This window comes from Aquarana catesbeiana, linkage group LG01, assembly GCF_042186555.1.
Source record: "Aquarana catesbeiana isolate 2022-GZ linkage group LG01, ASM4218655v1, whole genome shotgun sequence".
In the NCBI taxonomy this organism is placed as follows: domain Eukaryota; kingdom Metazoa; phylum Chordata; class Amphibia; order Anura; family Ranidae; genus Aquarana; species Aquarana catesbeiana.
In genome coordinates this window covers 540,563,364-540,700,517 of record NC_133324.1, presented here as the reverse complement: position 1 = coordinate 540,700,517, position 137,154 = coordinate 540,563,364, and the positions used below count along the sequence as shown (strand labels likewise).

The window sequence follows — 137,154 nt, the reverse complement described above, 5'->3', positions numbered from 1 at the left end:
GATCAGCCGCTGATCACAGCGCAGGGGGCACTCAGGCAGCTCATGTTCGGGAGGACGTACATGGGTGCCCTCCTGGCAATTAGGGCCCGCACTGTAGCCGTCTTTCGGTTAATTTCCCCCTGTTTGCACTTTAATGTGTATGTATGCTCTATTAATGAACATCTCTTAGTTGTTCCATTTAAAGTGATATTAAACCCAGAGTACCAACTTCCTATAGATTATACTCCTTTACCACCTTACAATGAGATATAGAGATAGATATCCATCTCTATGATTCATCACACACAGAGTGATATATTTAAAGCATTTTTTTCTTTTATATTTGATGATAATGGCTTACAGCTAGTGAAAACCCCAAATTTCTGTATATCTGAAAATCTTAATATTACATAAGACCAATAAAATAAAAAAGGATTTTTAATACAGAAATGTTGACCTACTGAAAAGCATGTCCATATACAGTATAGCATGCACTCAATACTTGGTCAGGGCTCCTTTTGCATGAATTACTGAATGCGGCGTGGCATGGAGACGATCAGCCTGTGGCACTGCTGAGGTGTTATAGAAGCCCAGGTTGCTTTGAGAGTGGCCTTCAGCTCGTCTGCATTGAGTCTGGTGTCTCTTATCTTCCTCTTGACAATACCCCACATATTCCTTATGGGGTTTAGGTCAGGCGAGTTTGCTTGCCAGTCGAGCACAGTGATACCATGATCATTAAATCAGGTATTGCTACTTTTGGCAGTGTGGGCAGGTGCCAAGTCCTGCTGGAAAATGAAATCAGCATCTCCATAAAACTGGTCAGCAGAGGGAAGCATGAAGTGATCTAGAATTTCCTGGTAGAGGGCTGCGCTGACTTTGGACTTGATAAAACACAGTGGACCAACACCAGCAATGGCTCCCTAAATCATCACTGACTATGGAAACCTCACGCTGGATCTCATGCAACTTGAATTCTGTGCCTCTCCACTCTTCCATCAGACTCTGGGACCTTGATTTCCAAATGAAATGCAAAATTTAATTCAATCTGAAAAGAGGACTTTGGGCTACTGAGCAACAGTCCAGTCCTTTTTCTACTTAGCCCAGGCAAGACCCTTCTAATGCTGTCTCTGGTTCAGAAGTGGCTTGACCCAAGGAATGCAACAGTTGTAGCCCATGTCCTGGATACATCTGTTTGTGGTGGCTCTTGAAGCACTGACACCAGCCGTAGTCGACTCCTTGTCTCCCTCAAATTCTTGACTGGCTTTTGCTTCACAATCATCTCAGGGCTGCGGTTATTCCTGTTGCCTGTGCACCTTTTTCTACCACACTTTTCCTTCCACTCAACTTTCATTTAATATTTATGTATACAGCACTCTGTGAACAGCCAGCTTCTTCAGCAGTGGCCTTTTGTGACTTACCCTCCTTGTGGAGGGTGTCAATGGTTGTCTTCTGGACAACTGTTAAATCAGCAGTCTTCCCCATGATTGTGTAATCAGACTGAGAGACCATTTAAAGGTTCAGGAAACATTTTACAGGTGTTTGAGTTAATTACAGTAGGTGACCGCGATATTGTGTCAATTTTGCCGCATTTCTCGGCGAGATTTAAAACCTGCGAGCCCCGTCGCGCCGAGATGGCTCATCGCAAAAGGAAAACTTTTTTTTCTTTTCGCGATGAGTGACGGGCAATGCTGACAGCTGTCTGGTATGAATCCTGAGGAGGGAACACTGCGCCAAATTTTAAATAAAAAAAACGGTGTGGGTTCCCCCCCAGGGGTATTCCAGGCCCTTAGGTCTGGTATGGATTGTAAGGGGAACCCCCTACGCCGAAAAATCCACACCAGACGCCGAAATATCCAAAATCCATACTAGACCCTTATCCGAGCACGCAACCCGGCCGGCCAGGAAAGGGGGTGGGGACGAGCGAGCGCCCCCCCCCCCTCCTGAGCTGTACCAGGCCGCATGCCCTCAACATGGGGGGTGAGTGCTTTGGGGGAGGAGGGCGCCCTGCGGCCCCCCCACCCCAAAGCACCTTGTCCCCATGTTGATGAGGACAAGGGCCTCTTCCCGACAACCCTGGCCGTTGGTTGTCGGGGTCTGCGGGCGGGGGGCTTATCGGAATCCGGGAGCCCCCCTTTATTAACGGGGCCCCCAGATCCTGGCCCCCCCACCCTATTTGAATGAGTATGGGGTACATGGTACCCCTACCCATTCACCTAGGGAAAAAAAGTATCAATAAAAAAAAAAAAAACACGGTACACAGTTTTTAAGAATAATTTATTAGGCAGCTCTAGGGTCTTCTTCCGACTCCGGGGGGTCTCCTTCCGACTTCTTCTCCCGGTGTTCGGCCTCTTCTCCCAGGCCCCTCCGCTATCTTCTTCCAGCTCTTTTGCCAGTGAGGGGCCCGGTCTGCTCCCCCCCTCCTGAGCCGTACCAGGCCGCATGCCCTCAACATGGGGGGTGAGTGCCTTGGGGGAGGGGGGCGCCCTGCGGCCCCCCCACCCCAAAGCACCTTGTCCCCATGTTGATAAGGACAAGGGCCTCTTCCCGACAACCCTGGCCGTTGGTTGTCGGGGTCTGCGGGCGGGGGGCTTATCGGAATCCGGGAGCCCCCCTTTATTAAGGGGGCCCCCAGATCCTGGCCCCCCCCCCACCCTATGTGAATGAGTATGGGGTACATGGTACCCTACCCATTCACCTAGGGAAAAAAGTTTCAATAAAAAAAAAAAAAAAACACGGTACACAGATTTTAAGAATAATTTATTAGGCAGCTCCAGGGTCTTCTTCCAAATTCGGGGGGTCTCCTTCCGACTTCTCCCGGTGTTCGGCCTCTTCTCCCGGGCCCCTCCGCTATCTTCTTCCAACTCTTTTACCAGCGAGGGGCCCGGTCTGCTGCCGCTGTCTTGTCGCTTCTTCTCCCGGGCTCCTCCGCTATCTTCTTCCACCTCTTTTGCCAGCGAGGGGTCCGGTCTGCTGCCGCTGTATTGTCGCCGCTTCTTCTCTTCTTCCCATGTTGACACGACGCTCTCTCCGGCTGGAATGCTGTGTGGGAGCTGCGGAGCCATTTATATAGGCGGTGACCCCGCCCCCTTGTGACGTCACGGTCCCAGCATGCGCAGGGACTCTGGCGTCATAAGGGGGCGTGACCCCAGAGTCCCTGCGCATGCTGGGACCGTGACGTCACAAGGGGGCATGGTCACCGCCTATATAAATGGCTCCGCAGCTCGCACACAGCATTTCAGCCGGAGAGAGCGTCGTGTCAATATCAGAAGAAGAGAAGAAGCGGCAAGACAGCGGCGACAAGACAGCGGCAGCAGACCGGGCCCCTCGCTGGCAAAAGAGCTGGAAGAAGATAGCGGAGGGGCCCGGGAGATGAGGCCGAACACCGGGAGAAGTTGGAAGGAGACCCCCCGAAGTCGGAAGAAGACCCCGGAGCTGCCTAATAAATTATTCTTAAAATCTGTGTACTGTTTTTTTTTTTTTAATTGACACTTTTTTTCCCGAGGTGAATGGGTAGGGGTACCATGTACCCCATACTCATTCACATAGGGTGGGGGGCCGGGATCTGGGGGCCCCCTTATTAAAGGGGGGCTCCCGGATTCCGATAACCCCCCCGCCCGCAGACCCCGACAATCAACGGCCAGGGTTGTCGGGAAGAGGCCCTTGTCCTCATCAACATGGGGACAAGGTGCAGACGAGAAGGCCTGGCTTGCAGTCTCAGCTCTTATTCATCCCGAAGGTGTTCTATCGGGTTGAGGTCAGGACTCTGTGCAGGCCAGTCAAGTTCCTTCACCCCAAACTCGATCATCTGTCTTTATGGACCTTGCTTTGTGCACTGGTGCGCAGTCATGTTGGAACAGGAAAGGGCCATCGCCAAACCGTTCCCACAAAGTTGGGAGCATGAAATGGTCCAAAATGTCTTGGTATGCTGACGCCTTAAGAGTTCCCTTCACTGGAACTAAGGTGCCAAGCCCAACCCCTGAAAAGCAACCCCACACCATAGTCCCCCCTTCACCAAACGATTTGGACAAGTGCACAAATCAAGGTCCATAAAGACACAGATGAGCGAGTTTGGGGCGGAGGAACTCGACTGGCCTGCACAGAGTCCTGACCTCAACACGATAGAACACCTTTGGAATGAATAAGAGCAGAGACTCTAATAAGTAGGTGGGTACTCCTAATCCATAGTTCTGGTAAATCTAAACTAAATTCTACATAGATTGCATAGTGTATGGCCAGTGGACAGAAACGCTTAACTGTTAAGCCCACATCTCTGCATAGCGGGAACTCACATTCCCACATGCATTTTGTTTGTTTTTTTGCGGTGGGGGTGTTTTAGAGCATGTTCACTAATCACACATAGGGCAGCCCATCCACCTGAATGGCCCTCCCTACACAAAACAATCGCCGCAAAGAAGCATCAGAACTTTTTTTTTTTTTTTTTTTTTTTTAGAGCGGAGCTTGGTGCATTTTTACTGTGATTTATTGGTGCAGCGCATTTCTGAAATGCAGAGAAATGCACAGATGTGAATGGAGCCTCACTGTTCTTGTGATAACGCACCAATTTCACTTTCAGACCCATTCACACCTAGCATAGTGGCAGCACATGTTTTGTGGCTCTTTTTCTCCTGTGACAAGCCTGTTAAATTTCAATGGGCTGCACTACATGTTGCTCATGGAACATTTTGGCATATTGTGGGTTGCGTGTTTTTTGGAGCATTTGCCACTCGTATTTTCACATGGCAAAATGTGTGTTTTGCTTTCTGTGTTTGGTGTGCCGTTGACAATTAATGGCACTGAAAGTGCAACTAGGTAATTTTTCGTGTATAAAAGGTGGCCATATACTATACAATCTGATAGTACAATCTTCTTTAGATTTACCAAATTTATAGAATGGGAGGAAACTCAAATCTAGCCAATCACTCTGTGTCCAATCAGGCGGGCCCTTGCACTACATAGTTGAAGGTAGATTGTACAATCAGATTGTATGGTGAACGATACAGAACCCAGGACACACGTCTCCTGTTTTCAATACTACAGCTCTATCCACATAGGCTGCTCATCTCTCATTCCTGCACACTTCAAAATGCCAAGTGTACGATCTATGCAGGTAAGAAGGAAAAAAATGTATTTAGTGATAAGGGTGATTGATTTTCATTTAAAAAACATACACCTGGGAATGGGTGGGTAGGTAGGAGGGTGAATGATGCAGGGTGTTTGCTAATGAGGTCAACTCCTTCCTGTGTCATGACCTATAGTCTGCCCAGGAAGTAAGGCAGAAGTAATGGATAAGTTTGGGAAACATCCGTGAAGTGTGTGTAGAATTGATGGAAAGCTTTTATGTTTTTGCAAAAGAAGTACCGTATAAGTCGAGATTTTCAGCCTTTTTTTCTAGGCTGAAAGTGCCCCCCTCGACTTATACTCAAGTCACCGCCGTCTGCCTACATGATCAGCGTGTCATGCAGGCAGACGGCGACCAGTGTTTGATAAAGTTCGGAGGCTATTCCAGCTTTCAAAAGCCGCGCCTCCTCCTCGTCTGTGATAGGCTGAACACTCCATTTCCCAGCAGTCAGTGTACAGCCTATCACAGACATTCTCCCATCCTTGTCCGTGGTATGAGAATGTCCGTGATAGGCTGACCGCTGACTGCTGAGTGTTCTGCCTATCACAGACGAGGAGGAGGCGCGGCTTTTGAACATTGGAATGGCCGCCGAACTTTATTATCACACGCTGATCGGAGGATGGAGATCGCCACAGGGAGGATGGAGATCGCCACACGGAGGTTGCACAGGACACAGGTAGGCTGCACAGGGACACAGGACACATACACATGTACATACACAGGGACACATGACACATACACATGTACATACACAGGGACACAAGACACATGCACATACACAGGGACACAGGACACATGCACATGTACAGGACACATGCACATGTCACAGGGACACAGTGCACATGTACAGGACACATGCACATGACACAGGGGCACAGGGCCACATGCACAGGACACAGGGACACATGTAAAGGACACAGGACACATGCACAGGATACAGATAGGCTGCACAGGACTCAGGGAGGCATGCAGCTGCAGATGGGCATTGTTGACCCTCTTTTTCCACTTACAGTAGCTTCTGCATTTCACACCCTCGTCTTATACTCGGGTCAGTAAGTTTTTCCCAGTTTTTTGTGGTAAATTAGGGGCCTCGACTTATACTCGAGTATGTACGGTACACTGTATGCTATATTGGTACATAGCTGAGCTGGAATTTAGAAGAAGAAAAAAAAAAAAAGTGAACAAAAAGGAAAACTTTGCCTTTAAGGCGTTGGCATACCAAGACATTTTGGACAATTTCATGCTCCCAACTTTGTGGGACCAGTTTGGGGGTGGCTCCTTCCTGTTCCAACATAACTGCGCACCAGTGCACAAATCAATTGGAGTCACCACTAAGTCTGACACAAAGGGGTAGATTTACTAAAACTGGAGAGTGCAAAATCTGGTGCTACTGTGCATGTGCTTCTATGAGCTTTTAACTTCAGCTTGTTAAATTAAGTTTTGGCAAAAAAAAAGCACCTTGAAGCTGATTGCTTTCTGTGCAGAGCTGCACCTGTTTTTGCACACTCCGGTTTTAGTAAATCAACCCCAAAGAGTCACATGAGGCAGCTTTCAGAGGAAAAGGGGAAACAACTTCTTCTGAGTCCACTGGCGGAGCAGTGCAACGGAGGGGGAAATGGTACAGCTGGCTAATTGGCTGCTATTTCATGAGAAAGTGAGGAGAAATGGCAGGATCAAGAAGGTATTTTATATTTTAGAGGACATGCAAGATTCAAAGCTTGTCATAAAAGGTACAGTACCTATTTTTACATTTACACTTAATAAATGTTTGACTTTAATGACACTTTAACCGCTTGTGGACCAGCCGCCGCAGTTATACTGCGGCAGGTTGGCTCCGCTGTGCAAAATCACGTAGCTGTACGTGATCTTGCGCGGTCCGGATAGCAGGCGCGCGCCCGCCGCGAGCTCCGTGAGTCCGACCGCGGGTCCCGCGGATTTGATGTCCGTGGGGCTACCTGCGATCATCTCACGGAGAGGAAGAACGGGGAAATGCTGATGTAAACAAACACGTTCTGCCTAGTGACAGGACACTGATCACAGCTTCCTGTAATCAGGAACGGTGATCAGTATTGTGTCACACATAGCCCATCCCCCCCACAGTTAGAATCAATCCCTAGGACACACTTAACCCCTGCAGCGCCCCCTCCTGGTTAACACCTTCACTGCCAGTCACATTTACACAGTAATCGGTGCATTTTTAATCGCACTGATCGCTGTATAAATGTGAATGGTCCCAAAATAGCGCCAAAAGTGTCCAATCTGTCCGCCACAATGACGCAGTCATGATAAAAATCGGTGATCGCCACCATTACTAGTAAAAAAAAAATTAATAAAAATGCCATAAAGCTATCCCCTATTTGGTTTGCGCAAAACTTATAGCGTCTACAAATCAATACACGTTTATTGCGATTTTTCTTTTTTTTAAAAATAAGTAGAATACATATCGGCCTAAACTGAGGGGAAAAAAAAATTTATATATTTTTTGGGGATATTTATTATAGCAAAAAGTAAAAAATATTGCTTTTTTTTTTCAACATTGTCGCTCTTTTTTCGTTTATAGCGCAAAAAATAAAAACCGCAGAGGTGATCAAATACCACCAAACGAAAACTCTATTTGTGGGAAACAAAGGACGTCAATTTTGTTTGGGAGCCACGTCGCACGACCGCGCAATTTTCAGTTAAAGCGACGCAGTGCCGAATCGTAAAAAACGTTCTGGTCAGGAAGGGGGCAAATCCTTCTGGGGCTGAAGTGGTTAAATCTGTTGAATACTATTGAAAGCATTTTGTTTTATTGGTTTGATAAGTGCAAAATTGTATCTGTGAATCTTGCCAGAAATCCAGTGAAAATTTAACTAAAGCTGGCCATAGAAGGATCAAATCTTGGCCAGCTCAGCAGGGATCAGGTGAGATTCGATCTATCGGCAGGCTGGTTGTACTGAAATTGATCCATCCATCGACGTCAGTACAACCAGCCTGTATGATTTATTTTCATACAAGCGCTGCCAGGGGCTACGGCCGCCCAGCAGTGATCTGTGTTTTGCTGAAACAGAAGGCTGTCCGCTGGAAAAAAAACAATAGCGCTTCGGGAGGGATTCCACATCCACACTGACTGTGCTGATGAGGGAATTGAGCAATTTTCTTTATTTATACCTGTGTGGATATTAGTTACATTCATTCAGCAAATCTTTTATACATGGACTCCTTTAGTGCTTTGGAGGGGTCAGTGAGTTTCAAACTCAAAGCCTGTCTCTCTATCAATAGATTTCATGATGATAAAGTGATAGTATATTGTGATATGAATAGTGGTATGCATAGAAAACATTCAGCATTTTAAAAGGTGATCTTTAATATACCAGTAAATGAATATTGTAGCCTACCTTACTGCATCACCAATACTTTATGCTAAACATAAAAAATGTGAGTTGAGGGGTATACTGTACTTCTATTTTGTGCAGTGATTCAGCTCTATTGCCTCTACTACAAATAACGAAAATAAGAGGCTTTTTGTTTTGTTGCATCCTGTTTGTGTCTCCTTGGGAAACTGTGATGGATAAGGGCAACGTCAAACTAAATGTCATCCAGTTATGGTTTAGATCTACTTTAACCTCCCTGATGGTATTCCCGAGTGTGGCTCGGAGGTGGATTTTCAGTACCGAAACCAGTATACCCGAGTCACACTCAGGATCGCATCGCAGGATCCGGGTACTTGCCTTGTCCCCAGGATCCTGCAATGTCTCCCCGCAGTGTGCGGCGGCTGTGTCTCTGCTCGATATATCACAGAGCCGAGCTCCGTTCCCTGCGTTGCGTCGCACGGGAACAGAGCGCAGCGCCAAATTCAAAAAGTGATACACAATACATACAGTACACTGTAATCTTACAGATTACATTACTGTATCAAATAATTTCACATCCCTTTTGTCCCTAATGCTTTGCTCAGTGCCCTGCATGCAGTTTTATATTATAAAATCTGTTCTTTCTGCCTGGAAACTGAAGATTGTCCATAGCAACCAAAACCGTCCCTTTACATCGAAAATGGTTTTAGACCAGCTAGAAAACAGCGATAATAAATTAGAATCTCTAACAAAAATGAGACAAAAATAGTGGCGCTAGAATCCAATATTAAGTGAAACATACATATATATTGACAAATATGCATCAATGAATATTCATCACCCTGTGACAAGTGTGAAATGAAAAGAACAAATTATCTATAATAAAGAGTCCATAAACAAATTCTTCCAGTATTAAAACTTGTATAGCATCTTCTCATTTCTTCCACCACAACAGTATGTGAAAGTGATTCCGCTCCACTCAGAAAACGCACTCACCAACTTCAATGCCTTACACTCTCGTGCTTGGCTTAAACGCTTTCAACCACACACAAAGGGGTTAAGTGGGCAGCACAGTGGTGTAGTGGATAGCACTCTCGCCTAGCAGTAAGAAGGGTCACTGGTTCGAATCCCAACCACGACACTACCTGCCTGGAGTTTGCATGTTCTCCCTGTGCCTGTGTGGGTTTCCTCCGGGTACTCCGGTTTCCTCCCACACTCCAAAGACATGCTGATAGGTTAATTGGATCCTGTCTAAATTGTCCCTAGTATGTATGAATGTGAGTTAGGGACCTTAGATTCTAAGCTCCTTGAGGGTAGGGATTGATGTGAATGTACAATGTATATGTAAAGCGCTGCGTAAATTGACGGCGCTATATAAGTACCTGAAATAAATAAAATAAATAACTCCAGTATCCAACCATGAACATCAATCAGGATCTCTCCATCTCTAAATAACAAAGTGCTCCAAATAGTGTGATAACGTAAAACCAGTTTAATTAAAACACTCAAAAATCTTTAATCATTGCACTCACATCAAATAAATTCATTATAAGCAAAAGTAAAATCACAGCAGCTCTTCAAACAGGTAATAGCAGCTGTGTATAGTGGTCACGGCGGACCAGAGGTATGCAGACAAAAGATACTCTCACCCGCCCCTCAGGCTCGGAACAGATCTCCACTTCCTAGTTCAGTGTGCAGCGTCAAAAGTTACATGTGATTGCCGTACAGCCACGCCCTGACTATTTTTATCTCATTTTTGTTAGAGGTTTAAATATTTTTCACATTATCACATTATTTAAAGTGGCAGCTACATTGTACAGGTATACTTCTAGTCTATAGGCACAGTGGTGGGACTTCAAGTGTGGGCATAGGGTACTTGTTGATCATTAGTTTGAATAAATTAGAATCACTTGCAGAATTGAGCGATAGTGATTTGTGGGGAAATTCGTCATCAAACACTGAAAGTAATGACAGCGACAATTCTGCAACTGAGCAAATTTCAGTGTTTTTGATTTGATTACACTATTGAATAATGTTTATTATTATTATATTATTATTTATTATAATTATTTATAGTTATTTATTATATTATATTTTATGATTTCGTGTTTCAAACTTTATCGTACCCGGGATGTCTACTAGACTGTTGTTTGGACTGATTTAAGTGTGTTATTCCTAAGAATTACAGGCCTGCAATATAAAACGCCAAATTTCCATGCAAAAGAATTGTACCGCTTTGAGCATCAAAAATCTAAAATAATCATACGGTTAAGGATCTTGTTGGTGAACATGTAAGCAGAAGCCATTATTTAGGTGCTACAATGTTTAATGTACTGTATATTGAGGGGGGAGGGTCAGAATATACAATACTTTTGAAAGGTGATGTTATTACAGCTAAACCCTTAGTAGCGGCCTCTTTAAGGTGTCCACTGGAATACATTGATAACATAACTATGAAATTTAACCAGCTGCATGTACAGTGCTCAGCATAAATAAGTACACTCCTACAAATTTGTCAGAAAACCTTTACTTTCCTTTCAGAATCAACATTTTCCATGGAACACTATACTACAAAATACACCACAAATGTGGGCCATTGATTGCAACCAAGATTTGTTAATTTGCACACACAGAAAAGACCATGTTGCAAAAATGAATACACTCCAATGAAATTCAAAGCTAAATTTTAGACCACAACATTCTAATTAACAAGAAATCAACTACAGGTGAGTCTAATTATTCATAAAACAGGTGTCCAGCAGACTGTTGATTATAAAAGAACGTTGCTTAACAAAGAAAACCCCTTTCCATTTGATGTGGTCAGTCATGGCACCACATGGAAGAGAAATGTCACAAGGCCTAAGAAAGAAAATAATTTCTTTACACAAGAAAGGTGAAGGCTACAAGAGGATCAGCAAAGCTTTACTTATCAGAATACTGTAGCAAAAGTGATACAAAATTTAACAAAGATGTAACTGCAACCATCTCACAGATGTCCAGGCCGTCCACGGAAGTTAACACCTCGACAGGAGCGTCTTCTGGTGACAAGGGTTGAAAAAATCTCCATGCAAGTTCACTGCAGTTAGCTAAAGAAGTAGAATTCCAAACTGGGCTGATTGTTTTTTTTCTTGACACAAAATGGCGTACACTGCAGAGGAATTGCATGCATGGGTGTCATTCATGAAGAAAGCCTCTCCTAAAGCCCATGCACAAAGAAGCCTGCCTAGAATTTGCCAGGGCCCATCCTGAAAAAGAAGACTACTGGGACTCTGTACTCTGGAGTGATGAGACCAAGATAAATGTTTTTGGAACTGATGGCTTCAAAACGGTATGGTGTCGCAAAGGTGAGAGGTACAAAGAAAAATGCATGATGCCTACAGTAAAATGTAGTGGCAGTGTCCTTCTGTGGGGCTGTATGAGTGCTGCTGGTGTCGGGGGCTGCATTTCATTGATGGTATCATGAATTCACAGATGTACTGCTCTATATTGTAAGAGAAGATGCTACCATCACTCCGTGCACTTTTCCAACATGACAATGATCCAAAACACACATCTAAGACCCCTTTCACACTTTCAGGCGTTTTAGCGCTAGCCTCTAAATAGCTCCTCCTATTCATTTCAATGTGTCTTTTTACACTGGAGCGGTGCACTTGAGGGACATTAGGAAAAGTCCTCCAAGCAGCATCTTTGGGGCAGTTTGGGAGTGCTCCCAAAACACCCTGACGATTAAAATGAATGGGCAGCGCCTGAAAAATGCTTCGGAAGCGCAGCAACACTGGCATTTTTTAACCCCTACTTTGGGGTTAAAAGTGCCCCGGTGGCCACCGAAAAGCACCGCTTAAACGGAGCTAAAGCACGCTTAAACAAGTCGCGCTTTAGCCATGCAGCTGCCCCATTGTAAAAGGGGTCTAAGGCTACTGTTGCATTTCTGAAGAACAGGGTGAAAGTGATTCAGTGGCCAAGTATGTCTCCTGAACTGAACCCAATTGAACACCTATGGGGAATTCTGAAGAGACAAGTTGAGCATCCATCAAGCATCCAGGCTCTAAAACAGTGGTTCTCAACCTGGGGGTCGAATGACGATTTGCCAGGGGTCACCAAATCCTGGGCTGTTCCTGAAGCCCGCATCACTCTACCAACCTTTTTGTGGCCGCCCAGCAGGGCTATCCCTGGAGCCTATGGAAGACCAGCTGGGCTGTGCCTGGAGACTGTGGAAGCCCAGCTGGGCTGTTCCAGGAGCCTGCGGCCACCCACTCAGCCTCTTCCCAGCCGCTCATTCAGTTCACGGCATGGGTAGGGGGCAGAGACTAAAGGTCAGCTGACTGGTGAGGAATGTGAAGTGGGAGGGGCTGGAGGAGACCCTATCTCCTGATTTTGGCATAGATGTCACTGCTGCGAGACACAGTGAAGCCAGAGACACAGTAACACTACCTGTGCTTAGAGTTGCCATTAAAAATTCCCACTACAGTTCTCAGATCAGCAAATGACCTTGATCAAGAGCACCTAAGTTGGCTGATCAGAACTCCCCCAGCACTGCTACTCATCCCATTTCCCCCACCCCCCCAAGGCGTAAGAGAAGCAATGAAAATAGAGAATACATGGAAGGGAGAGGAAAAGGGGGGGAGGAACAAAGAAAAAGGGAGAGAGAGAATAAGAAAAAGACGGCTAGAGAGAGGGATGGGGGAAAAAAACAATTAGGATAGAGAGAGATAAAAGGGAAAGAAAGGAGAACAAAGAGAGAGTGGTACATCCTAAAATGTACCATAAGGGGTTTTAATACTGTATAAGTGGAAGGGACTAAGGGAGCGCTAAATGTCCGTAGGTTAGAGGCACAAATTACTTGACTTGCCTTGAGTGCTGACAACCCACGCTACGAAAATAATTTTACTGTTAGGGTCCCCACAACTTGGGAAATTTTATCAAGGGGTCACGGCACTAGAAGGTTGAGAACCACTGCTCTAAAAGGTAGTGCTTGAAGAATGGAAAACGATAGATGTTGCAATATGTCACCAACTTGTAGTATAAAACTCAGTTTTGTCAAAATTTTGGAAATTGTTCTTGTGTTCATTGAGATAGTGATTAAAATCTTACTTTTCAAAAGGGGTGTACTCATTTATGCTGAGCACTGTAACTACTAGTACCACAGACAAGTTGACATCAGTGGCGAACCTGTGATATTTTTGCTTGGCTGACAAATATTGCTTATCTTGTTTATATACAGTAAGTAGTGTTTTGGATCCACTCATTAAAAAAAAGAATGTTTTAACAATAAATATTACTATAAAATAATACTAGGATCCAAAATAAGAGAGATGCACTTAATCTGCTTTGACCCAAGTTATATAGATTTATGTATATCTTACATAACTAGATGAATAATTAGAAAAGTTGAACCACAGTTCATGGACTTTATAGGCATGACCAAGCAAGATAAAGTAAAAAATACAAATCTTTAGTAATGCACATTAAAGAGTTAAACATTTGGTTAATAAAGTAGCATTGTGCACCATAAATCATTAGATGTGGTGGACCAGACTGTAGAATAAGTATAAGCACATCACGTTGGGTTACAAAGTAAACATCAAAGATGGTATAAGGCTCCACCACCATTTCATATTAAATAGTGCATTAGACGTGGTGGAGCCTTCTTATACCATCTTTGATGTGTACTTTGTAACCCAACGTGATGTGTTTATACTTATTCTACAGTCTGATCCACCACGTCTAATGATTTACGGTGCACAATGCTACTTTGTTTTCACTAATAATATAAATGGTGCGCTATTCCCTGTGTTAAAATACCGTATGTAACGCAATGTATTAAAATGCACAAAAAGTGACTAATGTGTACACAATAATTTGTGAGGTAATTGCCTTAATAGATTGAGACTAGTACTAAATAGATTAGTGCATAAGTGACACTCTGAGGTACTCAAAACAGTACATATAAATAAACAATCTATGTATGAAAAAATTGTGTCTTATGTGCTAAACAATTATATCGCACAAAGTTCATATTCATGAGCAAAGATGCAGCATGTGGAATCTTTTCAGACAGATTTCTGCATTAATCTCCTATGCTGAAAAGCGCTGAAATTTTGAAAGATGTCCACTGGATTCCACTTGTAAGTAAGCTCCAATGACTTGAAATAGGATGTTTCATAAAACGGAAGATTGTTATCACTTAGGCTAGGTTTCATATATTGCGAACCCAAGGTCGCGTGAGTTACAGTGCGACTTTGCAATGCAATTTTTGATGCAATGACATGCGACTGGTGAAAACCATGGGAGAACAAGTTGCACCGAAGTCAGAACAAAGTAGTACGAAAACCTTTTTTGGAGTCGCTGTGACTTAAATCGCACCAATTAGCATGGGGACCATTGAAATACATGGATTTTGACTTGTAATGCGACTTCACATGTGTCAAGTTGCACAACAATTTGCAGTAGTGGAAACAGAGCCTTGCTGTAATTTTTTTTCCTGGCCCATCCTCACGTCAGCGCATAACGGGTTAACACCTCCACATGACCACACGTTCCAAGCTGAATAAAAGACAGCCCCTCCCCCAACTAAGATGTTCGATAACCTAGCCTGCCACAGGCCACTAGGGAGGGAGTCGACTCATGTGGAGGTGTTAACCCGTTATGCGCTGACGTGAGGATGGGCCAGGAAAGGAAAATTACGGTAAGTGATAACTATTTTCCGTTTTCCTGGCCCATCCCCCCCGTCAGCACATAACGGGATATACCAAAGCTAATATAGGGTGGGAGAGAACAAATGAAAAGAGACACTGACAATTAAAGAAAAGCTGCTAAAGCCAAAAAGAATTGATCTCTCTTGTCCCAAGCTTGCTGACCGCATATTTAGTTTGTAAGGTTGAATGAAGGCCGCACCAGACCTTCAAGCAAGCCCTTACCTATCTCTTCCAAGCAATCCTGGCTTAACTGCCCCAAAGGCTGCCACCCCTCTAGTCAAGTAGGCTTGCAATCGTTTCAGAGCAGAAAGGCCTATTTTCTGCATCTAATCACCCTGGTAACCCAAGAGTGGATGGCTCTTGAGGGCCTGATGGCTAAATGAAAAGGTTGTACACTTTCCTCTTTTGACCAAGTACACTGTTAGTGACTTGACCATGTATAAGAAAACTCAAGTCTTCCTGCTGTGCACTCAGTGCCTCTCATGTGAAAACTCCAGAAAAACTGGGAAGTAGTCCCTGCACAATTGGATACCACTTTAAAATTGAACTTTGGAGATAGACGTGGTACCCCTATCTCTGGTAAAAAGGAAAATAAAAAAAGACACCTAAGGGCCCTTGCAGGAAAGTGTTGCAATCTTCAACATCCTTCTGTCTGAAGTAGTTGCTGTCAGGAGAACTAGTTTTACCGTGAGGTACTTGGAAATGAAACCTATTGGAGCAAAGGGTGCTCTCAGATCCAAGCCTAATGCCGTGTACACACGGGCGGGCTTTTCGACTGGACTGGTCCGACGGGATGAATCCATCGGGCAATCCGACCGTGTGTGGGCTTCATTGGACCTGCAGCAGACTTTTTCGGTCAAAAATCAGACGGACTTTAGATTTGGAACATGTTTCAAATCTTTCCAACGGACTCGAGTGCGGTCGAAAAATCCGCTCATCTGTATGCTAGTCCAATAGACGAAAACCGACGCTAGGGCTGCTACTGGCTACCAACTTTCTTATTTTAGTCCGGTCGTACGTCATCGCGTACAAATCCGTCGAACTTTGGTGTGATCGTGTGTAGGCAAGTCCGTTTGTTCGAGAGTCCGTCAAAAGTCCGTCGGAAAGACCGTCAGACCTTTGATGCCGAAAAGTCCTCCCATGTGTACACGGCATTAGTCCCACAGAGGGAACCAGGATTTCCCTTAGCCCGGGTTCACACTATACCGGGCTGCGGATTGCACAGGAGCACTGTGCGTCCCTGTTCCCCGTTTCAGGGATGAATCGGGGCCGATTCTATGCCTGCAATCGGCCCTGAAACGGAGCCAAAGACGCACAGCGTTTTTGTGCAATGCGCTCCGCAGCCGCCCCGGAGATATGTGAACCGGCTCCATAGGGAGCCAGTCACATTCTCCTACTATGCAAATTAGATGCGGGGAAACGCACATCTAATTCGCATAGGTGTGAACCCGGGCTCAAGGTCATATGGATTGTCATCTGGAAGAAGCATCTGGTCACTGGCTTTTGCACCATCTGCAGCCTGTCAAAAGTAGCGATCTGTACCTTAAATGGAGTTGTATGCCAGACCAACCTCTAGCGCTGACTGTAAAATGTCAAGGATTTTGGCTAGAGCAGGGAACACAGGAGAGAAAGCTTTTGCTGAGAAGACAAAACAGACTTCTTTCATATCCTCCCCTATGTAGCGTTCATGGATGATCTTCTGGTCACCAAGGTCTGAACAACCTCAGATGAGAATCCTCGCACCTCTTAGTGTAGCCTATTCCATAGACAGGCTATTAGTCTCATTGGATTGGGGTGCTGTTACTGACCTTGCCATAAAAGATTTAATTTGACCAGAGACAAAGATCAGACAGAAATTTCCATGGCACTGTGAACCTCTGGTATGACAGAGTCTTTGCATTGGTAACCTGTTGCAAAATATCAGAAGCTGCATGTTCAGTGAAGTCTCCCTGAGAACTACTGCTGGAACGCCCCATAAGGCCAATATTGGTATGAGGCACTTGTTGAAAAAAATATTCTGCCTAACCGAATCAATAACTGGATTTGCTTCCCTGGCAAGAATACCAACCTTAACTGACTGTAAGTGATTCTCTGCCCCACGAAAAGTTTCTTTGCAAGATGCAACAAGAAAAAGACGTTTTGTGTCCCCTTTTCAGGCAATGTGGGCTACTACTGTCTCGTTGTCAACCTTACTCAGGTCCCCTTGAAGATCCTGAAAGGCTTGCAATGCTAGAAAAAGGCTTTCTTCCATTCAAGATACTTGGGGAGTCTGTGCTTCACAGCGCTCCAATGGCCTTGCACTGATGCTCGGCATTTATCGGTACATGGAAGTATGAGTTGGCCGGTTGATTGATACCAACTGGTCCTCCTGCTGAACTGTACCTGTGATTGTCTGCACGGACTCCAACTTGAACCTCTTGATGTATATGAAAATAGTCATTTCCTTCAAACAGAAACAGGCCAGAAGGCTCCTGCCGGGGGTACTAGTAAAACTGGGGAGAAAGGCCCCCAGATGATTCTGTTTTCGGCATCACTGGCTTGATGGCCTTGTAGCAGTATAAAAATTTTACAAACATTTTCTCTTCTGAGATCTGTTGGACATAAATTAAATGGATTCAGTGGTTAGCTTTGGAATTCTCCATTGCACTCCCACCTGTCTTCTGGACCCACTGGTCTTTGGTGATTGTTGTCCAAACCTTCCAGAAGGAGGATACAATCATAAACTTCACTCAGGCCCTCTGGCCCCAACTGGAAGAGACTGGTTGGACGCACCTTTTAAAAGAGACTTTCCAGCCATCTTAGCAGCTTGCTCTGGACTTGATTTCATGTCAAAAGTAACTTTGAGACACCTCCATTGTGATCTATGAAATCTGCAGCCTGTCCTATAAGATTTGGCCTCCTGCACCCCGTGAAGTTCAGTGGGCTTGAGTGAAGGATGGTGGCTTCCTCTTACTAGTCTGTGGCCACAGTCCAGACTTTTCCTCATGTCATTCGCTTAACCACTTGCTTACAGGGCACTTAAACCCCCCTCCTATCCAGACCAATTTTCAGCTTTCAGCGATGACGCACTTTGAATGACAATTGCGCGATCATACAACACTGTAATCAAATGAAATTTTTATCATTTTTTTCCCACAAATAGAGCTTTCTTTTGGTGGTATTTGATCACCTCTGCGGTTTTTATTTTTTGTTAAAAAAATGTAAAAAGACCGAATTTAAAAAAAAAAAAAAAAAAAAAATTTTTATATTTTGTTATAAAATTTTAAAAAGGGTAATTTATCTCCTTCATTGATGTACGCTGATGAGCCGGCACTGGTGGGCACTGATGGGTGGCATTGATGGGCACTGATCTGGTACATTGATAGGCAACACTGCTAGGTGGCACTGATTGGCACCACTGGTGGGCATTGATAGGTGACACTTGTGGGCATTGACAGGTGGCACTTGTAGGCATTGATAGTTGGCACTCATGGGCATTGATACGTGGCACTGGTGGGCACTGTGAGGTGGCAATGTCAGGTGGCACGGGGTACTGGTGGCACAATTGAGGCATTATTGCCTCCTCCTCTTCGGGGCCGATGTCCCTTGCTAACGAGCCGGTGATCAGCTTTTTTTCTCCTCGCACTGTCAGCGCGAGGAGAAAAAAAAAACGATCACAGAGCTTTTGTTTTGATCATGTGATCAGCTGTCATTGGCTGACAGCTGATCACATGGTAAGGGGCCGGGACCGGCCCCTTACTTGGATCGGTGATCAGCCGAGTCTCAGTGACTCGGTGATCACATCGCGCTCGGTTCGCGCCCTGCAGGGCGCGTGCACAGGGGAGGCCGTCATATGACGGCCTCCCGGGAATTAAGGTCCGCGCTGTAGCCGTCATTCGGCTATAGTGCGGATATCAAGCGGTTAATTATGTTGTTCAGCGTTTGGCCGAACAATAACCTCCCATTATAGGAAATGTCGAAGGCTTGTGTAGAAGTTCCGCCTGCCCTCCAGTGGGGTAACCACAATGCTCTCATAGCAGTGACTGAGTGCGCCAGCGCTTGTACTAGGTCTATCAAAAGCATCAACCAAAAGTCAGTTGCCAGGTTCCACTCTTTCCAGAAACTATGCCAAATCTTGTAGTTTCCAATGTTGAATGTAATGCCATTTCTAAAGTTTACAGTCAGGTCCATAAATATTGGGACACCAACAATTCTAATCTTTTTGGCTCTATACACCACCACAATGGATTTGAAATGAACAAGATGTGCTTTAACTCCAGACTTTCAGCTTTAATTTGAGGGTATTTACATCCAAATCAGGTGAACGGTGTAGGAATTACAACAGTTTGTATAAGTGCCTCCCACTTTTTAAGGGACCAAAAGTAATGGGACAGATTAACAATCATCCATCAAACTTTCACTTTTTAATACTTGGTTGCAAATCCTTTGCAGTCAATTACAGCCTGAAGTCTGGAACGCATAGACATCACCAGATGCTGGGTTTCATCCCTGGTGATGCTCTGCCAGGCCTCTACTGCAACTGTCTTCAGTGCCTGTTTGTTCTTGGGGCATTTTCCCTTCAGTTTTGTCTTCAACAAGTGAAATGTAAGCTCAATCGGATTCAGGTCAGGTGCTTGACTTGGCCATTGCATAACATTCCACTTCTTTCCCTTAAAAAACTCTTTGGTTTCTTTCGCAGTATCCTTCGGGTCATTGTCCATCTGCACTTTGAAGCACCGTCCAATGAGTTCTGAAGCATTTTGCTGAATATGAGCAGATAATATTGCCCAAAACACTTCAGAATTCATCCTGCTGCTTTTGTCAGCTGTCACGTCATCAATAAATACAAGAGAACCAGTTCCATTGGAAGCCATACATGCCCACGCCATGACACTACCACCACCATGCTTCACTGATGAGGTGGTATGCTTTGGATCATGAGCAGTTCCTTTCCTTCTCCATACTCTTCTCTTCCCATCACTCTGGTTGATCTTGGTCTCATCTGTCTATAGGATGTTGTTTCAGATCTGTGAAGGCTTTTTTAGATGTTGTTTGGCAAACTCTAATCTGGCCTTCCTGTTTTTGAGGCTCACCAATGGTTTACATCTGGTGGTGAACCCTCTGTATTCACTCTGGTGAAGTCTTCTCTTGATTGTTGACTTTGACACACATACACCTACCTCCTGGAGAGTGTTCTTGATCTGACCAACTGTTGTGAAGGGTCTATTCTTCACCATGGAAAGAATTCTTCGGTCATCCACCACAGTTGTTTTCCGTGGTCTTCCGGGTCTTTTGGTGTTGCTGAGCTCACTGGTGCGTTCTTTCTTTTTAAGGATGTTCTAAACAGTTGATTTGGCCACACCTAATGTTTTTGCTATCTCTGTGATGAGTTTGTTTTGTTTTTTCAGCCTAATGATGGCTTGCTTCACTGATAGTGACAGCTCTTTGTATCTCATTATGAGAGTTGACAGCAACTGATTCCAAATGCAAATGGCACACTTGAAATGAACTCTGGACCTTTTATCTGCTCCTTGTAAATGGGATAATGAGGGAATAACACACACCTGGCCATGGAACAGCTGAGCAGCCAATTGTCCCATTACTTTTGGTCCCTTAAAAAGTGGGAGGCACATATACAAACTGTTGTAATTCCTACACCGTTCACCTGATTTAGATGTAAATACCCTCAAATTAAAGCTGAAAGTCTGCAGTTAGAGCACATCTTGTTTGTTTCATTTCAAATCCATTGTGGTGTATATAGCCAAAAAGATTAGAATTGTATCGATGTCCCACTATTTATGGACCTGACTGTATATATTGAAGTTCACTCTATTGCTGGTTGGCAGGCAAAAGCTGTCGCTGTATAGATTCTGTGCAAGCCCGATGGCCAGATCACCACAATTTCTGCATTCCAGATGTGTTTCTGCATGAGTGTTTTTGATGCATTCTTAATGCGCTTTGCCACTTTCCAGATGTGTTTCATAAAGGAACAATGCAATATTCTACTTTTGTTGACCGCACTAGAATGCGCTGTACTGATGTGAAATAAGTAATTGTAATCAACCAAAGTTAAACACTGTCCATGCGTTCTTGATGTAGTATAAAAATGCACTGGACTGCATCTGGTGTGAATAAGTCCACTTTATCCTTTCTCATCCATAGGATCTCTGAAGGCAACTGAGTTATAAAAAGGCAAAGACACTTGCTGCACCGGACATTAGAGGGCAGCATCCACCCCTGGAATTACATTGCATAAACATACAGCAGCCATCTATTATGGATAAAGCTTAGGGAACCTGTTACTGTAAATTGGTCTTCTGACAAGGTCTCTGTCATCCTTCATCAACGAGCGCTTTACATTCCTATACTTATGGGAAAAGACCATCCTCCATCAATGAGCGATTTATGCTCTATCAATATGGGTGTTGCTTGTGGCGTGGGTATTTGCAGCATACTTTCTGTTATAGCCGCCTTAATAGGGCTTAGAATTTTGCACAAACCACATCTTTGTGAGGCAAACTGTGCAATTTAATTTCTCTGCCACTGCAGACTGCATGCAGACCCAAAATGCACCTTGAGCTAGGTGAGGCATTTTCTAGCATGTTGGCATAAAACGCATGTACCTATTTCCTGGATCCTGTCCCTTCACAGTGTCAGTGGAAACAACTCCTTTAGAGTGTATTGACCACATGTCTAATGAATGTGACAACCTGTTAGGAGTCATCACCCTGGTCATGATAAAATGATCGTTGACGGGACTTATGTTTTTTGAAGCGTTTACGTTCAGGGTTTCTGGTCCTAAAAAAATGCAAAACACCTTAATTTGCATAATTTCCTTGAGCACTCTTTTAAGAACCATGTCCCACGTTGCCCCCTCCTACCTTTGCTAATCTTCTGTGCCACTAACAGGTGTGGCAAGCTTATATTTGCACAAAATATATGGAAAAAAGCGTATTACCTCTCACCAAAACACATGTACACTGTCTCCTTAAGACCCATCTGCCTTCATCCACTCACTTCAGAAGCATCAGCAGGTGAGCTCAGACAGTGTTTCCAAAGGCAGACACAGTCAGAGTCTGAGACAAAAAACAATCAGACTGTCAAACCCACAGAAGTACACAGCATAGCAGGGGAGCCAGGACAGCCCATTCAGAGGCAGACAGGAGACTTAGTCAGAATCTGAGATAAGTCCTTTACCTGGCAGGACTGCAGAGAGAGAGGGAGAGAAGCCCTCCCAACTGCAGACCTCCAAGATCATTTACATTATTGCATGGTGTCTGGCGGTTCCCATCCTGTGCTGCCCATCTCCCTGCACCCTGTGACACCATTCACAGTCGCTCTGACAATAAAGCCAGGAGAGCAGTGCGGTACACTGCATATAAAAAGACAGGAAAAACAGAGCAGAGCTCTTATAATACCACACCTGTACAATAACAAAGAATATAGATCGACAGCCGACTGTGGGGTTGTGCCACATCCAAATTTTTAAATGTATACAGAAAAAGAGGGTTCCCTTAGTGGTGGACTTTATAGGCACATATAAACAGGCGTAAAAGAGTATATAAAGTATAAACTATGGTTTATTGAATAGAAAAACAGTAAAACATATGACAGTAATGTAACCGTAATTGTTGGGAATGCGAATCAAGCAATTTTACATTGGTACAGTGTTTGAAACGATACTTTTGCACCCAACGCATTTCGTAGTTACTTTGCCTCCTTCCTCAAGGGTGGGTATGAGATACAGATAATTCTACATTAAAAGAAATATGTTGAAAAAATAATGATAAGCATATAGGTATACATAGACATAGAAACATTACATGGTATGCTTTTCATTTCATTTTCACCTACGTTGACACTGTATAAGCTGACTTGGCATTCCATGACACTTTAAATTAAAAACAAAGGCACTGACATGGTCTGTCTACCCAGCATATTTTTGATTCTGATAAAAAGGTGTTTGTTTGCGTATCGCAGATAGCATTACTACATAGGAGGCAATGGGGTTTCTATCTAAATACAAAATGTATGTATATAGTATTCTCTTCAAAAAAAAGAAGAGAAGGCCCAAGGAGGGCGTATAAGAAGCTCTCCTTGGGCCTTCTCTTCTTTTTTTTTTAAGAGAATACTATATACATACATTTTGTATTTAGATAGAAACCTCATTGCTACCTATGTAGTAATGCTATCTAAATACAAAATGTATGTATATAGTATTCTCTTCAAAAAAAGAAGAGAAGGCGAAGCCCTCCTTGGGCCTTCTCTTCTTTTTTTTTTGAAGAGAATACTATATACATACATTTTGTATTTAGATAGAAATCCCATTGCTACCTATGTAGTAATGCTATCTGCGATACGCAAACAAACACCTTTTTATCGTAATCAAGAATATGCTGAGTAGACAGACCATGTCAGTGCCTTTGTTTTTAATTTAAAGTGTCATGGAATGCCAAGTCAGCTTATACAGTGCCAGCGTAACTGAAAATGAAATGAAAAGCATACCATGTAATGTTTCTATGTCTGTGTATACCTATATGCTTATCATTATTTTTTCAACATATTTCTTTTAATGTAGAATTATCTGTAACTCATACCCACCCTTGAGGAAGGAGGCTAAGTAACTCCAAAACGCGTCGGGTGCTAGAGTATTGTTTCAAACATTGTACCAATGTAAAATTGCTTGATTCGCATTCCCAACAATTACTGTTACATTACTGTCATATGTTTTACTGTTTTTATATTCAATAAACCATAGTTTATACTTTATATACTCTTTTACGCCTGTTTATATGTGCCTATAAAGTCCACCACTAGGGGAACCCTCTTTTTCTGTATACACCTGTACAATATATCAATGCTGTTTAAGCATCATTTTGCCCGCGGCCTTGGCACAAAAAAAGGCACCCAGTTCTTAGAAGGATTTACCTTCAGCATTTAGGGTCTTCAAACTCCATGTGGCTGAACATGGAGGGGTAGGTTCGGCAGGGGGGATGCAGCAAACAAATTACTTACTAGTAAGGATGAGCGCTGGTGTGTTCGCAAGCTGCACGTGCCGAGCCTGCCAGGAAGTCGGCACTGCGCTGCGCTAATCACAGGCAGTGAGACATTTCCCGATCTCTGCAGCCGCACATCGGGAAATGTCTCACTGCTTGTGATTAGCGATGTGCAGTGCCGACTTCCTGGCGGGCTCGGCACGTGCAGCTTGCGAACACGCCAGAGCTCATCCTTACTTGCCAACTGCAATCAACATGTGGCCTGGAGCTGACCAAAAAAAGAACATCTTAGTTGGGGGAGGGAGTGTCTTTTATTCAGCTTGGAACATGTGGGGCTTCAAAGGAGGTATTAACCCGTTATGTGCTGACGGGAGGATGGACCAGGAAAATAAAGTTGGCCTCTTACCAGATATGGTGGATCCCTTATACAGGGATCAAACTCGCTGTGGAATATGACCGCCTGTGTGGATATCACTCTCCTAGGTTTTTTCACAACCAAACACCTCCAAAGATTGAACTCGGGTGATTTAAAGAACAAGGAACTGACTCACTTCTATAGACGTTCAGCTTATCCACATCACAGCAATTAGCCAGTTTAAACTTCTCAGGTGCAATGGTATGTAAACTTTTGCATCCGTGTAAAAATAGATGGAACTCCAAGATTCAGGAAATCATATATAAGGAAAGAAAAAGCCTCATAGTGTAAAACCGCATTAAATTTATTAAAATGCTTGTAAAGGTTACAGTTACAGCAAGGCAGAAAATTCAGGCATGAAAAAAATTGTCATTCATCCAACCAGTTGAGTGGTGCTACAAGGGCTCTCCTACTGACGCGTTTCCACAAAACTGTTGTCTACTGGAAATGGAGGATCCTCCATATATATATATATATATCTTATTGTGTACACATCAGTCACTTTTTGTTCATTTTAATACATTGTGTTACATACTTTAACACAGGGAATAGCGCACCATTTATATTATTAGTATTTATTTGATTCCTTCCTGGTCTTGAGTAGGGATGAGCCGAACACCCCCCGGTTCAGTTTGCACCAGTACCTGCGAACGGACCGAAAATTTGCACGAACGTTAGAACCCCATTGAAGTCTATGGTACTTGAACGTTCAAAATCAAAAGTGCTAATTTTAAAGGCTAATTTGCATGGTATTGTCCTAAAAAGGGTTTGGAGACCTGGCTCCTGTCCCAGGGGACATGTATCAATGCAAAAAAAAGTTTTAAAAAGGGCCTTTTTTTCGGGAGCAGTGATTTTAATGATGCTTAAAGTGAAATATTCCTTTAAATATCATACCTGGGGGGTGTCTATAGTGTGCCTGTAAAGTGGCGCGTGTTACCCGTGCGTAGAACAGTCCCTGCACAAAATGACATTTTTGAAGTAATAAAAGTCATTTAAAACTGCTTACGGCTTTAATGTAATATCCGCTCCCCATAATATGGATTAAAATAAGTGAGACAAATGGCATGGGTACACCCCCCTAGTCCATTACCAGGCCCTTTGGGTCTTGTATGGATATTAAGGGGAACCCCGCACCCAAATTAAAAAAAGGAAAGGCATGGGGCCCCAGGCCCTCTGAACAGCAGTATACAGGTGGTGCAAACAAGACAGGGACTGTAGGTTTGTTGTTAAGTAGAATCTGTTTGTAATTTTGAACTGGTACATTTTTAAAGTGTAGCTCCAGACAAAAAAATCTATTTTTAAGCTTTTTGGAAAACATAGGGAAGGGTTATCACCCCTGTGACATTTGTTTTGCTGTCTGTGCACCTCTTCAGAAGATTTTACTTCACTTTCTGTGCCAATGACAAATGTTTTTTGACAATTTGGGGTTTTTAGTGAAACAAGGATTGGTGATAAAGCATCAGTGGAGAGGAGACACGTTTTTCCCATAATAACTCTTACAGGAGAGAATTTCCCTTCCTAGGGGTAGATTTCATCTCACTTCCTGTTGTCTCCTTCTGTTTGCAAGTAGGAGTCGTTTGTAAGTTGGATGTTTGAAAGTAGGGACCTGCCCTATATACTCTGCAGAAATTGGGGCCTTAGGTGTTGGTGTTGGCACAACACTGTAAGTCCTCACAGTTACTCTTGGTGGGCACAGGAGCGGGCTCTGCTGTGAAATATTAGATCAAGAATTGTAATTACATGCACTTGTTGAACAGGGGCAGAAACATTGGGCCTTTGGTGGTGGTGCCACAACACTGTAAGTCCTCACAGTTACTCTTGGTGGGTGCAGAAACGGGCCCTGCTGTGAAATATTAGATCAAGAATTGTAATTACATGTCCCTATTGAACAGGGGCAGAAAAATTGGTGCCACAATTTTTAGGCACTGGTGCCACAACACTGCAACCCCTCACAGATACTCTAGTTGGAGCGCAGGAACAAGCCCTGCTGCAAAGTATTGCTTTACAAATTGTAATTACACGCCCCTGTTAAACAGGGGCTGAAAAATTGGGCCTTAGGCACTGGTGCTGGTGCCACAACACTGCAACCCCTTCACAAATACTCTAGTTGAGTGCAGCAATGAACCCTCCTTGCAAAATATTGCAACAAAAATTTTAATTACACGCCCCTGTTAAACGGGCTGAAAAATTGGGCCTTAGCCACTGGTGGCGGCGCCCAGAACCAAAAATATTCTTACGAGCTATCAGCATGATCATTGAGGAGGAAGAGGATAGTCACTCGGCATAACAGGATAGTCACTCAGCATCAGCATAGGCAGTCTTGAAGGGATCTGACATTTAAATAAAAATTATTCGGTTACATCAGCATCAGGTGCTTGGTAGCTGGTGGTGATCATTTTTATGAAGGTCAGTCGATCGACCGAGTCAGTGGACAGGCGCACCCTGTGATCGGTTACAAAACCTCCAGCAGCACTGAATGTGCGTTCCAAAAGAACGCTGGATGCAGGGCAGGCCAGTAGCTCAATTGCATACTGTGCAAGCTCTGGCCAGTGATCCATCCTCAAGACCCAGTAACCCAGAGGATTTTCGGTGGGAAAGGTGTCCAAGTCAGATCTTGCCCCTAGGTATTCCTGCACCATGTAAAACAGACGCTGGCGATGGTTGCTGGAACCGATCATACCTTAGGGCTGCGGACTAAAAAACTGTCTGAACGCTTCGGTCAGACGGCCACCTTCTCCACCGCTCCTTCTTTGACTGACCGAAGCCTCAGCAACACGTTGTCCAGGAACAGGAGTTTGTAACCTCCCAGTCTCTGGGAACGCATTGCACAGACCTTTCTGCAAGGCCTCCCGAAGATGTTTTATCCTCTGCTCCCTCTGCAACGGCAATATAAGGTCCGCAACCTTACCGTTGTAACGTGGATCAAGGAGGGTTGCCAGCCAGTATTGAGCCCTCTCCTTGATACCACGAATACGAGGATTCTTCCACAGGCTTTGCAGGATCAGGGAGGCCATGCAGCATAGGTTTGCTGAGGCATTCGGTCCGGAGTCCTCTGGGTCACTAAGGAACGACATGATCCGCAGCCACCTCCTCCCAGCCACGTACAAGTCCATGGGTTTCTTGGGACTGTAAATGATCCCTTAAAGACTGCTGCTGATGCTGAGTGCCAGGCTCCACCTCCATGCTGACAAAATCCTCCTCTTCCTCCTCCTCCTAATCCTCTTCCTGTGTGATCGGCGGGCACGCAGGAACACTGTCTGGATAAAGGGGGCCTTGAGAGCTAAGGAAGTCCTCCTCTTCCTGCCTCTGTTCTGCCTCAAGTGCCCTGTCCATTATTCCATGCAGCGTGTGCTCCAACAGGTGGACAAGGGGGACAGTGCCACTGATGCATGCACTGTTACTGCTCACCATCTTCGTGGCCTCCTCAAATGGTGACAGGGCAGTGCATGCATCCCTGATCATGGCCCACTGGCGTGGGGAAAAAAAACAAGCTCCCCTGACCCTGTCCTGGTGCCATAGTCGCACAGGTACTCATTGATGGCCCTCTGCTGCATGTGCAGCCGCTGCAGCATGGCCAACGTTGAGTTCCACCTGGTGGGCATGTCACAGATTAGGTGGTTCTTGGGCAGGTTAAATTCCTTTTGGAGGTCAGCCAGCCGAGCACTGGCATTATATGACCTGCGGAAATGCACACAGACTTTCCTGGCCTGCCTGAGGACATCCTGTAAGCCTGGGTACCTGGCCAAGAACCGCTGCACCACCAAGTTAAGGACGTGAGCCAAACAGGGCACATGGGTCAGTTGTCCCGGTCGGAGGACAGAGAGGAGGTTGGTGCCATTGTCGCAAACCACCATACCTGCCTTAAGCTGGCGTGGCGTCAACCACTTCTGAACCTGCCCCTGCAGAGCTGACAGAATATCTGCCCCAGTGTGGCTCCTGTCCCCCAAGCACACCAGCTCAAGCACCGCATGGCATCTTTTGCCCTGCGTGCTTGCCTAGCCCCTTGAACGCTTATGGAGCACCGCTGGTTCCGAAGACAAATGAGCACAGGAAGAGGCTATGGAGGAAGAAGGAGGGGGTGGAGGAGAGAGGTGTGGCAGAATCACCACTAGTAGTATTTTGGAGGCGTGGTGGCGGAACAACCTCCAACACTACTGCACCCTGTCCTGTATCCTTCCCAGCTGCCAGAAGAGTCACCCAGTGCGCGGTGAAAGATGGGTAACATCCCTGTCCATGCCTGCTGGACCATGAGTCAGCGGTAATATGCACCTTACCGCTGACCGCCCTGTCCAGCGAGGTCAAGACATTGCCTTCCACATGCCGGTAGAGAGCTGGAATCTCCTTCCGTGAGAAAAAGTGGCGTTTGGGATCCTGCCACTGAGGAACCGCACATACCACAAACTCACGGAAGGGGGCAGATTCTACCAACTGAAAAGGCAGCAGTTGAAGTGCTAGCAATTTAGCCAAGCTAGCATTCAACCGCTGGGCATGTGGATGGCTGGGAGCAAACTTCTTTCGGCGGTGCAGCAGCTGGGGCAGGGAAATTTGCCTGGTACAATCTGACGTCGGTGTACTGGTAGCAGATTGCCCCCAAGTACTTGGCTGTGACACACCTAATTCTACACCTTCATTCCTCTCAGTGCAGGTCTCAGAGAGGACCGAAGGTATAGTGGGGTTGGAGATCCCAGCTGATGAGGAGCAAGGAGAGGTCCTCTTTGTTCTTAGGTGTGGGTCTTTTAGGTACGCTTGCCAACGAACTGCATGGCAGGTCAACATATATCTGGTCAAGCATGTGGTGGCCACGCGAGATACGTTTGAGACATATGTTGCAAATAGCAGCGGTGGGATCTGATGCACTCGTCTCAAAAAAGGCCCACACCAAAATACTTTTGGAATAACGCACAGAGACAGCAGCGCCCTGCACATGCAGAGCTCTGCGGTGTGATCCAGTCGGTGTGCTGCCCTTAAGCTGGCCCCTGGACTGCATCCTGCCTCGTTGGTGATGTGCCTTCTCCTCCTCTCTCCTATCAGGCACCCACGTGGAGTCAGTGACCTCATCATTCCCTCCCTCCTCATCATTGGAGCAAAGCTGGCAGTATGCTGCAGCTGGGGGAACATGACTGCCAGATTGCTGTCCTTCTTGGGCACCCCCTCTCTCTGGGCTCACGTTACTGCCTTCCTCTAGCTGGGTACCATCATCGGAGCCTTCAAAACTGGGCATCCTCCTGGAGCGTGTACCCAACACTGCGGAGGACTCCTCAGGAGGACATGGTGGGGCTAGGGAAGGAGTGACTGATGCCATTGAGCCGAGGGAAGAGGCCGCATTGGCAGCTGCTTTGCCAGACAAAGTACCCTAAGCCTGGGTGAGAGAGGATGAGGACGGCTTGGTCATCCACTCTACCAAGTCTGAAAAAAAGGACAAGCGTGTCCCACGGCCACGTGCTGATGAGGATGCACCGTCTCCACGACCAGCACTGTTGCCTCTAGACACAGAGCCTGCTTGCCCTCTTTTATTGGCTTGTGACAGTCTGCCTTTCCTTGTTGGCCTTCCAGACATACTAATGGCCTGCAGTGAGATGTAGCTGCACAAAGCTGGGATGTATATATATATACTGATACTGCAGCTAGCAGAATCAACTGCCTGCCTGTAGTATTATTAGTATGAGAACATGAGAACTGTAAATACTGTAACTGCCTGCCTGTGGTATTAATAGGAGCAGAACAACAGCAATTGTCTTCAGGTAGCTTTAGGTGCACACTGTGCAGAGGACACAGTACACTAACTGTAAATACTGTAGCTGCCTGCCTGTGGTATTAATAGGAGCAGAACAGCAATTTTCTTCAGGTAGCTTTAGGTGCACACTGTGCAGAGGACGCAGTACACTAACTGTAAATACTGTAGCTGCCTGCCTGTGGTATTAATATAGGATCAGAAGAACACCACCAATTTTATTCAGGTAGCTTTAGGTGCTCACTGTGCAGAGGACGCAGTACACTAACTGTAAATACTGTAGCTGCCTACCTGTGGTATTAATATAGGATCAGAAGAACACCACCAATTTTCTTTAGGTAGCTTTAGGTGCACACTGTGCAGAGGACACAGTACACTAACTGTAAATACTGTAGCTGCCTGCCTGTGGTGTTAATATAGGATCAAAAGAACACTGCCAATTTTATTCAGGTAGCTTTAGGTGCACACTGTGCAGAGGACACAGTACACTTATGCCCCGTACACATGGTCGGATTTTCCGATGGAAAATGTCCGATCGGAGCGTGTTGTCGGACATTCTGACCATGTGTGGGCTCCATCGGACATTTTCCATCGGATTTTCCGACACACAAAGTTTGAGAGCAGGCTATAAAATTTTCCGACAACAAAATCCGATCGCGTCAATTCCGACCGTGTGTGGCCTGTTCCGACGCACAAAGTGCCACGCATGCTCAGAAGAAATTCCGACACGGAACAGCTCAGTCTGGTAAAATTAGCGTTCGCAATGGATACAGCACTTTCGTCACGCTGCAATGTTAAAAATGGTTTAATACAGCGCACTCTCTTCTTTATAATGTGAGAAGAATGAAGTAGTTTTGCTGCTCATATTCACACACACTTCTCACAAACTTCTTTCTTTATTTTTTATTGGGATTCCCTGAATATATTGTTATTTGTCACATCTGACATAAATATATATTTTTTTTTTATTTAAAGCCATTTTTCTTTTAGATTTTATGTTTGTATTTTTTCAAAGGCCGATCTTTGTTTAATGTTATTTTTAGTTTTACTCCAGAATATTTTTGTGTGTGTTTTGTGTGTCAAGTTACCACAACACCATTGATATATTTTATTATTTAATCTCAAGGAGATTGTTTGGTGTTGGTGTCCCTTGTTAATTTCACATTGTATTTTTGAAATGTACCTGAATCCTCACCAACAAACTGTCCTTTTTGAACTAAAACACACATAGGCAAGTATATTTCAAACCAAAATTCCTTTATTAAGGGCTCAGAACCAAACAAAGAGGGAGGCAACGCTGGATAAACAGCAGAAATTAGCGAAGCCTGGGATCCCCAGGGCAGACATCAATTCTTGAACATCAAAATTGGTGGCCTGAGGAGTCCATATGTAAGGGAGGGCAGTCTGGTCCAGAAGTCCCAGAGATCCGGAAAGCAGCAGATGACATCTGTGTCCCCAGGCTGTGGTACCACAAGAGGCTGCATCTTTTGGCTGACCAGACTGAACCCAGGGTCCTCACTTTTTGGTCTTCCTTCCATGCTTCATTCCTGGCTGTGGCTCTGCTGTTGGAGATGTGGCAGGAGGAGGAGTAGGATTAGGAGGACCTGGAGGAGAAGGAGAAGGAGGAGGAGGACCTGCAGGAGGAGGAGGAGGACCATGTGTGAGTTCACAAAGGTGTGTATCAGATGTAATTTGGGCCCTCAACCCCTTATTGAGGGCCTCCAACATTAAGGACTCACACATGAGTTGTTGTCCCTCCTCCATCCTCTGCATTTTACAGGCAATGATGGCAGCGAAGTCCTCCTCTATGGTGTGTGGTGCTCCCAGGGCCTCTGTAGCCCTCCAAAAGAGGCCTATGGCAGCCTCCTCTAGGGCACTCCTCCTCCTGCCACTTTCTCTTTCCAGGTGTAGGGGAGAGACCTGCAGATCAGGCAGCCTGCTCGGCCCGGCCACCTCCTGGCTGAGACTTCCCTGTGTATGAAAAAGGGACATGGTTTTAGTTTTTGCATCATCAATCACAATCATAAATTAGTACTCCAAACTAACATCTAGTTAACATCATTGATTGGACAACCAGCAATATTTAGAGGAATGCTATACCTGGCTCAAGCTGGGCTCCTCCACATGTTGCTGCCTGGAAGGCCCAGGTTGGGCGTCAGAAGCCTCAGCCGGGGGGGGAAGGAAGCGTGGAAGGAAGACTGGAGAGTGATGACCTGGGTTCAGTCTGGCCTGCCAGAAAATGCAGCCTGTCATAGTACCACATCCTGGGGACATAGATGTCATCTGCTGCTCCAGATCTCTGCGAATCCTGGACTTTCTGGCGCTCCCTTACATATGTGCTCCTCAGGCCACCAATTAGGATCTTCAAATATGTGATGTCTGCCATGGGGATCACCTGCTTCACAATTTCCAACAATTGATCCAGCGCTGCCTTCCTCTTTGTTTGGTTCCTATAATGTGGGTGGTTGATCTCCCACAGACAAGGCAGCTCCCTGAACATGTCAATGAATATTGCCATGAAGTCAGTATCTTGAAAGATATCCATTTTCACTGCAAGACACAACACAAGACAAACCCTAATGTCAGGCCAAACTCTCCTAATCTTGTTACAATATAGGCCTCAATGTAGAAGCAGTATAGGCACAAGTATGTCTCTTACCTTCGTTCTTACGATCGGCGCCTCCAATGCTCTTTCCTCCGCTCACAGATCGTACGTAATACGCACGTGTGGTACGCTTTATACACACTGCGCATGCGTGTAACTCCGCCCGCCCCTGACGTTCTTTCTAGTCTATTCCCCGCCCCTTTTCATTCTGCGCAGTGGGGGAAGAGCACATGGCGGATACACAGCAGGTGCGTGCTAATTACAGGAACGAGGAGGAGGAGGAGGAAAGCCCGGATCCGGACACGTCCCGATCCAGAAGGAGAAGATTTAAGGCCACAAATATGTCCTTTGGGGAGATGTTGGAGATGGTGGACATCATGAAGAAGGCCGACTATGATGGAAAGTATGGACCTTACCCCAACCCCAATATCAGAAAGGCCAAGATCATTGCAAAAGTGGTCAAAAGTCTGCACCGGAATTTCAGGGTACGACGATCGAAAGATCAGCTCAGGAAGCGGTGGTTGGACCTGAAATTACGAGAACATGAGCAGTACAGAAAGATCCGGAGAGTGCTGCAAAAAAGTAAGTAGTTGTGTTGTGTTCCTATTCTTTATGTTTATTACGTTCGTGCTGCTCCATGTGCTTTTCTTAAAAGTATACATTTTAAAATGGCAACTTTCATGTTCATGGGCACATTATTCGTTCGTATCAAACATTTTTCTTTCGGCCTATAAAACACCATTGTTTTGGCCATATGCATTTGGCCACATTTTTTACGTCCTACTTGTATAAAACTAATTTGGTTGTGTAGATGGCTTTGTTACTAGAATGAAATGCAAACTAGATTCTGTGTAAGGAGAGGACACTCAGCAGCTGTTTTCACATCTGGACACTGGAGCACTAGTGTGGCACACAAGAACACCATTTTTATGAGGGGGCACACAGGTGCTCCAGTGTATACTATAGGGGGGTCTCCATCTGTGAAGCTTGTACAAAACAGGTAAAGTATTGCAGCTTGACAAAGGACACTAAAAAAGCTACATCTTGGAACTCTGCTAAAATTGACAATTGTACCCCACTTCCAAGCAATGTTTCCTATTTATAGTTCTGCCATCAAATATCTGTGTGCTAATTATACCATTTTTGTTTTACATAGGGGAGAAAAGACTCGGAGGACACCCCTCATCCGAGGAGACCAGAGACCCCCCACCTCTGGAAGAAGGGGAAATACCCCAAACACAAGCTGAGCAGGAGGAGGAAGAAGATGTGGTGGAAATTGGCACCACAACAGGTGAGTGTCTGCGACCACAGACTGAGTTAAGAGATGGATGCTGGCAGATTTTTGATACCTGTTTTTGTTTGGTTTCTCTCTTTTTAGGTGATCGTGATGTTATGGATCGAGATCCTTTCACAGCAGAAAGTGCCCAGATCCTGATCGGGGAGATCATGGGGTGTAATTTAGAATTGGAAAACCTCAAGAAAAAAATCAATGATGTTATTCAAAAAAATAATGACATCATTGATGTTTTGGGGCGAATTTAAAACCCCACAAAATCACTTTCTTTTTTTGTGTGCTACAATCTTAAAAATTTTTGAGCGATGTTTCGAAAAGCCAGATTTGGAGGATGCACACAGTGTGCCAACATGTGCTATCTGCTATCACGGGAGATCAATGGACGCGTTTTGGGGGTGCAACCCCTTCCTCAATAATAAAGTAGCGGTGAGGAAGGGGTTGCTCCCACAAAACACGTCCCTTGATCCCCCGTGATGGCAGCTAGCACATGTTGACATTCGTAAATTGGTGTGCATGTTCCAAATTTGGCTTTTCAAGGGGTGACTTCACCCCATCTGAACGCAATATCAAACACAGTTCCTAAATACTCATGTCTGATATTGCCTTCAAGTTTTACCATATGTGAACTTTGTAAGTTCAAGATTTTTGTCTTTCTTGTTGGTTTTACACAGGCCTGTTTTATCGTAAATGGACATTTCTATTTTTGATAATGCCACCCCAAAAATTGTTATACAACAAACATGTTGGTTTGTTTTAAAAACCTTTTCTAAATGCCCATGTGATTGTGCAGGTATTAAAAAGTTTGTTAATCAAGAATGTGTGGATTATTGTTTCAACGCTACAACACTTTTGTGGTGATGTAATTGCTGTTTTCTGTGAAAATGGGGGTTATTTCCTAAGGGCAAATCCTCTTTGCACTAAAAGTGCAGTTTCAGTGCAGTTTCAAGTGCACTTGTAGTATAAAAAGTGTCTACGCCTTTAGTAAATAACACCCAACAGTGCTTTGTATAAGGTTACATAATCACGCCATTTTCAGGACTCCCCACATTGCTGTCAGGGTCAGCTAAAACAAACACAAGCAGTAAATGTCACCAAAGATTAGCTTTTTTTTTATTTGATAAATGCTTCACAAATTGTCTGGCATATTGATGGCCCCCCTACCCGCAAAGAACTCAAGGTATCTTAACCGGACATCACGGGCACTCAGGGAAGGCAAGCCAGAACGGCCACTTTCAAGCGCCGTCAGGGTTGTATCATGTAGAATTCCGGCCTCAGGCCCAACTGAGCCAGCATAGTTGGCAGAATGTTGGCGTAAAAAGTTATGTAGAACACAGCACGCCAGGATTAGATGATTAAGTTTATACTCCGCCATATGGATGGGTGTCAGAAATAGGCGGAACCGGCTGGCCATGATTCCAAATGTGTTCTCCACCACTCTTCTGGCTCTGGCCAGCCGGTAATTAAAAACCCTCTGTTCCGGGGTGAGGGTCCTCATTGGGATAAGATGGTCCCCCAGTGCAAATGCTTCATCCGCAACGAAGACGAATGGGAGCCCTTCCACATTGTCCTCTGGAGGTGGCAAGTCCAAGCTGCCATTCTGGAGACGCCTGTAGAACTCCGTCTGGGTGATGACTCCACCATCGGACATCCGGCCATTCTTCCCCACGTCCACATACAAGAAGTCGTAATTAGCCGACACCACCGTCAACATCACAATACTATTGAACCCCTTATAGTTGAAATAGTACGACCCCGAGTTGGGTGGTGCGACGATGTGGATGTGTTTCCCATCAATTGCCCCTCCGCAGTTAGGAAAGTCCCACCGCTGGGCAAAGTGGGAGGCCACAGTCTGCCATTCCTGTGGCGTGGAAGGAAACTATTGAGGAAAACAAAAATAAATTACTATTTTTGCACATAAACATGGCAAGCAGATTAGGGACAAACATTCTTGGCCAACCTCCAGATAGCATTTATTAAGGGGAATTTAACACCAAAGTATAAGGTACACCTATCATATCCCCCCCCCCCTCATGGGCCATTTCTAACATTATAGGGGGGGGGGGATCTGGGACAGGTAACCCTCTTCCCTTCATTGAGAGATGAATGCCTAAATACAGGGTATTACTTGGAACAGCCCCTCCTTAGTTACACTATTGGCAGCCCACTGGACAGGTAAGAAGTGTCATAATACAAAGATATAAATACACACTGTACACATTTGAGGACATTTGGACATTCTGCTATTACCTATCAAGATAATAATAGAATACAAAAACTTTAAACAGTACCATTGGAAAGTATACAGGCAGGCCCTTGCACTACATACTTTGGGGAATTCTTCCATAAATCTGACCAGTAAGAGATGGGTATAGTGTGTATGGGTTTGGCAAAGTCAGCAGATAGATGATTGAGGATAGATAGAGAATTGGGATCAGCTGACTTAGCAGTTGGGGGAGGGAGGGTTTAGAAAAATGATTTGGGGACACTACAAAAAAAAGCCTCTGGCACTCTGCTTGAATTTAAAGCACAAATCACATTTCTACACATTTTAGGGGGTGTTTGGGGTAAAGCACTACTATGGAGCTGATAAAATACATTCTTAAGTGACTACATGAGGTGAATATAGGGGCAGGAGAGCATGTTGGGGAGGTAAGTGAAGGCAAATATGTATGAAGGACTAAAAAAATAATTACATAAAAATCCAGCATGAATGAGAACAAAGGGGACATTCACAGCATATTACAATCATGGTAATTAGGGAACGAGGAAAGAAATACAATATCTTAGCAAACATTAAATACAATAAAATGTGATATTAAAGGATAAAAATCTTACCTTAATATACTCCTTCTGCAGGACCTGGATGATGGCAGAACAGGTCTCTGGGATGATGATCCCCAGAGATTGGGGGGAGATGCCTGTCGAGAACTTGAGGTCCTGCAGGCTTCTCCCTGTCGCCAAGTACCGCAGGGTAGCGACCAGCCTCTGCTCCGGAGTGATGGCTTGCCTCATGCAGGTATCCTGCCTGCTGATATAGGGGGTCAGCGAAGCCAACAAACGGTAAAATACGGGGTCCGTCATCCGGAGAAAGTTCCTGAAATCATCAGGATTATTCTCACGGATCTCACGGAGCAAAGGCATATGAGAGAACTGGTCACGCTGAAGCAACCAATTCTTGGTTCATGAACTCCTCCCCACCCTGTTCATGGACTGGACTTGTGTCAAGGTCAGGACCCCAACACCAAGCCCCCGCACAGCACGAACTCTACGAGGAGTACGTATATGCAACATGGCTAGAAAACGGTCGGCTGCTCAGAACGAAGTAACAGAACGCACTGAAGAACAGCAAGGCCTGTGAAGAGCGACCTGAAAAACAGTAACGAACGAACAAGAACACAATAACAAGTCACGCGTAGCTTGCTTGCACGCACTGAAGAGCAGATACAAACCCACAAGCACAAACTGAACAGCAGAAAACGATCTGAAAGCCACGAGTCTGAAAAAGCACAAATCGTCTCTCACCAAACTTTTACTAACACGAGATTAGCAAAAGGAGCCCAAAGGGTGCCGCGCTTGGTTCTGAACTGGCCTTTTCTCGTCGTACGTGGTTGACGTCACCGCGTTGTTGGCGATCGGAAATTCCGACAACTTGGTGCGACCGTGTGTATGCAAAACAACTTTGAGCCAACATCCGTCGGAAAAAATCCTAGGATTTTGTTGTCGGAATGTCCGAACAAAGTCCGACCGTGTGTACGGGGCATAACTGTAAATACTGTAGCTGCCTGCCTGTGGTATTAATAGGAGCAGAACAACAGCAATTGTCTCCAGGTAGCTTTAGGTGCACACTGTGCAGAGGACGCACTACACTAACTGTAAATACTGTAGCTGCCTGCCTGTGGTATTAATAGGATCAGAAGAACACCACTAATTTTCCTCAGGTAGCTTTAGGTGCACACGGTGCAGAGGACACAGTACACTAACTGTAAATACTGTAGCTGCCTGCCTGTGGTATTAATAGGAGCAGAACAACAGCAATTGTCTCCAGGTAGCTTTAAGTGCACACTGTGCAGAGGACGCACTACACTAACTGTAAATACTGTAGCTGCCTGCCTGTGGTATTAATTGGATCAGAAGAACACCACCAATTTTATTCAGGTAGCTTTAGGTGCACATTGTGCAGAGGACGCACGACACTAACTGTAAATACTGCCGCTGCCTGTGGTACTGTACTAACAGGATCAGAAGAACACCACTAATTTTCTTCAGGTAGTTTTAGGTGCACACTGTGCAGAGAACGCACTACACTAACTTGTAAATACTGCCGCTGCCTGTGGTACTGTACTAACAGGATCAGAAGAACACCACTAATTTTCTTCAGGTAGTTTTAGGTGCACACTGTGCAGAGAACGCACTACACTAACTTGTAAATACTGCAGCTGCCTGTGGTACTGTACTAATAGGATCAGAAGAACACCACTAATTTTCTTCAGGTAGCTTTAGGTGCACACTGTGCAGAGAATGCACTACACTAACTTGTAAAAACTGCAGCTGCCTGCGGTACTGTACTAATAGGATCAGAAGAACACCACTCATTTTCTTCAGGTAGCTTTAGGTGCACACTGTGCAGAGAACGCACTACACTAACTTGTAAATACTGCAGCTGCCTGTGGTACTGTACTAATAGGATCAGAAGAACACTACTAATTTTCTTCAGGTAGCTTTAGGTGCACACTGTGCAGAGGACGCACTACACTAACTTGTAAATACTGCAGCTACCTGCGGTACTGTACTAATAGGATCAGAAGAACACCACTAATTTTCTTCAGGTAGCTTTAGGTGCACACTGAGCACAGGACGCATTACACTAACTTGTGAATACTGCAGCTGCCTGCGGTACTATACTAATAGGATCAGACGAACACCACTAATTTTCTTCAGGTAGCTTTAGGTGCACACTGAGCAGAGGACGCACTACACTAACTTGTAAATACTACAGCTGCCTGCGGTACTGTACTAATAGGATCAGAAGCACACCACTAATTTTCTTCAGGTAGCTTTAGATGCACACTGTGCATGGGACGCATTACACTAACTTGTAAATACTGCAGTTGCCTGCGGTACTGTACTAATAGGATCAGAAGAACACCACTAATTTTCTTCAGGTAGCTTTAGGTGCACACTGTGCAGAGGACACACTACACTAACTGTAAATACTGTAGCTAATAGGACTAATAGGATCAGAAGAACACCAGCAATTTTCTTCAGCTAGCTGTAAATACTGTAAACTGCCTGTCAGTAGTAGGAAGAGAATAACAGGAACGGATCTAGCTAAACTGAATACAGTGTATATATATATATATATATATATATATATATATATATATATATATATATATATACAACACCTAAGATGCATATATATATATATATATATATATATATATATATATATATATATATACACAATACACTAAGTGCAGCTAACTGTCTATCTATCTCTCTCTCAACGCCCGAACACACTACACAGGGCCGCCGTGCAGGTGGCCTTATATAGTGTGGGGCGTGTAATAAACCCCCTGAGCCATAATTGGCCAAAGCCACCCTGGCTTTGGCCAATTACGGCTCTCTGTACAGACGGCGCTGTGATTGGCCAAGCATGCGGGTCATAATGGCCAATCAAAATTTGAGAACATGCTAGCCACCATTTGTTGGCGGAAAGTCCGACAACAAATGTCCGATGGAGCATACACAGGGTCGGACTTTCCGCCAACAAGTTCACATCCAACATTTGTTGTCGGAAAATCCGATCGTGTGTACACGGCATTACATATCTGTCTGCTAAGTATACATTTTTTGTATTCACATAGGGGAGAAAATAATAGGGACATCTGAGCACACCAGTAACCCCACACACCCTGAAGATGTGGATGCAGATGTTCAGGAAGTACTGGGTGAAGTGGTAGAAATGGTGTCGACAACAGGTCAGTGTCTGAGACCACAGCTTCAGGTCTCAGATGGATGCCTGTATATTTTGTGTGTGTTTTTATTTTTAGGTGATGTGGATGTTGTGGAAGAAGAAACTCATTTCAGCAGTGCAAGTGCACAAATCCTGATCAGTGAGATCATGGTGTGCAATCGTGATTTGGAAGAGGTGAAACAAAACATCCATGATATTCAAAAAAGACTGAGCAACATCATAGATATTTTAGGCAAAATTTAAACGAAAAAAAACATTTTAAAGTTGCCGTTATGTTGTACATGTTTTTACAGTTTTAAATGAATTTTTTGAAGATACACACAGTGTGTCAACATGTGCTATCTCCCATCATGGCATATCAATGTACTCGTTTTGTGGGTGCAACCCCTTCCTCCAAATTAAAGTAGGTGAGAGGAAGGGGTTGCACCCCCGAAACACGTCTATTGATCCCTCATGATGGGAGCTAGCACATGTTGACACACTGGGGCTTATTTCAAAAAGGCAAAACCACTTTGCACTACAAGTGCAATGCAAGTGCACTTATAGGGCAAAGTGGATTGTCCTTTGTGCACCCACAAAACGCGTACATTGATATCCCATGATGGGAGATGGCACATGTTGGCACACTGTGTGTTTTGTGGCTTTAGCAAAATAGATGTAGGGAAAAGACACACAATTTAGGCATGGGATCATGAGGAAAATCCAAATTTTGAGTCTCAATTTGTGTGCATCTTCAAAATTTGGCTTTTAGAGGGGTGAGATCACCCCATCTGATGAAGGCAAGATCAACACAGTTTTGACATACTAATGTCTCATATGGCCTTCACTTTAGCAAAGTCGAACTTTGTAAGTTCCTGAGTTGTGTATGTGGGGATGTGTATGTTATCTTTTTAAAAATGCCTGTTTAGCCCCAAAAATGGCAAATTTATGTCAAACATACATGTTATACACCAAGATGTTGGTTTGTTCCAAAACCGTTTATAACGCATATGTGAATGTGCTTGGAGTAAAATGTTTTATACTCAACAGTGTGTGCCTTCTTACTTCAATGCTCAATACCAGTTTATTTGTTAAGTTGGTGTAGTTACACTGACAATGGGGGTTACTTACTAAAGGCAAATCCACGTTGCACTACAAGTGCACTCTCAGTGCAAAGTGGATTTGCCTTTAGTAAAAAACACCCACTGTGCTGTAAAATGTGCCAAAATCAGGCCATTTTAAGGACTCCAAGCAATGAATTCATGGAGTTGAAAAGGATGAATATTTTTATCGTTAATGCATTACATAAATTAACAACAATAACATTGTGTGTGTGTGTGTGTGTGTGTGTGTGTGTGTAGCAGACCCACAGCACCACATAATAGTTAGCTGAAGAAGAGATTGTCACCTCATGTATCAAATAAGTTACGTTTGCATTATTGAAGAAAATGGCCAAAATTAAAAGGCCATTTGAGAACCTAGGAGACAGATAAGAAACACAAACAGTAATTCAAATGAAATATGAGTTTAGTTTTTCAAAAATTTTTTATTAAACATCCGCTAGATTTTTCCTGAAATCATCAGGATTATTCTCCTGGAGCTCCTGCAGCAAAGGCATATGACAGAATTGGTCACGATTAAGCAAACAATTCTTGGTCCAAGAACTTCTCCTCCCCCTGTTCATGGACTGGTTTCGGGCAAAGGAATAACTCCAAGCCCAACAACAGCACAGTCTCTTTGACTTGAACGCCACATGGCTAGTAAACGAACGGCTGCTCAGAAGGAACTGACAGAACGCACTGAAGATCAGAAAGGACCTGACAAGCACAACCTAAAAATCAGAAACGACCAGACAAGCACGCACTGAAAATCAGAAGTGAACTATAAATAGAACGCACTGAAAAACAGATACGAACTGACAAGCACAACCTGAAAAGCAGAAACGAACTGAGAAGCATGAGGCTGAAAAGCGCGAATTGTCACTCACCAAACTTCTAACGCAAGATAAACATGAGATTAGCAGAAGGAGCCCAAAGGGTGGCGCACGACCTGAAAAGCAGAAACAAACTGAGAAGCACGAGGCTGAAAAGCGCGAATCGTCACTCACCAAACTTCTACTAATGCGAGATAAACATGAGATTAGCAGAAGGAGCCCAAAGGGTGGCGCACGATTATTGTACCAACTTTTTATCGGCTCATCGTACGCCTTGTACGTCACTATGTTCGTAATTGTTGGCCAACATTTGTGTGACCGTGTGTATGCAAGACAAGTTGGAGCCAACACACTTCGAACAAAATTCCACGGTTTTGTTGTCGGAAAGTCCAATCGTGTGTATGGGGCTTATGACTTTACCTTTCCCATTATCTGTGTTTGGGGAACTTTGTCAATCACTTTTGCAGAGTCCAAGTAGACTGCATCCACAGCCAGTCCTTTGTCTATAGTTTTGCTTACTTCCTCATACTATTGTGTATAGTGGTTTCTGGTATAATCATTTTTTTTATTAAAAGTTTTAAAGATAACAAAACAATTAGTCAACCACGCGGGGGGTTAGCAACAGAAAGGCATATTGTAGAGATAAGAGTGGGATCTTGTACAACGCAGCAATGGTTTGTATTATAAAAGGCCAACTAAACAACTTGCCCAGAGACATAAAAATGAAAGGTAGAGCATCAGGATAGGCAAGACTTGTAGACAAAATGAAAAAAGAACTTGGTGGGGGGGGGGGTAGGTAAGGTTCCCTCATGCTTGGTTATCAGTAGAAACAATCATAGGTTGCCAAGGCTAGTCGAATGCAGAGTGGGAAAAGCATAAGACCACCAGGGTGCCCACACTTTAAGAAACTTGGAGTTGGAATTGTGTAAAATACTGGTCATCTTGCATTAACCATCAGGGTGGTCAGGTGGTCATTCACTGCTGCAAACACAACAGAGGGTTTCTTCCAGGCCCTGGCTATGTTGCCAATTTCTGCTGGTACGAGAATAGGCCTTGGATCACTTATAATTTTTTCTGATAATAAAGACTCCTCAATGTGTTTTTTTGTTTTTGTTTTGAGTATCTTACTAAATATAGAAGTTCAAACAACCATTTAACTCTTTGAAGACACCTCTATTTTGTCTAAATGTTTTTGGATCATATTGATTTTGGGCCATTGAACTATGTCAGCACTATCCCCATAATGGACTTGAGCTCTTCCATTTTCCTTTGTATAAAGAGTTGAAAAAAAGTATTTAATAATTTTGCCTTCTCTTTGTCCCCAGTCACCAAGTATGCAGTGGCATTGATTTGCAGCTGCTCCAGAGCTTAGTAAATGAGCAGAAGCTCTGCTGACACGTACAAGCAAAAATGCAAAGTGAACTTTTACCTTGTTTACTAAGATCTGGAGCAAATTTGCAAAGTGCACAGTCTATTTGCCTTTCGTAAATCAACCCCATTATGGTGTAAAGGGCCTACATGCTCAGGCCTGACCTTTTTTTACTATTAATATATTAAAAGAATTGTTATAATGCCAAATTTCAAAGCAGCAGTGGGTAGGATGGACAGCTATTTAATCTTGAATCTATATAGGCATCAATGATGGTAACATTTTAATGTGAATGGAATAATTTATCCTATGGAACAAGTTCTAAAACTGAAAAAAATGTATTAAACTGAATGTTATGACTGGCTTTATAGAGATCTACTGGGCATGCTCTCACCTTGGGTTTCCGCAAACTGTTCCATGTGTAGCTAGGACTATAGTTGCTACAGACTTTTGCACTTCCTCCTGTTGCTGAATTATTCTTTTGTTGAATTGCGTTCAGTTGTTTGTGTACTGATGCAGCAACCATCTTAAAGAAGACCATTAGTTGAACATTCAATAATACAGAAATGTGGCAGCCATCTTTAAGGAGATCACTGGGGGCAGCCATTTTGGCGGTGTCTGGTGCTAATAAGAGAGGAAGAGGAGCTGGATGGGGCAGAGGAGTGAGGTCACACTGGGTGAGTAGTGTGTGTGGGGACTGATCTGCCTTTCTACAAGGTATCCCACCGCTGGAGATCACCTCCTGAATGCTGGAGATACTAACCAGATGTGCCCAGGATCCTGCGAGTGGCTTTTGTCCAAGGACACTTCCAGGAAACCAACGGACAAGCCACTGTTCAGAGCCTTGACTTTGAAATGGGAGTCTACTCCCTGAGAGGGTGTGAGGCATTCGGTGAATGACTCGTGTGACTGAACCACCTGATAGAGCCCCCCAGTGATGGTTAAAGTTATCCCGAACTGAGTCTGTGTAAACGCATAGAGATTCTGGGAGTGAGTGCGGGACTGGTAAGAGCTCAAACTTCAGCAAGCTGACTTTCTTCTCTATTGATTATATGTTATTTCTTAAAGAGCCCCACTGCTACTGGCAAACGTGCTTGTTTCATCTACCACTGGCCAGTAAGGAAGGGACTGTTTAGCCACTATAATTAGCCTTTTTTCCTCTTGATTTTTGCTTCAGAGGCTACCTATACAGTTGACCTGTTCTAGAAAAGAGTATTGCTAGTGGTTAGATATTATTCCCTCCATACAAAATATATTGGTTGCTTGTGTGCTGTTTGACATACTAATTGTCTTTTCTCAGATTGTTGCTGTTTGTATAAATTTTTAAAATGCCTAAGGTGCGTCGGTAAGTGTTGGGTGAGCCAGGTGTGTTATTTCCAATTACGCAGAGACACTATTTCCTCAGGGAGGTAGCGATACACAGGTACACCTGTTTTCTCTCATATAGGACACTGACTGGTTTGCTGAAACCTCATTGTGATGGTTGGATGGTCAACATGTGCTATGTAAGAATTATATGACAATTATGTTTATTGTTATGTAAATGGTAATAAATGACAACTGTTATTGACATTAGAGACTAACTTTCCTCTGTTCCTGTGGAAGCTTAAATATGAAATATATCAAAGAAAAAGACTACTCCCCTTGTCATATGAACTAATGACAGGATGAGTGGAAAGGGGATTAGCCATATAGAAAACGTTGTTGTGTACAATGTCCAAGAAATTATATGTATGGTGTTAACATTTGATCCTTCCTAATGCAAAAATAATTTTATTACATCAATGGGTTTATTCTTATGTATTAATAGGGTAATAAAAATGGTAATTGTGGGCGGCACAGTGGTGCAGTGGGTAGCACTTTCGCCTAGCAGTAAGAAGGGTCGCTGGTTCGAATCCCAACCACGACACTACCTGCCTGGAGTTTGCATGTTCTCCCTGTGCCTGCGTGGGTTTCCTCCGGGTACTCCGGTTTTCTCCCACACTCCAAAGACATGCTGGTAGGTTAATTGGATCCTGTCTAAATTGTCCCTAGTATGTATGAATGTGAGTTAGGGACCTTAGATTGTAAGCTCCTTGAGGGTAGGGACTGATGTGACTGTACAATGTATATGTAAAGCGCTGCGTAAATTGACGGCGCTATATAAGTACCTGAAATAAATAAATTGTTATCAATATGTTAAGTCTATTGTTTGGCACCTTAAAAATCCCCAGGCGTGCAAAAGCATAATCTAAGTAGTCTCTTCAGTATTTTTGGGATGTGGTGCCACAGCCAATTTGTTAATATACAGTATCTCACAAAAGTGAGTACACCCCTCACATTTTTGTAAATATTTTATTATATCTTTTTATGTGACAACACTGAAAAAAATGATACTTTGCTACAATGTAAAGTAGTGAATGTACAGCTTGTATAACAGTGTAAATGTGCTGTCCCCTCAAAATAACTCAACACACAGCCATTCATATCTAAACCACTGGCAACCATAGTGAGTACACACCTAAGTGAAAATGTCCAAATTGGGCCCAATCAACCATTTTCCCTCCCCGATGTGACTCGTTTTACAAGGAGGATGGGGAGCAGGTGTGTTAAATTTGGTGTTCTTGCTCTCACTCTCTCATACTGGTCAAGGTAAGTTCAACATGGCACCTCATGACAAAGAACTCTCTGAGGATCTGAAAAACAGAATTGTTGCTCTACATAAAGATGGCCTAAGCTATAAGAAGATTGTCAAGAATCTGAGCTGCAGCTTGATGGCCAAGACCATACAGCGGTTTAACAGGACAGGTTCTACTCAGAACAGGCCTCGCCATGGTCTACCAAAGAACTTGAGTGCATGTGCTCAGCGTCATACCCAGAGGTTGTCTTTGAGAAATAGACATATGAGTGCTGCCAGCTTTGCTGCAGAGGTTGAAGGGGTGGGGGGTCAACCTGTCAGTGCTCAGACCATACGAGGCACACTGCATCAAATTGGTCTGCATGGCTGTCATCCCAGAAGGAAGCCTCTTCTAAAGATGATGCAAAATAAAGCCACAGTCAGATTAAGTAATCCAATGGGATTACTGGAACCATGCATGAGACCAAGATAAACTTATTTGGTTCAGATGTGTCAAGCGTGTGTGGCGGCAACCAGGTGAGGAGTACAAAGACAAGTGTGTCTTGCCTACAGTCAAGCATGGTGGTGGGAGTGTCATGGTCTGGGACTGCATGAGTGCTGCCAGCACTCGGGAGCTACAGTTCATTGAGGGAACCATGAATGCCAACATGTACTGTGACATACTGAAGCAGAGCATGGTCCCCTCCCTTCAGAGACTGGGTCGCAGGGCAGTATTCCAACATGATAACGACCCCAAACACACCTCCAAGACGACCACTACCTTGCTAAAGAAGCTGAAGGTAAATGTGATGGACTGGCCAAGCATGTCTCCAGACCTAAACCCTCTTGAGCATCTGTGGGGCATCCTCAAATGGAAGGTGGAGGAGCGCAAGGCCTCTAACATCCACCAGCTCCATGATGTCGCCTGCTCGTACCCTTTTTTCAGGTCCCGTGCCGTGACTGGCGGCACCCGCGCGCATGCGCAGGAGTGATGTCATCGCGGCTCTGACCAGACACAGCGCTGGAGCCCGCGAACACAGAAGTAACTACGGGAAAGATGTCGGCTGTGAACGGAGTGCGGACAACACTGCAGTCATCGCTCTAAGGTAAGTATTTCATAATGAGCTAGTATGCTCATTATGCCTTTTGTCTTGCAGGGTTTTTTTTTGGAAATTTTTTTCGGAGGTTTACAATGGCTGTGTGTTGAATTATTTTGAGGGGACGGCAAATTTACACTGTTATACAAGCTGTATACTCACTACTTTACATTGTAGCAAAGTGTCATTTCTTCAGTGTTGTCACATGAAAAGATATAATAAAATATTTACAAAATAGTGAGGGGCATACTCACTTTTGTGAGATACTGTATACATGTTCTATGTTCAGTTTTTTATATTTCTCTCAGTACACATTTGAAGAACAAAATGCCACCATGTGAAACGAACACTGATTTACCTTTTAGGCTGGCAATTTTTTTTTTGCAGAGCTATGGATGCTGCTGCTGCTGCCTAAAACCTCCTGGAAATGGTGGTGACCATTGGAAGCAACCACAGTGTCCAGCAGGAAACACACTTTCCAACACTTAAGGTGTGTGACATGTATAGCTCTGCAAGAGAGTGAAGATTTGACCTGCTGTCTGCCAGAAAGATGTTCAACATGTAATCTTAAGAGTCCATTTACACTTGTGCAATTTGTAAAATCACACACCATTCTTTTCAATAACACCCATTCAAATCACTGCGACTTAGAAAAGGTGCGTGCTCTACGTTGGTGCGACTTTGTTCCATAGAATGTAAAGTTGAATCAAAATTGCAGTAAAAGTTTCATCAAAGTTGCACAGGAACACCTGCGACTTTGGAGACATGCTAATATGAAAGGAGCCTAAGTTGGCTATACACTGTTAGGTTTTTTGTCATTCAGCCAGCAGGCTGAATGAAGAAAAAAAAAGAACAGTTTCCTTTATCTATTCAAACGAGGTGGTTGGAGGAGTCCCCTTCACTGGGACACTGTATTCTGCCAGCAGGACCTGCTGCAGCCGCTGATCAACAAAATTTTCCAGCATGTCCCTTCAACAGAAGTCCATCAAACTATTAACTTCTTTCAAGCAGGGAAGCCCACACACTGATCAGAATTTGTTTGGTCCCTGCTGAACCAGCTGAATTTCGCTCAGTGTATAGCCAGCATAACATGATACCTGAGCCAGTCAGTGCCTGTTTGTAAAGTCTTTGCTCCATTGCTAAGCTAAGCCTCCTGAAGAATCTTAAAGCTGAACTACAGTCTACACCTAAAAATACCCTCCAACCTTGCTCTCTATCTCTGTAACATCCCCTAGCATTTTTTTTAATGAGCCTATCTGTGCTGTGTAACCCCTCCTCTTAGCCCTTGTAAGATTACTGGGGCTGCAAAAGATCTGTCCTCGGGAGCCAAGAAAATTGGTCCACAGTGCGCCCTGCACTGTTTCCTGCTGTAGGACTAAAAGGCTAATCTCAGCCATTCCCTGTGACCAGTGACCAATTAGAGACAGGCACGTGACACTGAGAAAAGAGTAGTCACTCTTTACCACTCCTAGTGGTGGTGAAATCCATGGTTTTGAACCTTTATCTAACTCATACTTCGCAGTCATGCTGTTTATTTTAATTCTGTAGTGGGGCAATTCTTTAGCATTGCTACTGAATACAGAACAACCCTCTCTCCTGTTTTTACAACTGCCCTGGTTGTACAGGCCCTCTCTGCACCACAGATTAGCGTCCTGTAGCTGTTTGTTCTCAGCTCTGACACAACTGAGAGGACACCAGCAAAAGACCGATGGAGCATACACACGGTCGCATTTTCCGACGAAAAACTCTCATCGGTCTTTTGAGGGCCGAAATTCCGATCGTGTGTACGCGGCGTTACACATTATAAAGAGTGGTTCTGCATCCAGTAAATGGAATGCAGAGCAGTGGATGGGGTAGACTAGCATAGGTGGATGGTGTTGAGCAGGGAAAGTCAAGACTGTACTGCCTCTTCCAAAACAACATTATATTAGCAATGTCAGTGATGTCAACACTAGAAAAAAAAAAAAAAAAAAAAAAAATCCAGGGTTCATTGATGCAACCAGTCTTCCAGTCCATACAGAGCTGGCTGGAGTGACTGGTTGTGTATACAGGAAATTGTAAAGCTGGCCATATGCATGTCGTTTTTTTTTTTTTCTAAAAGAGTCCTTCATCTACGCTACACAGCGTGTATGGACGAATCTTCCACTGCGGCTATTGCATTTTATCAGCCACCCCCGCCAGCTGTCAGAATACCCAAACAGTGGCTGCATTTGAATGGATGCAGCCGTTGCCCAGACTATAATTTTCTGCCACAGCCTGATATTGAGGCTATTTTTGAGGAATGTTGGGTGGGAGGTGGCTGACAGAGCCATCTACTGAGCAAGATTCAAACTGTGTATAGCTACAAACCACTTGAGGTATACCTCGGAAAAGTCAAAAAATAAAGTGTCTATGCCACGGTTTGTGATTAAAATATTTATTGTGAAATCAAAGTGAAAGCATTCCAAGAATGGAAAGGGTTAAAATATGGCTGTCAGACAATCAATGTTAAACATCACGCTTGATCATGAACCTTGATCTCACCCAAAAAGAAAATGTTAGGGTGCTTGGTGCTTAATTGCCATGCCCCCGTAGCTCCTATTTAACCTTTCCAGGCTGCCCAAGTCACATGATTTGATAAAGGGCCAATCCCTAAACACATGGTCATGACTACAGCCTGCTGACAGCCTTCCTTTAGCTCTACTACCGCATCTGCTTTCCATCCCAAGCCTCATTGTGGTGAGTCAGTCCAACATCGCTTTGCGTTGTTGATATCACATCATGCGCGCCACCCTACTACATCAGCTGCACCATCTGGCGGTTTGGAGTGGTCTGTCATCCCTTCCATTGGGTGGATGCCTATGTGACATCTGGTGCCTGCACATCTTTTGGCCACCCCCAGCACTGGCCCTGATATGCCTGAGTCAGCCTGCCGAGGTTTGGGTGAGACTGAAGTTCATAATCGAGCATGATGTTTAACATTGATTGTCTGTCAGCCATATTTTTTAACCCTTTCCATTCTTGGAATCTTTTGACTTTCATTTCACAATAAATCTTTCAATCACAGCGCTGGATTAAGAGGACTCTCTTGTTTGTTAGCAATACAAGGTGGGTCACTGTATTGCTTTTCTTTCTATTTCAATATTTTTAGTAAGTTTCGAGAGAGTATGACAAGCCATGGTTTGCCCACGCAGGGGAAATATTGAACAGGCACATACAAAAGAAACAGCATATGTACGTAGAATGTTGCCAGGACCCAAAAGGGCCAGGGTAGAGGTAAAGAAAATAGCACAAATTATACTGTATTGTCCCCTAAGGGAAATCAGTCTCCATATAATAGCCATCATATCAAGAATGAAGAGGTAAAGAAAGACAGAGGAGGAATAAAAAGGGGAAAGAAGAAAAAGAAAGAGAGAGAAAGGCCCCAAGAGAGGGCGAGTACCACGGACGCGGGACCTGCACAAGCGTTGTTTACAGTCGACCATAGCTAGTTGGGGGCAGGGACAGGCAGGAGTACATTATCCAAAGGTCCCAAATTTTCAAGAATTTTGAATGCAAATCCTTCAAAATACTAGACATCTGCTCATCCACCATTAGAGTGGTCATTCTGGCTTTCACTCACTGAAAAGCAACAGACGGAGTCTTCCAGGCCTGGGCTATAGTTTGCTTGGCAGATATAAAAAGATATGAGGCCAATTTCTGCTGGTGTGTGCAAAAAGACCTTGTATAGGACAATGTAAAAGAGCCAGTTGGGCATCTCTTGTTACATTAAATAAGGATTGCAATAGGCCAAAAACTCTGGACCAGAAGCCGATCAGACATGGGCATGACCACCATATATGTAAGACAGCCTTGCCGGGACCCAGTACCACTGCATGAGCACTTTATATGCAGCCTCGCGAATCTTAGTATTGAATGAGCATTTCGCTCTCATCGTCCGAGACTTACTCCAGTCCTCCCCCTCAATACCCGAACCAAGATCCCGCTCCCATTGTGTCACATAAGTAAAGGGTCGACAAAGACGACCTACCATTAAGGGAGGCGTAAAGCAATGAAATAAGACCGGGGGCCCCCGGGGAATGTAAACAGGTATGCTCACTGGAAGTCTTACGAAAAGGAAAAGAGGCAGTGCGATGGAGAGTTAAAATCCAGTTGCGCAATTGTAAATAATGGAAATGTTCCTGCCTATGGCTCTCATGTGTCCAGGGCTGGATTGGGACAAAAATTTGGCTTCATCCAGACTCGCCCACTTTAATTTTACAAACACGCACAAAAACAAGTGAACAAGTGAAGTGGGAGGGCTAACGTCATGCAGGAACATTGCTACAGCCTCATTGGCCAGGTTAGGTGATATAGAGCAAGGTTAGGGTGGTATATAGTGCAAGGTTAGGTTGTATATAGAGCCAGATTAGGTGATATATAGAGCCAGGTTAGGTGGTATATAGTGCCAGGTTAGGTGCTAGGTAGAGCCAGGTTAGGTGATATATAGAGCCCGGTTAGGTGATATATAGAGCCCGGTTAGGTGATATATAGAGCCAGGTTAGGTGATATATAGAGCCAGGTTAGGTAATATATAGAGCCAGGTTAGGTGATATATAGAGCCAGAGTAAATACATGACAACGTGAATAGATAAGAGAATGCTGGCCCTGTTCTCCTCTTCCTCCATCACCTGCACTAAAAAAACACATGGCTGTCCCTGCTGCTGCAGAACCTCTTTCTCCCCCTCCCTGATGTAAACATAAAAAAAAAAAAACCTCACATGGGAGTTAGCACGCCGAGGACTGATTTTGGCTTCTTCTTCCTGGAATTGAAGTCAAAATGTGGCGGGAGGGGCTGCAGCATGGACAAAGCATTATTGGCTAACACTGAGATGAGATGCAAATATCTCCCCCCCCCCTCCCTTTGTTGGTCAGGAGTCGGGACACTGAAATAACATCATCCAGCCCTGCATCTTAGTGTTGTGTGCCCTTCTCTACACATTACAGGTCGGAGATGTATTTTGCACACACAGGGGCAGGCTTAGGGGTGGAAGCGCTGCTGTTCCAGCTGGCTCTGCCTGCTTGTCATTGTGACATGCAGGAGACACGGACTGCAAACTTGTAACAGGACAGGGAGAATGATCGGCACAGCAATTACAGAGCGATGCCCTGTGTGTCCCTATCACTCCAGCAGCTAAGAGCTTACAGGAGGGGGAGGGAGAGACACAGAGCAAACACGCCAACTGAGCCATCAGCCCACCGGGAAACTCCCAGTAGTCCCGATGGCCAGTACAAGCCTGCATGTGTCTCCTGGAGGGTCTCCCATGATAGGAACGAGTGCATAGTTAAAAAAAGATGCACACTAGTAAAGCCAGTGGAGGTCCACCAAGAGAAGGAACGGGGTTGTTCCAGCCCCGGCAGAAAAAGTGGGTTGTTAGCGATCAGTAAAAGAGGCATGAAAGGGGACATCAGAGTCCCACAATTTCAAGCCATGAAGCATAAGAGGACTTAGTGCCTGGGGGCGTGAATTATGAGGAAGCCAAAGCAATGCTTGTAGAGAAATGGGGCGCAATTATTCCAGGAGCACCCACAACGGGATGTCAAAAGTGGCATGCAAAATAGATAGTTGAGAAATCTGGGCTGCCAAATAATATTTGGCCAGATTAGGTGCTCCCAGGCCACATTGCAACCTATGGGTATAGTGTCGATCTGGGTACTCTGGGACGTTTATGAGCCCATATAAACTGAAGGACTCTGTTCTGTAAAAGACGGAGATAAAAAGATGGGACGTGTATAGGGAGGGTCCGAAAGAACTTTTGGCAAGATAGTCATCTTGACTGCATGGATCCGGCCTATCCAAGAGAGGGAGGGGAATTGCCAAGAATGAAGAAGAGAGGTCAAGGAGCACAGCAAGGGATATTAGTTCGCTGAAAACAAGGTGGAATAGGAGGAAGTAAGTTTAATCGCCAAGTAATCTATTAAGTGGGGTGCCCAGCGATAGGGAAATTGTGTCTGTAAATGTGTGAGCAAGTCAGCAAGGGAGGGTGATATTCAGCGCCGTCGTTTTGGAGAGATTGATATGGAGTCCAGAGATAGTCGAGAAATGATCCAACAGTGCCTGCAAGTTGGGAAGAGTAGTAATAGGATTAAATAATAAAGGAAAAACCATGCTAAAAAGCAAATTAACAAATAAAATGCAGCTGCAACAAAAAAAACACAAATATCAATGAAGTAATAACTAAGGGGAATAAAGTAAGTGCACTTGCAATAAAGTGACATAAATAAATACTTTAACAGTAAGGTGACATAAAAATGTGATCATAAGACTTGTGTAACTATAAAAAAAGAATGTGACAGCACAAAAGGATGACCGTAGAAAATAATGAAGTTCATAAACTCCTTGGGAGGTATGTGATAGAGTCCATGCATAAACATACAAAAAAAGCAAGTCCAGTGAGGAAGGATCACACACCCAATTTGCATCTACCTTAACCCGCATATGAGGGGAGGGGAAGAGGGATATGTGAAGTAAGCATCCAGGCTGAAGGTGAATCCAGATAACAGTGAAGTTTATGCCCTTACCAGAACCGGTGATAAAAAAAGCAAGTCCAGTTAGGAAGGATCACACACCCAAGTTGCATCCACCTTAACCCGCATATGAGGAGAGGGGAAGAGGGGTATGTGAATAAGGATCCAGGCTGAAGGTGAATCCAGATAACAGTGAAGATTATGCCCTTACCAGAACCGGAGGACCTCCTTTATAGCAAGGTCAGATGCGCAGGCAGATACAGCCCTCTGCAGGAACAAATGGACTCCCACGTTTCTCAGCAGGGATGGATGAGCTCCCACGTCTAGATCCTCCGAGGTCTATAGCGTCCCAGGGGCAAGAGACTCCAAGGTGTCAATCTAAGGAGAAGCACTCACTGGTCTGGGGGGCCGTGAGTGCAGAAATCGCAAAAGACTCCACTGCTGCCACTTCCAGGGAGGAGACATTGCTGGAAGTGGCAGCAGTGGAGTCTTTTGCGATGATTGATTCTGCAGGAGCTCTGATGTGGATTTGAATAGAAGGTATATTCCCGGGAACTGGGTTGGAGTTCTCACCAGACATCTGCTAGGCCATAGTTCCGCAAGAGAGAGCATACACTCTTTTCTGATGAGGAATCATAGGATGGAATCCCCCCACTCAAGGAGCATCTGTCAAAGGAAGAGTTAGCGCTAGGTTTGAATCACCCATAAGGAGAAGAACACCCTTCTGGTGTCGCAAGACAACTTGCAGTAAGTGACAAAAGAATCTATGCTGAAACCTATTTGAAGCATAATACCCTACCAAGGTTACTTTCTGATCCCCAATTGTACCTTGCAAGACCAGGTATCTACCCGTAGGATCGGAAATGTCATGAGAGCAAGTGAGGAGCAGGTTACGCCTAAACGCAATCAACACTCCCCTATGTTTCTCAGGAGCGGAAAGGGAGAAAAAGGTATCAGGGTCAGAGGACTGTGAGAACCTTGTCTCCTGCAGGCAGACTACCTCCACGCCTTGGGATTTAAAATGATTAAACACTTTGGATTGTATAACTGGGGAGTTAAAGCCATGAATATTTTGGAAATAGATCTTCAAGGGTCTCAGAGCCATATCGAACATAGGAAGGTGGACCGTGATAATGGACAATAAGCAGAGGCCCAGACATCATAAAACATGGATGTGCAGTAGATCCCGAGTCCTTGGAAAGAGGAGATAAAAGAGAAAGAGCAGTAGGAAAGAGAGAACAGAGAATAAAAAGAAAACTGGAACACAAGCGTGTAGTGCAACGGTAACACAACATGTGAAATGCGCATCCTAAATGTTAGGACACACACATCGGGGGTAGCTCAACCACTTGGCACATGGCTGCGCTATAAAACACAATGTGGCATTTAAAGTAAAAATGAGCAGCCGTGTGGATAACTGAGGATAAAGAGGGGAGGGAAAAGGAAGAAGGGGGGAGGGGGGAAGGGAAGGGAAGAGAAGGGGGGGAGGGAGAAGAAGGGGGAGGTTTCAGGGAAAAAACAAGGGACAATAATTGCACAATCAATATCATTAGAGAACGCACTAGTTCAATAACATAAGTTGAAAAATGATCCTGAATGACAGAGACTTTTTCATAAAAAATGAGAAAAACAAAACAAAAGCAAACACATCCCCCACCCCAGAAGAGGTGAGGCCATCCTGAGTCACGGGCCCGCCCGGCCAAGAAAACAGTTAAGCAACCGGTAATGCGGGCCCTTGAGGCCGGGAGACCACCTAGTTACCAAACATGCATTTTAAGGGCAGAAGGCAGCATCACCTGGTCTCCAGTTGGTAAGGCAATATATTTAGTAAAACATCCCACAATTGCTAGGGCATTAAGAAAGTGAGGTGGCGGGACATGCAAACAGGGGGACCAGAAGGAGGGGGGTCTGCACATGTTGGGAAGACAAAGTCCAGCCAAGTGCAATGCCAGAGGCGGGCATAGGAAAGGGAAGGGAGAGGAAGGAAGGGGAAGTGTCTATAAAGGAGAGGCAGTCCAACTTGAACAGGTGAAAGGCAGTTCAAGTCTCAGGCAGTGGTAATCCAGTAGCCTGAGGTAGAGCGACTTCCAGGAGCCACCTTGCACATCATCTGAGGCACAGGTCACATCAAAAAACAAACACAAAAAATGGGAAAAACAAATGTAAATAGAGGGACGTAATGTCCAACCAGGGGTAGGCAGGGCCTCTACACTGAAAGGGTCAAGAGGCTCTTGACCAGGTGGCCTAGCCATACAATATGAACTATAGAAAACATGGCTTACCCCTGTATCTCAATTCATCCTGGGTCAGAGCGTGACCCAGTTGGCTGGAAGGAGGCTGGGCACTGGAGGGCTGCGCCGGACTACTGGTGGTGTCCCGCGGGGGGCAAAAGGTGGAGTGCCTCCAGGGTCAACTGCGCCTCCTCCGGGTTGTAAACCATATGGTTCCGGACTTGGTAGGTGAAGCTGAGTTTAAATGGAAAAGCCTGTTTGATATTTGATGCAATGATCCAGAAGGGCCAATGTGTAGGGCTTCATCTGACACTGTTTTTGTATGGTGGAGGCTGCCAGATCTGCAAAAAGATGGTACGGGTGGCCTTGGAAGCAGCGATCACGTTTGTTCCGGGCCACTTGATTACAATATTCCTGGGGGGGCCTTCCCGCTTCTTTGGCCCCAAGGCCCTGTGTATGCGATTGAATTCCAAGCGTTCAATTGGAATGGCAGGCACTAGCTCCTGGAAAAGCGTGGTGGCAGTGGAGGTATGATCCTCTATTGCAGTGGTCTTCAACCCTGTCCTCAGGGCCCACTAACAGGTTTGCAAGATAACTGAAATACATCACAGGTGATATCATTTGCTGCTCAGTGATTGCAGTATTCTAGTCTGCATCTCCCCAAGGTAATACATAAAACCTGGCCTGTTAGTGGGTCCTAAGGACAGGGTTGATGACCACTGCTCTATTGGACTCAGGCAGACCATGCAGGCGCAGGTTGTCCTGACGAGATCTGTTCTCAAAATCTTCTAGCTTCAGTAAGGCTGTGTCGAGTTCCTTCCTTAAGTCAGAGAGATCCTCCTCATGGTTTCTTTTACTGTTACTCTAGGACATTGGTGCGGTTGCCCAGCTCCCTGATTTCCCTAGTCAGGTAGGCTGGTAACTTAGATGTGGCTGCAGAAAGTTCACTCTGCAGCATGCTTTTAAACTTTGCCAACAGGTCAGCATCCCACAGGGCTGGCAGTGGGTGGGCTGGCAAAGTCTCTGGCAGGCTCTCAGCGTCAGATGGGGCATCCATGTCACCAGACAGCAGCAGTGGAAAAGGCTCCATACTAGAGGCCGGGGTTTCAGGATCGACAGCCGGTGGGGGGGCTGCAGTTCCACCAATTGGGTGCGGGAGGCGCGGGTGGTGCCAGTCCGCTCCCCCATGTGCAGTCCCTGGGTGTTGGGAAGGCAGATGGGCCAGAGAAGGGGGGGGAATAAAGGTCACCAGATGGTCGTGCAGGCAATAGGCACAATAGCACAGCAGGTAGGATTCCTTCATCCATCTCAAACCCTGCTGGCTGAAAGAAAAAAAATGAACCATGTATGGGCTGCTTAAGTATTCTAGCAAGGTAATTTAAGACCTTCATTTAAACATTAATTTGTTTGTACTTGGAGTTCAGCTTTAACAACCAACATTTCTGTGCATGCATTGGATGCAAGCCTCTCTTGATTAGTTCTTTGGTTCCTTCCATTGACCAATAGCAGACACTTTTTTTTAGCAATGGAGTGAATATTCTAGGACAGGCAAGCATGAAGTATGTTCTTTTATAGATCTCGTTTTCATTTATTTATTTTGCCTTGCCACAATACTGCTTTTACCCTTTTTACTGGAGAACAGAATCCCTTCCAGCTGGCCAACTCAGTAACCCTTGCGTTAGCTGCATTCCCCTTTGTTATAAGCTTATGGTCATGAACTTATACCAGGTGGGTCCCCTAGACTCTGCTACTTAATGAATAGCTGTGATCAGTGGCTGACAAGCTGCCAGTCGCAACCATTCATAAAAATTTGACCGCCACAGCTGTTCAGCCATGTGCCCTGTGTGTGACTGTGCCTGTTCAGATCCTCCTCTCTGTGTGCTTGCAGTTTCATGCTCAACTCTGTGTGCCCTCTCTGATCCCTTCTGATACCAGGCCAAGAGGGGATCATACTGTTGGCACCAGTGGTGGCTATTGCTCAAAATTTTTTGGGGAGTGCAAACAAACTGAAAAAAAAAAACATCAATTGCAGCCTCACTGTACCATCACACGCAGCCACTGTGCCCATCGATTGCCGCCACTGTGCCCATCAAATGCAGCCACTCTGCTATCAAATGCCACCACTGTGCCCATCAAATGCCACCACTGTGCTCATCAAACGCTGCCACTGTGCCATTAAATGCTCCCACTGTGCCATCAAATGCTCCCACTGTGCCCATCAAATGCTCCCACTGTGCCATCAAATGCTCCCACTGTGCCCATCAAATGCTGCCACTGTGCCCCCCCGCCCGCTGTCTGCCCGTCACTTACCCTGTCTCTGTGGGGCAGCGGGTGAAGGCGGCGAGTGGTTACCTCCATGTCCTCGATGTCTTCTCCCGTCCGCTCTTCCCGTCCTCTCCTATGATTGGATGCCTGATAGGTGTCCAATCACAGCGCCTGTCCTTTCAGCCAATCAGGTGACGGGTAACAGACCCGCGCACCTGGTTGGTGGAGAGGCGGTTTAGTGTTAGAAAAGCGAATATTCATTCGCTTTTCTAACACAGCTGAGTGAACTGGGAGTCTCAAGCATGGCGCTCGCTGTTTTCCTTTTTTGACGCCTATTAGAGCCTATGGCTCTAATCAGTTCAAAAAATACCCCGCCGCTGTAATTCAGGCGCCGGGCACCCAAAATGCGCATGAATCTATCTATTGGTGATAGAGGGGGCGGCGCCCGTGTGCCCTTATGGACGCACCGTTACTGGTTGGCACACAGCAGAAGAATTGGAACTCTTCAATATGGTAAGCAGGGGATCCATAAAATAGCGCTGTTTACTGATCCTTTTATATTGTTAATGAACACAGAAGTGCTCAGTAGTAAATGCCTGGAAGCAGGGAAGAAGGAGATTAAGCTCTCACTTTTATAACAAAATGTTAGCAATAATGGTAAAATAAAAAGGAAATACCCACACACAGATACCATAAACATGCACACTGCACAGCTCGCTGGCAGGGGTTTCTATGCTGTGGCTGCTTTTTAAAGAACCTGAGCTGCAGGGGTGTTGCTAGGTGGAAAAATAACCAGGGGCTTCAGCCCGAAGGTAAATTTGATAACCTCTCCCACATTTTAAAGTAAGTCCAGCTCAAACTCCACCCAATGCCCCACCATAAAATTTTGAGTCTGGGCTGAGGGCTCACTTGAGCTGGCTGTGGAGTGTGTGCTGCTGCAGCCTGTTGCTGTGTTGTCCTGCAGGCCACAGACCGCAGCACAGCAGATGCAGAGGGGAGGGCTTTAAAACAGACTCAGAACTGCAACTGGATGGAGGCCACACTAAAGCCAGCTAATTCATGTGTACATTTATCAGTGGTGGTCAACTTAGTTGATATAGGGGGCCTCAATGCAGCCCCTGCCATTACTACTAATTTCATAGAAATTTGAAATATTTAATATTTCTCTCAACAAAATTGCTTATAAAAAGTAAGAAAAAAAACATGCAAAGAGAAGAAGGATGAACATCACACAAAAAGTAAGATAGTGTGATGGAAATAAATGCATCCATTTAACTAGTAGAAGCCAATCTATAGAAAATATTTTTCCTTCTCTGGTTTGAGTAAGCACTGAACCCCCCCGAGGGTCACACAATAAATGGCAAAGGGCCACATGCACTCCCCAGGCCACATGATGGACACAAGGGATTTACAGTATGTAATATGCTTTATAAGTAAATTCTATATATAAACATATTTTAAAACAACACGGTAAAGCAGATTTTTTTTTTATGTTAAATAGTTTGTATTTAAGTTTAAATGGGTATAATAACAGAGGTGAGGTTTACAAGTTCACAGTATACAGATACAGAATGGAACAAGTCTAGTGATTCAAATGTAATAAAGAGGTACAATCTTCTAGTAGACCCTATAGAGAGCTTATGGTTGTACTGAGCTTCGATAAAATGAACCTGGAAGAAAGGACAGGGTGGTAGGAGTGGGACTGGGGTATAGGGTTACAAGAATACGAACTGATGTAACCAAGATACCAGTCAAAATAACATTACGTACTGCGTTGCAATTTGGACTATCAGGATTGAACTGTACATTTTGTTTTCAATCTTAGTTTATTTTCAAAAGAAAGAACACAAAGAATATAACAGAAAAATACCATTCTTTACAGTATGGCATCACATATAGTATACATAGATTAGTGAGGTGTACTTTACCCATGTATAAACAGGAGTGATCATTTTAACATACAGCTTTCGGTGAACTACTGGTATATCATATTGTATATTGAAATCTTTATTCTAAGAGAGGAATAATATGCGGGTGGGGGCCAACATATAATGAACCTTGTAGTTTCGCGGGTTGGTGTTATCTGAGGGTTCCCTCTCAACGAATTAGAATGCTGTAGAAGTCTTTTATTCACCTATTGTAGATAATCAAGTCATTTAGCTATTCCAAAGATATGATCTTTAACTATATAAGTGAGTGGTCGGTTCAGTACTTAACAAAGAGGAAACAGAAAAAGTCAGAAATAAGATCGTGAGTAGAAGTGAGGGATGGTACCTGAGGCACCAGGCACTCCAGCATGGCTAATCGGCGGGTAAGGGTGGGGTATCTCTGACCCATAGGGAAAACTCATCAGAATAGCGAAACATGGACCATGAGGCCCAGGTGGCGGTAAACTGCTCCTCCTTTCCCGCTTCCTCCGCCAACAGGCGCTCCAGATCTCTTATCTGGTCCACTTCAACCGCCCATTCTCCCAAGGAAGGCACATCTGTCGTTTTCCAATGTTGGGGGATCACTGTCCTAACTGCTGCCAGAAAGTGGCGCAGTACATCTTTTTTAATCGACTTGAGGGGGCCTGGGAGTATAGATAATAGGGCTATCTCTGGTGTGGGTTTGATTGATGTCGCCATCAGCCTGCTGTAAAGATCAAAGACCTTTTGCCATAGTTTCCAGATTGGAGGGCAAGCCCACCAGATGTGAAGCATTGTCCCGCTAGAGGACAGGCATCTCCAACACACGTCTGTCAAAGAGGGGTTAAACTTTTTAATATCTACTGGGCATCTGTACCACCTCGTTAATAATTTAAACCCTTTTTCTTGGTTCTTGGTTGCCAGGGAAATCCTATGCGTTAGGATAAAGCTTTTTTGCCAATCAGTGGGGGAGATGGAGTGTTGCAGCTCCGCTTCCCATTTCTGTGTATATGTTGGAAGGTCAGGGGCGTATTCGTTCAGTAGTAGGGAATACAACAGTGATACTACATGTATTGGTGGGTCTGGTTGTAAAAGCAGTTCGTCAAAGTCTGATGGGTCGGCCAGTATCTCTGAGATGGATGAGAAAGTGCGTATGTATGACGTTATTTGACCCCTTTGTAACCACATTGTTGAGGTCCCTAATTCCGTCCGAGAGGGTATGTCCGTTCTCAAGGATGGGTCAGCGCGTAAGACCTGTGCTAAACGTCTATGGCTATCCCTACTCCAGGGTCCAAATCTTAACTTGTTCGCTGCTGGGGGGAAAGCCGGAGTCCCAAAGAGAGGGGTCATTGGGCCCTGGATTTTAGACAATTTATTCGCTGAGATCATGCGGTCCCAAATCTGGAGAGTTTGGCGAGTAAGAGCAGTGGAGAATAAGCCGTCTCCACGCCCAGCCGCAGGGGTCCACGGCAGGGTGCAGAGATCAACCTCATTAAGATATTTCTCTAGTTGAACCCAAAGTTTGGAGGAAGAGTGGTGGAACCAATCCACTATACGCATGAGTACCGCTGCCTTATGGTATATAGAGGCATCTGGGACCCCCGCACCCCCCCTGACTTTCGGGAGAATCATTGTGTCATGTTTTATCCTGGAGCGACGTCCCTGCCATATAAATTTAGAGAAGATCTGACGGAGCCTTTTGAAGAACGAGGTGGGGATATAGATAGGAATGGTCTGGAAAAGGTATAAGAATCGAGGGAGAACATCCATCTTCAAGACATTCACCCTACCCAGCCAGGAGAGCTGTTTAGAGGCATATGTGGTCAGATCCGCTTGAGTTCTGGTAAGTAAAGGGGTGAAGTTGCTGGAGAATAGTTGGGATGAGACTGTTGGAATATGGATTCCTAGATAGCGGATAGATGTGGAGCTTGTCTTAAAAGGGAAGGAAGTCGTGAGCTGTTGTAGAGCCGCTGTTGAGAGTGAAATGTTGAGGATTTCTGACTTATTTAGATTAACTTTAAAATTACTAACCTCTCCATACCTCTGAAACTCCTGCATAATGGAGGGTAGAGAAACTTGTGGTTGGGTTACAAATAGGAGTAGATCGTCAGCAAATAGGGCAATTTTAGTGTGTAGTGGGCCTATTCTAACGCCATGTATGGCCGGATTGTTTCTAAGGGCTATGGCTAGGTGTTCCATGACAATCACATAAAGAATGGGGGACAAGGGGCACCCCTGCCGCGTTCCGTTGTGTATAGTAAACTTAGGGGATAGGGAGCCGTTTAGTCTAATCCTAGCCGAAGGAGATGTGTAGAGGGACATTATTCTGGAGATCATGTTTTGGCCTAGACCTAGTTGTTGTAATGATAAGCGGAGAAATTGCCAGTAGACACGGTCGAAGGCTTTTTCCGCATCGACTGTGAGAAGGCACAATGGGATATTGTGGGCCCGAGCATAATCCGCAATGAGGAGTGTTTTTAGGGTGTTGTCACGCGCCTCCCTTCCACTCACAAAGCCAACCTGATCTAGGTGTATTAAACGGGGTAACAATGGTTGCAACCTATTAGCTAAAATTTTTGCGTACACCTTTAGATCTACTCCCATTAGCGAAATAGGTCGGTAATTAGCTCAAACATTCAGGTCTTTGTCTGGTTTGGGGATGAGGGTAATATGTGCCTCTAAGGTTTGTGGTGGAAACACTGATCGTTCAGAGATGGAGTTAAATACTTTTGTCAAGAAGGGAGTAAGAAGGGTAGCAAATTGTTTGTAGAATTTCGGAGTAAAGCCATCAGGACCCGGGCTTTTACCAGATGGGGTAGAAGCAATGGCGCGGGCAACCTCGTCCTCCGAAATCGGGGCCTCAAGGTCCTCTATCGTCTCGCCATCTAGAGTGGGTAATGCAGTTTGCTCGATGTATAAGGCTTGTGTTTCCGCTGTAGTGAAGGGAGGATCAGTGGCGCTCGCTGCAGGTATATTATATAGGGATTGATAAAAGTCCCGGAACACCTGTCCCAACTCGGAAGGTGATGAGACAGTTTTCCCAGAGCTGTCCCGTATATGAGGTATAAAGGTGTTAGGTTGTTTGGTGTGGAGGGTGCGAGCCAGGGATCTACCACATTTATCTCTAAATTTATATTGATGAAAGGCTAGTTTGTTCGCAAACATGCGGGCTGATGCCTCATATAACTCTCTAAGCTGGGTGCGAGCAGAAGAAACCTCCGTAAGCAGTTCATCCGTCGGGGAACGTTTATGAGTAGTTTCTAGTGTCCTTAGCTTATGTACTGCCGTAACTATCGCAGTTGAACGTTCTTTTTTTTAATGCGAGCACCCATCTGAATAAACCTACCCCGTAAAACCGCCTTCAATGCTTCCCATTTAATGGGTGGTGAGGTGTCATCAGATGTGTGGTCTGTGAAGAAGTTTGATATCGTCTCTGCTATCTGTGTTTCAAACCCTGGTTCAGTCAAGAGAGAGTCATTTAACCTCCATGTCCATTCTTTTATTGGAGTAGAGGGGATTGTAAGCGTCAGGAATATGGGTGAGTGGTCAGACCAAACCATAGGGTCTATTTCACAGTTGGGGGACCAATCTAAGCAGCCGTGCTCGACTAAAAAATAATCTATACGACTGTATGATTGGTGGATGTTGGAGAAGTGTGTGTAGTTTCGTGAGTCTGGATACAGTATTCGCCATACGTCAATGAGATGCATATTGTAGATGGCTCGTTTTAGGGCCCGTATTTTTGGAAAGGATATAGATGAACGGGATGTCGATGAATCCAAAAGTGGATCCAGGGGAGTATTGAAGTCCCCTCCGAGTATGAGCTTACCCTCCGTGAAACCCGCCAAGATCTTTAGGTATTGCAAGGCTGATGGGACTTGGTGTGTGTTAGGCAAGTATACGTTGGCTATTGTAAATTTAGTCCCCCATATTAAAATTTTTACAAAGACATACCTGCCTTGGGGGTCCGTCACCTGATCAAGCAGTTCAATAGGGAGTGTTTTATGAAACGCGATAGATACTCCTTTAGATTTTTGTGTCGGGTTGGTACTGTGTATCCATCTATTGAAATATCTATTGGAGCAGGAAGGAGTGGAGTCAGAATGGAAGTGGGTTTCCTGCAGCAAGAGTATGCTGACCTGTCTTTTGTGCATCTGATATAGAATTTGCCCACGTTTCGACGATACGTTAAGTCCGTTTACATTATACGAACAAAGTTTCAGGTGTGGGCGCAAAGTCACCATGTGAGCCATGCTGGAGTGCCAAAAACTATAAAAGGGAGAAAGTATTAAGATATGGAGGAAAGGTATAGGGAGCAGGAAAGAAAAAGAAAGAAGAGATGAAGAAAAAGATAAACAGACAAAGGGGGGGAAGAGAGGGAGGGGAGGAAGAAAAATGAAAGGAGCGTGAGGATAATGGAAGAAAAACGATATAAATGAAAAGACACCTAAAAAGATGTGTCTGGAAAACTAATGTGTCCGCGAACGCAGAACACTGCGTGAAAATTCACGTTTTAGGCACAAACCGTGCCTGTCCTATTGCAGGGGAAAAGTCGAGATGAATGGGTCTGAGCCGTGTTCCTGACAGCATATCAGGCATGCAAGTAGTATGTGTGGCACACTTGATATTTAAAACGAGTGTGGGGCATAAGGCAGCTTAACCACAACAAATGATAACAATCAACCAAGTGTGTGCATTGGATTTAAATAATTAACCCTGAGGTATATATAAAACTATTACATTGTCTCATGTATATAAAGAAAGTTATTGCGCCAAGACAATTGGGTGGGTATATGGAGGGCAGGGAGAGCGGGGGATCCCCCCACGGGGGCAATCCTCCGCTCCATGTGTAACGTCCTTTAAACCTTGTATTCTCTGTAGCAGAGACTGAGTAAAACCGGGTGCCAAACCCCCCTCCGAGAAAGGTATCCCCCCACTCCCGCTACACCTCCCCCACTGCATATATCATCATGGGGAAGTGAGAGAAATCAATCTGAGACAATGCAAAACATCTTTAGAAAAACAGCAGATAAAAAGGAAAAAAGAAAAACACAAAAACATAGCATTGGTATACATTCGCATTACCTGACGCTCTTCATAATGAGAGGCATAAGATTGACTCCAATCTATCTTCTCACCCGAACCCCAGCCAAATTGTAAATTGGCAAAGAGCAGGGAAAGAGCCGGTGGAGACAAAACAAGCCATCAGTCTCTAATTAACTGTTGAGTTAATCTTCTGGGGAAGTAGGTCTTCTTATCCCTGGGCCAGAGGAAACTGATCTGGACCTAGGACGTCTGCGGCGCTGTGGAAGTGGACCAAGTCCCACCTGGCCTGATCTATCCTCTGGAGGGTCTAACCAGTTCAAAACTTCCACCGGATCTTGTTCAATAAAGAGGAAAAAGTCGGGCAGTTGGTCTGGATCAGAGAGCGTAAACCTGTTGCCGCCCCGTGTCACCTTGATGCTGAAGGGGTGACCCCATGTATAGGTAGCTCCAGCTTGCCGTATAAGGTCAAGTAGAGGGCGCACCACTCTACGCATATACAGCGTATTGCGAGATAAGTCAGGGTATAGGTGAATAGGGGCACCAAAGAAGTCAACAGGACCCAAGTTCCATGCCTTTCGCATGATCTCTTCTTTTAAAGTGTAATAGTGGACCCGACATAGAACATCGCGGGGGCAACCATCTCGGGCCCCCCCTGGTCCTCCTACCCTGTGAACACGATCCAGTTCAATTGGTGATGTTGCCTCTCTTCCCAGTGCTTTATTGAGGATAGTTATGACAGTGGGTTTCAATTCTGCTCCAGATGTTGCCTCCGGTATGCCTTGCAGTCTAATGTTATTTCTGCGACTGCGATTTTCGCTATGCGGAGTTGCTGGTGGCGTATGCGCCTAAGATGTGTCGCGGATGAGGATTCAAGGGCTGTTATACGTGCCTCGTGGTCACCCTGAGCCGTGGTTAAGACCGATACTGCTTCCTCGTTAGCTGTGACTTGTTGCCTCAGGGCGTTCAGCTCCACGTGGAGGGAATCTTCCATTTTGCTTGCCCAGGATTCGAAATCCATTCTGAAGGCAGAGAGGAGGGCAGCAGCTTCCGTTCTAATGGGTTCTCCTGATAGGGGATGCGTAGCAGACTGGGATTCCCCGATGCCTGTGTCGGACGATGAGACTGTCCTTGTGGAGGAGGCTGAGGGCTCTCCCTTAGAATTCTGAAGTCTCTCATTATTGTCCTCTGCCGTGTGAGCTGCTGTTGAGGCGGAGGTGGGAGGCTTGGTCTTCCCCGGGTTGCGGCCGGGCGCCATCTTGTCTTTGGGAGTTCGGGGATCAATCGGTGTCGTTCTAAGTAGATACCTCTGTATGGTGCCTTGTTGGGGGTCGGTAAGCTCCGTGGAGTGTGAGCTAGCTGCCGCCATGTATTATGTGGGTGTGCTATGCTATGTAAATAGCCTGTAGCTGTCGGGATAGCACGGGACTCAGGGGTGCGGGTCTTCAGCCATCCATAGTTAGTCTCTCGCCATCAAAACCTATCTTCCACGGAGATGAGGGGGACTGGGGAGGGAGAACAGGCCTGCGGGAGCAGCGGTGTCACCCTATTAACATGGGCGCAAGGCTGGGACCCCGTATGGGTTCAAGGGGGAGAGCACCGTCCAGCCAGGGCACAGTTTCTGATAGTGCAGGCCCGTCTTGTAAGCTAGGCCGCCAGATGGTAAGATGGCGGCCGTCACTGGAAGTCTCTAGTGTTACCGGGGCCAGCGATGGGTCTGAGCTGGCTATAGACTTGTCAGATATGCCCAGGGGGTGGCCACTTTAAGTGAAGGTGAATTATATGACCCCCTTACCTCCGGCCGTGGCGCCAAGATGCGGTGATGCTGGGGGCCTCACAGGCCTCGGGCCTGCCTCAAGCATCCAGGGCCTGCTTTCTCTGCCTTGTCTGGTGTCCCCTCCGCTCAGGATACAGCGCTCTCGGCCCCAGGGCCGCTGATCGCCCTCCGCGCCGCCGACCGCGGCACTCGAGACCGGGGATTCTGTGTGTCTCGTAGGCCGCAAGATGGCGGCCGGCGTCTGTGGAGTGAGGCCGGCCGCGGCCCGAAAACAAGGCAATCCGTCAGCCAATCTACTTAAATACTCTCAGGAAAGGACTCCTCCAGTGCCCAGTGGCTACCAGGTAGTCTTTGGGGCAGCTTTTGATGTCTGTGGAGGCCGGATGGCAGTAGATTGTAGAGGGCCAAGCGGAGCTCCCCTGCAGTGCATCCAGGGCCTGTTTGCTCTGCCCTGTCTGGTGTCCCCCTCACAGTCCGGTCCGCTCCAGATAAAGCACTCCCGGCCCCAGGGCCGCCGATCGCCCTCCACGCCGCTGATCGCGGCACTCGAGACCGGGGATGCTGTGTGTCTTGTAGGCCTCAAGATGGCGGCCGGCGTCTGTGAAGTGAGGCCGGCCGCGGCTTGAAAACAAAGTAATCCGCCGGCTGATCTGCTCCAATGTCCTCAGTAAGAGGCTCTCCTAGTGCCCAGTGGCTATTTAGATTTAGAGGTTTTGGGGCAGTTTTTGGCGTTTATGGATGCCGGATGGCAGTGGATTGCAGAGGGCTAGACGGAGCTCCTCTGCAGTGCGTCCATTCACCTCGCCATTCGGACACGCCCCCGAACTGTACATTTTGGATTATGAAACCATAAGGACCAAGTATAGACAAATTTAAGGTTTCTAAGAGCAGACCTCTTTTTTATTTCGCATTGATAACTATCGATCTCATTGATCTAAATTATGTGGAAGATTTCCACAATCTTGTGACGTTAATTTTTGCTGCATAGAGTAGATGGATTATTATACTTCTAGATTGGGGAGGAAAGTTTTCTAGGTCAACATGAAGTAGCACTAAAGTAGGGTTGGGGCTGATTGGACTTTCAACTAGCTGAAAAATTAAAGTAAAAATGTTGTTCCAGAAGGATCTAACTGATTTGCATGACCACATAAGGTATAGTAGGGAACCAAATTCACCACACTGTCGCCAGCACCCTCGTGTGTTAGACGGGTAAGATACATTTTTGGACGTCTTACAGGTGTTACATACCAATGGTGGAGGAGTTTCAAAAAGGACTCCAAGTGGTTTGCACAATGAGAGGATCTGGATGCATATTGGAAGGCTTCTGCCAAACCTGGTCTGAAATTTATTGACCTAGTGCCATTTCCCATTTATTTAAGGATGGTGTTCTGAGAGTGAGTTATAGGTAACAGGATTTTATTGTAAGGATGTTTTACCTTCACTGCATTGCAATGCATCATTGTAACCAACAGAAAACCAAACCACTGGAAATCATATGTGGAACAATGTTATTACAGGATGCTTCCTGTGTCATATGAGGGCCTTTGGACCTATTACCCCCCCCCCCCCCGAAAAATATTTAATGTACAATATACATTAAATATAGTTTACATTTCATGTATGAAAAAGAGATGTATTCATTTGCTGACATATCAAGTTTATTACAAAAAGAAAAATACATAATGTTAGACAGCACCAACTACTATACAGCTTCTGTACATTATTATTCATAATTCATTGCACACACTACTATAGCTGAACAACAGGCAACAACTATACAACTTTATACACTGATAAAACGCATCTAAGGTCTGTTTGACCTGACAAAAGTGTTACTTTTATTTCAATTTAGTCGTGAGATTGTTACATCACCTGTATGGGTGTTGCTGTGATAGAATTTTTTTAAATGTATATTTGTCGAAAGCAGGGGACTCTACTGCTACAATCTGACCATACGGCTATACAATCTACTTTAGATTTACTCAAACATTATAATATGAGGACAAACCTAAACAATCTATTATAATAGTATCACATCAGGCAGGCACATGTACTTCATAGTTGATGTTAGATCTAAAGGAGATTGTACAATTAGACTGTGCCTAAAGCTTGAGGGACTCACTGTACACTATAGGGGAAAGAAGTTTAGGGGACTTACTTCATTAGATGAGAATCATACTGTATAATTATACTGTAGTTATAAAGTACAATGGAGCATCTAAAAGGAAAAAAGGGTTTATTTTTGGCTGTAATAATGATGTTACACTCTGAAAGCTTTCGAACTCTTTATGATCTTATGCTCCCTACCCCCACCCCTTCCTTTTTTTCTTTTTTCAAATAAATCAACCAACTCATCCTTCCTCCACCCAGCTGAAAAAAATGTAAAGACAACAATGCATTTGCAAGTAATGTATTTGATTGTTTTTTTTTTTTTTTTGTACTGACCCCCCTTCACCCAGTCTGAGTGCTAATGTTCAAACGTCAGTAAAATGGATGGGTCATCCAGTGACATGGTGGTGCAGAGTGGTATGTAAACTAATCTTAGAAAGTATTATTTTACCAAAAGAGTACTTGATTTTTGGAATAGACTTCCAGCAGAGGTAGTGAGTGAGTCAACAGTAAGTGGGTTCAAACATTCCTGGGACAAACAAACATGGATTTATACTCCAATACCAAAAAAGTTGAAAAAATATATATATAAATAAATAAAAATAAAAAAGAAGCAGACTTGGTGGATCACTTAGTCTTTTTTTCTGCCTTCACGCATCTATTTTTCTATGTTTCTAAGATGAAAATGTACAAAAAGCACATACAGTCTCAAAAGCAAAAGACCTAGGTTGCACTGTTGGTCATGGCCTCCTCTTACCATTAAAATGATTTGTAATGTGTACAAAAAAAAAAAAAAAACAGTTTTGCAATTGGGTCCTTTCCTTTTTGGTCCAGGTCATTTTGTTTCCAAAGGACGAATTTTGATGACAGTTGATTTCAGTGGGTAATGCCTTCCTTTCCAAGTCTTCCAAAAGATTCCCTGCTTTCTCTCGCGTCGCTGCCGTGGTATTGAGTGGAAATATTTACCATTTAGGTTGGATTTGCCACATGTGCTAAACCACCAGCCTCCTAGAACAAAGAGTAATTTACATAGTTTTGCATAATTTGTCTTCAACAAGTAAAATAAAAGTCACCCACACCCTATAGTTTAGATCAGGGGTCTCCAAACTGTGGCCCGAGGGCCAGATGGTGCCCTTTGCCAGCCTTTATCCAGCCCTTGGGGCACTATTCCTCTCACTGATATGAGGCACTATTCCTCCCACTGGCACCAAAAGTGGGGCACCATTTCCTCCACCGATAACTATGATTGGATACTATTCCTCCTACTATTAGGGGCACTACGCCTACTCCTTTTGACCACCAACCCTGGGGCCATATTTATTCTCACTGATGCCGGGCCCGGGACATTTTCTGCCCACGCTGGCCACAATTTGGCCCTCCTAAAGTCTGAAGGACTATAAACTGGTCTTTTGTTTGAAAAGTTTGGAGACCCCTGGTTTAGATTAAAATAGTTTCTCAGACTCTGGGGATAAATTTTAAATTCATAGCATTTTCTATGATACATTTACTCCCAAAAGTAAGTTTAAGCTCATGGTTATGATCTACTGTACAAAGACTGTTTTAATATTTTTAGAAAACCATGCCATAAGCAAATGTTTTGTGTAAATTATCCTACTCCAGTATATCTGCGTGACAAAATTCTAACTTGCATCACAGTTGGTATCAAAGTAAAGGATTGACACAATTGATTACCCATACAAACACTCTAATGGCAAGTTCAGTTTCAAAGAAGATATCTGATATGTTTAAGACAATGACTTTACTTTTATTCCAGTTTTCATAAATCAGCCTCTGTGTAGCATAAAATCTTTTTATGGAACCAATATAGTCACAATACATGGTTGGGTTAAGATTTATAATGATACGATTCAGCATTTTACAAAGTTTATTGTATACTAAAATACTCTGCATTATTAAAAATATATTAAAAGGTTTCTGGGTAGAGCCTGTTTTTGTTTTTTGGTTCTTTCTTTTGGAACACACATGCTAAACACATCACAATTTATTGCAGAAAACACACAGTACTTTTGGACTTTTATACTTAAGCCTTATACACACTACTAGTTTTTTTTCATTCAACCCGCAGGGTTGAACGAAAGCAAACTAACAGCTCAGGTCAGAGCCGCTGTACTACCAATCCGATGTCAGTACAGCGATCTCCTCTACTGTGCTATTGTGTTCTGACAGGGGGGTGGCCAGAACACTCTGGTCAGCACTCTCAGCCAATAGCTGAGAACATTGACCTGGAGCCAGTCGACAAACCCTTTCCAATCATCAACCTTTGACAGAAGCCAGGGACCGAATGTCGGCCGTTTTTTATTGAACTGGTCGTTGCCGCCCGACATTCGGCCTGTGTGTACTAGGCTTTAATCTAAATAAATAAGGATTGGGACACTGTTAAATAATAAGGAACACTGCCTCTTTTTTTGTGACCTGCAAAATAAAGGCATTAATGTGCTTGTATGCATCGCATACTAGCACATTATGTGAAACTTACCTGCAAACAAAGCCCTCATTGTCCCTGCTGGAGGCTGCATCCATCTTTGACCGTCTTCCTTTGGGGTCTGCGGACTACGGCTGTGTGACTGGCCAGAGCTGTGTGACGTCACTCCTGTGCATACGCGCAAGAGCCACCGGTCACGGAACACTGCTCTGAAGAAAAGCCGCGAGTCCTTTAGAGCGCATGCGCCGATTAGGTCATCTGCGCAGTATACAGTAAATATCTCCTAAACAGTATCTATGGGTAAGCCTTATTATATATTTTAGGCTTACCTATAGGTACAAACATTAGGGGGATATTTACTGCCTCGTTAAGTATTTGTGGTCACTGTATTCAATTTATAAATTTTTCGTGGTTATATTTAATTATTTATGTATATAAGGAGATGAAATGTGTTTCATGTATTTATGGGGGTAGTATATATGTATTTGGTTGCGCTGCACTTTAAATATTTTCACAAGTGTTAGGTGAGGGAACGCACGTCAGTGAGTGGCTGCAACATTTAGTTTTTTTATACATTTAATTATATATATAACATTTTTTTCATTTGTGTACCTATTTATTTTTGTGACACATTTTTTTGGCTAGCGCTGTGGTTTTTTGGTTTTGATTTCTGGGAAAATATATCTACAACTGGGTTTTTAAGGTTGCTGTGCACTCAAACAACAGACTTATGTGAAGGTTAGAGAATACTGCACTGTACAATACAATAGTGCTGTATTATTGTCCTTCATTAAGTTTACCAAAATCCTGATTTTCTTTAAATATCAATTATTCATAACACTCAAGCTCTGCCAATGTCAAGTTCACACAGTTTCTTTGAGCCTTGTGGTTAATTGCGATAGAGGCTCCATTTCATCTCTACAGGCAACAGCGACTCTCCTGTACCAAGTTTTGCCATTGCCCCTTCAAAAGAGGGGTGAAACTTGATTGTGTGGCTTGGCCTAGATTGTGGACCTTCAAATTATTCCACTTTCACCATCTGATAGGCAGATAGAATGAGCCAAATCATAAAGCAAAAAGTCAAGTACAGGTTACAGGTTAAGTCAGTTATGGGGACAGAGGTGGAAAACAGATAACAGTAATTAGGATCCAGGCTGAATCATAGTCAAATATAAGATGATTAGAAATCAGAGCCAGAACAAAGGTCAAGTAAACCACAGAGCAGCAGTAATTATAGGCACAGGAGACTTTCCAAAGTGTTTACTCTGCTCACACACTGTCAGTGCACTAAGCCAGATTTAACCTAGCTCTAGACTCTGCAGTATCATACTTCTGTAAGCAGGTGGTGTAAAAAACCATCCACCCATGAACCAGAAAATGGGAGAGACATATTGCGAGTGGACTATGGCAGGTAAGCTGCCATCATGGCACTACACACCATAGCAAGCATAAAAAAAGGAGCAAATCCCCAAAAGTTTGGTTTCACCTGAATCCAATGATTCAAATAAATAAATAAATAGAAAAACATGAGTTTCAAACTCAAATTGTATTACACAGTAATGGGGATACCATTTTTCATATTCACCTCTGGAGGGCTTCTAAGCAAGCTGTAGTCACCTATATGGCATGGGATCCCCAAAGGGTCCCCTAAGTGTTCTTTTTTCTCTTTAAGTTTTTCAAGCTGCTATTTGGACTCCTATGTCTAAAAATACATGGAAACAAACAAAGGGAAATGTAAAACAATGTACAAAAGTGAAATAAAAATATTTTTTTTTTCACTTGTTTTGGGTGTATTTTGTTTATTCTATTATTTGAGTTTTTTTACAATCGCAAAATAAAGGTGCAAAATGACAACTTTTGCACTTTAACATGGGCTTGTATGTACTTTAGCCCAGTTTTGATTGTTGACAAGAACATTAGTATTCATCGGGATGCTGAACACTTTTGATAGCCAAGTGTAGTAGAATACATTTGCATGTACACACAAAATGAGGTTGAAAACTTGTCACCTAACATTGAGTCACTGTAGACAATGCCTGTTTTAAACCAAGAGGGAATGCCTACTCTCATGAATATTTTAAGGCCATTGCACAGAGCACTTTTTTTTCTTTACTTGTTTATTGTGGTGGCTTAAAGTTTGCAGGGTTTACTGAATTTGAACTCAAATTCATGTTTTACACAAATCAAAACTACATACTTGCCATGCCTTGTTACATGCTGTACCATATGTGGAAGTGGCTATCGTGGTAGAGGAGCAGTACATGTACATGTCACCTACGGAACTGATGACTGGGGGTAGGAATGAACAAGAAACAACAGGAGATCTACCTAGACTACACAGAGTGTCCTAACAGGAATTTACATTTGTGTAGGCTTCTTAAAGCAGACCTTCCATAAAAGTGGATGGCCTGCTTACACAACAGCCCCACACCACCTGTATTAAACAAAGTACAGGTAGAGCAGGGCTATCATCTAAGCAGAACTTAAATTCTCATGGAACGTTCCCTTCAAGATGATATAACATAAACATGGAAAATTGATACACATTCTTTTAAAAGTACTTTTTTTTCAAACGTAGTGCCTCAAACTTATGTTTTAAACCTGCAACTATATAGTAATTATCTGGGTACATTATGTGTACAAGTGGTTTTTTTTTTTTCAGTAGGAAACAAACATCAGACAGTTATAATTCCACTGTTATTTATTTTTTCTAAATTGTCCTGCTCACCTGAAAGAAGTTTTGCACAGTTAACATCAGATTGCAAGTCCTGATCTCGGTCCTGGGTAGAGAATGCTTGTTGTTGAAATTCACTCAGAGCATTTTTCAGATCTCCGGTCACCGGTCCAAGTAGCTGCAGGGCATAGGCTTTGTCAGGGCCTCCTAAGTGGAAATGGACCTCCATGTACTGGATGCTCCCCTCCCAGTCTTGGAGTTCTATGTGCATAATGTACAGCCCCTGCTCAGCAATCTGATGCATCTTTGCTAGACCTAGCCAGAACTCACCTAATGAAAAGCAGAAAAACAAAATGGATAACAAAATTGAGTTTATGTTACAGCACTAAATGTAATAACTTTGCTGTAAGACTACATGCTTTTTATATTGGTTTTCCACATTGTCTGTCTATTAAAAATGGCACTGATTTAGATAACAATAACCAGGACAAGAAACAATACAGTAGAACTTATAGCAGACTTAAACGACAACGTTTTGTTTGCTTTACCAGAAATCATTTAAAAAAATGTTGCTTTCATTTTATTTCCTCTTTTCTGAAAACTCCAAAACTTAAGTTTTCCTCTGCTGTGCAGAGGGGCTCTGAGATTTAGAGAGGGCTGTGGAGGTAATGTTTACCATAATTAAACCTGTCTGTACTGTGCTGGCAGATCTCATTATCAATTGTAAACTAGATGTGAACACGTTATGTCCCAAAGAAGTTCTAAAGATTTAGAAGCTGTGTTTCTTTGTTGTATGTTAATGGGGGGGAAACTCAGAGTGTGTCTCTCTTTGTCAAGGGGGTCAGATTGAGTTTCCTCTCATTTCAAACTAATCAGAGTACCGTAGCTTGCAGTCTGCTCAAGATCTGTTCCAATCAAACACCTAGCAAGATTAAAAAGGAAAAAAGAAACAAACACTTTTTAAAATGATTTTTAGGTATGCTGTGAAAACGGGAACACATACCAAACATATAGTGAGTTTTCTCAAATTTGACTGCAAAAGTGTAAATATACTTGTAGTCTTTGAACAGTGAGCATCAGAGTACCTGTCACCAGCCCCAGAGTATCGGTCACCAGCATCAGAGTACCTGTCACCAGCCCCAGAGTACCTGTCACCAGCCCATCAGAGTACCCGAGTACCTGTCACCAGCCCATCAGAATACCTGAGTACCTGTCACCAGCCCATAAGAATAGCTGAGTACCTATCTCCAGCTCAGAGTACCTGAGTACCTGTCACCAGCCCATCAGAGTGCCCGAGTACCTGTCACCAGCCCATCAGAGTACCCGAGTATCTGTCACTAGCCCCTCAGAGTACCTGAGTACCTGTCACCAACTCATCAAAGAACCTGTGTACCTGTCACCAGCCCATACCTCTTGGAATATACGTTGGGGTGTTTGCTTTTCAAAATAGGGTCATTTTGTGGGTGTTTCCATTGTCCTGTTGCTCCAGGACCTTCAAAAGTGTGATAGGTAGGAATGAAATTAGATGTGTAATTTATGCTCCTAAAATACCTGATGGTGCTCCCTGCATGTTGGGCCTATCTATGTGGCCAGGCTGTGAAAAAGTCTTACATACAGTATCTCACAAAAGTGAGTACACCCTCACATTTTTGTAAATATTTTATTCTATCTTTTCATGGAACATCACTGAAGAAATAACACTTTGCCACAATGTAAAGTAGTGAGTGTACAGCTTGTATAACAGTGTAAATTTGCTGTCCCCTCAAAATAACTCAACACACAGCCATTAATGTCTAAACCGCTGGCAACAAAAGTGAGTACACCCCTACGTGGAAATGTCCAAAATTGGGCCCAATTAGCCATTTTCCCTCCCCGGTGTCATGTGACTCTTTAGTGTTACAAGGTCTCAGGTGTGCATGGTGAGCAGGTGTGTTAAATTTGGTATTATCGCTCTCACTCTCTCATACTGGTCACTGGAAGTTCAACATGGCACCTCATGGCAAAGAACTCTCTGAGGATCTGAAAAAAGAATTGTTGCTCTACATAAAGATGGCCTAGGCTATAAGAAAATTGCCAAGACCCTGAAACTGAGCTGCAGCACAGTGGCCAAGACCATACAGCTGTTTAACAGGGCAGGTTCCACTCAGAACAGGCCTCGCCATGGTCGACCAAAGAAGTTGAGTGCACGTGCTAAGAGTCATATCCAGAGGTTGTCTTTGGAAAATAGACATATGAGTGCTTCCAGCATGATAAGGACCCCAAATACACCTCCAAGACCACCACTGCCTTGCTAATGAAGCTGAGAGTAAAGGTGATGGACTGGCCAAGCATGTCTCTAGACCTAAACTCTATTGAGCATCTGTGGGGCATCCTCAAATGGAAAGTGGAGGAGCTCAATGTCTCTAACATCTGCCAGCTCTGTGATGTCGTCAGGGAGGAGTGGAAGAGGACTCCAGTGGCAACCTATGAAGCTCTGTTGAACTCTATGCCCAAGGTTAAGGTAGTGCTGGAAAATAATGGTGGCCACACAAAATATTGACATTTTGGGCCCAATTTGGACTGACATTTTCACGTAGGGGTGTACTCACTTTTGTTGCCAGCGGTTTAGACATTAATGGCTGTGTGTTGAGTTATTTTGAGGGGAAAACAAATTTACACTGTTATACAAGCTGTACACTCACTACTTTACATTGTAGCAAAGTGTCATTTCTTCAGTGTTGTCACATGAAAAGATATAATAAAATATTTACAAAAATGTGAGGGGTGTACTCACTTTTGTGAGATACTGTATGTGGTATCGCCATACTCAGGAGGAGTAGCAGAATGTATTTTGGGGTGTAATTGGAAGTATGCTTATGCTGTGTGTTGACTTCTTGACAATTTTGTGTAAAAAAAATAAATATATATATTAATAATTTCTTCATTTTTCCAAGAAGTGTGGGAAAAAATTACAACTTAAAAAAACTCACTATGCCTCTTACTAAATACCTTGGAATGTCTACTGTCCTGACATTTCAGGGCCTCAAGAAATGAGATAGGCCGTCACCAGGTGTGATCATTTTTTAATGATTTGCACCACAGCTTGTAAACTATAACTTTCACACAGACCAAATAATATACAGTAACTTGGGTTATTTTTAACAAAGATATGTAGCAGTAGAAAATTTTGGCCCAAATTTATGAACAAAAATTACTTATTTGCAAAATTTTATGATACAAACACAAAGTGTTTTTTTTCAAACTTTTTGCTCTTTTTTTACTTATATCGCAAAAAATAAAAAAAACCCAGTGGTGATTAAATACCACCAAAAGAAAAGCTCTATTTGTGTGAAAAAAATGATAAAAACTTTGTTTGGGCACAGTGTTGCTTGAAGTGCCTTGTGTTTAAAAAAGTAAAAGAATTCACAAACTCCATAATGATGGAAATAGAAGACATTTTAAGCACTTGCCATCCGCGCTATAGCTGAAAGACGGCTGCAGCGCGGACTTAATATGCTGGGAGGGCGTCCATGGATGTCCTCCCGTGCTTGAGCAGCCTGCGTGCCCCTTGTAGGGCGCGCGCGGCGCACTCTGTGATCAGCGAGTCTTTGAGACTCGGCTGATCACAGATCGGAGTAAGGGGTCGATCCCGACCCCTTACCACGTGATCAGCTGTCAGCCAATGACAGCTGATCATGTGATGTAAACAGAGCTGGTAATTGGCTATTTCTCTCCTCACGCGTGAGGAGGTAAAAAAAAGCTGATCACCGGCAGCTGCGAGAGGGACATCGGTCCCGATCGTGGAGAGCCTCCTTCTGTGCCCACCAGCGTCACCTACCAGTGCCCACAGTGTCACCTATCAGTGCCCATAGTGCTACTTATAAATCACCAATCAGTGCGTCATCACCAGTGCTGCCAATCAATACCACCTACCAGTGCCCATCAGTGCCACCTACCAATGCCCATCAGTGACATCTATCAGTGCCACCCATCAGGGCCCATCAGTGCCATCTTATCTGTGCCCATCAGTGTCGTCTTATCTGTGCCTATCAGTGTCGCCTTATCTGTGCCCATCAGTGCAGCCCATCAGTGCCCATCAGTGCAGCCTCATCAGCGAATATCAATGAAGGAGAAAAATTTACCATTTGCAAAATTTTATAACAAACTATGAAACTTTTTTTTTTGTTTGTTTAGCAAAAAATAAAAACCCAAGTGGTGATTAAATACCACCAAAAGAAAGCTCCATTTGTGTGAAAAAAATGATAAAAATGTCATTTGAGTACAGTGTAGCATGACCGCGCAATTGTCATTCAAAGTGTGACAGCACTGAAAGCTGAAAATTGGTCTGGGTAAGAGGGGGGTTTAAGTGCCCAGTAAGCAAGAGGTTAAGACAGTTTTAAAATATATGTGTGTCAATATATAAATAACAAACTTGCTACTAACCACTTAGATTACCAAAGCCATTCTTGTATGATTCCCAGAGCTGGTCAAAATCAACAGACCCATCTATACGCCTTTGAACAAAAGTCCATCCTGCTTCTATGAGGAAAAAAAAACAACAATCATTAGAAGGAGTAATCATTAAGAAGTTCAACTATGTTCTTTAACCCTTTCATTGCCAATGATCAATTGATGCATGAAAACCCTGGCCAAATTTAGAAGAGTGCGTTTATTCTATTGACAATAATTTTATGACTATTTTGATTACCTGAATAATTTTACATTTTTTTTAAGAACATATGTATTGAGTACTCTGTTGTAATAAATGCCCTGACTGGGTGTTTATATTCAAGGCTGCCAGGTGGATAAATATGTGGAAACGTTTTTTAATTTTTAACATTGTAAAACACTTTTTTTTTTTTTTTAAACACAATACCAAATAAACTGTATTTTATTCTGTGTTTCTTTCACAGAAATAAATAGTTTAACAGGTAATGCAAACGAGCTGTTGTTTACTAATGGTTTGATTCCTGATCATTAGCTGAGCATTACTGCTGTACACTCCTAGATGTAACCGGGACCCTGCTTAGCAATGTTGTTCTATGGATTGTGTGTGAGAATGGGTTAAGTAGCTCAAATATGGTGTAATAAAATATGTGATAATATTTTCTAGCTTCATTTGAAAAATGTAAACGTTATACTTCAGTTATTGGCACATATTCTATGTTTTAAAGAATATTTAACCTGTAGATGACACTCTAAAGCCTCGTACACACAATCAGATTTTCGGCAGGGCATTGTGTGATGACAGACTGTTGGCCTAAAATCCGACCGTTAGTACACTCCATCAGACAACTGTTGTCGTTGGACCAACAAATGTTGGATGGCAGGCTAGTAAATTTTCCACGGACAACGGTCTGTTGTCAGATTTTCCTATCGTGTGTACACAAGTCCGTCACGCAAAAGTTGAAAGTACAAACACGCATGCTCGGAATCAATGCTCACCAAACACGACATTAGCAGAAGGTGCCCAAAGGGTGGCGCTCAAGAGCTGAAATTCCTCGTAGTACGTCACTACGTTCCTGTTTGTTGGCCGACAATTGTGTATCGTTTGTATGCAAGACAAGTTCCTGGCACACGACCTTCGGACAAAAGTCTGACGCTTTGTCTGCTGAAAATCCGATCGTGTGTACGAGACTTAACATTGTTGCACAACATGTGTTTTAGTTACATACTATATAGGGTTCTTAGATATAGACACATAACAGTAGTGTCTGGGGCTGAGTGTATAAAGACTGCCAACATCCAGAAAAACAGTATATGTATGATGCACAAAAAGTGCAGCAGGATATAACCCCCTTGGACTTTATAGGCAGAGATCAAGTAGAAACGTGAATAGATTTAAAAGGCAATAATGCCACTTTTATTGCTACCAGGTTAAAATATAGCCAGCACATTTTGCAGGATAGGATTGGCCTCTTGATTAGGGGTTTGAGTATTTAAACCTCTGCACCACACTGGCTGGCCTCAGTTGGAAGTTCCCCCAAGGACCTGGACGCATCTTCTGTGCAAGCTATGTTCGGTAAATATCATCACCTGATCCCATGGGGCTTTATTCACATCCCTTGGGCAATCACCAGCTATTTGTTATGCTGTATACCTACTTATAGTATGCTACCCTCTAGAAATACTCTTTTGAAATAACTTTTGAAGAAGGAATTTAATCCTGAAACATGTTGGGATACATCGCAGCAACTCATGCGGACGGACCACAGTTTATCTCTGGCAGTACCCAGTGTGCAGTCTAGTATTTTTGAGTACTTGTTTTCATTTAAATTATATTCTATGTATTATTGTTATGATTTAAATGTATGTTCACTATCCTTGGGCTTATCTAGCCCTTGCTCTTATCCTATTTTAACCTGGTACCAATAAAAAAATAAAAAAGTTGTTGCCTTTTAAATCTATTCACATTTCTCTTTGATCTCTGCCTATAAAGTCCAAGTGGGTTATATCCTGCTGCACTTTTCGTGCATCATACATATATTAGATATAGACACACTGTTAAGCTGGCCATACATGGATCAAAAATCCAATTCATTTGTGGAAACTGCAGTTGAACAGAAGTCTATCTGCAAATCGACTTCTGTTCAATCGCTTTCTCGGGTAAAAGCCGCTGAATTAGCGCTGTAGGCAATAAGTTGCATCCATCAATTGACTTGGGTACAACCAGCCTGTTGAATTGTTTACATGCGATTACTGCCGGCGGCTGTAGCTGCTGAACACAGTAGCGCTGCGGGAGGCATTCCCCCATCAACACTGACTGTGTTGATATTGGAATTGAACAATTTTCTTTCCCTCCACCCGCTATATGGTGAAACTTGATAAAATTCCTATGCTTTTTAATTAGAACACTAACTAAACTTTCTATTGCTTATGGTTTTTTTGTTTTGTCATTTTTTTTTTTTTTTATGCCCTAACCTCCAGTGAAATATATCAAAATTATTAGAAGATCCAGTGATATAGACAATTTTAGTTATATACAAATATCAGGCTTTTATGTCACGTAAGTGTAAATCCTGGAGTTCACTCAGAGAAAAGAATCCTGAATACTGTTTTTTTTTTATTTGCAGGATAAACAAAAACTATTTAAACAGTTATCCAGCCAACTACTATTTCCGATACAATTAGCATGCTTTCTCTAGGCATTCAGATAATCCTCTGTTTTAAGCATGCCTATTTGCCCACATAAACGGCAGAGAATTGTTAGCCTTGTGAGAACCAGGCAGAGGATTTAACCAGTGCTATATGTTTCCAAGAAAATACCATATAACTTCACCTATCCATATCTCTGGATTATTGATCACTTCTTGGTTTTCACATAGTTTTATCATATTATCTTTTTCTTGTTGGAAGATGCCACAGATTTGCTTTAATACCATTAAACTTGCAAACTTACCGGCTGTAATTTCACAGTATACTTCAAAGGGCTGAGCATTGGCTGGTTGAATTTTAAATATGCCACTCTTCTCTCCATTCAAAAAGACTGCATGGCAATCGGAAGGCAGCTCTAGAAAGAGAGGAGATTTTAGGTTGTTTTAAGTAAATAATATTCATGCACATCAGCAGTAGCTATTTAAAGTGTTATGCTGGTCATCTTGAATTTTGGCAGATTTGTGATGAATCATGGCCTTGTTGGCACCACCCAGCTCGAAAACTTTGATATGACAATCAAAATAGCTGGGAAGAAAATTCTCAGTCAAAACAGTGACTGCAGGCAAACAGATGCAGTCATGGTTGGGGTATTCTGACAGCCACAGAAGCATTGGCTGTCAGGGTACAAAAGTCATCAGGGAAGATCCCTCTATCCATGCTGTTTAGTGTGGGTAGAGGAATTCATTAATTTCTCTTGTTCAACTTACAGGGAGGAACTAGAGAAATCTTTAAATGTATGGCTAGCTTTTCTGTACAATAAACTGTGAAAATTTCCCCCTGCACCATAAGTAATTACATCAGAGAGTATTACGTGAAACAGTGAGGGCTTTAATAAATAATGGAATATAAAAAGGTCATAATATTGCATGTGAATTATCAAATCACTGGTGTACAGATGTAAAACCACCTGCTCTGAAATTGAAAGTGTGTTAAATAGAATTTGGCACCAAAGCAAGGGGAGACAAGTGAACAAGTTCAACATTTTGCTACTACAGTTTAGCAACAGAACAGAGGAGTTATGAATAAGTTAGGAATAAAGGATTATAAGAAACACCCCAAAATAATAATAACAATGGGTAAAGAACCTTTAAGGCCTCATGCACACGAGACGCCGGTGCAAACTCTGCTGAACACATGTTTTTAAAAGCTGAAACCGGCGTTTAGAAACACCCCGTTTTGCCGTGTTTGCATGCCGCGTTTAGCCGCGTTTGCATCTAGAAACGTCTGCAGAGCAGAGAATGACATTTTCCGACCTGACTTTGGGGCCCCATATCTCAGGGCCACCTGGTGCTAGGAACCCCAAATATGTTATAGTGTTAGTCCAACTGTGTTAGCACACCAAATTTGGGGTTCCTAGCACCAAGTGGCCCCCTAGATATGGGGCCCCAAAGTCGGGTCGCAAAATGTCAGACACTTCTGCAGCAGAGAATGACATTTTGTGACCCGATTTTGGGGCCCCATATCTCAGGGCCACTTAGTGCTAGGAACTCTATTTCCTCCAAATTTGGATATGTTGTAGTGTTAGTCCAACTGTGTTAGCACACCAAATTTGGGGTTCCTAGCACCAGGTGGCCCCGAGATATAGGGCCCCAAATTCGGGTCATAAAATGTTCCTTTAAAAACACTTATAAACGCAAACACGGCTAAACGCGGTACTGGCGTTTAGCCGCGTTTGGCGTCTGAAACGTGGAAAACTTTTGCGTCTGAACCCATTTTTTTGCTTCCGGAAAAACGAGGTTATATGCAACTGCCTAAAAATGCCAGAAAACGAGACTGTGTACATGGACACATAGGATAACATTAAATGGGTTCAGGGGCATTTAAAAAAAAGTGTCCAACTGCCTCTGATCGCGAGTTAAACAGCGTCTCGTGTGCATGAGGCCTTAGACAGAAAGCTTACCCAGTTTGTAAAATAAATCTTATCCAAGGGACTGAATTTCATTGTGGCACCTCTATTATGTCCCTGTGATGGACTTCATCACAACTACAGAACCTTACATCCATAACAAACACGTTTCATGACTGCTGAGGTGCAATAAACCCAGGTCCATACCATGATCCAACCAACTTAGACCTTACCCCTTCTTCCCATCCAATAAAGACCACTTACCACCATTCATGTTGGAAAGGGCAAGGCCACAGCTTTTATTAAATTCAACTCTTTAACAACTTAAACATACATTTAACATTCCACAGTGCCAGTCACAGTAGCACTGTGAGCACTCAGTTCCGACTGGTGGAAAGGGAGATAACTGAGGGGCCTGTCCTTACCATAAGTGCCGGACTGCCGTCTATCTCCCAATTAGCGTGAAGGGCGTACCTCTTACCGCCGTGTTTTGCTGGCAAGGTCACCAAAAACCGCAGCAAGCTGTGACGTACCAACCATATAAAGGGCGGGAGGGTGGGCAGCTCTTACCGATCTTCTTCACCAAAAAGGCCCAGAATCCCCTGGGGCAACCACCTTAGTGAGCTCAGGCCCAACCCCACTCCGTCCCCCCACCAATCCACCGTGACCCCTAGTCACCATACTCCGCCCTGGTTATGCCCCCAACAGTCAGGGATCTCTTTCCCAATGGGTTCAAGAGGCCTGCATGACTGCTGAGGTGCAATAAACCCAGGTCCATACCATGATCCAACCAACTTAGACCTTACCCCTTCTTCCCATCCAATAAAGACCACTTACCACCATTCATGTTGGAAAGGGCAAGGCCACAGCTTTTATTAAATTCAACTCTTTAACAACTTAAACATACATTTAACATTCCACAGTGCCAGTCACAGTAGCACTGTGAGCACTCAGTTCCGACTGGTGGAAAGGGAGATAACTGAGGGGCCTGTCCTTACCATAAGTGCCGGACTGCCGTCTATCTCCCAATTAGCGTGAAGGGCGTACCTCTTACCGCCGTGTTTTGCTGGCAAGGTCACCAAAAACCGCAGCAAGCTGTGACGTACCAACCATATAAAGGGCGGGAGGGTGGGCAGCTCTTACCGATCTTCTTCACCAAAAAGGCCCAGAATCCCCTGGGGCAACCACCTTAGTGAGCTCAGGCCCAACCCCACTCCGTCCCCCCACCAATCCACCGTGACCCCTAGTCACCATACTCCGCCCTGGTTATGCCCCCAACAGTCAGGGCTCTCTTTCCCAATGGGTTCAAGAGGCCTGCATGACTGCTGAGGTGCAATAAACCCAGGTCCATACCATGATCCAACCAACTTAGACCTTACCCCTTCTTCCCATCCAATAAAGACCACTTACCACCATTCATGTTGGAAAGGGCAAGGCCACAGCTTTTATTAAATTCAACTCTTTAACAACTTAAACATACATTTAACATTCCACAGTGCCAGTCACAGTAGCACTGTGAGCACTCAGTTCCGACTGGTGGAAAGGGAGATAACTGAGGGGCCTGTCCTTACCATAAGTGCCGGACTGCCGTCTATCTCCCAATTAGCGTGAAGGGCGTACCTCTTACCGCCGTGTTTTGCTGGCAAGGTCACCAAAAACCGCCACCCGCCTGTCAGTAAGCTACTGACTGGCGCCCCACCGCAGCCAGCGCCTGTTCCACGCCCCTCTGGAGACCCAAATTAAAAATATCCAGCCCGATGTCATTCAGATGAACTCCATCCCTCCGCAACAAATCGCTATTATCACCCTCCAGGTCCCTGTGGCGGACCACTACACCCCCTATCTGGCGCACAAACTTAGCCACTTGGGCATTGACCTTCCTACGAAAATGTTCTAGAAGGGGGCCAGGGACATCACGCGCCCATACCGAGCGGGGCACGATTTCCGACCAAACAACTGTCAGGTTATTAAAGAAAGCACAACATTGGGCAATGTCACTTTTTACAGCAGATATGATGTCCACGGATCGCATATATCCAACGTCATTCCCACCCGCATGTATGACCAGGATGATGGGACCAGAAACGTGGGCACGAAGTTGCTGACATTCCTGAAGAACCTGAGTCCAACGTAACCCACGCAACCCGATCCATCGTATCCTCGCCACATCGTATGAGAATCCCAAGTTCCTGCCGTAAGTTCGGATCTCTGCCCGACGAGCGGCCCAGTATACGAAAGAATCCCCGAGGATCCAAATCTGTGCCGGAAAAGAACCTGGAAATCAACACAACAGATGTGGTCGGACATACAGAGAAAAACGAGAAGACTCCCATCTACCCAAACGCTGAAGTTCCGTATCAGAGAAACCCAAACCCGACGCGGCGGTCGCTGCGCCAATGCGAAAAGAGTGGGTGGAAAATTCCTTCGCAGGAAAACCCAAAATCTCCAGACAACGACGAAAAACGCGCAAAAATTGAAAACGGCTGAGAGAAGTTGCATCAGCATGGACAAAAAATGTAGGGGACAGGGGGCGCGAAGGCACGAAAGAGAGGGCCAGGAACACCGGACAAAAGGGGCCGCCGCAATAATGCAAGACTACCCGACGGCCCTTGCCAAAACAATCAGTCTTGGATGAACGCAAGAAAAGAAGAATGACACTGCGGTGCGACAACGCCACGTCCTCCCATAGGATGCCCCCCGGGATCAATTTTGACTTTGACACCAATTCGCCAATTCGAAAGGCACCAAAGAAAGCCCAAGAAAAAGCTACCCTGAAAAGGAGAGTCTCATATTCCGATGAACATACATTCGGAAGAAGAGACAAGATGCCCAAAAGAATCTGAATAGATATAGGGCGTCTGGTATCCGGGAGGTGCGTAACCCGCTTCCAACCCCGGATAACCCGCCGGACAAGAAAAGCTTTCGTTACATCCTCCCACCCTAAGAGCTGGAACCAAAATGACAGGGCCGACAACGCGGATGAAACCGTCGACCCGGAAACGCCTTTTTCCGATAGAAATAATAAATAGGCAAATAAGGTTAAACGACGGTCATCCGGAGAATAAATGTTAAACTCACCGCCCGACGCCTGGACCCACTCATGCCAAACCCGGCAGTACGCCGCCCACGTCCGCGAGGAAAGCGACGACCGGAGGAGCTCAGTCAAACGCCGGAAACGAGGTTCCATAAGTGGGCCGGACAGGGGAGGCCCTCCAAAGAAGCCATCGGAGCCAGTGTTCGAAAACGGCAAAACTGTTGACGAGAAAGAGCATCGGCAATATCATTAGAGGTACCCGGCACATGCCTAGCCCTAACGCAGATGTTGAAATGTAAACATTTTAAAACTAAAAACCGTAGCAACGAAACGACCGGAGGAGAACTGGCTGACTGTTTATTCACCACCTGCACCACACTCATGTTATCCGACCAGAAGACCACCTGGTGATTGCGCAACCTTTCACCCCAGAGCTCAACAGCAACAATAATTGGAAACAGCTCCAGCAGGGTGAGGTTGCGCAACAAATCCATGTGGGCCCATGAGGCCGGCCAGCGTTCAGCAGCCCATTCCCCTTGAAAGAAAGCGCCGAACCCACAGGAGCCTGCAGCATCGGTATATAGCTCCAGCTGTGGGTTCGGTACTTCCTCCCGCAACCAGCACGACTGTCCATTGTAAGTCTGCAAAAATGATAGCCATATCCCTAAGTCATCCCTCATAGGCTTGGTGATCCTGACATAGTGGTGAGGGGCAGTTATGCCCTTCGTGGCCCATGACAGTCGCCTACAGAAGGCCCTCCCCATCCGGATGACCCTACAGGCGAAAACCAGATGACCCAGCAAGGACTGTAGCTGTTTCAGCTGTAATTTCTTCGCCCCTTTCGCCAAGCGGACCAACGAGAGGAGCCTGGACAACTTGTCACTAGGCAACCTAAAAACCATCGCCACCGTGTCTATCTCAATACCTAAAAAAGACAGGACTGTGGCGGGACCCTCCGTCTTGTCAGCGGACAGCGGGACGGCGAAAAGCCGGCATGTATCCTGAAAAACAGTGAGCAGCCGCAGACACCGCCCACTGCCCGCTGGACCCACAAAAAGAAAGTCATCAAGATAATGCAGAATGGACTGAATACCCGCCTCCTGGGTGACCACCCAGTCAAGGAAGCTACTAAATAGCTCAAAAAAATAACACGAGATGGCACAACCCATAGGGAGGCACATGTCGAAAAAATAGCTACCCTGAAAGTAGCAACCCAGGAGGTGGAAACAGTCCGGATGGACCGGGAGGAGGCGAAATGCAGACTCAATGTCCGCTTTTGCCAGAAGGGCAGACTGCCCCGCTGCCCTGACCAGCTGAAGCGCCCTGTCAAAGGACGCATAGTGCACTCTGGATTCCTCCCTGTCAATGCCATCGTTCACCGAGGAGCCAGAAGGGTAGGAAAGGTGATGAATGAGGCGAAATTTTCCCTCCGCCTTTTTTGGGACCACACCGAGAGGAGATACCCTCAGGTTGTGGAAAGGAGGGAGATCAAAGGGGCCTGCCATTCTTCCCAGTTCCAATTCCCTCCAGAGCTTCTCGGCCACGACGGACTCGAATTCTTCCGCCGATTTTAAATTATGAGACATGGTCGGGGCGTCCGACGGGGTAAAGGGTATCCAGAAACCGCGGTCCAAACCGTCCCGCAGAATCAGGGCCTCTCTACGAAGGGGGTACCGGTCTAGCCAGGGAAGCATCTTTATGACGTTCACCGGCGTCCTCCGGCTTAAGAAGGTCAGTCTTGGGTCCGGGTCTGGAAAACGACTGTTTTCCCTTTCGAAAACACTTACTGGCGGGGTGAGCCCCTCCACAACTGGAGCACTCATGCCTGAAACGACAGGCGGAGTACCACTTGCAGTGGCTTTCGTTGAAAAGCCAGCAGATACCCTTCTTTGGAGCGGCCGACGCTCTGGACTGAGGGGCGCCGACCGCGGACTGAAAGGACGAAGGCCTGTGAGGGCACATAAGCAGCAACCACAGGCTACCGTCCTGACAATCAAAACGAAATTCCCGCCGTGCCGCCATTTTCTGCCGAAATTGAGTGTCATAATGGAACCAGCACTGACCCCCATAGACCTTGTATGCACCCTAAATAAGGTCTAAATAGCAAAATAACGAAGTGGCCAACTCCGGGAACCGCTCACTGAGCACTCCCGCATAGGCACAAAACCCCTGCAGCCAGTTCCCGAACGTCCTAGGAAGCTGTTTGGGTTTGTCACCCTGCGCCGATACGTCAACCCGTCGAGATTTGTCGATCGTCTCCCTGTCCGGCGGAACGAGGGTAAGAAAGTCGACGAATTCGCAACGCCATATCTTTTCTTTCGTCTCGTCCGCCAAGTGGGTACCCGTCGGCGACACTGCCCATAACGCACCCCCATAAGCGGAGGTGGGGTTGGGAGATCCCGAGACACCCATACTAGAGAGAACTGATTTCACAACCGACGCTATGCGGTCATCCGGGCCCGATACGGAAGCATCAGGACCTCTACCCCAAATTAACTCACAGTCATACTCACTTGGACGAGGAGGCATCGCGGGTGATGGACGATCGGCCACCGGGCCCGGCAGCGAATCCGGCTCCAAGGCGATCCCAGAGGACTGTAAGCGTAGGCGGGCCGCGTAATCTGCTGGGCTGTCCCGACTCAAGGAAAGGTCCAAGGGCGGGGGTCCAACCACGGACCCGGTCGAATCCGACTGACTATGGACAGAGGCTGAGCAGCGGCAGGTACACCTGTCTGCTCCTCTTGCTTGACCCGGGGCGGATGCCGCCACCAGCCCGGGTCTGGAGCCGAGATCCCCCGCCCTGGCGGGCGCAGGGGGATGAGGTTGGGCAACCGATGCAGGCATCCCATCAGGACCGCCAGCCCGGACGGGCGCGTAGGGAAGCGGTTGCCCCACCGCTGGGGTGGAGGTCAAACGCACCCGGCTGGCCTCCGCCCTGCGGGGCGCGGGAGGCTGCCGGTGTGCACGGGGTATCAGCGGGGGAGGGGTTAACTGCACATTGCCCGCCCTGTCGGGCGCAGAGGAAATGTGCCTTCCGCCAATCCCCGCAGCCTGGGACGTGGAGGGAAGAAACCTGTCCCCTGCCCTGCCGGGCACAGAAGGAACTCCGCAGGATAGATCCTGCACTAGTGATCTCATGCCCGCCCAGGCGGGCGCAGGGGGACAGTGCTGTGGCCAATCATGTCCATCTCCACACACCACACTGCTGTGCTGCCCAACGTGCCTAGTATCCAGCTGTGGTGTGTGGAGATTCAAATCTCCCGCCCAGTCAGGCGCAGGGAGCGTTGCGTCCACCAGATGGCGCCGGTCCCGCTCCAAGTCTCCGGCGGAGCGAACATCGCCAGCGCCGAGGACAGCTGCAGAGGACGCAGCAGCGGCCGGCCGACCGATCCGCCTCCTCCTCCCTTTCGTCCCGGAGGGTTGCCCGGCGGAGGAGAAAACGGATCTGCCGCTCAGTACCCCCCCGCCATCCGCGAACGAAGGTATGCTGTCACCACACTGGGGAGGAAGGGGGGGCCGGGGAGCGCTGCGGCTCCAGCCCGGCCGCCTCCTGTATTAGCAGGGGGGAGGGGGGGCGAACACTGGCGCGGGGGCTGCGTGAGCGGGGACAGTGCGAGGAGGCCCGAGTAGAGGCCTTAGCCCGCGCAGGGGACCTCCGCTGCGCCGGCAAACTACGGGGGATGACAGAGGAAGAGCCCTTCCCCGTCGGGGCAGGCAGGGGGGAGACAGGCAAAGGAGGGGGAGAGGGGGAGGAAGGATGTGGAGGAGAGCAGTAGGAGGCCCTAGAGGGGCTGGGGCTGAGGCGGGAAGGCGGACGAGTTCGCCTTCTAACCCTGGGGGGGGATCCTGAGGGGGATCAGGTGTGGGAATAGGAGAAGAATCCCCAGGAGTCAGGAGGGAGAAAAGCCACCCTGCCTGACCCTGAAGAGCCATCTCTCGGACCCTGGCCAGAAGGAGCTCGGTATCCATGGTTGGAGGGACAGGGTGGGGTTCAGCCACAGCTCTTACCGATCTTCTTCACCAAAAAGGCCCAGAATCCCCTGGGGCAACCACCTTAGTGAGCTCAGGCCCAACCCCACTCCGTCCCCCCACCAATCCACCGTGACCCCTAGTCACCATACTCCGCCCTGGTTATGCCCCCAACAGTCAGGGCTCTCTTTCCCAATGGGTTCAAGAGGCCTGCAAGAGACAAAGCTAAATAACTCTACCTGTGAGCCTGGGCTGCTCTAGCCTTCTTCCAACATGAACCCACAAGAAGGCAGGGTTTTTAGTAGAGATACGAGCAATAATCATCCTGCCAGCAAACAAGGGGAGATGCAGTGTTGCACTGAATAGCAACAGCTGGAGAAGGGGAAAACTATAAAAACGGTAGTAAACACCTCTTGGGGATTTGTCATCATGGCTCAGCCACGCAAACAGTCGGAGCCCGCAAACCCGGAACGAAGACTGGGTGAAGACTGGAAGCCCTGTCAACATTTTAAGGTCATTTTTTTCATAATGTGCTAGTATGCAGTGCATAGAACAATATGCCATTGACTTGCAAGGGGAAGTTGTTGTTTTTTTTGTTTTGTTTTGTTTTTTTACAGTTTTTACTACCGTTTTAATTTGGGGTTGCTTCAGTGTCACTATCCTGGGAAGGGTAATGCCTAAACCACAAGGTAGGAGGTCCTCTCAGACTGATTGTTGGCCTCATAAACTTGATAACTAATAGTATAATTAATATTTGGCTAAATTCCTAGCACCCCATGCATTGTATTAACAGGAGTTCCTGCAAAGCAAAGATGCAAATAGACCCTTAAGGTGTTTTAATGTCTGGAATCTTTTTTTTGTGGTTTACCACTTGACAATAGGGGAAAAAGCTCAAAAACTGTTGCTATTAATTAGTATATGCTATTGATTCTCCCTATCTTGGCTAATAATCTCATATTGTATCGATCAGTCTTTACCTGCTGATTGTTACTCAGCACTATAGTTCAAGTCATACTGCGGTTTCCTCCCACACTCCAAAGACATGCTGGTAGGTTAATTGGATCCTGTCTAAATTGTCCCTAGTATGTATGAATGTGAGTTAGGGACCTTAGATTGTAAGCTCCTTGAGGGTAGGGACTGATGTGAATGTACAATGTATATGTAAAGCGCTGCGTAAATTGACGGCGCTATATAAGTACCTGAAATAAATAAATAAATAAATAATACTGCAAAGTGTACCAGCTCTCATCACGAGTGCTTAAATGCACTTTAGCATAGTAAGCCTTGGTCTGATCAAAGATTCACTTTGTCTCATACCTCTCTGGCCACTTAGTATTTTGGATCTTTTTTTGTTAGCAACTTGGACTGCATTTAGTTTCTGTTTCTGCCTGCTCTGAGTTTTACTTGTCCTAATACCTTGTTTTTCTGCCTTTAACCGAAACCGATAGTCTATTTGACTTGCATTTGTGTACTGCACTTCGTTTCATTTCAAGTTCGCTGTCATTATAAACAAACCAATGAATAATCTGTGCACTTTGAGATTGCCTAATCACACCACTGCATTTCGTTAACATGTGTTATGCCATACGATAATGTGTGTTGCATTAAGGTAGCCCACAGCACATCTGTTGGTAAAGTGCACTGAGGTACTATTTAGAATTCATGACACTGCATTGTGCCAATACATGGAACATTATCACAGATCACTAGCATGAATAGTAAATCTATATTAACACTTGTGTCTTAAAAGTAGCACTGGTTAAACTAGAAAAAGATTTAAAAACTGTTAATGTTTAAAATGTTATTGTTCACATGTTGTAAGAGACTGACAGAGACTGCTCACATGTTCCAAAAGATTGCAATGGACTGCATGCATGGTACAAAAAAATGTCATTAGGCTGCTTGCATGTGACTTAGGACTGTCATGGGCTTTAATGTTAATGCACACCATTGTTCTTCCGTTGACACAGAAGCCCTTTAAATCACACTAATGTACTAAAGTCAATACTGTAATTAAATGCGCCAAAATACCTTCATCAAGATTGCGTCACATCTTCAAAAGTTATTGTGGCCTTGAAATGATTAATCAGATTACCTGCTATTCTTTGTTCTATAAAGTGGTCAATTCTAAATTGGTATATTAGAGGACATATTGTGCATCATGTCAGTGTAAACCACTGAGTAAATATGCATCTGCATAAACTAGTCAAGATGTTGCTTGCATTGCTAATGTATTAAAGGAAAAAATTCTTCCACTTTCAAGTCATATACAGTGTAATAATAGTAGTGTAATTGTTCATACATGACACTGCCATTGATGCGGAATTTAGGGGAAAGGTTACACATAGAATACCATGGGGCTTCCAGTAACAACAGAATTGTTAAGAAACATTCAGATTGTCAGACAGCTATGAACTTTCACCTACTTTTTTGTTTCCAAATTTATACCAGACTGGAGCTAAACTACGTGATTGGAAATTTTGAATCACCAAGAGACAAATATAAATAACCCCATAGCAGCAACAGGGAAAAATGTAGTTTGTACTTACCTTTCCTAGAAACTATACAGTATATACACACACACAATATATATATATATATATATATATATATATATATATATATATATATATATTTTTTTTTTTTTTTTTTTTAACTGAAGCAGAATGAATCTGCTACTACATATTTTCTCTGCTCCCAGTCACTAGGGGCATCGCTTGATTCCTCAAAGAAAACATTCAGGGCTCATTTATATTTTGTGGTGCATTAACACTGCACTGCAAACATGCAGCAACGCATGTAATAAGTGTTTCTACACATCGTGTTAACATGCATTACTGCAATGCAAAGATGGAAATGGACCCTAAAATGTCTGGAAATTTTCTTTTGTTATTTACCTCTTGACACTAGGTGAAAAGGTTGAAGAACTGTTGCTCTGTAACCCATTTTTACATTTGAATTAACTCTTAACTCCTCCTAACTTAGTTACTATTATTTTTAGCTGTTTTTTGTTTTTTTTACTATTCATACTATATTGATGAGCCATGAGCCTTCTCCACCTGCAGCTTGTTACTCAGAACTATAGCGCAAGTCATACTGCAAAGTACACCTGCTCTCCTCAGGAATGCCTAAATGCACTTTGGCCTACTTAGCCTGTATCTGATTGAGGCTGGGTTCACACTGTTTTGAAGTGGATGCGGAATTCTCCGCATCCAATTCGCATGACAGGAGATTGTGATTGGCTCTCTATGGAGCACAGTTAGCTGTATATGCCATCATATGCACAGTGGCTGCATATAATGGGTACAGTGGCTGCAATTGATGTTTTTGTTTCAGTATTTTTCAAAATTTTTCAGTTCGTTTGCACCTCCCAAAAAATTTTGAGCACCAGCCGCCATGATCCAGAGGAAGGTAAAAAAAACCCAGCAAAGCATGATCGGTGCATCCCAGTTCTCCTCTTCAGGGATGAATCAGGGATGAATCAGGGAATTGGATGCGGAGAATCCCGCATCCAATTCGCATGACAGGAGATTGTGATTGGCTCTCTATGGAGCCAGTTCACATATCTCCGGGGAGCTGCAGAGCGGCTTGCGCAGGAGTGCTGTGCATCTTTGGCTCAGTTTCAGGGCCAAATTCAGGCAGAAATTCGACCCTGATTCATCCCTGAAGAGGAGAACTGGGATGCACCGGGCCCCTGCTGGGATCCGCGGCCGTCTGCAGTGTGAACCCAACCTAAAGATTCAGTTTGTTTGATGCTTTTCTGGCTTCTTACTATTTTGGATCATTTTTTGTGAGCAACATGGACAACATTTAGTTTCTGTTTCTGCCTGCTCTGATCGTTTGCTTGTTTATCCGCCTTTAGTCCAAACCAATAGCCTGTCTGAATTGCATTTGTATAGTGCACCTGGTTCCATCTAATGTTGGCTGTCATTATAAATAGGTCAAATCTTAGAACAAAATTTGCACTTTAGGGCGCATTCACAGCACTGCCTTGCGTTAACATATGCTGGGTTATATGGTGTTGCATTAAGGCAGCCCACAGCACATCTGTTGGCAAAGTGCATTAGGGTACAATTTAGAATGAATGGCACTGCATCGCACCAATGCACAGAACGATCCAGGGAATATCTGATTGCCTCTCGGGGGGATCAGGAAGGAATTTTTTCCCCTGCTGGAGCAAATTGGATCATGCTTTGCTGGTTTTTTTTTACCTTCCTCTGGATCATGGCGGCTGGTGCTCAAAATTTTTTGGGGGGTGCAAACGAACTGAAAAATTTTGAAAAATACTGAAACAAAAACATCAATTGCAGCCACTGTACCCATTATATGCAGCCACTGTGCATATGATGGCATATACAGCTAACTGTGCCCAGCAAATGCAGCCAACTGTGCTCATCATATGCAGCCAACTCTGCCCATCATATGCAGCCAACTGTGCCCAGCAAATGCAGCCAACTGGGCCCATCATATGCAGCCAACTGTTCCCATCATTTACAGCCAACTGTGCCCATAATATGCAGCCAACTGTGCCCATAATATGCAGCCAACTGTGCCCATCATATGTAGTCACTGTGCCCATCATATGCAGCCACTGTGCCCATCATATGTAGCCATTGTGCCCATCATATGCAGCCAACTGTGCCCATCATATGCAGCCAACTGTGCCCATCATAGGCAGCCAACTCTGCCCATTATATGCAGCCAACTCTGCCCATTATATGCAGCCACTGTGCCCATCATATGTAGCCATTGTGCCCATCATATGCAGCCAACTGTGCCCATCATATGCAGCCAACTGTGCCCATCATAGGCAGCCAACTCTGCCCATTATATGCAGCCAACTCTGCCCATTATATGCAGCCTCTGTGCTCATCATATGCAGCCAACTGTGCCAATCACATGCAGCCAACTGTGCCAATCACATGCAGCCAACTGTGCCCATAATATGCAGCCTCTGTGCCCATAATATGCAGCCACTGTGCCACCCCCCCCCCCCCATTTCCCTTTTTTTTCCTTTTATAGATTGAACTAGAAGGACTTGTGTCTTTTTTTCAACTTGACTGACTATATAATAACTATATAACATTTCCACAAAACACTAGGCACTTAATGTGCAGTAACACTAGTGTTTTAAAACTAGCACTGGTTAAATTAAGAAAAAAAGGTTTACAAACTGTTAATGTTTAAAATGTTGTTGTTTCACATGTTGTAAGAGACTGACAGAGACCGGTAGCCTAGCTCTGAGGAAGAGGGTGCGCCCATGAAACACGTTAGCTTATAGCCTGTGATGGTATATGGTACATGGTTCTACACTGTGTGTTTATATGGCTTATTTGAGTTGCTGTTTGTGAGTACCCACCTTTTATTACTTTTATCATTTATTAAATATCATTGGTAATGCACTAGGTGTGCGCGCCTTCCATTTTTTTGTCTTTTTTGTAGGCTGACAGAGACTGCTCACATGTTATAAAATATTATCGTGAACTGCTTGCATGGTACAAAAGATTGTCATAGGCTTCCGTGTTAATGCACACCATTATTCTTCTATTGAAACAGAAGTTCTTCAAACCACACTAATGTACCCAAGTCAATTAATTAATTACCCTACTCCAAAAGCAAGTAAAAGCGTGGTAATCTAAAATGCCAAGAAATGCTTTCATCAAGATTACCCAGATGTGACTTCTTCAAAAATGACCACTAAAATAAATATATTAATATATATTTAATATAATAAATTATATTAAAGAACATAGTGTGCCTTATATTAATGCAAACCACTTGGGTAAATTTACATCTGCATAATCTAATCATGATGTTATTTGCATGGTCAATGTATTACTGCAAGAACCTTGTACTTTCCTAACCATATACAGTGTATCAATTGTAGCGTAATTGCTCATACATCACACTACCATTGATGTAAAATCTAGGGGAAAGGTTACACACAGAATCCTGCAGGGATTCCAGTAACAACAGATTATTGAAAGAATGCTCAGATTCTCAGACAGCTATGAACTTTCACCCACTTCTGGTTTCTGCATTTATACTGGGCTGGACCTAATCTACAGAAAATGTGAATTCCCAAGAGACAAACATAATCTCCACAGCAGTAACAGAGAAAAATGTAGTTTGCACTTACCTTTCCTAGACACACGCACACACACGCACACACACACACACACTCTAATTTATATATATTCTATCTTTCTTTAAAGCCAAAGCTTAACTATTATGCATCAAGTTGAATTTCTATCTTGTAGCAGATGAAAAAGAATGAATAATTATTACAACCCCAAATACAAAATAGATATAAAAGAAAAAATGTTGTGAATAGGAGAAGTAAAATGTGAGCATTCTGATGGTATAGTATGCAACAGCGTGTTACACTTGGTGAACTTCAGCCCAGTTGACAAAAAGCCAAGTGTTGTAACTGCCTTCTGGAACTGTTTAAAGAGGAACTGCAGTCTGCTCACATAATTTGTAATAAAAATATCTTTGGAATTCTGAAGCTTCCCTCCAACCACTTTGCATATTATTTTATATATACTGTGGTTCTGTACTTGCCAAATATGCTGCAGAAATCTCCCTGCACTGAGTCTGGCTGCAGCCATTTTAACTGTGGGCAGCTGAAGCTGCTGCCTGTTCGCTTCCTGGATTTACGCAGACACACAGAAGCACACCTCCAGCTCTGTAGCCCTGCAGCTCTCATTGGCCCTCTTATGACTCATCTCCCCTCCCTTCCTGGCAAACTCTCACAGGAGAGAGAGAGAGCTATGCATGATGTCATAAGCCTAGGCTAAGGACCAGACAAGAAACAGGAAGTGGGCTGTATAAGGTATTTACTAGCAGAAAAAAAAAGTTTTGCTATCAAAAGTTAAAAACACAAGGGCAGAAGGGCAGAAGATTTAATAGATGGAAAGTTTAAAAAAATTGACTGAAGTTCCACTTTAAGCATGTAACATATAAAGAGAAAACAAGTTTCAACTTTAACACACTTGGGTTCTGGCAATGTTATCATCTGTACGGTGAAAACATTCTTTGACCTATGATTTATGCACAGTGTTATTGTAGAAGAGATCACATTGTGATAACTGCAGTGATTTCGGGCTAAGAAGTTTAGCAATGTTAAAGTAAACTACCACCTGATCAAATCTGCCTGCTTTTGACTTTTTAAGGAACTGTGAAACCATTTAAAACAGTACATAGAATAGAATAGAAGTAACAGTATTTGTTTAGTTGCTTTAAGCAATCAGGTATGATAAGAAACAGAACAATAACAACCTTTATTTATTGTAATAAATAACTGCAGCTGATAAACGGACCTTTAGTGCTAGTTCACACCAGCGCGGTGTCAGACATCACATGTGATTCGCACTGCACTGCTGTGCAGATTACATGCGATGTCTGTGAGATGCGAATTCAGCCATATAGATTGTATAGCTGAATTTGTATCGCATTCAGACCAAAATCGTGCAGGACCCTTTTTTTGTCCGCACCAGAATCAGATCGCATGGATGTTCGCAGTTCACACTGCGATATGCGAACCGATCTAGGGGATGTCATAAACTTTGACACCCGCAGCGGTTCGCATTGGGCAGTGTGAACTGCATGCGAGTTCTGTGCGATGCAGGAATTGGCACTGAAATCACGCTGGTTCCTGCATTGCGCTGGTGTGAACTGGCACTTAGACCCCTTTCACACTGGGGCGGTTTGCAGGCGGTATTGCGCTAAAAATACCACCTGCAAATCGCCCCTAAACAGCCTCCGCTGTTTGTTCAGTGTGAAAGCCTGAGGGTGGGTCCGCGCTGGCAGGACGGTGAAAAAAGTCCTGCAAACCGCTTCTTTGGAGCGGTGAAGGAGCGGTGTATTCACCGCTCCTAAACCGCTCCTGCCCATTGAAATCAATGGGACAGCGCGGCTATACCACGGCAATACTGCGGCTATAGCCGCGCTGTACGAGTGATTTTAACCCTTTTTCGGCCGCCAGCAGGGGTTAAAACCGCACCGCTAGCGGCCGAATACAGCTGCAAGAACAACGGTACAGCAGCGCCCAGTGTGAAAGGGGCCTTAGGAGCAGTTAGGTGTTTTTTTTTTCCGCAGCCCCTGAACTCTCCTCTATGTTATCTTATTAGTACATGTACACAGGGTCGTTTATAGTCCTTTCTAGGCAGTTGAGTTTAGAAGCATTTATGGAAAGCAGATAAATCGTGTTTAGGATGGTAGTTTACTGGCACTTCAAACATCAAATGGTTGTAACTGCTTGTAAACTTGTGTAAAAGCTGTAACCCAAGTTTATGCATGTTTTTGTTTATAAGCGTTTTTAAAGAGGAACATGTAAGATATGGGAAAAACACACTTTTCACCACATGCTGTTGCCTGCAGGGGGGGGGCAGACAGACAGAGAGACACAGACATGGAGAGTAACAGACAGACACAAAGAGAGAGAGACAGACAGAGAGAGAGGCAGACACAGACAGAGAAAAACAAACAGACACAGACAAAGAGAGAGAGACAGACAGAGAGAGGCAGACACAGACAGAGACACAGACAGCGAGAGACAGACAGACAGAAAGAGACAGAGAGACAGACAGGCAGAGACATACAGACAGACATAGTGACAGACAAGCAGAGAGAGACAAAGAGAGAGAGACAGACAGGCAGAGACATACAGACAGACATAGAGACAGACAAGCAGAGAGAGACAAAGAGAGAGAGAGACAGACAGGCAGAGACATACAGACAGACATAGAGACAGACAGGCAGAGAGAGGCAGACACAGACAGAGACACAGACAGCGAGAGACAGACAGACAGAAAGAGACAGACAGACAGATAGGCAGAGACATACAGACAGACATAGAGACAGACAAGCAGAGAGAGACAAAGAGAGAGAGAGAGACAGAGAGAAACAGACAGAGACAGACAGAGAGAGAGAGAGACAGAAAGAGAGAGAGAGAGACAGACAGGCAGAGACATACAGACAGACATAGAGACAGACAGGCAGAGAGAGACAAAGAGAAAGACAGAGAGACAGAGAGAAACAGACAGAGACAGACATACAGAGAGAGCGAGAGACATTGAGAGAGAGAGACAGAGAAAGAGAGAGATAGACAGACAGACAGGGACAGACAGAGAGACAGATAGACAGACAAGAACAGACAGAGAGAGTCAGAGAGACAGACAGAGAGAGATAATCCATAGTTAAAGCACACTGCTCTCTCTTCTATCACAGAATGGCTGAAATAGTTAATAATGTACTTTTTCTCATGCAATGTGGGCATTTTGGAGGGTCTCCTGAAGTTATCTGTAAAAAATGCTTCTAACCCCAAATAACTGCTGCTAAACTCACATAAACTCAGTATGTAAAAGCTATAAAATGGCAGTTTTTCACTGTCGGTTATCAGCTGTCAGTTTCCTGCTTTCAGAAGAGGTTTTCAACCGCCCTGTATACATGAGGCCTAATAAGGTCTGCTTTTTAAAACCTGTGCTGTAAAACTTCCTTTGCTTTAGCCTGATGTACACTAAGCTGATCCAAACATCCAAAAAAGTTAATTATCAGCTGTGAAAAACTTTATTCAATTTTTTTTTAATATCCATAAGGCTCGGTGTATGTGAGAGACAGCAATGAACCTATAATAAAGAGAAGATAATGCTTTTCTACAGAATCAATAAATCAATGAATTAGAATTGTAAAATAAGGTTGTATGTGTAGTGTGGTTCCATAAATTTTAAAATATTAAAAAAAAAAACACAGGAGAGGATGTTGACTTAAAATTTTAGAAACCACAGTGGGCATAGAATAAAAAATAAAGTTGCTGCGTCTAGCAGAGACACACTGATGGTTCTATTTTAAGACCATTAGGGCTCATGCACACAGGAAGTTTTTACAGCTGCTGTTAGGGGCGTTTGATGTTTTTTTCAACTGCCTCTAAAAGCCCCTCCTATGTTAGCCTATGTGTCCATGCACACATAAACTGTCAGAGGCATTTGCAGGCATAAGCGTTTAGGGGCAGTAGAAAAAACGACAGCCTGTGCTTCCAGGAGCAGTAAAAACGAGCTGTAAAAACTAAAAACGCCAAAAAACACGACAAGCTCCATTTAGCCTCGTTTGACGTTTTGTAGTGAAAAAACGCCCAAAACTGCTAACGCCAAAAAACGCAGGAAAACAAGTACTAACGCTAATGTAAAAACGCAGCTGAACAAGAAAAAACTGTCCTTTCTAGCGTTGGCGTTTTTAAAACGTCCTGTGTGCATGAGCCCTAAAGTGCACAGGGGTGAAACCAATTGTCGAATACTTACAGTGGGTGGGGAGCAGAAATGTTAAGTATATGAAGTATATAAACACCTTTTTACAAGTGACTTATTTTGGAAAAGTGATCCTGTAGTAACTGGTTCACTTTAAAGCAGTATTAAACCCAAGAGCAAATATTTATTATATTGCAGCTTACCAATTCTTAAATGTGATGGCTGTATTAGTTTAGTTTTTTAAGCTTTATTGGCCAGGATGTCAGGACAAGTTTTTTATAATTTAAATTACGTTTTTTTATACAGAGTTTGCAACTGGAAGTGTCTTTATTTCTTTGAGTTTAGTTTAAATCCTGATATCAATTTGAGTTTGCATTTAGACAAATTTGGTAGCTATGTTTGTGGACTAGTCAGCATAAGCAGCATATCTTCTTTAAACAAAGAGATCCTAACCTTCCTCTGTTTAAAGCAGACTCTCACTATGTCCAAAGTGGACCACATTGTTACATATAGTTACATAGTAGGTGAGGTTGAAAAAAGACACAAGTCCATCAAGTCCAACCTATGTGTGTGATTATGTGTCAGTATTACATTATATATCCCTGTATGTTGCGGTCATTCAGGTGCTTATCTAATAGTTCCTTGAAGCTATCGCTGAGACCACCGCCTGTGGAAGGGAATTCCACATTCTTGCTGCTCTTAAAGAACCCTCTACGTAGTTCAAGGTTAAACCTCTTTTCTTCTAATTTTAATGAATGGCCGCGAGTCTTGTTAAACTCTCTTCTGCGAAAAAGTTTTATTTCTTTTGTAGGGTCACCAGTACGGTATTTGTATATCGAAATCATATCCCCTCTCAAGCGTCTCTTCTCCAGAGAGAATAAGTTCAGTGCTCGCAACCTTTCCTCATAACTAAGATCCTCCAGACCCTTTATTAGCTTTGTTGCCCTTCTTTGTACTCGCTCCATTTCCAGTACATCCTTCCTGAGGACTGGTGCCCAGAACTGAACAGCATACTCCAGGTGCGGCCGGACCAGAGTCTTGTAGAGTGGGAGAATTATCGTTTTATCTCTGGAGTTGATCCCCTTTTTAATGCATGCCAATATTCTGTTTGCTTTGTTAGCAGCAGCTTGGCATTGCATGCCATTGCTGAGCCTATCATCTACTAGGACCCCCAGGTCCTTTTCCATCCTAGATTCCCCCAGAGGTTCTCCCCCCAGTGTATAGATTGCATTCATATTTTTGCCACCCAAATGCATTATTTTACATTTTTCTACATTGAACCTCATTTGCCATGTAGTTGCCCACCCCATTAAATTGTTCAGATCTTTTTGCAAGGTTTCCACTTCCTGCGGAGAAGTTATTGCCCTGCTTAACTTAGTATCGTCTGCAAATACAGAGATTGAACTGTTTATCCCATCCTCCAGGTTGTTTATGAACAAATTAAATAGGATTGGTCCCAGCACAGAACCCTGGGGAACCCCACTACCCACCCCTGACCATTCCGAGTACTCCCCATTTATCACCACCCTCTGAACTCGCCCTTGTAGCCAGTTTTCAATCAATGTACTCACCCTATGGTCCATGCCAACGGACCTTATTTTGTACAGTAAACGTTTATGGGGAACTGTGTCAAATGCTTTTGCAAAATCCAGATACACCACGTCTACGGGCCTTCCTTTATCTAGATGGCAACTCACCTCCTCATAGAAGGTTAGTAGATTGGTTTGGCAAGAACGATTCTTCATGAATCCATGCTGATTACTGCTAATGATACCGTTCTTATTACTAAAATCTTGTATATAGTCCTTTATCATCCCCTCCAAGAGTTTACATACTATTGATGTTAGGCAAACTGGTCTGTAATTCCCAGGGATGTATTTTGGGCCCTTTTTAAATATTGGTGCTACATTGGCTTTTCTCCAATCAGCTGGTACCATTCCAATCAGTAGACTGTCTGTAAAAATTAGGAACAACGGTCTGGCAATCACTTGACTGAGTTCCCTAAGTACCCTCGGATGCAAGCCATCTGGTCCCGGTGATTTATTAATGTTAAGTTTCTCAAGTCTAATTTTAATTCTGTCCTCTGTTAACCATGGAGGTGCTTCCTGTGTTGTGTCATGAGGATAAACACTGCAGTTTTGGTTACTGAAGCCCCCCCGATTCACTTGTGAAGACTGAGGAGAAGAATAAATTCAATACCTTCGCCATCTCCCCATCCTTTGTAACCAGATGTCCTTCCTCATTCTTTATGGGGCCAATATGGTCCGTCCTCCCTTTTTTACTGTTTACATACTTCAAGAATTTCTTGGGATTTTTTTTTGCTCTCCTACGCTATGTGTCTTTCATGTTCTATCTTAGCCGTCCTAATTGCACCCTTACATTTCTTGTTGCATTCTTTATAAAGTCTGAATGCTGATGATGATCCCTCAACCTTGTATATTTTGAAGGCCTTCTCCTTTGCTTTTATATGCATTTTTACATTGGAGTTAAGCCATCCAGGGCTTTTGTTCGCTCTTTTAAATTTATTACCCAATGGGATACATTGGCTAATGCCCTTATTTAATATGTTCTTAAAGCAAATCCATCTCTCCTCTGTATTCTTTGTTCCTAATATTTTATCCCAATTTATGCCTTTTAGCAAGGTTTGTAGTTTAGGGAAGTTGACTCTTTTGAAATTCAGTGTCTTTGTATTCCCTTTATGTTTCCTATTTGTGTGATTTATACTGAAACTAATTGACCTGTGATCGCTGTTACCTAAATTGCCCCGTATTTCCAAATCCGTGATCAGGTCTGTATTGTTGGTAATCAGTAGATCCAGTAATGTTTTATTTCTAGTTGGTGCGTCTACCATCTGACCCATAAAATTGTCCTGCAAGACATTAAGGAACTGGCGAGCCTTAAATGAATGAGCGGTTCCCTCCGCCCAGTCTATGTCTGGATAATTAAAATCCCCCATTATGATAACACTTCCCATCCTTGCTGCTAATCCAAATTGTGATAGGAGATCTGTCTCCACTTCCTCCCTCAGGTTAGGGGGCCTATAGCATACTCCCAGTATTATTTTCCCATTAGCTTCATCCCTTTGGAGCTCTACCCATAAGGATTCCACCTCCTCCCTAGCTCCCTCAGTGATGTCATCTCTCACATTCACTTGTACATTATTCTTGATATATAGGCATACCCCTCCCCCTTTTTTACCCTCTCTATCCATGCGGTAAAGGGTATACCCTTGAATGCTTGCCAGCCAATCATGAGAGCTGTTGATCCAGGTCTCTGAAATTCCCACAAAATTGTACTTATCAAATGGTCAATACTTAGAGAATATAAGAGTAAAAAATAGCTATCATTATCTTGTGCTGCTGCTTATTTAAAATAATGTAGTAGACACAAAAGGAAGTTTGTCAGCCATCACAGGATTTTCGGTATAAAATATGTAGTGCTCTAGAGAAGGCCCTTGAAAACCTATGGACCAGGTAAAGGCATAGAAGGCACTGGAAAACCTTTTTTAGTGTCCAGACTGAGGCTCAATTCACATCTATGCATGTTGCTTTTGAGCGTTTCTGCAGTGCTTTTTGCTGTGCTTTCTGCATTTTTTACTGCGTTTTTACTGCGATTTTGCTGTGATTTGCGTTTTTATGCTTTCTTTTTTGGGGGGGGGGGTTTGTTGTTTGGCCAATTTAAAAACACAAAATGCACTACATGCTTTTCTGCAGCTTCCCCATTGAAATCTATTGAACCAAAAAAAGCACTGTTTTGCGTTTTTTTTTAAACGCAGAGGCACAAAAATGCATTGACATGAACATGTTCCATAGAAGCCCATGTTAAAAAAATGTCCTGCATTTCTGCAAAAAGAATGAAAAAACGCATTGGTGTGAATGGAGCCCTAGAACAAGAGTAGACCTTTAGAAGCATGTAACATCACTGGGTATCTGTGCTTCTCAATGCTAGAAGTTGGCTGATCTACTGTTGCCCATCCAAAACTAGAATATCATTCTGAGTGAAGCTAGTCCTTAAATGAAATATAAGATTTTTCACAATGAAATAAATCATATTTAACCAACTTACTTTTCTTTGCAGAATTGTGGCTGCTGTTTTTCTCAAACCAATCATTTCCCTGAAGACTGGGCCTCCAGTATTGGCTTTCCACTTTACTTCTTTGTATCTGCAATGCATGTTATCTGTTAGATATTTTATTTCAGGTACATATATATAGTGCTATCAATTTACACGGCACTTTACATATATATTGTACATTAACATCAGCCCCTGCCCTCAAGGAGCTTACAATCTAAGGTCCCTAACTCACATACATACACATACTAGGGCCAAGTTAGACAGGAGCCAATGAACCCACCAGCATGTCTTTGGGGTGAGTGAGGAAACCAGAATACCCAGAGGAAACCCACACCCAAACCCAAGGTAGTGTCTTGGTTGAGATTTGAACCAGCAACCCTAGTTCTGCCAGGCAGATGTGCTAGCCACTTAGCCACTGTGCTGCCCAGATATCAGTTGCATACCAACTTAATATCTCTAAGGCAACAAGAATAAAGAGATGCTCATGGTTCTGAGGGACAGGAAGCCCTTCTTATTTTCAGACATCATGCATATTTTATCTTCCCTTTTGACCTACTTTGCCACTTAGCTTTTCTCTTAGCATAACCACCTCTCAGGACTGTCCTAATGCATAGGCACCCCTGGGCACTGCCTAGGGACCCCAGGTGCATGGAGGCCCCATGATAGTCTTTTTTTTTTTTTTTTTTTTTATCCACTTCAGCAAAAGTTTTCCGAGAGACATTATTTCAACTTTATGTGTCAAACGTTATCTCTTCTCCTTTTTCACATCATTGTGGATTGTTTCCGTCACATCTTTATTATTTTTCCCTTCTAGGATATTCTTAAATAATTTTAAAAACCGACGACAAAACGCCTTCTATAATTATAAACCCTATTATTATCTTAATCTCTCTCAGTCCCTCTTATTTCCCCCCGCCCCCCCTCCCCCTCGCCCCCCCCTCCCCCTCCCCTGTGTCTGGTCCGTTCCTTTATGTTGTTTATTTATCCACTTGGCTCTGCACCTATTCTTTCTTTTATCCTATCTAAATAAATATCCGAGACTTTGTAGTTTTTCCAACTTTCCCATCTACTATTATCCCCTTTCTCTCCTCCTTCCATTTTGTAGTGATAATCTATTTCCTTTAGCCAGTTTCTAATGTCTGGTTTTCCACTTTTTAGCCAATTCTTGGGAATTAAGGCCTTGGCCGCATTCAGGAGGTTAGGTATTATTGATTTTCTATATTGTTTCTTAGGTTTATTGTAGATATAGAAGAGGCAAGTCCAAATATTTTGTTCTATTTCTTCTCCAGTTATTTCTTTTATGTTATTTAACACTTCCTTCCAGTACTCCATTATTATTGGGCATTCCCACCATATGTGTGTGATCGTTGCTATTTGGCCACATTTTCTCCAACACAAGGAGGTTCTATCTTGATGGAATCTGTGTATTCTTACTGGGGTCATATACCATCTTGATACTAGTTTATAATTCATTTCTATGGTCTTCATGTCCCAAGCCTTATTATATCCCATTTCTATCATTTTTTCCACTTTTTGGTTATCTATTTTTAAATTCATTTCTTTTTCCCATTGATTTATATATTCTGGTCTTTCTTGTGCTTCCAAATCTGTCAGTATACTATAAATTTTTGATGTTCCGTTTTTTAATGGTGTTTCATTGCTACATAGCTTTTCCAGTGCAGTTAATTTTGTTTCATCTCTCAGTGGGTGTGGTATTGTGCTTACTAGGTGCCTTAGTTGAATATACTTCCATTCATTCATCTTCCATCCATTCCTTTCCTCTATTTCTACTCGTGTTCTTATTTTACCATTTCTAGTGATATCTTTCAGTTGTGGGTTACCTATTCCTTGGATTTCAAATATTTCCCTCCCAGGGGTGAAGAGATTCGATCCTGTGAGTGCTAATAGTGGTGAATTATATTTCCATTCATTCTTTAAGTGGATGGTGTCCCAAATTTTAAATACATTTTTTGTTATTTCGTGCGTGTCGGTGTCCAATATTCTATATTTCCGTGGAATCCAAATATTCTTATGTAGTGTGGCTCCACTTATTGTGTTTTCCATTTCCACCCATTTTTTTTCATTTTTCTCATTTGTCCACTCTAACATTCGTGTTAAAACTATGGCTTTATAGTACCTACTTATATCTGGAGCGGCAAGACCTCCATGCTCCTTTTTCCTTGTGATCAGCGTGTAATTAATTCTTGTTTTTTTATTAAGCCATATGTATTTTAGCAGGATTGTTTTAATTATTTTAAAAAAGCTCTGCGGGATTTTTACTGGTAACATCTGTAATCTGTAGTTTATTTTAGGTAATATCGTCATCTTAAACATATTTATTCTTCCAATCCATGAAAGTGGCTGTATCCTTAACTTTTTCATTTCTTCTTTGACCTCATTGATCAGTGGAATAAAGTTTGCCTGATAAATTTTTTCGACTCTAGGAGTTATTTTAATTCCAAGGTAATTTAGTTCTTTTACCCAAGTGAATGGGAATTCTTTTTGTAAAAACTGAACTTCCTTTTTCTCTAGACCTATGTTTAATATTTCCGTTTTTATTGGATTAATTTTGAAGTTTGACAGTTCTCCGTATTTTTTAATTTCTTTCAGTATGTTTGGGAGTGACACTCTTGGGTTGGATACGTACATCAAGATGTCGTCCGCGTAAGCAGCGATCTTATGTTCTTTTCCTCCTAGTTTCGCTCCTTCTACCTCTTTGTTATTGCGGAGTGTTGCTAATAGTGGTTCTAAAGCCAATACATATAATAGTGGAGACAGTGGACAGCCTTGCCGTGTTCCATTCTGCATCTTAATTTTTGGAGAGAGTCTACCGTTTACTTTTACGACTGCTGTCGGGCCATTATACAAATTTGTTATTCACTTCATCATTTTTGTCCCGATACCCAAATGCCGCAATGTATCCATCATGAAACCCCAGTCTACCCTGTCAAATGCTTTTTCTGCATCCAATGACAGGAATAGAACTGGGGTCTCATTCTGCACCTTCTTGTGCAACATCAATAATGATTTTAGGCTGTTGTCCCGCCCCTCTCTCCCCGGGACAAAACCAGTTTGGTCCGGGTTGATCCACAGTGGGATTAGTTTTTTTATCCTAGTGGCCAGGATCTTGGAGTACAGCTTCGTATCGGCGTTCAATAGGGCTATTGGCCTGTAGCTTGAGCAGTTAACTTTGTCTTTCCCTTCTTTTGGTAGTATTGTAATATGAGCTAATAACGATTCACTTCTTATTTCTTCATCTTCCCCTAAGGAATTCATATATTCTAATAGTTTTGGAGTCAGCTGTTCTTCAAATTTTTTATAGTATTTGACCGTAAACCCGTCTGGTCCTGGGCTTTTTCCTACGGGAGTTTCCTTTAATGCCAGTTTTACCTCTTCATGCGTAATATTTTTTTCCAATTCTTCTAGTTGGTCTATTTTTAGTTTTGGTAAGTTTGCTTTTTTTAAATATTCTTGTATCTTCTTTGTTCTTGTATTCGCTTCTTTCCAACTTTCCTGTCCTTTTATTGCATAAAGGGAGCTAAAGTATTTTTGAAATGTTATCGCTATATCTGTAGTTTTATTTACCACTTCTCCTTTTTCATTTTTGATCTTCTCAATGTAATTCAAAGACTTCTTTTTTTTTACCAAATTTGCTAGGTATTTTCCTGGTTTATTACCCCATTTATATTTTTCTTGTACTACTCTGTTGTAGTCCTTCCTTTCTTCTTGTTCCATCCAGTCTTTTAATTGCTCTCTCTTTTGAGATAGTAGGCCGAAGATTTTGTTGTTTACTTGATTTTTATGTTTTCGTTCCAATTCATAAATTTCTTTAATTATTTGTTGCATGTTTGTTTTCCTTTCCTGTTTTTTTCTTGCCCCTATGGCTATTAACTTGCCCCTAATAACAGATTTATGCGCCTCCCATATTGTTGCTTTTGATACCTCTGGTGTATCGTTTTCCTCAAAATATCTTTTAATTTCTTCTATGATGCTTTTTTCGGTCTCACTGTCTTCTAATAAAGTTTCGTTGATTCTCCATGGACCCCTTTCAAGGACTTCTCCTTTTATTTTCATTCTCAAGGTTACTGGGCTGTGATCTGAGGCGGTTATTATGCCTATTGTTGTTTCTTCTATTTCTTCCAAGTTTCTATGTTCGACCATGATGTAATCCAATCTGGAGTAAATTTTGTGTACTGTTGAGTAGAATGTGTAGTCCTTTGTGCTGGGGTGCTGAATTCTCCAAGGGTCTATTAGTTGCTGTTCATATAATGTTCTTTTTAATTTCTTTAGTTGATTTACCTCTTTGTCCCTTACTCTTGAGGTACTGTCCATTTTATTATCCATGCTGAAGTTGAAGTCTCCAGCTAGTATTAATTTTCCTTGCTTGAATTCCATTAGTATTTTAATTATATCTATCAAATATTTTTTAGGGTTCTTATTAGGACAGTAGACATTGGCCAATGTATATTTTACCCCGTGTATAGTTCCTGTAATAAAAAGATATCGACCCTCCGGGTCTATTTTCCTTTGATCTATTAGAAAACGTACATTTTTCCCTATACCGATGGCTACTCCTTTGGCCCTTCTTATTGGCGAGTCTCCTTGATACCATGTTGGTATGTTTCTTGAATAAATTTTGGCATTTGAGTTTTGGGTTATATGCGTCTCCTGTAGGAAAATTATTTCTGCTTTACTTTTTTCTAGTTCTCGGAGAATGATGTTTCTCTTCCCTGGGAAATTTAGTCCTCGGACATTGTAAGAGATTATTTTTATGCTGTTTACGTTTTCCATTCTTGTGCCTTTTCTTCCCCGCCCGTCCTCCGGCCCTCCCCCCCCACGCGGCCCCCCTAGGTGACCGGATGGAGGGGACACCCAGCGGACGCACGGGGTCTCCTCATCTCTTGTCTCAAAATAGGTGCGCCTATGTAACCACTCATGTGACTCAGACCTTTCCCTCCCCACCCTCCTTCCCTCCCCCCACCCTCCCCCTCCCTTTTTTCTGATATGGGTTTTTTACCCCCATATTCTCTAGAGCTGAGAGCGTTTTACTTTGTTTTGTGGGGCACGCTCTGCCCCCTCTGCTCTATTTATTGTGAGGCGGAGCTCTGTAAGACACCCTATTCCCCCCCTGCCTAAGCACTAATAGGGCGACCCCCTGTCCACTCCGTGAGTCCCTGTTTCCCTCTCCCTGCATTTTTGTTGTGTTTTACCAATCCTTTCACTTTCCTTTTTTCCCATCCCATCAACCCCAGCCCCCCCCCCCTTTCCACTCTAAGGCCCCTTGCACCGTTGTGTGGTATTTTCTCAGATATTAATTTCCTCGAGAGTCCACATCTTGATGTCTGATCCTTGAATTTACTTGCCACTGCAGGTCATCTCCTGCCGTTATTCGCTCCTGACTATTTGCGTATTTTTCCAGTTCTGGGGAGGGGATTTCTAGTTTGTTGCAAAAGTCCGGAATCTCCTCCACATGTCTTAGCCTCGCACTTATTCCGTTTTTCCTTGCTATTAGACATGCTGGAAAACCCCAGTTGTATTGAATTTATTGCTCCCGGAGGATTTCTAATAATGGCTTTAGTATCCGTCGTCTTTTCAACGTTTCTTGAGATAAATCTTGAAATATTTGTAATTTACCTCCCGCAAACTCTATTTGTGTTTTCCTCTTTAGGTTTATCCAGATCCGTTTTTTTTCTTCCCATTTTTCAAAGCGTACGATTACATCTCTAGGTGTTTCCCTTGCGAACCTTTGAGGTTTTTTTACTCGAAAGACACTTTCTATTCCTATTGTGTTAGTTGTTTCCTTTCCCAAGATTTGGTTGAAGAGATTGTTCATTTTTTCTATTAGATTTTCTGCTTGTTCTGTTTCCGGTAACCCACGTATTCTCAAGTTTTTCTTTTTATCTCTATTTTCTTGCTCTTCTATTTTATATGATTGTTCCTGTTGTTCCCGTTTTAATTTCTTTATTTCGTCTTCCAGTTCCTTTATGTTTTTTTGATGTAGGTCTACTTTGATCTCTACTTCTTCCACTCTGTTTAACATATATCCCATATCTTTATGGAGTGTTGACATCTCTGCTTTTAGGGAATTCTCTAGTGCCGCGAACATTTTTTCCATATCCTGTTTTGTTGGCAACTGTGGCCCTTGTTGTCCTTCCTCGTTTCCTCTGTCTTCCTCTCCCATTTCTGGCTCCATTCTGGGTTCTGAGAGGTGGCTGGTTTCTGTTTGTACTTTATACTGGCCTTTTTTATCCTTGTTGTCCTTCTCTTTTGTATCTATTTGTCTGCCCTTTGAACCCACTTGTTTCTCTCCTTCTCCGATTCCTTGCTGTATATACCTGTTCATAGGGCCTGGACTTGGGCCTAGGCTGGTCCTAGGTGATTTCGGTATTGCTCCCGCACTTCTTGTTGTTTTCCCCTTCATGTTTGTTTCTATGGCTGGATTTATAAGATCTTCGAAGCTGCCTTCCAGAATACCCCTTGATTGGGGTCTCTTAATGATGAAAAAATCTCCCAGCCTTCTTAAATTGACTTATTTTTACTAATATTTCTTTTGTTCCGTTCTCATACCCGGCATCCTCCCCACAATCCAATAATAGAAATAATTAATGAGATATGAGTAGTCCCCGTTTTCCAGAAGTTATGTTACTACCTTAAGTACATTAAGCATTCCTTGGTGCTGTTCAATTGTTTAAACCATAGTATTAAGTCCCCATGCACACGGACGTCTCCACAGCTGCTTTTCTGAGCCCTTTCTGCAGCTCAAAAAGGCCTGTCTATGTCAGTCCATGGCCTCACGCCCACCTAGGCGTCTCTGAGCCGCAAGTGGCATAGGCGTTCCTAAGCTGCAAAAAAAAAAACGCTCAAAAACGCTATTGCAAAAAATGCTGAAAAAAGCTGAAAAAAGTTAAAAAAAGTCACTGCAAAGACACCGGCGTCTTCACAGCGCTTTTCTAACAGCCCGTGTGCATGAGGGCCCAGGTGCTCAGCAAAATAATTCAAATGTTTTAGCGATGTAATGCAATCTAATTCAAGTATTCAGCAAGATGATTTATATATTCAGCAGTATAGTTCCAGTATGAGCTTATATGTTCCACATTTTTGTTACTATGAAATTTCTTCTTATTCTATAGTTTGTACTATCAAGCCTATAGTTAGTACCATTTGCAAAAAACAAAAACAAAAACAAAAAAAAAAAAAAAAAATTCACAAGAAAGGGAGATACTGCAGCAGCAGCAGCAGCAGCAAGCAGGTGGGGACTGGGAGACAACTCTTCCGTTGGCTTGTCTTTCTTTCACCTTCTCCTTCTCTTCTCCCCTGTCCCCCCCCCCCCCTGTTTTTATTGTTTTTCTTAGCTCACTTGATTCTACTTTTTCAGCTCTTTCGCCTTCATTTACTTTCATTTACTTTCACTTTTTATTCCATTTATTTCATTTTATTTCAATGTGATCTTTCCCTTTCCCTTTCTTTTGTTCTATTACTTTTCCTTTGCTTGTTCACTTCAAGACAATTGCAATAGAAAAGAGCCAAAAGAGGAGAAAAAAAAAAAAAAAAACCACTCAAAAACGCTCAAAAACGCTATTGCAAAAACGCTGAAAAAAGTTAAAAAAAAAAGTCACTGCAAAGACACTGGCGCTTTCACAACGTTCTCCCAACAGCCTGTGTGCATGAGGGCCCAGGTGCTCAGCAAAATAATTCAAATGTTTTAGCGATATAATGCAATCTAATTCTAGTATTCAGCAAGATGATTTATATATTCAGCAGTATAGTTCCAGTATGAGCTTATATGTTCCACATTTTGTTACTATGAAATTTCTTCTTATTCTATAGTTTGTACTATCGAGCCTATAGTTAATACCATTTGCAAAAAACAAAAACAAAAAAAGACAAGAAAAAAAAAAAAAAAAAATCACAAGAAAGGGAGATACTGCAGCAGCAGCAAGCAGGTGGGGGCTGGGAGACAACTCTTCCGCTGACTTGTCTCTCTTTCACCTTCTCCTTCTCCCCTGTTTCCCCCCCCTGTTTTTATTGTTTTTCTTAGCTCACTTGATTCTACTTTTTCAGCTCTTTCGCCTTCATTTACTTTCATTTACTTTCGCTTTTCATTCCATTTTATTTCATTTTATTTCAATGTGTTCTTTCCCTTTCCCTTTCTTTTGTTCTATTACTTTTCCTTTGCCTGTTCACTTTAAGACAATTGCAATAGAAAAAAGCCAAAAGAGGGAAAAAAAAAAAAAATACGGTACTTATCTTTTAGTTGTTGTTGAAGTTGGGACAAAAAGGGACGCTCACTACTGCTTGTTGCTGCTCTCTGATGCTGCGAACGTTCAGGTGCTGTCTCTGATGTTATCAAACTGCCCAGGTCTGTCTGACCCGCTGAAGTCTCAGCTGTTCTCTGCTCTCAGCTCTTCAGTGTCCACTGCCGCTGCTCCTTGCTCCACTCACCCACCTTCCTGGCTCTCTCCTCCGAAATTCCCCGGTGCATTTCAGCTGGTTCCTCCGCTCTCCGCGGCCGGCAACACCGCTGGGGACTTGAAACAGCCCCCAGCAGCGCACCGTTTTCCCTGCTGCCGTCGCTTCCGAAGCGCTCCGATCTCCGCGGTTTTCCAGTTCTCCTAACCCCCCGTCCTCGATGAGCCTTCTAGCCCATCCGACTCCGGAGGGGTGGGGGGGGGGGATGCAGTCAGACGCAGGTACAAACTTCCTCTGGCTTACACCACAAGACAGCTCAGTGAGTGATGAGCAGGGGGGGCGGGGAGGGAAGCTACCTACACCTTCTCATCAGGCCGATCATTCCTCTCAGCTGCAGGGAGAGGGTTCTCAGGATCCTCACGCCGTGCACAGAGCCATTACCAGGCTCCTCCCTCCCGCCTCCCCATGATAGTCTTACATTACATCATACTTGCCAACTGTCCCAGATTTGCCAGGGCAGTCACGGTTTTTACTAAGCTGTCCCAGGATGTCCCAGATGGTGCCGAGCAGTGTCCTAGAACCTGTACTGTGCCCTCCTGACCCCCTGAACACCTGTACTGTGGCCTTCTTATTTATGGAATGTTTTCTTTATTGAAAGTACTATAAATATATGTCTAACTCTTGAGAGTTGGTGTGTAAATTGGAGCCGGCTGGTAGAGGCCCAGTGCGTTGCTTTGCCCAGGGGCCCATGATGCTATTACGATGGCCCTACCACCTCTCTATTGTTTAAGCTGAGCATCACCATGGTTATCCTGTCTCCTTACATCTGTCAATCCATAACTGTCCTATTCCAAAATCATTTACCTGTGTCATATACTACTGGAGGATGAAATGAAAGAAGATGAGGGGAGGGTTATGGCAGGAAAGAAGGAGATACCAATCTGAAAAGCAAACACTGAAATATACAGTTCCAACAAAAAAATTATATAGAAATCTAAATAGCAGAAATGTGGCAAGCAAAAATTGAGGAGAGGGAAACAGCCCAAATAAAATAAAATAAAGCTCCTAGAACATATTACTTGTGCACACTACTTTCTAAGCCAGTGTTTCTAATTTTTAGAGCCTCTTTGGATTGGTGCAAGGCAAATGTGGTGCCTCTATTTAAACAGAATTAATGTCCTAACCCAGAAACTATAGACCTGCTAGAAGAAACATTTTTTTTCATTTACTTCCCAATTGAACACAGCTTCACGTCATTCATGAACATTCACTTTGCAACGTAAACCTTCACTTTGCAGTTTAGTTTTGGGTCCTGGTTTGGCTTTCTCATAGGCCAACACTTGGTATTCCAGACATGAATTAAGATACTCTTCTGCAATCCCAACCCCTGGCCAAAAGAATACATTCTTTTTAAACAGTAAGGTTTTTTAATGACCTAGTTACATAGTAGGCAAGGTTGAAAAAAGACACAAGTCCATCAAGTCCAACCTATGTGTGTGATTTTATGTCAGTATTACATTGCATATCCCTATATGTTGTGATCGTTCAGGTGCTTATCTAATAGTTTTTTTGAAATTATCGATGCTCCCTGCTAATACCACTGCCTGTGGAAGAGAAGAAGAGAATTCCACATCCTTACCACTCTTATGCCCTGTACACATGATTGGACTTTCCGACAACAAGCTCACATCCAACATTTGTTGTCGGAAAGTCTGATCGTGTGTACGCGGCATAACAGTGAAGAACCCTCTACACAGTTTGAGATTAGATCGCTTTTCTTCTCATTTTAATGAATGGGCGCGTGTCTTATTAAATTCCTTTTTTGTGGAAGAGTTTTATCCCTATTGCGGGGTCACCAGTACGGTATTTCTACATTGAAATCATATACCCTCTTAAGCGTCTCTTCTCCAGAGAGAATAAGTTCAGTGCTCATAACCTTTTCTCATAACTAATGTCCTCCAGTCCCTTTATTAGTTTTGTTGCCCTTCTCTGGACTCTTCCGTTCCAGCACATCCTTCCCGAGGACTGATACCCAGAACTGGATGGCATACTCCAGGTGCGGCTGGACCATAGTCTTGTAGAGTGGGAGAATTATTGTTTTATCTCTGGAGTTAATCCCCTTTTTAATGCATGCCAATATTCTATTTGCTTTGCTTGCAGCAGCTTGGCATTGCATGCCATTGCTGAGCCTGTCATCTACTAGGACCCCCAGGTCCTTTTCCATCCTAGATTCCCCCAGAGGTCCCCCCCCAGTGAGTAGATTGCAGTCATATTTTTGCCACCCAAATGCATTATTTTACATTTTTCTACATTAAACCTCATTTGCCATGTAGTTGCCCACCCCATTAATTTGTTCTTCTTGCAAGGTTTTCACATCCTGCGGAGAAGTTATTACCCTGCTTAGCTTAGTATTGTCCACAAATACAGAGATTGAGCTGTTTATCCCATCCTCCAGGTCGTTTATGAATAAATTAAATAGGATTGGTCCCAGGACAGAACCCTGGGGAGGCCACCACTTTCCACCCCGGACCATTCCGAGTACTCTCCATGTATCACTACCCTCTGAACTTACCCTTGCAGCCAGTTTTCAATCCATGTACACACCCTATAGTCCATGCCAACGGACCTTATTTTGTATAGTAAACGTTTATGGGGAACTGTATCAAATGCTTTTTGCAAAATCCAGATCTACCGACCTTTCTTTATCTAGATGGCAGCTCACCTCCTCATAGAAGGTTAATAGATTTGGCAAGAACGATTCTTCATGAATCCATGCTGATTACTGCTAATGATACCATTGTCATTACTAAACTCTTGTATATAGTCCCTTATCATCCCCTCCAAGAGCTTGCATACAATTGATGTTAGGCTAACTGGTCTGTAATTCCCAGGGATGTATCTTGGCCCTTTTTTAAATATTGGTGCTACATTGGCTTTTCTCCAATCAGCTGGTACCATTCCAGTCAGTAGACTGTTCGTAAAAATTAGGAACAATGGTCTGGCAATTACTTGACCGAGTTCCTTAAGGACCCTTGGGTGCAAGCCATCTGGTCCTGGTGACTTATGTTACGTTTTTCAAATCTATTTCTAATTCTGTCCTTCTTTTAGCCATGAGGGTGCTTCCTGTGACGTGTCATGAGGATAAACATTGCAGTTTTGGTTACTGAAGCCTCCCGATTCCCTCGTGAAGACTGAGAAGAATAATTTCAATATCTTTGCCATCTCTCCATCCTTATTAACCAGATTCCCTTCATCATTCTTTAGGGGATCAATATGATCTGACCTCCCTTTCTTACTATTTATGTACTTAAAGAATTTCTTGGGATTTTTTTTACTCTCCTCCACTATGTGCCTTTCATGTTTTATCTTAGTCGCCCTGATTGCTCCCTTACATTTCTTGTTGCATTCTTTGTAAAGTTGGAATGCTGATGATGATCCTTCAGCCTTGTATTTTTTGAGGGCCTTCTCCTTTGCTTTTATATGCATACTTGCGTTGGAGTTAATCAGACTTTATCAGTACAAATGCAAATAAAATAACAAAAGGCCTACAAAATAACGATGGTCTACAAAAAAATACAAATGAATGAACATGAATGAACTTACTATTGGATCAAGATCTTTCTACATCTGCACAATATATTTGGTGATTGGATTCCTCCCACTCTTCAATTTCATTTTTGAACTTTTCAGCGCCGCAATAATTTTTATGCATGTGACTTTTTGTTTGGTATCTACGAACTTTGCTGGCCGCTCGCTTTTTTCAGTTCAGCGCAAATTTTTACTTGTTTTATGCTACTATTGGATCAAGACCCGCATGCAAGTGTTTCTAATTTCCCCACTACTATCAACATTTCCTCCTTTTCCAGTCTCTGCATTATCAACCTGGGAGCCCATTAAGGCAGAGAAATCTTATGACACTACCGAGGGGGACAAGGGCTCATAACACAGAGTTAGTGTTATGTAAAAAAAAGGGGAGCTTTTCAATTCAAAAGGGTGCACATAAAGCTTACACCATGAATTGGAACATAATGCTGCTCAGACCCAAAGGAATGGAATGTGCCTGCTCATACCCCAACTACCTGAGATTGCAAGATAATTGAGATCCTTATAGGATACATATGCAATTACAGTTAGGTCCATAAATATTGGGACATCAACACAATTCTAATCTTTTTGGCTCTATACACCACCACAATAGATTTGAAATGAAATGAACAAGATGTGCTTTAACTGCAGACTTTCAGCTTTAATTTGAGGGTATTTACATCCAAATCACATAAACGGTGTAAGAATTACAACAGTTTGTATATGTGCCTCCCACTTTTTAAGGGACCAAAAGTAATGGGACAATTGGCTGCTCAGCTGTTCCATGGCCAGGTGTGTGTTATTCCTTCATTATCCCATTTACAAGGAGCAGATAAAAGGTCCAGAGTTAATTTCAAGTGTGCTATTTGCATTTGGAATCTGTTGCTGTCAACTCTCAATATGAGATCCAAAGAGCTGTCACTATCAGTGAAGCAAGCCATCATTAGGCTGAAAAATCAAAACTTATCGGCAGATATGGTTACATACTTAATGCGAGAATCTGCAGTACAGTATCAGCATGTGTTGTCCACCAGAGGGTACATGGTATCAAATATTAGTAGTAAGAGTAACAGTATACAACAATACATAAACCATAAGGCTGCTTTCACACCGAAGCGTAGGCGGTAAAGCGCCGCTATTTTTATCGGCGCTTTACTGTAGTTTTTGCAGAGGTTTTCGGCCGCTAGCGGGACGCTTTTAACCCCCACTAGCAGCCGAAAAAGGGTTAAAATGACCCGCAAAGCACCACTGCAGCGGCGTTTTGCTGGCGGTTCGGCGGCGCTGCCCATTCATTTCAATGGACAGGGGTGCTTTAGGAGCGACACCGCTCCTTCACCGCTCTAAAGATGCTGCTTGCAGGAGTTTTTTTAACGTCCTGCCAGCGCATCTCCTCAGTGTGAAAGCACTCGGGCTTTCACACTGAGACTTCAGGGGAGCCGTTTTTCAGGCGCTTTACAGGTGTTATTTTTAGCCCAAAAGCTGCCTGAAAAACGTCTCAGTGTGAAAGGGGTCTAACACAGTAAAGAGAATCCAATAAGTGTTGTTTTAACAAAAATTGAGTAGGCAGGGGTCACGACGTATCTTACAGGGGAAAATGTCCAGGGGAGGTCCAAAAGGGAGTATGAGGGATAGGGGAAAGGTGGAAAGGGGGTGGAAGGGGTAGGGTACCAAGGAAGGAAGGGGGGAGAGGAGAGGAAGGGGATAAGGGCCAAGGGTAGGGAGTGATAAGTATGGAGGGGGGGTGTAGAGGAGGGGGTGTGTAAAGGGAGGATAAGGGGGGGGGCGGTGGGAGTACAAGCCAATCTGCCATTTAGCTGTTTGACAAAATGTGCAAATCTTGGAGATGGAACAACTTTGTAATTGACCCTTGCTCTGATACAGGTGATACTGTGCTTTTGTCTAGATTAGCGGTTGGATGGTAGGATTCTTTTGTCTATATTTATGTGCTTAATAATGTATACTTTTTATACTATGAAACTGATAATATAAGCAAATATTTAAACACTAGCTGTTTGGTGTGTTAACTTTTATTTACTTTCAGAGGGAGTGGTGATCCCTTAGATTAGGGGATATTTGAAGAAGGACACCCATACAATGGTACTCAGTTGAAGGAAGGCCCCCTTACACTTGTTCCCATCAGTGGCAAGAATCTGTTGTTGCAAATGGGAAGAATGCCCTGTTACACTGAGGATCAGTGACCAGAATGTGCCTTATATTGTTGAACAGTGGAAAGAATGTCACCCTTACAGGCAGGTAAAAAGAATAATGGAGTCAGTGGCTACTTACTTAAAGCGGGGGTCCACCTTTCTATCGTTTTTTTTTTTTTTAGTTCATTCACAAACTTTTCTTCTCAGCATTACATACTCACATATTGTGTGTAATATGTCCGCCTGTGTCAGATTTCGTCAGAAAGAATAACTTATATTATTCACTGCAGGCGGTTTCCATCTTCATTGTGGGCATTTGAAGCCCACAAGCATTTATTTCCTGGATGTGGTGAATGCTGTGCTCCCAGCATTCACCGCTCGTTCCCGCACATGCTCAGTGGCATCCTGGGAAGCCTGAGACTAGCTCCCAGGAGTCTGGGAGAGGCTAGAAACACGCCTACTCCCATGGGAGGAAAACCAGGAAGTGCAAAGAAGAATAGAAAAATAAAAGGTAATTACGGCGATTTAAATTTTTTTAAACGGCATGTCAGCATCTAGGCAAGGAAGAGAATACATACAGATATTGTTCAAAATTTGGGTGGAACCCCGCTTTAAGAGAGAAGAGGAAGGGCTTCACTGGTCCCACACAATTGACTCTGTGGAATAATTCTGATGCAAGAACTATGCAAGCACCATGAGGTGGAAGATCAATCCATCAGCTGCTCAAGAAACCCCTAACAACCTATGGAAACCTGGTTGAAAAGGCTGGTACACACTATCTAGGACTAAATTTCTATTTAAAACAGTTTTTCTCTCATCTTTCCTTCAGCTCTCTTTAGCAGTGGCCAAATTCAGTGTGTTTACAGAGGATGTAAATACACAGCTTCTAGGTTGGATATTCCTGTGTATGAATATCCTGTTTATCAGTAAAACAGATAGCACCTGATTTTTTTGTAAGCAGGCTGAAGACAAGTATAAATAAATGATAAGTAATTAAAGCATACTTAAACTTTATGGTGGCTGTAGACATGAAATGATTTCTTTCCAATACAGTTACATCAAAGAAAGAAAAACATATCTATAAGGATTTCTTAAAGTATAACTAAAAGCAAAGAGAGAGAGGAGAGAGAGGAGTGAGAGAAAAGAGGAGAGAGAGAGAGAGAGAGAGAGAGAGAGAGGTTCTTCCTGCACTGTGGACATTTGGGAGGGTCTACTGTGGTTATCTGTAAAAAACACTTCTGAGTGCAAACGCTCATAAATGCCGCTAAACGCAGCATGTAAAAGTGGCGAAATGGACGTTTTTCAAGCTTGCTTACAAGCTATCAAGTTCCAGCGTTCCAAATTTTGGGTTGTCCCCAAAAAAGTAATAGAGGAGAAATCTTCCAATGGGAATACTAGTTCTGGTGACTTGGGGGTCCCAAGTGATTACTTTAATTTGCAGGGATATCCTCTCACTTCATGTTGGGCGATAGGACAAGAAGTGAAGGGAAATCTTAGAAATGGGACACAGATGGTAAAAAAAAATCTGACAGGGGTTATAACCCTCCCTGGCTCTATCCAAAAAATAAAATAAAAATAAAAACTGTTTTTGGGCAACCATCTGGATGTTTTTTTTTTTTTTTCACAATTATCACAGTTGTTCTCCAGAGATATGGCTATTACCAAGGTTGTCTTTGCCCTGAATACATGAGTGCTTTGCAAAAAAAAGCAGTTAGAAATGTTGACTTACTTTGCTTTGTAAATTTTTAATCTGCAGATTTTGCTTGTCCAGTTTATATTGCTGGAATTTAATCTTTTCCAAAAGTTCACTCATTCTTTTGCTCTGGATTTCCATTTGTGACTGAAATAGAGCAAATAGTGTAACAGTTAAACATTTCTGCTTTTTGAAATGAACATTTTTACCTTCGTCTGAAAATGTGAGGATTGACAAAAAGAATGTCCGTGATATAATGTGCCTTAAACTATTGATGAAAAGATGTTTTCTTAATACTTAATATTCATCTACATCTACGCATGTCTCCAATGGCTGAGATTTTTCTTTGTACAAGACAGTTTAGAAAAAGTTATAATTTGATTAATTACTAATATTTCATTTTGAGGAAAATAGGGACCAACTTCACATATAATAATCTTCCTTTAAAGAAAACTGAAACTGAAACAATTATTTACATTTCATTGCTGACCTCCTTCCGAAAATCCCACTTACTTTGCTGTTTCTAGCTTCAATACTTTCACGTAAGTCACGTAACAGGCATGTAGGAAGCTGAGTCAAATGGAAGCCAGAAATCCCCATCCACTTGTAAATGATCTTATCTCTCTCTAATACTGTAAGTCGGTGTACTTGTTTTTGGATAAGAAATTATTTCAAAGCAATCTGGATGCAGCATATATGAAAGATGCAGTCCGTGGATTACATTTTACAAAATTTAGGCAGCTTTTTGTTAGAATAGGTAATATTTAGTAATAAATCACAATATTTTTAGCTTTGTCTAAACAGGCAAAATCTGGATTACCTGAGCCTATTACTGTTTTCTTGATACATGAACTCTAGCAACTATATTAATACACTCTAAATAGTAAGAGACATATTGATACATGTGTCCAAATGGGTTGATGCTGTTTACTTCAGTCACCCACTGACTTCTCAAAATAATGCAGGGGAGATCTCACCCAAAGATCCTCACACTCTCTCAATTATAAAAAACCTAACTTGGCTTTGTGCTGATCACCTATACCACCCAGCAGTTGTGTCCTGTAATGCAGGGCGCAGGGGCGCCATCCCCCCTATTCATGCACTCGGCCCCCTAATCTACCTGTGGGGCACGGGACGCATGGATTACAATGGGGGTTTTTTCTTTTTTGAAAAAGCACATGATTGGAGCCAGAGGCTCTAATAGGCTTCAAAAAAGAGTGCGCCCCAAGCACACCCACTTGAGTGACAATAGTGAATGAATATTTGCTATTGTCACACTGATTTTCCTCCCGGCCAATCAGGAAGCAGGTCCTGACACCCGTCATCCGATTGGCCGAAAGGAGAGGCGATCCGATTGGCCACCTAGGAGGAGGGAGGAGACGCACAGAGGAGAGGAGGGATGAGATACATGACGTGATGCAGAGGAGGGTGAGACGCAGGGGAAGCCGCCGCCCAGAGCCGCCGCGACCTAGATGGGGTAAGTGCAGGGTCGTTGACCGACCAACTGGGGAGGGTGCGTCTAACCTTGGTGAAGACAACTTGTCCAGTCCATTCCAAGGGCTGCCATTAAAAATCATTTGGCCCTGTACAGCCTGCCTGACAGGGCCCCTCTTCCCCAGTGTCTTTCCACACACTTCCCATACATCTCCCATCTTCCCTGCACCCGCTGCATTCCCTCTTATACCCCACTCTGCATCTCCTAATCCTCCACCACCCCCTATTTTCCCAATACCCTGAAACTCTGCACCCTCTGCAGGCCCCCACTACCCCATATTCTGCACTCCTTAAATCTCCCATTACCTCAGATTCTGCACCCTACACTGCTCCACATTCTGCATCCCCTATTACACCTTACTTTGTACTCCCTGCACCCCCCCCCACCACTATCCCAACACTCTGCATCCCCTACACTTTGTACACTCCTGTATCTCCAATTTCCCATCACTCTGCATCCCCTAGATCTCCCACTACTCTACATTCTGCATCCCTTGCATCTTCCACTTCCCTACATTCTGCACCCCCTGCATCTTCCACCCCTCCAATAACCAGCCTCTCTTGCATACGTCCCCCCAATGTTCCTTTAAAGAAAAATTCATACACACCTGCTACCTGTGCTGCACTCCATACAATACACTCATAGATGCTGACACAGGGTCCACCTCTTGAGATTCCCCCACAATCATCAAGAATAGTTGGTGCAAACCTACAGGGAGGGTTTCCTTAAGAACTATTTTCGCATAGAGTAAAGACGGGCTGTAATGCCACCTGTAACCAGTGGTGGCTGGTGGGGTTTTTTTGGGGGGCAGCAGACAACCTACCCAGGCCACCGGTGGAGCGGCACTAACACAACTGCCATCATTAATCCCGCCCCCCCCCTGCGGCGCGGCACTAACACACCCTCACCATCACCACCACCCACTGTCCTTACCCTGGATACAGGCAGTGAGAGCAGCGGTCGGAACAGATCCAGCCATCTTCCGGTGTGGCGGGCTAGGGGAAAACTGTTCCGGTGTCCTCTCCTGGAGCAGCTTCCGCGCTGCATCTCCTCCCTGCTCCTCACGGTGCTAGGCATCCAATATGATCGCCTAACCTTTTTGCCAATTGGGAAACGGGTTTCATACCTGTTTCCCGATTGGCCAGGAGGAGGATCAGTGTTGCAACAGCGAATATTCATTCGCCGTTGCAACACACCTGGGTGGGCTCAGGACACATTCTCTGCGACCCGAGCCCGCCCTATTTTGAAGCCTATTAGAGCCTCTGGCTCTAATCAGGTGCTTCAAAAAAAAAAACCTTGCCACTGTAATTCATGTGCCTGGTGCCCCAAAAGGGGCCAGGCACATGAATAGGGGGCGGCCGTGGATAGATTCATGCTATGCATGAATCTAGCCACTGCATATAGGAGGATTGCAAGAAGAGAGGGGGCGGCGCCCGAGCGCCCCTATTGGACAGGCCACCACTGCCTGTGACCCATTGGGGAGATTTCCCTTTGCTTTCTGTCCTATAGCCAAAACGGTAAGTGAGAGAAAACCCCTCCAAAGTGAGGGAATCCCTGGCTGTAACCAGAACAAGTGTTCACATTGGAAGATTTCTCCTCTATCCCTGTTCTGGTGACAACCCCAAATTTGGAATTTTCTTTCACTTTTACTCTCAGAGATAATGATAAACAGAAACAGAACAAATAAAGAGAGTGAATCTCCCTAACAGGGGCACAGGCAACAATAAAAACAGACAGGTGTTCTAATCTCTCTCCGCTCTACCAAAAAAAAAAAGAAAAGGAAAAAAAAAAAAAGTACCCACACTACTTATGAAACAAGTTATGCATAGAAAGAGGCTATATTCTGTATATAATAATGGGGTGTTTTTTTTATGTAATGTTGCATGTCCACTTATTAGATTCCTGTACCTATGAAGAAAAATATGAAAGAAATTATTTAAAGCTTACTTGAATGCTCTGAACATCTTCCTTGGCGCTAATATTGTCATTGTTGCTTGGTTCAAAATGCCGGAGCTTTTCTTCAATGTTCTGCAGCCTACTGTCCAGGACCTCTCTGTCCTTACTGACCCCTTGCAGCTTCTCTCGGAGGAGTAGAGTTAGGTCCTGCAATTGTTTATCTCTTTGCTCCAGTTTCTGCATCCTGTCCTTCAGCACATCTGCACTGTCTCTGACTTCTTTGGCATTATTGAGGAGTGCTGCCATAGAAACATTGTGTTGGTTTAACTTGCCTGTGATCTCCCTCAAATTAATTTTAGTTTTATCCACGTGCTCTTTCAAGCCATGTCCTAGCTGGAGTAATCCATGGGCAATCACATTCATTTCATCCCAGGAGGCATATTGATTTTTTTTTTCCGGGGAGAGACCCCAGCTCTCAACACCGCTTAACGAAATGAGCAACATTAAAATTGAAAAAAGCTTCATTGCGGTGCTGCTTTTGGATCCTGTCTCAATTAAACAAATAGTTCTGCATCAAGTAGTTTTCCTATTGTGTATGTAGAACTTCTTTCTTCAGTCCTCAGTGGTTAACTGCCAAACACATCTGAACTCTTCTCTCGCCTCAGCTCTGTCTGGTTATAAACCAAATGACTCTTTGTAGCTGTCTGGAGGAGGAACACTCCTCACTGTGTAGGCTGGAAACGTGATTGGGGGCTGGTCTCAACCCTTTTGCTACAAAGATGCTGTAAAATCCTTGCACCTCTGGTGGCGAGGCTTATTTTTACAATTTTGTATTTACAAAATTGTGTATTCTACATAGACCATAGAACTCCACAAATCCTACACTTGTTTTCAATAATTCAGTTGCTGATTCTATGTTATTGTGCAACCCACTGCATATCTGTAAACTAAGAAAAATGAAAAATGTCAAGGGGAAAACATCTATCTTATAGCCAACAACTTTTAACTACGGTATGTAAATCAGATAAAAAAAAAAAATTATATTTATAGTGTTCTGCAGATTTGATTACAGTGAGCATTTTTACATGTTACTGCCATGAGAAATATATCAATTTGTATTAAAAATGCCAATCAAGTATATATTCTAATCTCAAAAAGTACCTTCTTATTGCTCTCAGCCTCCTCCAAATCTCCAAATTCTGTGATCTGACTTTCTTTTAGGGGGTGACTACATTCATTCTCCATGGTCCCACTGTATGGAGGAACGTATCCACCCCCACTTGCTCACTCCCGAGATGGACTAGGAACTATGGACTGTGGATTATGGGATTGGCTTGTGCATAGAGCAATGCACATGACTGCAACTAACATGCACCACTTGTTCCAGATAAACAGAAGTGAGGGGAAAAGGAGAAGTTTTGGAACTCATGAAAGACGTTGCACAGAGGTAGAAAAACACAGTAAGAAACTATTTAAAAAAACAGTTACAGGGCCATTAAAGTGATACTAAACACACACCATTTAATTTATATTGTCCCTTCTGTATGTGGATAATTGCACTGTAATTATTATTATTACTTTTCCTGATCGATATACAGCTGTCACATGACCCAGAGCTTTCTCAGCCTGTCTGCAGATAAACATAAGCAGAAGGAGCTTCTAATCCTCTGCTGCTGGTCACATGTTCAAAAAAAAACAGTCTTTGGAATACAGATTAAAAATAAATAATTACCGTATTTATCGGCGTATAACACGCACCTTATTTTTAAGAGGGAAGTTTCAGGAAAAAAAACTTAAATTTTAAATAAAGAACTTTGGAGCAAAATAAGGGTCAGTGCCCATCAATGCAGTCTTATCAGTGCCCCTCTGCAGCCTCACCAGTGCCCATCAATGCAGCCTCACAATTGCCCATCATTGTAGCCTGATCAGTGCTCATCTGCAGCCTTGCCATTGCCCATCATTGCAGCCTGATCTGTGCCCATCTGCAGCCTTGACTTTCTCCATCAATGCAGCCTGCTCAGTGTCCATCTGCAGCCTCACCATTGCCCATTAATGCAGCCTCACCAGTGCCCATCTGAAGACTCGCATTTGCCCATCAGTGCATCCTCACCAGTGCTGGATTAAACAGAACCGGGATCTCCTGTGTACTCGGCGCTCACAGTCACTCACAGTCCCGCCTCCTGGCCCGGCTCCTATTACAGACATCACACCGGTCCAATGCCGGGACATGTGACATCTATGCTAGGAGCCATGCCAGGAGGCGGGACTGTAATTGACTGCGAGCGCCGAGTACACAGGAGATCCCGGCTCTGTGTAATCCGGCGGTGATCGCCACCTCCTTCCCCTAAGAGGCAGTCAGGTATCGGTGTATAACACGCACACATGATTTGCCCCCTATTTTCAGGGGGAAAAGTGCGTGTTATATGCCGATAAATACGGTAATATCAATAATCTGTTTTAAATTGTCATACAATTATATATTTGAAATCAAATCTTTATTATTTTTTGGCAATAGCATGGTGTGGGCAGATTTCTGCTGGTCACAGGCTGTGTCACGCCCCTCCAGGCTGTGTCTCAGAATAACAGGGAGGTGAAGCCTCCATTGATCTATATGAAATATCCTGCCCCCCTTGTGTTTAAAGAGGAACTGCAGTCTGCTCACATAATTTGTACTAAAAACATCTTTGCAATTCTGAAGCTTCCCTTCAACTACTTTGCATATTATTTTATATACAGTATCTCACAAAAGTGAGTACACCCTTCACATTTTTGTAAATATTTTATTATATCTTTTCACGTGACAACACTGAAGAAATGACACTTTGCTACAATGTAAATGTGGAGGAGCGCAAGGTCTCTAACCTCCACCAGATCCGTGATGTCATCATGGAGGAGTAGAAGAGGACTCCAGTGGTAACCTGTTAAGCTCTGGTGAACTCCATACCCAAGAGGGTTAAGGCAGTGCTGGAAAATAATGGTGGCCACACAAGGACATTTTCACTTAGGGGTGTGCTCACTTGCCAGTGGTTTAGACAGTAATGGCTGTATGTTGAGTTATTTTGAGGGGACAGCAAATGTACACTGTTACAAGCTGTACACTCACTACTTTACATTGTAGCAAAGTATCATTTCTTCAGTGTTGTCACATGAAAAGATATAATAAAATATTTACAAAAATGTGAGGTGTATTCACTTTTGTGAGATACTGTACATGTGAGTGCATCAGTTACCTTACTGCTTTTATATCAATCAATAAAACATTAGGGATGAGCTTCGAGTTCGAGTCAAACGTAAGTTCAACTTGAATATCGCGTGTTTGCCTGTTCGCCGAACAGCAAATTTATGGGGCGTTTGCAGCAAATTCGAGCGCCCCATAATACACTGGAAGACCGCAGTGCATTGCCATATGATGATTGGCCAAAGCATACACCTGACCTGCCAATCACAGCATGCTCCTCAGCGAGAGCCATAACTGGCCAAAGGCAGGGTGCCTTTGGCCAATCATGCCTCAGGGGGACTATGTCCACGCCCCACACTATATAAGGCTGCTTACACAGCGCCAGTATAGTATGTTATAGTGGACGGAGATAGAGAGATTGAGCTAGATTAGCAGGCAGGTTAGTTAGTTAGTGGCAGTGTATTTGATATATATATACAGTCAGACTAGTATATATATATATATATATATATATATATATATATATATATATACATATATACTCTGCATTCCATGTAGCCTATATATACAGTGTATTCAGCGGTGTACAGTTTCTAATACAGTGCAGGCGGTGTACACAGTATATAATACAGTGTGTACAGTTTCAAATACACTTCAGGCAGTGTACACAGTTTATAATACAGTGTAGTGCGGTGTTTAAAAACAATGCCCATCATGTAGACGCTCACAGGCCACTAAAAGAGGGCAAGCAGCCTCTGAAATAATATTTAACAGCAGGGACCGTTCCTGCGCCCAACAAGAGTAACTGTGAGGGGTTACCATGTTCTGCCACCACCAACACCTAAGGCCCAATTTTTCAGCATAGAGTGCTGTCCGTATAGTATATATACTGCAGTTCAGAGTATAAAGTGTAGTCCGTATAGTATATATACTGCAGTTCAGAGTATATAGTGCACTCAGTGTCTTATATATAATACAGTGCAGGGTATATAGTGCAGTGTACAATATATAATATAATGTATTGAAGTGGTTAAGGGGAGCCCTATGACAGAATTAAGAAAAAAACGGCATGGGATCCCCCCTGTCCATACCAGGCCCTTTGGGTCTGGTATGGATTTTGGGGGGGACCTCCACGCCATTTTTTAAAAAATAATTGGCGTGGAGTTCACCTTAATATCCATACCAGACCCAAAGGGCCTGGTATAGACTGGGGAGGAAACCCACGCTGTTTTTTAAATAATTTTTTATGTATATTGCCGGGATCTGGCAATACATTACAGCCGTGAGCAATTTTAACTGGCATTTTTTCCTTTAGAAATGTCATTTTGCTGCAGTACTTTTCTAAACATGGGAAAAAAGCACTACTTTACAGGCAGACTAAGGAAACCCCCCAGGCACGATATTTAAAGGAATATTTCATATTTATTGTTTCACTTTACGTATTCTTAAAATCACTGCTTCTGAAAAAACGGCCGTTTTAAAAACTTTATTTTGCATTGATACATGTCCCGTGGGGTAGTATCCAGGTCCCCAAACACTTTTTATGGCAATAACTTGCATATTATAAGCCTTTAAAATGAGCACTTTTGATTTTTCACGTTCGTGTCCCTTTAACGTATGACTTTAACGGTGTTCGCATATCCGCACAAATTTTTTGTCTGTTCGCAAGTTCTGGTGCGAACCAAACTGAGGGGGTGTTCGGCTCATCCCTATAAAACATACTACACTATGAGACATTTCACATGTCTCCTGTGGAGTAATTTTTACTTCCTAGTTCTATCCTGAGGGTACAGTGGAGTGGAGTGTTGTCAGAAGTGGAAACAATCTGGTTTTCCAAATGCGTTTTTTGACCATCCTGTAAAAAGGGGTCAAACACCTCTGGTGAGTTGCCACCTTTCCATTGAGCACCTGTGGTAAAAGAACTAGAAGCTATCTACATATAGAAGCAATTCGTTCGGTGTTGGGATTTATCACCTATGGACTTTATGTTTGCATATTATGCCATTGGACTTTGTTTCATGATTGCTGTTATATATTCATAATTTTGTATAATTACGGTGTATTCATTATATGGTTCACATTACTTGCATGAGCACTAAGCGCAACTACCTTTACATTTGCACTACCATGCTGTTCCTTTAGTATTCCGTTGTGGTCAGTTAAGCCTATGGCTTAACCCACAGATTGCATATACCTCTTCTTAAGTACAATTGACTGCTGTTCAAGTTGAATTCAGTGATATCTAGAATGGGGATGAATACCTTATGTGAAGTCGCCAATGCCCAGGGGGTAGGCAGAAGGTGAGGAAATGAAACAGGGTAGACCTGAGAGGAGCTCTAGAAGAGAATGAAAGTACCTATAATGGGTATTTCTTTGTTTGCCTAATTCCAAGTCTGGAAGGAGCAGCAAGGTTCTTCACTCAAAAATTGCCCAGAATGTGATCTTTCACCAATAAAAGCCTTTGGACGACATTTGAGGATCCTTGGTGTGCTGGATAATATGTGCATTAAACTGTGCAATAAGGAAGTCATTGGAATTTTCTTTCCTCTCCTCCAACTCATTTAATTCCCCCCATGGTTCCTTAGAGCAAACAAAGCTTTAAGCAAAGGTTACCAAATCTTTTTTCAACAGTAAGCCATCTGTCCAAAAAAGATGTTAAGAATTATATTCTATTGTCTTGCATACACACAGTCACACAAATGTTGGCCAACAATTCCGAACGTGGGAACGTGGTGACGTACAACACGTATGACGAGCCGAGGAAAAGGAAGTTCAATAGCCAGTGCGGCTCCTTCTGCTTGATTCCGAGCATGCGTGAACTTTTGTGCGACGGACTTGTGTACACACAATCGGATTTTCCGCCAACAAAGTTTTGTTGGCGGAAAATTTGAGAACCTGCTCTCAAACATTTGTTGGCGGAAAATCCGACAGCAAATGTTCGATGGAGCATACACACGGTCGGACTTTCAGCCAACAAGCTCAATTACACTCTTCCAACAAACTCACATCCAACATTTCCCGTCGGAAAGTCTGACCGTGTGTACGCGGCATTAGGCATGAAGCAGAAGGAAGGATCAAGATCCAAAACTTTATATGGAGTGGTTGCTCCTAAGCCATCAGATAAGGCAGCTGTAGGTTGTCTCTAGATCTAGCAAATGTGTGTGTATATATACGTGGTTCAGTACTCCCATGCTTCTGCGAGTAGCTTTGCTTGGCTGTTTCGAGAATTTCACTTCAAGTCCATTGGACAACCTTTGGCCTTTCCACAGGCCCAAGATATTATCCAGAACAATACTTCCAGTGGTGGAGCAAGGGCTACAGGCAGTGCCGGGACAAGGTCATCCAGTGCCCAGGGCAAAGATGCCAAACTTCGCCCCCCTCTTCCTTAGGGTTAGGGTCAGGGTGCCCCCCACCCCTGCAATATACCATTGCGCCAGGGGCAGCTTCTCCTCCTGCCCACCCCTTGTCCCGGCCCTGGCTACAGGTGTTCCTTATTTGGACAACCACCTGCGGGTGGCTCAACATCCTCCAGGTAATGGCAAAGTCTGATTCAGATTCTGTTTAAATTTGAACGGGTCATCAACTGGGGAAGGCTGGCTAATTTCATTAACATTATAATGACATTCCTAGACACTTAGGAGAATAATGTAGATTTGCCCTCAGAGAAGGCAACAGTATTAGTATCTCGCTTGGGACAAGTTGTACAGTGCCTTGAAAAAGTATTCATACCCCTTGAAATTTCCACATTTTGTCTTTCAGATTCTGATCAAATTTGAACGGGTCATCAACTGGGGAAGGCCGGCTAATCTCATTAACATTATAATGACATTCCTAGACACTTAGGAGAATAATGTAGATTTGCCCTCAGAGAAGGCAACAGTATTAGTATCTTGCTTGGGACAAGTTGTACAGTGCCTTGAAAAAGTATTCATACCCCTTGAAATTTCCACATTTTGTCTTGTTACTACCAAAAACATATATGTATTTTAGTGGGATTTTATGTGATAGAACAACACAAAGTGGAACATAATTGTAAAGTTTAATCGAAATGATAAATGGTTTTCCAAATTTTTTTACAAATAAATATCTGAAAAGTGTGGTGTGCATTTTTATTCAGCTCCCCTGAGTCAATACTTTGTAGAACCACCTTTCGCTGCAATTACAGCTGCAAGTCTTTTTGGGTACCAGCTTTGCACATCTAGAGAGTGACATTTTTTCCCATTATTCTCTGCAAAACAGATTAAGCTCAGTCAGATTGGATGGAGAGCATCTGTGAACAACAATTTTCAAGTCTTGCCACAGATTCTCAATTGGATTTAGGTCTGGACTTTGACTGGGCCATTCTAACACATGAATATGCTTTGATCTAAACCATTTTATTGTAGCTCTGGCTGTATGATTAGGGTCGTTGTCCTGCTGGAAAGTGAACCTCCGCCCCAGTCTCAAGTCTTTTGTAGATTCTAACAGGTTTTCTTCTAAGATTGCCTGGTATTTGGCTCCATCCATCTCCCCATCAACTCTGACCAGCTTCCCTGTCCCTTCTGAAGAAAAGCATCCCCACAACTGAAGCTGCCACCACCATGTGTCACAGTCGGGATGATCTGTTCAGGGTGATGTGCAGTGTTAGTTTTCCGCCACACACAACTCTTTGCTTTTAGGCCAAAAGTTAAATTTTGATCTCATCTGAACAGAGCACTTTCTTCCACATGTTTGCTGTGTCCCCCACATGGCTTCTCGCAAACTGCAAACAGGACTTATGGCTTTCTTTCAACAATGGCTTTCTTCTTGCTGCACTTCCATAAAGGCCAGATTTGTGGAGTGCACGACTAATAGTTGTCCTTTGGACAGATTCTCCCACCTGAGCTGAGGATCTCTGCAGCTCCTCCAGAGTTACCATGGGCCTCTTGGCTGCTTCTCTGATTAATGCTCTCCTTAACCGGCCTGTCAGTTTAGGTGGACGGCCATGTCTTGGAAGGTTTGTCGTTGTGCCATACTCTTTCCATTTTCGGATGATGGATTGAACAGTGCTCCTTGAGATGTTCAAAGCTTGAGATATTTTTTTATAACCTAACCCTGCTTTAAACTTCTCCACAACTTTATCCCTGACCTGTCTGGTGTGTTCCTTGTCCTTCATGATGTTGTTTGTTCACTAAGGTTCTCTAACAAACCTCTGAGGACTTCACAGAACAGCTGTATTTATACTGAGATTAAATTACAAACAGGTGTACTCTATTTACTAATTAACAAAAAACAGGAAATCGCCCCGTGACTTTAAATGAGGTGAATACGGTTAGCCAACAATTGACAGAGTAAATGCAGTCTCAAAATTGATTAAAATTGTCATGCAAACTTAAACAACATGCCAAGCCACTGAAATGATACATACAGTAAAAAATGTCATTACACGTATCATGGTATAAAATGTAAATTGCAAAGTACACAGGCATGAAAGGTATCCCAATGTGTTTTGCAAGACCACACTCGCTTCATTAGGGGTAGATGCATGTGTAGTACATCTGTAGGGGGTATAATGAACCAAATAAGTATCAACACAGAGATGGTTTCATGACAATTAGTCAAGGGGGTCCAAAACGCATGGCTGTATACTCACCAAAGGCTGCATCAGACTACCAAATGATGAATACCCAGAGGCGGCAGTAATGAGCGTTCGCCTCGGGAGCTGAGGAGGCAGAGGAGAAAACAATCCAATCACCTCATTTAAAGTTCTGGGGCGATTTCCTGTTTTTTGTTGCATATATTGAGGTGGAGGTGGTTATGGCGGGTGACACCAGACCTTTTCCTTTTTATCTATTTACTAATTAGGTGACTTTTGAAGGCAAATGGTTTCACTAGATTTTAGTTAGGGGTATCAAGAGTAAAGGGGGCTAAATACAAATGCACGCCACACTTTTCAGATATTTATTTGTAGAAAATTTTGAAAACCATTTTTCCTGACAGACTCCATTGCAGCCTACGTGTGGGTTAAGCCCATTCCCATAAATTTGAGCTCACCGCTAGAGACTGCATTCCTTTTTTGTCCTCCTCATTGGACCTACAAACAATGTACTTACGTTTACGGATGTCCAATCGATCGAGGTTGATGCTGGGCATACCTTCTAATGGTGTCAGGATAGCCCAGGGCCCAGCCATGGGCGGGTGCGTGGCTCCAAGCCTCTATGTCCAGTGGTGGGGACGGCCTCTCTTTGCCCAGGTGCTGATCGGCTGGCAGGTCTGAAGGTTCTTCCATGGCAGCAAGTGTTTGTTTTTATGCTCTGTTTGTCTCCCCTTTTCCCCTTCCCTCCCCTCCTTGGTGCCTGGAATGCAGGTGCGTTCCAGGACACGCTCCCTCTTCTGGGTCGCGGCACCGGCGCGCTTCTGCGCTTGCGTGATCCTCAGACGCAACCAAGGCTCAGTTTTGCGCATGCGCAGTATGGCCGGAGCCTTGGCGGTCAGGCAGGCGCGCTAGACATGCCGGTGACGTCATTTCGGTGGGGATATTTAAATCCCTGTGAGCTCCTGTCACACTGGGGATCACTGTGGGCACCTTGCGACAGCTCCTCTATGCACCAGGATTCCCAGGTTAAGGTAAGCCGGCCTGGGGGTTTATGGTGCAGGGTGAGGGGGGGCGGAGATGGCTCTTTAAAAGGGCAAGCTACATGCTATTTGCTCTCCTTCTCCCAGGACATTTGGGTGTTCCTACAAGCTGCAGGATCGTCACTGATCGTCCGCCAGGGTGCCATGGACAAGTCACCGCCTCTGTGCAGCCAGCCCTCACGCTCTAGGTATGTGGAGTGTGTGAGGGGAGGGGGCCAGGTTCACGTGGGATGGTTGTATTCCTTAACATGATGTGTTTTTTGTCGGATCACCAGTTTATTGTCCAGGACAACAGGGACCTTGCCAGGCCGCAACGCCAACCTTCCTCATCTAGGTCCAGACATGATTATTCATCTAGGACCCATCAACAGAGGAGATGTTCCCATTCCTCCTCCAGACACCACACCCACTGCCATGACATCCGCCCTGATCGCAGAGCCTGCTGGGGATGTGGGACATGAGTATCGGAGGACAAGTCACTCTGTGATCCGTGTTATGCCCGGGTGGTTGTGGAGAAAGAGACGGAGAACCAACAGATGCAGTCCCTTCTTAAGCGTGTGGTGCAGCAGTCCCTAAAGGAATGGGGTACAACCCGCACGCAGAGCCAGTCCACCACTTTATCTGGCTCCGTGGCTGACGAGGCCCAGGAGGATCCAGGTCCATTCCAGCCTTATAATGCCTCCCCAGGCTCTTCAGACAGCGAATTAGAGGGAGATGAATTTGTCGGTGCCTTTGACTTCACCCTGGTTTCTCCACTAATTAAGGCGGTCAAAGAGGCCCTCAAGTGGGAAGAGCCTTCCACTCCTCCAGCTAAGCAGAGGAAGTTCTTTAAACATCTGGGAAAGGAATGTTCCAATTTTCCGCTTCTTTCTGAATTGAAGGATATTATTGATGAGTGGAGCAAGGTAGATAAGAAAACTTCTATGTCAAGCAAAATTTCCAGATTATACCCCTTCAAGGCAGAGGAAGTGAAACATCTGGATAACGCTCCCCTCGTAGACGCAGCACTGATGCGACTGCCTAACACGTCACTCTTCCCTTAGAAGATGCCGTATCTTTCAAAGATGGGCTTGAGAGGAGAATAGACCAAGATCTCAAAAAGAATTTACGGGTTAGCTGGTATGGCTTGCAAACCCTCCTTGGCCCTCGCAGCCATGTCCAAGGCTATGGAAGCCTGAACAGAGAATGTGGACTCTGTACTCAGAGGTGTCTCAGAAGATCTGGCCAGGGGCTGAGCAGTTCAGGAATTGAAGCTGGCAACGGCCTTCCTTGGGGAAGCCTCAATCGACCTTATCCGCCTGTTGGCCCAGACTATGCTATCCGTGGCCACGGCTAAGCGGGCCTTATGATTGCGCCCTTGGCTTGCCCATCCTGCATCTAAGCAGGCCTGGTGTAGAATTCCCTTTGAAGGGCCCTCCTTGTTTGGCAACAGGCTGAATAGCGCTATAGCCTGAGCCACAGGTGGGAAGTCGGGCTTCCCACCCCAGGATAGGTGTCTCTTAGGTCAGAAGAGGCCCCAGCATAGAAGACGCAATACTGAGCATTCAAGGGAAGCTCACTCCTACAGGCCCGGTGGGATTTCAGAAGAAATTGGAGCAGAGGTCAGACATCCTTCCAAAAATCTGCTAAAAGCCAGGCTTGCAGCGGACGAGAGTCGGCTAAGTCATTTTGAGATTGGGCCCGCCCAGGCGGGTCGGGTGGGGGCGTGCCTGCTTCTCTTCCGGCATGTCTGTGTGGCCTCAATCTTGGATCAAGATGGTCTCCACAGGCCACACATGTTCCTTCGTCAGTACCCCCTCCCCCAAGATTTATCTCCACCCTGCTACCATGTTCAGAAGAAAAGAAGCAGGGGTGACTGTCCTACGTGGATTCGCTGATAGTGCAGAGAACCGCAGTGCCTGTTCCAAAAAACAAAACATTTCAGGGGGTATACTCCCCTCTCTTCCTTGTGCAAAATAAAAATGGTTCATGGCGCCTGGTGATAGACTTAACTTACCTAAACAAGTTTATAAAATCCGAAAGATTCAAAATGGAGACTTTGTCTACCATCCAACAAGCAGTGCAGCCTGGCTAATCTCAATCGATTTGAAGGATGCCTATTTTCATGTGCCTGTGGCAAAATAATTACACAAATACCTCCGGTTCAGAGTCGGACAGGAACATCTACAGTTCATCAGCCTCCCTTTCAGGCTGACAGCCTCACTCCGAGTCTTTTCAAAAGTTCTTCTGGCCATGGTGGCCCTAATGAGAACAAAAGAGATACGCTTGTACCACTATCTCTGCAGCCTCCTGTTACTGTCCCAGGACAAGGAGTGGCCGTTGATCCACAGGAAGCAAATTATATCCACACTGTCCGAATTGGGGTGGTGAATAAGGAACCGTGAGGTAAAAAATACAAGAAATAGATCTGAAAAAATTAAATAATGGTAAATAATGAATGTGTGACATGGTGTGACATGGTAATACACCCCAAATGAGAAAACCAGCCCAGCAACCCAAGTACATACCTCCCAGCCCCCAAAGGGAACCGAAGCAAGGCAGGACACCCCAATTCTAGGTCACAGAAACTGTACCGCATCTATGGCTGTAGGGGGCAGACAAAGACCTAACAATCAGAAGTCAAAAATATAAGTATTAGTACAGTGATTAATGCACCAAACAATGTTGGGATAGACGTTATCCCAAACAAGGGGGGGTAGGGCTAACATAGCCTCAACAAATTACAACTTTATGAGATAAAATCGATATGACCAAAAGGGGCTTCTGGAAAGTGTAGGGCAAAAAGGTTTTTTGAAAGAACGATTGAATATTGATCGTTGAAAAGTTTATAACTATAGAGAGAAAGGGAAAAAAGGACAAAGTAGTAGTTAGATATCCACCCAAGCAACTAAGGGCCGATGAGAGTGAGCAAATACAATGTATATGACCAAAGGTAAAAAGCATGGGCTTACCTAGATGGTTTAGAAAAGGGACAAAAAGGCCCAAAAAAACCCAACAGATACTCTCCTAGGGGTATAGGAATCACTGAAGATGGAATAAGCGATGACGCTCCGCAGCGGGAGTTTAAAGCGGGGGTCCACCTATCTATCGTTTTTTTTTTTTTTTAGTTCATTCACAAACTTTTCTTCTCAGCATTACATACTCACATATTGTGTGTAATATGTCCGCCTGTGTCAGATTTCGTCGGAAAGAATAACTTATATTATTCACTGCAGGCGGTTTCCATCTTCATTGTGGGCATTTGAAGTCCACAAGCATTTATTTCCTGGATGTGGTGAATGCTGTGCTCCCAGCATTCACCGCTCATTCCCGCACATGCTCAGTGGCATTTTTTTTAAACGGCATGTCAGCATCTAGGCAAGGAAGAGAATACATACAGATATTGTTCAAAATTTGGGTGGAACCCCGCTTTAAAAGCCTATTTATAGCAAAATTGTATAGAGTCAAAGGTGAGCATCATAACCTACCATTAGAAAAATTACAACAGGGCAGGTGGTAAATAAACATACCAAGCGCATACTCCGCAGTAGTGACAGGCGCCCCTGATGTCCGGCATAACCGATCAGGTGAGCGGACGAAAGAGGCTCTCACGCATGCACCAGCAATGATATCCTTGGAGCCTACAAGGTCCATAGTGCAGTGCGGGAGGTGTCCCGGGTCACATGACGTAGCATCAGTGAGGCTCAGAGAGGTTCAAAGAATACGCTGTCAGTCAACAAGTAGTTGCAAAGGCAGCGATTCAGAACCAAAGCACCTAATGGTGAAGGCAGGGAACTAGATGAAAAAAGCCGCAGGGAGGAGAGCAGGGGGCAAGCAAGCACTAGG

The 137,154-nt window shown here is 43.9% G+C and overlaps 1 protein-coding gene across 1 annotated transcript; it reads right to left on the bottom strand.

The window, feature by feature from the left end:
* Positions 1–68,441: 68,441 nt before the first annotated feature.
* ANGPTL4 (angiopoietin like 4) lies at positions 68,442–124,309 on the bottom strand. The gene is made up of 7 exons (XM_073595003.1): positions 123,609–124,309; positions 120,203–120,313; positions 104,324–104,420; positions 81,410–81,520; positions 78,454–78,549; positions 74,086–74,361; positions 68,442–69,922 (listed from the first exon to the last, which is right to left on the bottom strand). Exons 1-7 carry the CDS (start codon positions 124,080–124,082, stop codon positions 69,750–69,752), a joined length of 1,338 nt encoding a protein of 445 aa, XP_073451104.1. The 5' UTR covers positions 124,083–124,309; the 3' UTR covers positions 68,442–69,749.
* Between the last annotated feature and the right edge of the window lie 12,845 nt (positions 124,310–137,154).

What these genes read in the sequence shown, in the direction of transcription:
- ANGPTL4 (XM_073595003.1), bottom strand. Translation starts at nt 124,082, where the DNA reads ATGAAGCTTTTTTCAATTTTAATGTTGCTCATTTCGTTAAGCGGTGTT. An exon ending in CCACAATTCTGCAAAGAAAA is followed by an intron (nt 81,521 to 104,323) that starts GTAAGTTGGTTA and finishes CTCTCTTTCTAG; the next exon opens with AGCTGCCTTCCGATTGCCAT. An exon ending in CTGTGCAAAACTTCTTTCAG is followed by an intron (nt 69,923 to 74,085) that starts GTGAGCAGGACA and finishes TCTTTGTTCTAG; the next exon opens with GAGGCTGGTGGTTTAGCACA.